This window comes from Seriola dumerili, unplaced genomic scaffold (assembly GCF_002260705.1).
Source record: "Seriola dumerili isolate Sdu_G_001 unplaced genomic scaffold, Sdu_1.0 BDQW01002667.1, whole genome shotgun sequence".
NCBI lineage: Eukaryota > Metazoa > Chordata > Actinopteri > Carangiformes > Carangidae > Seriola > Seriola dumerili.
Window position 1 is genome coordinate 29035 of NW_019176922.1, and position 133581 is coordinate 162615.

The following is a 133581-nucleotide window of genomic DNA, read 5'->3' on the forward strand; positions in this document are numbered from 1 at the left end:
GCCGTTTTCAGGGAGTTTTCACCAGGAAAATGGAGCTTACAGTTTTTGTTTGAAATAGATAATAGTATATACTTACTATACATACATACTAATAGGTATTAAACATGGCTAGTAAACTTTATTGCAAAGTTTTGTCTATTACTGAAAAAAAGTTTCACCCACTAAGTTTTATTGGCACTCATGTCAAAGTATTCACTTCCATGTTCAAATGTTTTCCAGTTTCAGACTAAACACATACTTTTATTTCAGCATTCAGGTAACATTTAAAGGGGAACATATAAAGGTTTTTTTTTTCTTTCCCCTTTTTAAACTGTGTGCTGGATTTTCTGGCTCTGTGATTTAACTGTAAACTTTGTTCTGAACAGAGACTTTAACTGTAAGGAAAGGAAAGGTCCCTCTGAAATGCTGCCATCCTTTGTGGCCATGCTGCTCTGCACCTCAATGGTGGGCACACAGCACATGGGGTTCCCATGAATAGGCCAGGCCTCACCAAAGACCACATCATTTGGATACAGACGGGCTCCCACAGAAAGAGAAAACGCCTCACGGAGCGAATCAGATAAAGAGAAAATGTTGCGTAGGGCAAATCAGATTAGGGCGAGTCAGAGCTTTACTTTTTCGTTTTCAGGTCCCCCCCCACCCCACCCTCTCCGCCCTCCTGCCTCCAACTCAGTTAAATTTACTACCACTGCTGCTCATGAGTCTGATAATAATGCGCTCCACTGCTGCGCTGAGTTATCATCTCAGGCTTTTGTCTTCTTTGATCCGTGTGACCGTTGGGGGACCCACTTCTTCTTTTGTAGGGGGTCACATCGCTGGCTCCTTTTGGACAGGCCTGCCCCCGGGTGGTGACCCCTTCGTTCATCATGGTGTCACCCACACAGAGGACAGGCATGAGTTAGAGCTTTCTCTCGCTCTCCCTCTCTTCTTTCTTTCTCTCTGCCTTCCCGCTCATTACCCTGCTCTATCCTGACCATCCTTTCCTTCTTGTACCACCCATACGCGCCAAACCTGAGGCAAGCTGGGCCACGATGAAACCCAGCTTCAGCAAGTGGAGGAAGCGATATTTGGATGGAGACTCACCGCTCACTCTCTGATTTTTTTGTGAAGTGAAGCTGAATTGAACACACCTGTGACCCAGAGAAAGATGGAGGTCCGGAGCTGATTGTCCAAACGCAATTCTTGCGTCTGCCTTTGTGAAACCAGGAGTTGTGGATGGACATCACGCCCCTGACCTCTGAAAATCAGCGAGGGACAGACCGCCACGGATGGGATGAAACTCTGTGGCTTTGTGGGTGAATGAGCAAGAAACACTGAAAGACAAACAGAGAGGGAGATATTGAATAGGGGAGAGTGTGTGTTTATGTAAATGTAAACCCTGTAAGAACCCCGCTTGACATTTTTGGACGTCAGCTCAACTTTTTTTTTTTTTTTTTTTTTTTTTTTTCAAACAGGATGTGTGTAGTTTCAAGTTGGGCCTGTAAGAGCTCGCTGCTCAAAGCTTTCACTTGTAACAGAACAGCATGATGTAAAGTGACAAGTCATTTCTGCTCTTCAGGTCAATTTTGAAAATAATCCTTCATTTACAGGCCAGTCATGGTTTACAAGACAGCCTGGTGAATAATTAATACCATCACTGGTTTGAAAAGTAATGGCACCAAACAGAGACAGCAGGTGGACAGCAGCCAAATGGGAAGTGAGGAGGAAGTCAGTTAATTTATTTGGCAATTCACTCAACGCAAATTAGTCTATGTCAAAATCCTGAAACGCAACCCAACACGCATTTCATGGCAAATCACGAAAAATATTCCAAAAAGCGAACAGATATTGTGAACCTTATCTTTCACGCTCATGTGAAAATGTGAGTTTCGACAGATTTGAACAGGCTGAGGGGTTGACACAGACTCCGTGCGCACACATATCCATGTTAACTTTCAGGAAGAGAGAGGAACCACTAATTTATATACTTTTTTTTTTGTATGTTTTTTCTGCTCAGGTGCAAACCCTCACGCTCATCCAGGCCTGGCTCTGCAGATCAGGGGTGTCCCATTTTGGAAAGGTTGGTTGGAGTCTGTCTGTGGAGCAGAAAGGGCTGAATAGCTCTCACCATGTTAAGTACAGTTGAATGTGTCCGGTTCGCACTTCAGCTCCGGTGTCTAGAGAGGGTCTTGCTAAATTTGCAATGGAAGGGGTGAGAGTGACAGAAAAGGAGAATGAATGAGAGGAGGGAGGTGTGTGTGTGTGTGTGTGTGTGTGTGTGTGTGTGTGTACTCACCCTCTCTGTGTTTTCCCCTGTGAATTTGCCTCTGTGTGTGTTTTCCTGTGTTTGACAAAGTTCAGGGGGCCAGACTTGGAGACAGAAAAGGGAAAATGAGAGAAAGTAAAGGATTTGAATGCAGTGGAGTGAGAGAGAGAGAGAGAGAGAGAGAGGGAGAGAGAGAGGGAGGGAGAGAGACGGTGAGCAGGATGAAAAAGAAGGCAAAGATCTGACAGAGAGAGAGAGAGGTGGCGAAAATTGGTGAGATTTATAGATTGAAGCTGCAGGAAGCGACAACTAAGTCTGGGAAATATGTATAGAGAAAGAGAAAGAGTGAGGGAGACAGGAGAGAGAGGGTGGGAGGGAGATCAAGAGCGAGGCTGCATTAATATGCTAATGGCCTGAGTGAATGCACAACAGGCCCACTGACCAGGCTAATCACTGGTGGACACACACTGAGGCTAATCCCTCACGCAGCACTCACACACACACACACACACACACACATGCAGGAACACTGGCACATGCACATGCAGAGCACGTTGAAATATTTGGACAGTGACATATTTTGTGTTGATTTGTCTCTGTGTTTCAGCAGATTGGATCTGAAAGGAAACGCTGAGTGTGAGGTTGAAGTGCTTACGCTCAGGTTTAATATGAGGCTGTTTGTGTCCACATGTGGTGGTTAGTCTAAAATCATATGCAATGGAAATCCAGCGTGCAGGAATACACTGAAACACATGAGGGAAACACTAATGCAGTGTTTCAGTTGCACCCAACTGTTGCTTTTATGTATTTCATGTAATGAAATGTAAGATATTGTTTTCATATTATAGGTACAGTTTGTGCAGAATGCAAAATAATAAAAATAAACTTTCATAAACGGAGAATGTGTTTTGCTGTGTCTCTTCTTCAGGAGCAACTGGTGCATCTGGACTGAAAAAAATGTAAAAGCTGAAACATCTGAAACCTGCTGTATTTTCATCAGACAGTTCAGTCTGCAGGTCCATTTTTTGAGATTGTGAACATAATGTAAAGTAATGCTTACTCTTGAAGAGTTCTGGGGATAAAAACCCTTCATGAATTGTGACCAAGTGTTGTATTACTTTTACTTAAGTTGTCAAGGTCCTTTATATGACTTAAAATTACATTCATGAAGTAGTTTAGTTTGAGGTTACACTCTAATGAAACAAACTTTGGCAGACAGATTAATAAAAATCAAAAATTTTTATCTTAATCAATTTCAAAAATAATTTAACTTTGACAAAATAAAACTAAAAGTGGATATGACTAATTACCTGTCTCTACTATTTCCTTCCTCTCTGTAGTGAAATAAATGGATAAAAATGGCTGCCTGGAAGGCAAGAAAAATCTATGCAAATGTTTGATTTGGAAAGTATTTGGCAGTAGGCTAAATAAAGTTATCATCTTAATAAATAATAAAAACAAACTTGTATATTAATTTAGATGAAATTCTGCATTTGTACTAAATTCCAGAAAATTTGGGGTCCATTAGTTTTATGTAATGCCACTTTAGCCCCCTTGAGGGTGATAAAGCATCAGAAACAATCTGCTTGAACCTCCCACTATTCAACCACAGTAGGTGGAAGGAACAACCTGCCAAAGCATGAAAAAGGTTATGCTCAAAATATTGTTTTTCCTTCAAGCCATTTTTGAAGGCAGGTGTATAAAATGTGAACAGTGAAGGAGATTTTGACACCTCACTGCAGTTTTCTGCAGACTAAAAGGAAATACTCAAGGCAGGAGTTGTTCAACCGAAACAACAGGGAATTATATCATGATCGTGTACTCAACAATAGCTGTTTCCTAGTGGTCAAGTCATCAGCAGCAACAGATAATTAATAGTAGTATTAATTAATAGTTGCTTAAACAAGATCTGAAAACATTAAAACCATTAAAAGGTTTCAAAACACAGCTGTTTCATTCACTGGTATCAGCCCCAGAAAAAATAAAGTGCTGGTTCATGATGGATACAAAGTCTCTGCCCTTTAACAGTTAATGAGAAATCTCCTATTAACTCCAGACAGGTTGAATATTAGTGTGTATATCAACTGGTGATACAAAACAGACTTGATCATATTCTTGTGTTTTTGATTATTATTGTAATCCTCATTATTTATGCATCTTAATTGTATGTGACACCTACTCACCGTCTATCTTACCTTCCTTTACAAATACTATTAACTGTTTAGATGAACAAACCAGTACATCCTTACTGGAGACTTGATAGGGAGAGACAGGTGAGATGGAGAACATGTTGATTCTTTGTTCAAAAACTTAAAAACAATGGCTTTTCTTTTGCCCATTCCCATGGCTCTGGGAAATCTACCAGTAGTGTAGCACACTACTTCACTACCAGCTCAACTATGCTAATATATTTTTGTTAAACATGCAGATATTTTTCAGGGTAATGCAGCATTGTAAATACAGTAAACTATGAACCACCTGTCAGCGGGACAGACAGAAACAGGAAAAAACAGGAAACAGGAAAAACAAATCCATATTTTGGCTTGTGCAAATAACCAGACTAAATCAGGCTAGATAGGTGTAATGTAGCCAGGGGCGCCGCCAGGGATTTTGGGCCCCATGAAAAAATATCACATTGGGCCCCCTCACCAAAGGTAAATAAAAAAATAAAAAAATATTTTATTTTGTTTGGAGGCCACCTGTCAGTCATGGGCCCTTAGAATCGTCCTAACTTTTCCCCCCTTTACGGCACGCCTGAATGTAGCTGCTGAGGATATAAATTATCAAGTAATGTTAAGAAGAAAACATGTATGTGTATATATATATATATATATATATATATACACACACACACACACACACACATATATATATATATATATAAATATATGTATGTATGTATGTATACATGTATATGTATAGATGTATTTTCTATGAGTGGATATTGCATGCCACAAAGAAAAATGAGGCTCTTACCATTGCAGTTACAGAGGATCTCTTCACACGCTTCTTCCAGACATCAGTCTGTACTGTACTTGTCTGTTGTTCCTGTAAGCACAGAAAAATATCTGAATTATTCATTTGAAAATAAAAGATAAAGAGATCATATACTGGACTGTAACATTGGTTTGTATTCCAGCGCAGCAGGTTCACCAGAGCCCCAGTGTCCGCCAATAACCTTTTCAGCAACTGACACAGTGAGCTGAACTTGTCTTGACCTCTTGACCTCTTGCACTGGATGTGTCTCTCGCACTCAGTGACATGTGAGGCGCAACATGACCACACAACCTTTCTCCTGCTTTAAGGAGCGGGTCTGCAGTGTTTTGCAGTGATTCGGAGCCCATGTTCAACTGTAAGAGAGCACTAAGCCAAATCCTCCACCATCATCATGTTTTCATCCTTGCAGGGGGAGGGAGGGTTGACTACGAGGCAAAGTGGGGGGAGAGACAGACACACACGGGGCCTAGTCGCCACATCTTTTCATGCGAAGAAGCTGTGCCGCTAAACCGTCAGTAATCCGTATTTATTTGCACTAAATATATACATACAACATTTAGCCAGTTTATGAATACGGGAATGAGGTAGAGGTGGAACGGGCAGTGTTAAACGGGTTTGTTTTTGGTTCTGTAGCTCTCCTCCGATGCATTCGGCTAACTAGCTTGCTTGCTAGGTTAGGTGGCTAAACGTAGCTTTAGCGCTTAGCTTGTTTTGCCAGCCTACACCAGACGTAGCTCAGTTTCCACTAAATGAAACGTCAGGCACCCGTTTGCTTTAAACGTCGTGTCGAGATGTGTAATATTTTAATTTATATTAAAACAGGGTTGCTAATACCATCCACTTAGCTTCACGGTTGGTACAGACGTTTCAAGTGTTAGCTAGTAGCTAACGTTAGCTTGCAAGTACGGTGGTTTGTTGCCATCTGTCTGGGCTCCATCTATACACTGGGATGGGACTTTTTTTTTTTTACTGCGTTTAACCAAGATAACACAGTCAATGCTAAGTATCAATGTACTTTTGCTTAATTGTTAAATAACACATTGTATTTGCCCTGTGCTGCATTAGAACAAGACAATCCTGGCATCAGCTGGGCAGCTGGCTGTTTTGCAAAGTCCTGCTATAACGATACATCAAATGCCAAAAAATGCATCAATTACACAAATATTTCTATTGACAGCCATACAGACAGCCCATGGCCTTGTAATGGACTGAGTTTTGTTCGTTTTGTTTTACATTGTTTTAAACAAATCGCCGTTCTCTGTACCACTCTATTATCTTATACAGAGCTCTTTCTTGTGTTGGAATTTCAGACCCGTTTTTGGTTTCCCAAAACGACTCCGGCCCGGGCCTCAGTCCGCGGTCTAGAGTTTGATAGCGGGCTGTGTGAGACGGAGGCACGTCGGTATACAGCTGCCAGCCAGCCCCTGTGCCCCAACCACCATCATGGGAGACAGTAGAGGTGAGAAAATAATAGTACTTATTTCGTTAACAGCAGTGCAACAACATGAATGTATAGCAATTGGAAACTCTGGTTGATATTAACTACAACAAATTGTACCTACACATTTGTGATCTTGCCTGCTGTAGAGTCAGGCCTATGAAATATATTGAATATGATGAAACAAAAACGTATCCAAGACTTTGCTTAAATGACAGAATATTGAAGCTTTTTAAAGCATGTTAGTGACAGTGGGAACAGCTGACCTATAACTCCCCCTGACTTCCAGAGCGAACAGTCATTAGAAATGTCTGTCAGTGTCAGTTATTCAGATTTCCATCCCACCAGTTGACTAAAGCAAAGTGGACTTTAAGACAGTGGTGAGTATTTAGAATGAATCTGTTTTTAACATTGTCTCATTTCAGCATACCCAGTTGTATAGTAATATTGCATGCACTGTAATGGAGTTAAATTGTGCACCATAAAAACCCAGACTCCATGAAGATATTGTTACTGTGACCGTCTTACTTTTTAGTACAGTATAAATTTCACTGTTGGATCCCGTGTTAAACAGTAATATGAGATACATTGTATCGTTGTTGCACCACTTTGCTTTGAACCTCTATTCCTACACCAGGAAATTAATGGAAAACCACACCAGTGTTAGTGACATGCTCAACTTGTTTAGCTACACAGGACTCTCCACTTTCTCACTATACACCTTGAAGTAGGTGTACAAGTGCTTACATAGTGCTGTGTTAGAAATTGATGGAAATGTGAAGAAACAAATACCTTCAATTTCTGAATAGAGGAAAAGAAATGTTCTCAGTAATTAAAAGCATGATACCCTGCATTTGTTGAGTTGATAAGTATCCACATGGTTGTGCAAGCACTGGCCTCCAGAGGCCACAGCAGATGATTTTGTGGGCATATGATTGGTTGATTTCTTTCCCGTGCGTTTGAGGCAAGAAAAATAGATTAGATCAGATGACAACCAAGTACACAGCCTTAAGCAGAGAAAATGCAGCACACAGCTAGCTGCAGCAGAAAGCACCAACTAAATACAAACCACAACATAAACAAAAAATAAACAAAACAACTGGCATAATACAGATCTCAAGCAGTAGAAGGATGGTGGAGGAATGATTCAATCAGCACTATATCCCCTTGTGAGGTTTGCCGTTTGTTTCCAGCACAGGGGGAAAATATAGTAAAAAATGGTAGAAATACATTTTTATTTAATAACATGTAGTTAAAGTCTGTTATTTCATGTTTCAATAAATCTGATCCAAAAATAGCTCACGATTCCATCAGATTCAGATCACAAATTTAAAAAAAAAAAACACACATCTCAGGTAAACGTCACTGCAGGTGCTGTGTGAAAACTGATGAAAAATTTGGAGAAATATAGGAAATAGCTACCAAATACCAAATGTTGCTTTTTAGTTGTCTGCTGCAGTTTCATTAGGCACCAAACCCTGTGATGTGAAAAGCGAAGCAAATTGTACTGGGAATGGAAATCAGCTTTGTTTACTTTACACTGTGCAATGAGGATTTTGAACCAATGTGTTTAGCAAATGATTGTCAGTCAGAGGTTACAATCAAGACAGCGCCACAGTTGAGTTGTCAGTAATTACTAGCATGCCATTTTTGTTAATTTAAAATGCATTAAGAATAGGGCAAACCTTCAACATTTCTTTGACCCCAGACGGAACAAAAAAATAAACTAAATAGTTGCAAATAGAGATGGAAAGTAGCAAGACTGCTTTGTAGTTGTAGAAATCGTTAAACTATGGATAGACTAATACATTTGCAAGTCATTGGTTGTATATCAAATTTAAGCTCTACCACCCACCCCATTGTTATTATTTTACTGCTGGTATTTGGTCGATAACTTAACCGGCATATTTGTGTATGAGTGTGCCATTTGTTACAACTACAAATTTAAGTGGTCTTATTAAAACAACACCCGTATCACCTCTACTAATAAGCTTAGCCTTTTTTGCACCACATTATTTTCATTCATGATTACGTTTGCTATTTATGTATCATCTGTTCTGCTGTCTCTTATCAGATTCCCGCAGCCCGGACAGTTCATCTGTGTCCTCCCCTCCATCAGGCCAACGCTCGCCCCCTCTAGTTCCCTCAGCCGCAGCTTCCATGACCTCCCTTCCTCCCATCACCTCCGCCGGGGTCAACAGCCCCATCAGTAGCATCGGCTCCCCCTTTTCCGTCATCAGCTCTTCGCTGGGCTCACCCTGCCTCCCTGGCACACCATCAGTGGGCTATGGCCCCATTAGCAGCCCGCAGGTAAGGGAGGACTCATGTACATCAGGTATATTTTTTAAACTTACATTCCTTTACCATTCACTTGTTTTCCTGCTCTATAACGCTTCATATTTTGCTTTATTTTCCACGCTTTAGTAGTTTCAAATTTAGCTGCGGTGTTAGATCTTTTACAGTGTGAATAAGATATATCTTATTAGGCCAGAGAATACATACAGTTCACATGGATTAAAGTTTTCTGTCACTATGACGGATATTCCACAATTGGATTCCAGAGAGGTCAGCAGAATTTTGCTCAGGGCCCCTGGGAGGTCAGGACTGCCTCTGGTGTTACAGGACTTGGGAATCAGGAAATTGGGAAAGTTGATTCAGGTTAGCTAGCATGAATGTGCTTTTACTGGAGGACGGCTACGACGTATTGGAGACTGTCAAAAATAAATGGAGATTGGCTTGGCTCTGCAAAATTGAGGAGAAGGGCAAGCCATATTAGTTCATGGTGCAAAAAAATCCACACAACCAGGTATGTTTTTACATGGTTTTACATGGTGTTACTTGTTAGCAGGCGTCGAGGGCTAAGGGCAAGTACACACTGTTCACCTTTTTCTCAGCTGCATCTGTCAGGCGGTGCGACACTTGCCTTCTCTAAAAGAAAAACAAAAAGCAGGACAGTGGGTACACATCCTAATGTTGGGGCATCCTCTGTAACCTGTTTTACAAATTGTAGATGCTTGTGGACGATGTTACAGTTGGGGTATTGACAATTTCTAAGATTGTCTTGGTCGCTGCAAACAAAGTGACAGTTAATCCATCTCCTACTGCAATACAGTAATATCAAATAAATCATGTTTTTTTGTGTTTGACGTGAAAGCATAATTAAATCAAAATTACCGTCTTTAATTCAATATCTTGCCCTTCATCACAGAATAGTTGATAGAATGGTTCTCATTGTATGTCTTACTTTTCCATGAGGTCATATATATTCTGCTGACAATTTTTTCAATTTGTTTTTTCCCCCACTCTTTTTTGTCTCATCCATTTGCGTAGATCTTCACATGCTAAATGTCATGAGTTTTGTTCTGTACACCTCTTGTTTTTATCAGTTAGTCAGAGAGAGATATAAAAGGTCATGTGGGACTTAGAGAGTAGGAGGAACAGGACAACAGGAAAAACAAGGGGTGCACACTTTTCTCATTGCGATCTAATGTTTAATGTGCTGTCATGGGTGGGGTTTTAACCATATACTTGACATTCTTATGGAGGTGGAAGGGGGATCTGGTGTTCACCATCATTTCTGTCATTCCTTCAGATCAACTCAACAGTGTCCATGTCGGGGCTCCATGCAGTGAGCAGCTCTGATGATGTGAAACCTCCACTGGGCTTGAAGCAGCTGTCGTCCCACAGCCCGGGGCCGATGCTTTCCCAGAAACGCCTTTGTTCCATCTGCGGTGACAGATCCTCTGGTGACTACACACCTTAAATACAACTCCTATTTTCTATTTCTACAAACTGCAAACAATTGAATAGTTGGTCAGAGTCGAGCCGAAATCCTTTAAATTTCATCTTTGAAAGAATTTGTCATTCCTTCCTTGTCTTAGTTGTTTGGCTCTTTTCCTCCCCCCCTCCACAACTTCCAGGTAAGCACTACGGCGTCTACAGCTGTGAGGGCTGCAAAGGTTTCTTCAAGAGAACAGTGCGCAAAGACCTGACCTACACCTGTCGGGACAATAAAGACTGTATGGTGGATAAGAGACAGAGGAACCGCTGCCAATACTGCCGCTACCAGAAGTGCCTGGCTATGGGCATGAAGAGAGAAGGTGAGCAAACAGGGAACTTCAGGACACCTTGAATACCACTTGTTCTCAACCTCTTCTGGTCACAACCCCTAAAAATGAGGCCACTTGTGACACCTTTTCACACACACTGTTAAGTGTTAAATGCACAAAGTAGTGCATCTTCTTACAAATTATGATAAATTATTTGAGGCCGACAGAAAGCTCTGACAAAGACTTTGATTGACTTTGATGAACTTGATTTTTAAAAAATTGGTTATTTATTGCGAGCAGAGAAGCTGTGGTGAATTTGTTAGGGATAGACAGGCACACATTTCATTCAGCCTTGCAGCAGCACTCCACAGTCATATTATACATCATGCACTCCAAATCTGATTTCAAGATTATCCAGTGGTAGCTGGGGGGGGGGGGGGCAAATACAGTGCATTCAGAAAGTATTCGGACCCCTTCAGTTTTTCACAATTTGTAATGTTGTAGCCTCAGGTGTAAGTTAAAAAAAATCCTCCATCAATCTATACTCAATACCCCATAATGGCAAAGTGAAAACAGAGTTGAAAAAAACTGAAATATCTGTTGACAAAAGTATACAGACACTTTGCTGTGACAAATTTAGCTCACGTGTTTCAATTCATTGGATATGATTTGGTTTCATCAGATCAGAGACTCTTGTTTCTCACACTCTGCCATAAAGCCCAGATGGGGGGGTGTTGCAGTGATGGTTGTCCCGCTGGAAGTTTCTTCCATCTCCACATAGGATCTCTGGAGCTCAGCCAGAGTGACCGTCAGGTTGTTCACCTCTGCTCTATTGGCAGTTCATACGACCTTGTGGCTTGGCTTTTGCTTCGATATGCATTGTCAGCCATTAGACCGTATATAGACAGGTGTGTGTCTTTCCAAGTCACGTCCAACTGAATTTACCACAGGTGGACTCCAGTCAAGGTGTGGAAACATCTCAAAGGTAACGGGATGCACCTGAGCTGGATATCAAGTGTCATATCAAAGTATCTGAATACTTACGTCAACGTGATATTACAGGTTTTACTTTTTAATAAATTTGCACAAATTTCTAAAATTGACTGTAGATTGATGATCTGATGTAGATAGATGTTTTTTTTTAGCGTAAGGCTGCAACATAACAAAATGTGGAAAAACTAAATGGGTGTGAACACTTGGAGCATGCAGTGTATGTTAGACTCTTTTAACACTCATCAGTGATGATGTTGACTGCTCGGCTGTTTTCTGCGTTTCTGGTTTTGGAAGAAACTACTTCCCTTTAGCGGTGGCATATTTGGTCTGTGGGACTGTCATTACTGATAAAAAGGCCCACTGCTCACATTTATCAGAAAAAAAAAATGGAAACTTCACTTGGGGCTAATATACTCCTCCAAACACGATGGCTGTTTTGCCATTTCAGTGGTGCATCGTTCAAAATCAAAATTTCAATCCGGGACACGTCATTACATGTCATCAAGGATCTCCCTTTCTAAAAGTCCTTCAGCATCTCTTTGAGAAATGGCAGCCTTCTTATGCCAGAAATTAGAGGACACAGTTCATCCCCTTTGCATCCCACAGTGTCCTAAAATCACTTGCAAGCCACTCATATAGTTCCTAAAAGGTATTTGCTGCCCTCTTACATTTTTTTATGCTTTCACATTGATCTTTTTTTCAGTTGATCTATATCAGAAGTCTTTATTACATCCACTGTGCTTCAGTGTTGTAAAACAATAAACCATGGAAAAGGCACAAGGGGGTTGAGTACATTTAATAGGCATAACAGTGTGTTGTGGCAGTCCTTGTCTAGTCTGCACATTACATAACCATGTCATATTTACCAGGTGTTGAGTCTCCAGGTGGCCATCAGTCAGCAGTAAACATGTCCCATGATTTGTCCATTGAAAAAGTGAATGCAGCAGCAAAGCATGTTTTAGCAGCTATCAAATTGGAACACTGTTAAAAAGATTCCCGCCATGTTTATAACAAAAAGTCCGAAAGTCAGTGGAATTTTATAGTATATCATTATATATTAGTAGGAGTGATTGTATATGATATAGCTGATTTTATTCATGTAATGCTCAAAGTGCTTTACATTAAAAATGAAACGGACAAAACCGTTTAAGAACTACAGCTGATCTGTCTGCTGCGTCTTACCACCGAAAATCACATTAGATCCATTTTAAGCCAGTCAGTCTGAGATTATCTGATGCTAAATCTCTGAGCTGAGCAGTGTAGGTAAGAGTTCACTGTGCTATACTTTCCCATTTAAGATTAGGACTGACTTCCCCAGCATGTTACGACGCTACATTTATCGTAGGCTGATCACAGCTCAGTTTATGTTTGATAGGTTGCTGAGATGTGTGGTCACTGTCGTTGCCACTATGACCACAGTAGTCATTGAGTAGTAAGTGAATGCAGATGAAAGGAACATTGAAGGCAACAGCTTTCTGTTGCAGGTACTGCAACTTCACCCATAACCTTAAATAAGATTTTTTTTTTCTAGTTTAAGGTTATAGGTGAAGTTAAGCTTCAGTGATATTTGCACGATAGGGGATAGGAAGAACGAGCACAAAGTGGTAGAGGGGGAGATGGGGGTGGGTAAGCCTTGTAAACACTAACCCCCTTTCCCCCTGTCTTCCTCTTTTTGTTTCCTCTCGTTCTCTCTCTCCCCCCCTCCCTCCTTCTGTAGTGGCCAAGATGAACGACAGATGTAAGGAGAAGAGGGAGGGAGGGGTGTATGTCTGTGCCTGTATGAGTGAGCAAGAAGCAGAGAGATAGTACATTGCATATCATTTAGAAGGAGCTAGTTAAAAATCTTTTCCATAGTGTCTTGCCAGTACTCGGAGGTGGACCAGTGCCAGCCTTGAATCACATCCCCATGTTTTTTTAACCTTTACAGATCCAGGGAAGGTTTGCTGAGTAAGCACACTCTCTTTAATCATCATCCTACTTTACTTTAAAGTTACTCATTGTTTATTCTCACTCCGGTGCTGCCCACTGAGATCACAGTTACTACAGTCAGCCACAGAGCAGTTCCACTTCTATTAAAGAGCATTAAATACCTTGTTTAAGCATACTTTGATGCTTGTAGTAGAGAAAGGATAAGACGTTCACTGAATTTCCAACACAGATTTTTCAAGCCTTTCCACAGTGGCAGCTTTCCACCACAAGCCCACTTTTCAAAATTGCTAGCTGCTTTCAATCCTTTTCTTTTTCTGTATCAAATACAGACACTGTGACCAAGAGAGATTAAAAGTAATCGAGTAGATTAAAATCTGGACATTTTCAAAATATTTGCTTTGCTTCACATTAAGTGCACATACTAGGATTCGGTTGTCAGACATGTTAATTAAGCAATATCACACGAGAGGGAGTGTTGTACTGAATATCAGCACGGCTGTGATTTGATGACAATCACAGATGATATTCAGGACAGCATCACGACCTGGAGTGTGATATTGCTTTTATACAACAGTTCTACGAGCGCCATATTAGTTAAATAAGCAACAACAGATTATGATTTGTTTGTTTATTTCCTCATTTATTTGACATCACCAACAAAAATAGTTAGCAATAGCAACTGGACTGGTACTGGACTGTTGCTAAGCAACACACAAACATTTTCCTGACCTGCACAGTGCACACTAGCTTGCTACTTTGTCTACACGTTACCTCAGGTGTGCGATGAAGTGTCCAGGCTTCTTCCCTTAATCCTCTTCTGACAACCAGACATCATTTAATTCAAACGTTACTTCTGGAAATGGTTAATAGAACACCTGTGGAGTGATACACGTGGTTAAAAGTCCCAGTGCTGTTATACTCTATATTCATTCATGAGAATGCCTCTCGTCCAATCAAATTACTTGGTCAGAACTAACTGTTGTATAATAATCAATAATTAATTAATCAATAAAAGAATACATAATATTTGTTATTCCTTGATCAAGGCTTATTTGAACAATTGATACTCAACATTGTATTTGACTCATAAATCAAACGTAAAAATGACCTCACATATAATTAGTATTGTATGTATTAGTACATGCCTCCTGCTTAAATTCTGTTTTGTCACTATTGAACAAATATCCAAACTAAATATAACGATTTAATCTACGAACCTTTATGGAGTCAGTTTGATGAGACTATTTCATAACACAGTGCTGTTCATATGTATTTAGACAGTGGCATTTGCCATTGTGTGGAGCAGCTGTCATCTTGGACATTTGGTTAACAGTGTTGACTTTTTTAAATTAACTGCATACCCCCCAATTTTAGGACAAAGGAGCAAATCAGATGTTCATGACTGACCATGCCAGGCACAAAACCTCAGTCTGTGACTACTGATGTCTGTGGGAGGTAGACTTTTGACAGGAAAGACAGTCAGGGCAGTCAGGAGGTTTTACAACATAACATTAGATACGATGACCTGAGTTCTTGAACTTCATGAAAATGAGAAACCCAGTTTCCTTAATCTGAGTAAGGGATTAAGAGAAACTTTGTCACTGTAGATATCTGTTCTATTAAAAAAAAGAAGAAAAAAAAAGATTTTGCGACAATAAAAAATTGATAGTCTGGACAAAATGTCAGATTTCATCACCACCTGAATGTCACTTTAAAACCATTAGTTATAATGATAACAATAACATCAACAACACGAAGAATAATAATTATGTGTGTGGTGTATGTCTTACAGGGTCCATTACTGCCTTGGTAGTGGGCCTGAAGGAGTATGAAAGACTGTATGAGAGACTGAGTGTATCATATATCTGTGTCACTCTGCTTTCCCACTGTTTTGCACATTTTTCCTCATTAATTTGGTCTCACTCTTTTATCTGTCTCCATTCTTTTTGCCTCTTTTTGTATGTAAATCACCTACACCACTCATTTTCCCTCATTTCTCCTCTTCATTGTCCACTCCTACTTATCTCACGTTATCCATTCTGTTGTCTGTTGGCACATCCTTCCTACTCATCCTTCTTCCACTACATTTCCTTCACTTTCTTTGATGTTCCTCTTGTTGTATTTAAAATTGCCTACCTGTCCAAACCCTTCGCCTCCCCCATCCTTGTCCATTCCATTTCTTTTGCACCTTTCCTGCTTCTCTGTTCCTACATGTTGACCATCTTTCACCCATCCCTCTAATCCACGTTTTCTCCTTGTCTGCTCTCTCTACTCTTTCTCCTCTTTCTTGTCCTTTATTGTTTTCTCCTATGTTCCTCTCCGCCCAATCCTCCATCCTGCAGCTGTCCAAGAGGAACGGCAGAGAAACAAGGATCGAGACGGTGAGGTAGAGTCGACTAGTGCAGTGAACGAGGAGATGCCTGTGGAGAAGATTTTGGAAGCAGAGATGGCTGTAGAGCAGAAGACAGAGCTTCATGCAGATGGAAGTTCAGGTGGCAGCTCTGTGAGTAGTCTGGATGGTAGATATTAACCACAAACTGTCTTGCATTGAGGGTTAACAATTGAAATTATTTTCAAATCAAGTTTGACATGCAGATATTGAACATGTGAGATGATTGTTGTTGGTATGAATCATACAGTGTCTGTTAATCACATTATTTGATGGAATAATTATAATAATCCTCTTAATCTGCATTATGCAGCCCAACGATCCTGTCACCAACATCTGCCAGGCAGCAGACAAGCAGCTCTTCACCCTGGTGGAGTGGGCTAAGAGGATCCCTCACTTCTCGGAGCTGCCCCTGGACGACCAGGTCATCCTGCTACGTGCAGGTAAACTCTCAGCCTGACCCGAGAGGGTTTATTGAATCAGAAGTGATTCTGCTTTTTCCTCCACAGCCAAAGAAAAGACACGGTCTGATGCAAACTCTGGATATGTTCGTCTTTTCAGTGGCTGCAGAGTTTTAACTCGCACTCACACGGCATGAAAGAAAATAAAGGGAAAGTAAGTGGGGTGTATCGTATGTGAATGCTGCACGAGAATATTTTAGACAAACAGTTATTGTAGTGCAAATACCAGGGTTTTTCATGGGTCCTTGAAATCCATGAAAGTTTGCAAATTTGAGGAAAAAGCAAGGCCTTGAAAGTTAAAAAAAAAAAAAGACATAAATAGACATGGGTCATTGAAAGTGCTTGAATTTATATATTCTATGCAAATAGAGAAATGGAAGTTTCTTGGATATTTTATAGTCCTTGAAAAGTCCTTGGAATTTGATGTTTAAGAGAGCCTGGGAACACTGAAATACAGTTTTAAACACCAACAACTGTAGTTTTAAATCAACACCTCTGTGGCACATTGTCATGAAAACTGAACATGGCCGGGATCAGGTGGTAGATCCTAGTAACACGACGTTCACACATATGGATACAAAGCAGCTGTCGGGGTGTGTTTTGTTGCATTGAGTGCATAATTTACATATTCTGCTCCGTATGGACAGTTGTTTCCAATTGTTGGCAGTTTGTTTCCACATGCCATTCTTCTTTTTTATTTCTGGTAAACTCATTAAAGACACATTGCAGAAAAATGGAAATTCAGAGACTGCAACGATCAACTTTTCCTTCATTGTGTTAAAGTTAAACAAGTTCCTTTGCATAGGTGTGTATAACAGTAAACAGCTCTGTGCTTATGTTTCAGCAGAAATCAATATGATCACAATTGACTCTCTCATGGCATCACTTGTGCTGTGTCCAAGGATATTTGCATAAAGTTGAGCCTTTCTCAACTTTCCCTTGTCGCGTAGCTTAGTCCTTTTTGAATGTGTCGAGCTCAGCAGGGGGTGCAGGACTGCAGAGCCAGGTCTGTCAGCAGCTGTTGCTGTCCCAGCTTTTTGAATAAGAGAGGTTAATATTTACAAAATAGTGACAGTAGGTGTTTAATGAGAGATTTTCAATTAGCAAAGTTTGGTCCAGGAACATTCGGCCATATCGGATATTAAGAAAGAAAAAGCAGCACAACAGTAGAATATTTAGACATTTTGATTCCCTATAATTACTGAGACACCAACTCTTCAACAGGTTGGAATGAACTCTTGATTGCATCGTTCTCCCATCGCTCCATCTCAGTGAAGGACGGGATTTTACTGGCCACCGGCCTGCATGTCCACAGGAACAGTGCTCACAGTGCAGGTGTTGGAGCCATCTTTGACAGGTAATACACAGATACATATGTACAAACAGTATAACTGTGACCGACATATTACACTAGTGATTTCCCCAGCATTCAAGAGTTTGGGTGGGTGACCCAATTGAGAGGACATGCCACCATAAAAATATGCAGTTGCCAGAGCATTTTGGCGTAATGTGATTTAAATGTTTTTTCAGAAGCCTTTCTACCTCACTCTGAAATCCAAAGTGTTGGATCCCTGCTTAGAATAGATCCGCTTCTACACAGTATTAGGACCACCTACTCTTAGCCTGAAATAGACGGACCCGGAAAGGTCAGGTAAAGTCCACAATCCCCTCTTTAAATCACCTGGTAATTCCACATCAGTCCTGAAAGCTAGATGAATAAAGAAAGAACACTTTCCTTTATTTATCCACATGATTTTTTTTTTTTTTTTTTTTTTTTTTTTTTGTCTCTGACGGTTTAGCACTCACTGTTTTTATAAGATGAACACACGTTACTCAGGTTTAGCTGGATTAGTGGCTGGGATAAGAACTTAAGATACTGTGTCTTCATCTTTGGTTGGCTGCAGCTGCTGTGTTCTGCGTTGGCTGTGATTGGCTGAGAGACTTTGCTGCTTTAGTACTGCCTGTAGGGTGACAGCGCATGCCGGGGAGGCTGGTGACTAATGCTTACCCATAGACATGCATGCGCACACACGCGCGTACACACTCAGCGGCATAGCACCTATTGCAGCATTTGATTGTGTGATCATGGCTGGCTAATGTACAATACTAACTTGTGAATATATAATAGGAATGTCCCTTAAAATACTTGAAAATATGCGAGTTTACATCCCATTATTGTACAGGACAATGCAGAGGCCATGGGTATATATTGTGGTGTTACATTTTCTTTATTGTCTCTACTGTCTTTGCCTTTATTGTCTTTGGATTATAAAATAATTATAGTCTTCACATAAACCAGACTGTCAATTCGTGATCATTAATTCATTAGATACAAATGCAGAAGATTCTGATAATCATCTGTGACTGGCGATCACTGCCACTCTTGTATCTTGTATCTCCTCTAAGTTCACAACATTGTTAAATAAGTTAACTGCCCCCGGCACACTGTAAGTAATATTATAGAAACTGTGCCTTATGTGTTTTCTGGAAGCTGCTGTTTAATTGGTGTCCACTATCAGTCCAGAGTCACATATATTTCTATCTAAAGCAAGCTTGTTAGTTTCAGATCCTGATATATTTATTCCATGATCACTGGAAAACCAAACATAAACACAGTTACAGCCATGGCCTCTCCAGCCTTCTGTATTATTGTCACTACAAACCAGTAATGACATCATTCAAAACACATATTTTGCAGAACGTTCTTTGATTAAGATACGACACTTAATGCCATGATAAATGCTGGTTCGTGTCATAATGTTATTGCATTATCCTGGTATTTTACATTAGCAGATTTTAATGCACTTCCTGTGCTGTTAGTGAAACATTCTGTTGGTCATTACATCATCACCTGCTTTAGTTAAAAAAATAAATAGATACTGCAAATCTCGACTTTTATATAAAACCCCAAGTACATCACAACGTGTCAATTCACTGTTAATTACACAGTAATTACATTGTTATAATATATTGATTTTGCTGAGAAATCCAGTCAGATTTAAAGCAAGCTAACTGGGCTCATGGCACACGGCTCAATGATTTTCCTCTGATACATATTAATTTTTCTGATAGCACTGCTTCTAGCAGCAGGCTTCTGTTTCAGCTTGGCATCAGCATCTGTTTGAAGCTACTGAATCATGTTATCAAGGAGGATGTAAACAATAAAATTTTTGAATATCATTTCTTTGTAATGCATTACTTGGATTAGACTTCTTACCAGGAAGGACCTGAAGTGCAAATCAGAGCAGCCAACAAAACAACTGAACAAAGCAGAAAACAAGAAAATAGAACTACACAACAGAAAAATATTTCACAACACAAATTGGGAAAAGAAAAAACACCATATTTCAGTGACGCAACATTTTACAACAGCAAAGAGTTGGTAGCTGCTATTTTTGTCATTCTAAGCAGGAAGGACACTTGCTGACCCCTGCCTCCCTCAGGGAGGGACAATCTGTAACAGGTGCACAAAGAAAAAGCAGAGCACATCTGGCCCTTTTCTATACACACTCCTTGTATTTGAGTGATATTGTAGCCATCCACTCAGTGAGAAGAATGACAAAGATAGTAGGCACCTTTCTTTTCCGTTTTGTTGTATTTTCTGAAATGTTGTGTTTTCTGTTTTGTTGATTTACTAGTTGTTGATTTCTGTTTTGTGTGTTGTTAATTTGTTTTCTTAAATGTTGTATTTTGCACTTTGAGCCCCTATTTTACACACAATTAAATCCACAGCTCAGTAAAACTTCCTGAAGTTGCTTCTTATGATGTATTGACATTTAGCTACGAACACCTATTAAAATTTGAGGGTTAATAGTTTTTGACTCATTAGTTTCATGTGTACTAATGGTTTTCTGCTGTTATGCATTTGGCTCATAAGATTTACCTCCTTTCTGCTTATTTTAATACATGTGAATATAGTGGTGCCTTTATATAAGACTGCAATCTATGATGTCATAAAACTGATCAAATGTTTATCAGAGGTCCACATTTAGCAGTGTCAGTGTTTGGGTGAAGGTGCAAGATGTTGCAAAGCTTGAGCCCAGATGAGAAAAATGTTAACTGTCCCCATGCTGTTTTACAACAGTTTTAAATACATCAGATTTTCACCAGGTGAAACCATATGTCAGCGCCACCTCTCAGACTCAGAAAACAAACAGAATACTGTAATAATAATGTAACTGTGTAATGACATTGTAATAACACATTGTGATTGAATACACAGGGCGCACAATGCCGAGGTTGGGGCCATATTTGACAGGTAATTACGCCACTACACAAACACTTTTCTTAAACCCCTCCTCTTGAGTCAACATTGAAACAAACACAGAACCAAAGCTAAAAAGGTTGATGCTTTTAGGCGTTTCCGCAGCTTTGCAGAGGTCAGCCGGATTACGCTAAAAGATTCTGAACAACACACGCTGAGAGCGGTTTAACGGAATCACTCGGTGAACTACAGAGGTGTGGGTTAGACGGTGATGTACTGCATTTTGAACTTGAATTCAGCAGCGTATTTGGTTTGTGACTTTGATTGCTAGAAGTCTCAGCCAATCGCCTGCAGAAAACTTTTCAACTTTTGCCCATTAACGATGCCTCCTCTTACCAAACCAAATGCTTGTTGAGCTTCGCCAGACCATAATGAGCAAATCCAAACATGTGGGCTGGCTTTGTGAAGCTAAGCTAGCTTTCCCAGGGCTGTAATGGTGGGATGTGGTTGTGTGAGAAAATACTGTATTACTCCAGTTTAACACAGTCAGGTCAGTCAGTCTTTAGAGGACGCAATTTACTGTTGAGCCTTTTGGAGGTGTTGTTGGCCCTTTTCAATCCAAGAAGATGGCTACTCTCCACCACTTTCAAAACTAAAGACGAATAAAACATTTATCCACTGTGCTGAGTGTGTATAACAACTTCATGGCAATCCACTGTATTGTGGGCTTGGGCGCTGTGAGTTCAAATCAGTCCATGTCATTAAAATCAGATGTCTGTTTCTGATGATGGATGATGGAGTAACAAATAAACTGTCTCCTTTCTTTCCCCTCCCTCCCTGGTCTGTATCAACCCCTCCTCTTTCATCCAAGTTATATTCTTGGGAGGAGAGCAGAAGTAATTTCAAGTTTTAAACGTATTTAAGATACACATATGGTCCAAACTTAGGTTCTGTATATTATTGCACTACACATCTAGTGAAGCATGATTACCTCTGATTAAAAATGTATTTGGCAAGTATGTTGGCAAGTCTTTGGTATTTATCCTCTTTTTGCAGGGGTAAGTTTTTGTTTCTACTGTTTGCATGCATTGTTGTTGAATTACAGTTCAAGTATTTTTTAAGAATCAGTGGATGGAATTTTAAATATGACATTTTTTTCCCAAAGTCTGTATCATACCTTGTTCTGACGCTGTCTTCATTGCATCAGTATTTTACATCTCAAATAAAACGACGTGTTAGAGATGCATGTGGATACGCTTAGCAGTTATAAAATATAGGCCAACGGTCCACCTTAAAATGAGCAAGATTTAATCCTTGAATTATATTTAAAAAGGGCATTAACTGTTACTAAGTGTGTGTTTAGCCCCTGGACTCTGACTGCCATATTCTCTAGTGGAATAAAGTGGATAAAAAAGCAAGTCTTTTTTATGTTTTTACTCTCCAGCCGTGGCAGATTTCAGCGTCACTTTCATAACACTTGACAACAACCTCCACATATTTGTTAACACAGTTAGTTATAAGTACAACAAAGACAAGCAGCCATTGAATTATTAAGAAGGAAAACAAAGAATCAGACACAGCCAGAACTTCCCACCATTTGGTGGCAGCAGTTTGCCACATCGACCAGTTTTAACCAGTGTTTGTTTGTATTTTCCTGCTGAACCAGCAGTTCAGCCATGGCCTAAGTGGTTTGGATATAAAGTCATTACTCTGAGCTGTAACCAGAAATAACAATGTGATTATGCAGTCAGGTCCCTCTCTATTGTTCTTACCCTCTTCTTCCCCCCTCTCCTGTTTTTATCACTTTCCTGCTCTCTTTTTTCCCTCATGTTCTTCCTCCTTCTCCCGTCCTTTCCTTTTCTTCTTCTCTCTTACCTAATCTGGCATTGTCCTCCTGTCTCCAACTGGGATTTCCACCTGCAAACCTCCTCTCCTCTCCTCTCCTCTCCTCTCCTCTCCTCTCCTCTCCTCTCGGCAGGGTTTTGACAGAGCTTGTAAGCAAGATGAGAGATATGCAAATGGACAAGACAGAGCTCGGCTGCCTTCGAGCAATCATCCTCTTCAACCCAGGTACACAGACGGGTGGAATATTGAAAGTCAATGTGGAAGATATCATTAGGGACACCAAAGTGGACAATTTCATGTCTGAAGAACTGAAGGAATTTTAAAATGTATTTCATTACCATATAGAGATAATGTTAATGTTCTCTGTTTTCACCTGAAGATGCCAAGGGTTTGTCCAACCCCAGTGAGGTGGAGCTCCTGAGAGAGAGAGTGTATGCGTCTCTCGAGGCTTACTGCAAACAGAAATACCCCGATCAGCAGGGCAGGTGGGTTATAACGCACAGACATACTGACAAGAGTTGAAATTTCTAGTTGTCACAGGTTGTGCTGTTGCATAATATTCAAATCAGCAGCTACTGCAGCACAGAGCAGCTGTTTGGAGGCTGGATATAATGCTGTTGTTTCTGCGAGGACCTTTTACTAGAGAGACAAAAAAGACACGTGGAAGGTCTTTTTTGTTAAGGCACAAATCTGCCGTTAGGAACTCTTAATTAATGGTTGGTCATTTGATAATTTGCACAGTTCTCTTGATAGAAATAACATGTTTCTGATGGACTGTTACAGGCCTTAACTGCTGCTGTCGCACACCTGTAGAATTTAGTAATGTCATGGGAAACGTAGGAATGCCACCAAGTCTGTGAAGTGATTGATTGATTGATTGATTGATTGATTGATTGATTGATTGATTGATTGAATGTTGCCACACTATAACATGTACTTTCATAAACAAAGCTGGCAGAAGAAGGTAAAAAGACGTACTGTCACTCACCTGGCAAGACTTATTCAGGTTTAACGTTATACATTTCATTTTGTTTTGCTATTTATTGTAAGTTCTACTCTAGTAAGTTACGTTTCTACATGCTCAAGTGAATTTCTGCTTCGTGCATCTTCTGAATTCTCGTTTTCAGTTTCTATGACTGACAGATCTGTGGTCATTTCTCACTCTGCTCTCCTCACCCTTCCCTGCCTTGTCCAGGTTTGCAAAGCTGCTTCTCCGGCTCCCAGCACTGCGCTCCATTGGTCTAAAGTGCCTGGAGCACCTGTTCTTCTTCAAACTGATTGGTGACACACCCATCGACACCTTCCTGATGGAGATGCTAGAGGCACCTCACCAGCTCACCTAGAGGAGCCAGGTTCGGTCCGATCAGGATCTGATGCACACCAGGATTACCGGCACGGCGCCCCGTGTTGGGTCGTTGGCTCTTTTCGTTGGGCCTCACTTAACTGCAGCACCTGCTGGTTTAAATGTACCGGCTCTCACACTTGTATACACACACAAAGACACACACACACGTACACACACACACACACACACACACACACACACACACACACACACGTATTCCCTGTCACCGGCTAATTATCTTCACACATGCAAATGCAGGTCTTTGCTTGCATGCATGAAGTGACATACAACATAGCTAATACACAGATAATATGGCTCTGAATGAACAGTATGCTAATACACAAACGTACTCAAACACACACACACACATATTTTCACCATCTTTTCCCATTCTCCGTTTTCCACCATAGGGGTAAATGATTCAAGGAATATGCGCCCTTTTTATCACACATATACAGTAAATGTCTTAATTTTAAGTTAGCCTTCAGTTTTCACATCTTCATCTCACAGTGGGTTTTTGCTTCTGCGTAACTGGTATACTTCCCCTGTTTTACTTGGGTTACTTAGTTACACTGCCAGCTGCACCTCTGTATGTTGTATCCATCACTAGCCGGTTAGTTATTCATGTATGGTTTTAGCTTAAAATCAGGTGCATAGCATTTCAATCAACTGTCCACCATCAAACAAGCTCACTTCTTATTGGTCAGGAAGTGTCCAGTAATGAACAGGCAGACACACCCTCCTGAGTTCATCCAATCTCGAAAACATTGAAATATTTTATGCATTTTTTTTCATTTTTTTTTTGAATATTCATGCTGAAACTTGTTTGAGTTTCTATTTTGAAGTACTGTACTCATGAAATGAGAGCTTTTTCCAAGGCATTGAAATCCAGGAAAAGGGGGCTGGGAGCACTTTGTTGAGCAGATAAACTTAGTCCCTCCCACCCTGATGCGCACAGCGGGCTTTGTAAGGCAAGAAGAATGACTTGAATTATTATTATTATTTTTAGTTTTGATTTTATCCTTTTCTCTACTTTGGCAGTTGGTTGGTATTTTAAACAGCTTGAGGCTCCCAGGAAGTACAGCTTCATGCAAGACAAAAGAGTATTTGTTTCTCTTTTATCTCCTGTTCCCCCAAATCCTCCCTTCGCTGGTGGTCATTTATGCACTTTTGTGAGTTGTAACTGTGTAAATGTTCCCGTTTCCTAGAAATGACCATCTTTTCTCAGAGACCTAAGACAACCTTGAAGGTACTATGTGTAGGGTTTTCTCATTATTGCATCATTGTCAAATCAGATATGATGATTTGTTATCAAACTTGCTATAATAATATATATATATATATATATATATATAATAATTGGCCACTTCCTGCCAAAAGAACCACGTTATGGGAATTGGTCTTGACTATTATTCTTGATAGGTTGCTGTCTATTCCAAAAAAATCTTATTTTTATCAACTGTCCATTGACCATGGAAATTTATCTGCTCTCTGGACCATTCTGCCTGTAATCGTTCAGCCTGTATCTAATTTATGTGGCCTATCAAGTGAATAGATTAGGCTGGCGTTTGACCCCTCTACCCAGCAGCTGCTGAAGCATCCTCGTACAAGAGACTTAAGCAGTATGAGAGGTATTGCTTCGTATTCAAGATGCCGCACTCTGTCTTCTCTGTAAAAATGAGGTGTGAAAAACAGATTTTTTTTTTTCTGAAACACAAAAAACAGCAGCAGAGATAGAAAGTGTAAAGACGAGAAGAAATGATCTGACAGTGGCAAAAATGCAACATTTCATTTCACCTGGTAGTTAATATCTAATTTGGCTAATCTACAATACAGAACTTCTGTAGCCCACCGCTCATGGATAGATCCCTGGCTGTGGATATGAATTGGCAAATAATGAACAGACGTTTGAATTGCAAATTGTCTTTTGAGTGTTATGTTACTATAATGCAATAATGAAATGAATTAAGTGTTATATAATGGAAATCCTACACCTACTACCTGCAGCTTTGGACTTTTATTCAGTGTGTATTGGCTCAATGCTTGCGACTTTTGTACAGTAGATGTAAATAAAAAAAAAACAGGAGTTATGCAGAAACAAATGCCTGTTCACCATCTGTGAATGGGAAATATGTGGCTCCAACAAACAAATTTAAAAGCTCTATTTTCTGCTGTTGAATCAACCTCCCCCTGTGATGACGTCACCATGAAATAGTTACTGAGCCCAGGGCCAAACCACACCTCGCTGCTGCTTTTGCACCAACTTCTTGCCAGTGTTTCTTGTTGTTCTTGGCAACTGATTGGCTGGATTTCATTGACAATGGCACTTGACATTTACTGTGATTGAAATTTTGCGGGCAACTGAATCTGAGCATTGTAGTGAGGAGTCAAATGCAGCTACCACGTGATCAGGAGATATAAAGCAAACTATAAATTAAACCGTCTACACGCTCTCGAAGAGGGGCAATACTGGGGTACACAAAGATTTATTACCGTTTTTGTTAGTAAAGTATTTTGGAAGAGTGTTGATATTCTGAGGTGTATTTAACCTTCTTAATAGTCACCACATTTGATAGAAATTAGAAACGTACATTGTGCAGTATCATTCTACAGGGAAGAGGTACAGCTGTCCTCTACCAGGTGCTAAATAACAAATATGGTCTTTTAGTTAAGAATTTGCACATTTACATCAATGCAAACACAGTATGCAAGTACGCAGACAAATCAGACAGCCATTGTCCACTCTTTGAACAGGTCTGTTAAAGATGTAGATTTCCCTCTTCGATTTTTTTTTTCTCTTTTTGTTATTCTATGACCCCTAAATATATTTCAGACTCCCAACTATGGAAAATGATAAGTCTTTGTACTCTGCCAGACACAGACACAGCCACAGCCTTTTGTATTTTAGAAAGCAGTTAGGCTGGTGGAAGTGATGAGCGTAGCTGTTGAACTTTGGTGTCCACCAGCTACTTTGACCAGAATGAGCGATGAGCTTCCTGCCCTGCGGAGAGGCCAATTAGCTCTTCTCAGAGAGGATCCTTGGCCCTCCCCCATGTAATGTGGACTTGGAGGCTGGCAGTTAGATGACCTGTAAGACAGGTGGTTGTGTTTAACATGTCAATAAGTTGGTCTAACCTTGGTGTTGTTTCAGTTTTTCTCCATCCGTGCATACACACAGCCAACTCAACAAAGTAGTCTTCATTTCCGACATGCAGAGGAAAGTCAGCCCCTCGTACATCATTGCTGCCGCACGTTGGTGTCGGCAAAGAAAAGCAAGGTGGTGGTGGAGCTTATGACCAACATCTGCCAGCATTCTTGTACTGTATATGCTGTGATACGGTCTCAGTGCTTTATGGCTTGAGTTGGTTCAGATGAACTAATATTAGCAGCCTTTTTTGAGTTTTGAGACTTCAGTGAAGAGGATTTAGTGGCTGCCAGGCTTCGCAATGTGCGATCTGGATTAGAGCTTAGCTATCCTAAGACAATTGGACTATGGAATGAAGTTTTTGAGTGCAACCCAAAATGAGACCCCCCCCCGCCTCTCAGAGAGCAGACCGACTCTAGGACGCGTGCTTTTGTAAATAATCTCATCTTTGGTTAGATTGACATCTCAGCAACTTTCTCTGCAGGATTTTATTTTTGGAGCTTCCTCTGTTGAATGTTTAAGCCTGCTGCTACTGCATCATGTTTATAGCCAGGGATGGGAATGATTACACAATCAGTCAAGTGCTGGAGGATCAGCTAGTTGACATTTAAATGCTAGTCACATACACAGCTGACTGAGCAAATGCCATCTTTGTTGATAATTCATCGAAATTCAAAATATGCAACCTGTATTCTTATTGTGTCAAGATGGTTAAAACAGTTGTCATGCAATATGTGCATTTGTAAATTCGGCTTAGTCTGTTACATAAATTGATATGAATTGGCAGTGAAAGCACTTAGAATTCTCATCCCTCCATATAACAGCAATGCATTTAAGTTTTGCCATGCCATTTCTATATTTCTCTATATTTTGCTATGAGCTTAAGCTTATTTAGAGAACGATGAACAGTATACAGGCGGTGCAGGTTCTGTATGCTAAGCCAGCTTTTGCTGATCGGGCAGACTGTTTTTAAAAGCAATAGCTGGTGGTTCGGTATTTGAGTTTTTTTTTTTTTTCCTGCGTTTGTTAGAGGGTATGTGTGGCCACATGTGTATGCTTTTATGCACATGTGTATGGAATCTGTCTGCAGCTACGCCCTTTGACTGGCAGATACTGTGGCTTTGGCTGTGATGTGCTGAGCGCTGTTAAATTGATTTGTGGAGCAAAATAATGAAAAGGATGGATAGAGGAAAAGGAGCCAGGCTGGAGGGGTGAGTCACTGGCCTGTTGACCTGATGCTTTATCAACACAGCCCAGCCTCCTCCCTTCCTTCACTTTGCCCTGTTTCCACCGCTTTACTTTTAAGCTTAACAAATGCTTATTCACTTACCCATGTGGGCTGAAAATTACTGGCTTTGCATTGGAATGGACTTGCAAAATAAAACTATGATTCTTGGACTGTTTGAAAAGGATGTGAAGCTTTTAGTGGAATAAGCGTTGGAGAGCTGTAAGGAAGGGATTCAGTGCCGTGTGTCCCTCTTTGCTTAACTTTACTTGACGGCAGAGCAGCGACGATCTGCGGTCGCCATGGGAGACCGCCGGATCGCACCGCACCGCCCACAAAATGTTTGTCGTTGCAACCGTGTGCACTCAAGGCAGACGCATGCTGTGACCTTTTGACTGTGTAGCAGTATTGTTGTCGCCATCTTTGTTACATTTTGAAATTATTCGCTTTTTGAAAATAAAGACATTGATTAAATATGCTTTTTTTGAAATGGATCGCAGGCTGTGACCGAAGAATAGATTATGTATAGATAAGAAATCAGGGCGGCATTTTTACTTATTGACACAGGCCCCCTGGAGCCAAGGCCCATCCCGTTATGATCAATGAGGCGCAGTGTATGCTATGCAGCCTTGAAACCACCACCCTCACTGGTTTGTTTATCACTGCCAAGCTGTTTGCGGATGTGGCCGTTTTAAATGCAGGGCCACTCAGTCCCCAGTGCTTGTTTGTCATGTATGTTGTGATTATTGTGCAGCACACTAAACAGTGTGCGCTAACCTTGGCCTGTGTAGTGCATACTAAAGAGGGGCCCTAATAGGAATGGAATGACAGCTCGTGTGAAGAGGGGAGGACTGGTCAGAGGAGAGAGAAGTAGACCAGTGTGTGGCCCCCTCCGGGTGCTCAAGCTGTGCATTGGTGCTTTTTAAAGGGTCCCGCAGCCTGAAACCGTCTGCTTTGGTTTCAAAGACACAGGGAAATGCATATATGAGTGAAATGCAAATAAAGAATTAACAGGGCTAGCCTAGCCTAGCCTAGGACCTGCTCTTCTTCAGTTGGATTTGGTGAGGTGTTTCTGCAACCGGGTCCACAGCAGCCTGACGTGTTCACTGCGTTAGAGACGTGTGTGGCTGTAGCTGGGTACTACCAGCAGTAAAGACACAAGCTCCATAGTCTGTTTTAGATTTTGAGGCAGAAACTGTGGCTGTAATTGTAGACACACAGTTTGAAGAGCCACCAGAATCCACAGGCCTGGTTTACAGGCAACACCTCTGAGCAGGATCTGGTCACACTGAATGAACTTGATGGGAGGGATCAACTGAATATGACTGATCTCTTTGAAGAGGAGGAGGTTGTTGGTTTTTAAGGTTGGAGGAATTGTGAAGGGGTACGTCAGAGAGAGAAGGAGGGAAGAAAAGAAGGGCAGGGACATTAAGAACTCGGATCAGGTGTTCATTTGTCAATTTGAGAAGTAAAACCGAAAAACCAATTTTCCAGTAGATCTAGAATCTTCCTTCATTGTTTACTTTCACCTTTAAAATTCACACACTGTTTCTTTGTCTTGTTTCCTGTCTCTCTCTTCTCCAACTACACTATTCATCTTTTGTTTATTACAGAGTATTAAACAAATACAAGAACTGTAAAATCAGAACCGAATCTGTCACTCTTATTTTTAATTTTTCTCTCTTTCTCTTGTGTCTGTTCTTTGTCCTGTTTGTATCCTACTCCATTGTACATGTGGAGCTGATTGACTATTGTGTGCTTTGGGGATTGAAAGAGGAAAAAAAATATGAATAATTTTTTCAGTCATTAATTCTGAATCTTGTTTCTGTTTGTTGTATCATGTCCGAGTAAAGGTTTTAATACTGTACGTCACGTGTTTTTCATTTATTCACATTTGAAACTCTATAAAACGTTTTATTATTAAACAAACTTGTTAAGTTGTTCCAGGTAATTTCTGATTTTGCAAGAAGTAAATGAAAATTACATTTAATCACAGTAGTTACAGGCTTCAAACACACTGTAGGTTGAAAATTACCAGAGTGCTCTCATTTCCTTAGGGCTCCACATAAAACACCCACTCTCTTTCCATGAAGTGGAACGTCCCGGCCCGGCTCCCACTGTGTCCTGGAGAGATGATGGTACGCTCCTCAGTCCAGCAGGACCCCAGGGCCCCGGCTGACCGCTGGCACCGCACTCCCACCTTTCAAACTCTAGAGGGAGCACTGACCTCTTGTCCTCATCCATCTTTCTACAACCATGGTCTGCTGGTGCTCCACCCACCCCGTCCTCCTCCTCCTCCTCCTCCTCCTCTGCGGATTAGAGCTGCATGGTGGTGAAATTGCTCTGAATTGCCTCCCCGCCTACTTTTTGTACCTTGGCCAATAAGGAAGCAGCAGAACTGAGATCAGAACATTTTTATAGGTAAATTTCACCCTGCACTGGTGGCTGTGTTCTATATCTCTTCGTGCCACCTCCATCAGTCTGTCTCCTCCCTTAACTGTGACAATCTGTCCAGAGCATGATCCAGAGTAACTGGTCCTCCTCCTGGCTTACACAAGCTAAGACTGTAAAGCCTTTGCACAGCTTAGCGCACGGCTCAGGGCCTGAAATGATGCACAAAACTTAAATTCAATCACTGTTATCTAAGTTCTTTATTTTTAGGTTATACTTAAAGCCTGTCTGCCCAGTTTTACACTCTCTTCTAACCCAGAATATTTAAAGGGTTTAGAGGCAGTTGTGTAAGATTAGGCAGATCATATTTTCTTGCAGCTTTTTTTTTTTATATGTACTGACAGTCATGATGAAAGGACATACTTGGGGTCAGATTAGAGCCTGTTTAGAAAAACCAAGCAGTGATTCATTGGTGGATAATTTCGATTTTCATGTCCCAATATTTCATGCTTTAAAATGATTCTCCATGGTTTTCCTAAATCCAGTTTTGGTACAAACCGCGAGTGGCATACATAGAAATACATGTAGACATAACAGTAGTTACAGTATTATCATGTTTTTCCTCTTTGGTTGATGTGTGGTCGGCCTTGTTATAGATCCCAGAGTGGCCTCTTTTTATTTTTACGTTTTACTGAGCTGGCCAACTCCACTGAGTTTAGGATTGTTCACACTCTCCAGTTCAGAGTCGTGGTAAATACGCAAGTCTGGTTACCCTGACTCGAACCAGTAGACTGAGACAAATGAGATGGAGGCTAAGCATCACTTTCCATGTTGCAGATGTCTGAGCCAAGTGTGCCGCTGTGGAAGCTGCGCCTGTAGTACCAACAGCTGCCAGCAGAGGGAGCAGGCACAATGAGCTCTCTGTTCCAGACCAGATTACAGCCATGTCAGCAGCATCATATTTAGAGAAGACCCTATAACCTCTCAACCTGAAGTGGTAGACAGTAAGTTGGCCATTTTGAATCAAGAATATAGATGCCAACATGATGAGTTATATGTTTTAATTAGGACAAGTGCAGAAAGTTTTGGATTCCATAATGAGATTTCCACCAGCAGGAAGATATTGTTTTGAGCTAAATTCAGTCCGGCTGCTTAACTTTCCTCAGGTCCTTCATCATCTTGACAGCGTAACATCCTCACTCCTTTTCCCATCTTTCTTTTCCTGCCTCATCACAATCTTGTCTCACCTTCTTGTCCTTGCATTCTCTTCACCTTTGCTTTCTATCCACCTCTCTCTCATTCTGACTCCCTTCATCCTGTCTGTCAACCTTTCGATTTTTCTTTCTCAGTATCTTTCCTGCCCTCCTCTCTCCCCAGTCTCCTTCTGGCTCTAATTCTTGCCCCCGCCCCTCCCTCCCTCCCTCCTGTTTCTCACCCCTTTCCCTCCCCTCCAGCTTGTGTGAGGGTGAGTGCTGCAGAAAGACACCTTTATACCAGGGGTCAAATTCCCCTTAATTTCTGCCTCACAAATGTCGATTTTCACCAGGTGAATGTTATTGCTGTGCACTGAATAAACGAGGCGCGTTTGAAGTCACTCGCCAGCAGTGATTTGGTGGATCCCGTGTGGTAGAAATACCCCACACATCGCGTCATACACACACACACACACACACACACACACACACACACACCTGAGGAAGACAGAGCTTTATTGAGCTTGTGCACTCTCTGCACAGGGCACATACCAAACCGCAGGGCAGGATGTCAGGTGTGTTTGGTGCTCACTGTCATTTTCTGTTCTGTCAGGGAGACCTACACAGTAAAGTAAATACTCTAATCCCCTTCTGAACTTCAGGGGTGCACCATCTTCCTGGACTGTGCAAAAGAGAACTCTTATTTATTCTAACATTTAAACTCAGTCCCAAACACACAGTTTTAAAGTTGTAGTTTTTGCAGATTATCTGTGGTCTGTTTAAAAAAACAAATGCTGATACAATTTAAAATGTCCCCTTTTTCTGCCTTGTGGCATATATCTATATTTCAGATATTGCATAACAAATCTATTATGCTTTACTAAAGTATTTGGTCTTAAGAATTTAGACTTTATTCAGGCAATTTAAGTAAAAAAACAAAACAAAACTTTGGGCTTACTGATTAAAACCATCCATTGTTGGCAGCCATAAGTGTTTATTGCGATAAATTAAACACATCATTTCCGTGTTTACTTGTATTCCAGATCAAAGTATCTTGTCTGATGAGCGACAGTAAATGGTGAAAACAGCGATTAGTGTGGAATTTTGGTCAAAATTTTGTCAACTTTGTCAACAAGGTCCAGACTGTCGGGATGGGAAGAAACTTTGGAATGACGAGTGACAACATTCAGCAAAGCCAAATTACTGGTCAGCCACTGTCCCCGTGTTCTTTCAGCTGTAATGATATGCTGGGCTTTGGGTATATACAGACCAAATCTGAGCCAGGCTACACTTAGATGACTGAGAGCGCCTCCTGAGCAGGGCTAAATCTGGGTGAAACTGAGAATGGGTCCCACATAAAGGATATAATTCTACATCGGAGGGCGGTTGGTCTTGGTTTCTAATCAAGGGAACATGGCAGATAAAAATATGTCAGACCGAAAATTTTGCTGAAAGAAACGTTTCATCATGGTGCCACTCTCCAGTGGGAACATAATGATGAACGTGTTCTGAAACTTAATACAAACCATGAAGACACGTAAACTTTACTTGCGTTTTACATTCATCGTAAGTCGAATTCAAATGTGATGCCATAAGCACATCATCTGTTCCAGTTCAACTACCTGATCGTACCTGCTGCCTCTCTGCATGATTATATAAAAATATTTTGTAATAGTACACCATGACGTTTTGCATGTGCACTTAATTTGCGCCCAAACACCAAAGATGTGAAACAGTGGAGAACACTGTGCTCCATTTGTAGTAATTGTACGAATCCAAAGAGTTAAAGAAAAGCCCGTTGTAAAACGATTCCAAAAGTCTGTATTCAAAAGTCTCCAAGGCAACTTTTTTTTCCCATAAATATTAAGTACATGCTACACACCATGTTCGAATTGAGTGAAGAGTCCGTTGGGCATCAAATATTGAAATGAATCATGTAAAATATGCAGGAACTTCATTTCTAACATGTTTTGGAGACGAGCAGTGTACACAGAAGGGATGAAATATTTCTACTGGAAACACCGCTGCAAACCGTCGCCTCTTAATTTCAGCATCGTGACAAGAGCGACTGGGCAGAGTGTGTGTGGGAGGATTAATGAGCTCTTGTGCGTGTGCCAGGAGTGAACGTGAGAGGGACGAAATGTGTCAGCAAGAGGAAACTGGTAGATGGGGAGGACAGAGCAGAGGAAGAGGGAGGGCGGTGTTTTCATCCTGCAGCATCGCACTTAATTTATCCCTCTGCCTTGGCGTGTGCGTGTTTTGTTGGTACGGTAATGGCCCGGATGGGGCAACACTGAAGACTAAGATGAAAAGCTCTTTGATGGCTCTTCAGAGGACAGACGGACTGGAATGAACTCATGGTCATAACAGCTCTGATTGTTTTTATTGCTGGTTTTTCCCTGACCTCATTAACCGGCCGCTGTGCTGTGTGTACAGACTCTGTGAGCGTGCATGTTCGGCCTCTTGTTTTTGGAAATCAATAATTTGTTTTTCTTCTTTTGATCTTTTGTGCGTTCCTCCCTGAGACAGCCAAGTCTCACAACCATCTGATCTGGTTCTCATCCTTCTCCTCACTCCTTCCACTTTCATATGTTTTGAATCACCTCCTCATCTCCTCTTGACGCCAGCGTTAAGGCGATGTTATACTCTCCCCCATACATTACTTTTTATACCATCCGCAAGTACGCAAGGGTCAGCGTGACGTAAGCTCCATCATCAGGGTGCGTAGGCTACCGACTGGAAAAACAAACATGGACGCTGAGTTTGAAGAGAGGCCGTGTGAGTTGTCCGCCGCTACCCTCACCTCTGCAATTCACCTTTAAAAGAATAAGTACAGCAGCTCTTCTTCTTGCGTGGATGTCGCCTTTTTGATTTTATTCATGCACAAAAAACCTATTCAACTATCTGCTGCACATGTATGGAACACGGACTACAAGCGAAGTATAAATGAAAACAACTAGGCGTCCATGAAGTCTGCAGCTGTGCTGAATGTATACCATATAGTTTCCACTGTTACATTTTAATATGTGTCTTACTTTTTCACACTTTAAAAAAAAAAAAAAAAGTTCCCTTCTTCTCTTCTTTCAGGAACGACCTGTTCACCCGCACCGTTACACCGTCGATTTGTTGGTCACCAAGAAGCCCCACTGGAGCACTTGGGGGTTAAGGGCCTTGCTCAAGAGCATCTGAGCGGTGGTAGCTACGGCAAGTCCTGATCATGCACTTTCTCCGCCCAGAGTTACCCTGCCCCACCAAGTCCAGGGAACTAACTGGCGACTTTCCAGTCAAGCGCCCACTTCTTTAACCTTTAGGCCGCTCTAGCTTATATTCAATTAACTGAAGATCTCAGTGGGTGAAGGTGTCACACGCAGAAGTTTCAAACTTTGACACCCCAACCCAGTCTTCAATTAACTTTTGGTCATTGTGTTTGTGCTACACACGGCCCACATTTTCATGATCTCATGAACATACACCAAAATTGCTGAATTTAAACAACAACAAGTCCAATCTCTGAACTTCTCTAACACCATTTAAAGTGTTGGCAACAAATGTGTAAGTTTTTTGTCAAATGTGTTTTGATAGCAGTGCTATTTGGGCCTCACTGATAAATCTACCAGGAGAACTTTCGGCCTAAGTTTTGCAAACGCTCAAACGTTCAATCATCTAACGCTGTCTAATGGGAAAATAATGTTGTGGGCACTCGATATAACCCTTCCCACTACACCGTACATCAGTCATATCCTTCAGCTTCCGTCTTGTTCCATCACTCAGCCCTCTTTCTTCCACCTCTCAGGGGTCTTCTCCTCCGTCATGTCCTCCACTCACTGAGCTCTCTTCCCTCCTCGGTGCACCTCGTCTTCACCCCTTCAGTCACATCTTTCCCATATCCCAGGTTTCTCTCTGCTCCACTACTGTACCCAGAGAGAGGGCCCCGGTCTCAGCAGCTTCCTGTCTCACAAAAGACCCCTCTGTTTCCCCCCTCTGTGTTTCCTCCGCTGCCACCCCACCCCCTTCCTCAACACCCCCGTGGTACATTCCCTCCCTCTCCCCCGGTGCATTCCTCACTGACCTGGGCCGGCTGAGTCCCTCTGTCAGCGGGCTCTGTCGGAGCGGACCTGAACCTTCACTGATCTGTGGAAGCAGTTTCTAGGTTTTCTGTTCAGGACGAGTCAGGAGAGGATGCCTTTCAGTATAAGTTGAGTTTAACTTTATTTTACGTCACAACACACAAGTTGTTAGGAACTTGCGCGGCGAGTTCATAGTGCAGCAGGACAGACAGGACAACAACAAACGCAGTATACTTATAATAAAACAATCTTATACTGTATACATTTTATTAGATACTCACTGCTAGACCAGAAATGTCACATTAAAAAGGCCATCATGGAGGTCTGTTGGCTGAAATCAGGGCTTAGTGTAAAGAAATTAAAAAGGTGCACTATCTAAACATATACAGTTTGTGGACGTCTCTGCTCCAACACGTGGGTCGTAGCATCAGTCATTTAATCTGCTGCCGGTTTCAGCAAAATAAAAGACAGAGTATCTGTTGTGTCAGACCGGTAGCTTCACTGATGTCAGCTCGCTAACACATTGGCAGAAATCAGACATATTTATCAGTTTCCCGTTAGAAACAGCACGTAACTGGACCTCATCTGATAATGTATGCTGAGGAGGAGGAAGGAAGTGAACGAGCTGTCCGATGCCAAACCCTTTGTTGTCTTAAATAAGACGCCTCGGAGTGTTCTCCCACGCTTATACCATGACAACTTACCAAATCATATAAAGGAATGATGGCTAACTGGTAACATAGCATGAGACATCATTATTGTTGCTATGGTTACCTACAGTCTGCAGTTCAATATACGTGATGGCAATCTGTTGTTTGAGGTGTTAGAAGATAATATTGTAGTCTTTAACATGGCAGCGGCATCATTTCTGTTCTGACTTGATGGAGATATTTCGAGACGCAAACTGTTGTTGTCGGTCACTGTCAGTCGCTGCATACTGACAGACTTACCATTGTATATATAACACAGGCCCAGATGTATTATAAGCACATACATATATTAAGTTCTTCTTTTGTTTATTTCCAACCTTTACCCATTCCCCTTCAGATAAATTCATTCAGATTCATTCAGATAAATTAGAACCAAAGTGGTGTAAAGCTCATAAAGCAAAACATAGCCAACCCCATACTGTAGGTCAATTCCTTGACACGTCTTAAACTGAATTTTCCTTAGTCTTCATTTTTTTTATTCAAATTGATGCTTTTTCCTAACAGTGGGTATCTCATTTATGAATGAATCACTTTTCCTACTTTGTGTTGCTGTTATATAAGCACCTCATCACCATCGACAGATGAAAGCAGTACTGAGGCGGCAGGTCATGGCGGCCTGGAGAAGAGCAGCTGAGCAGCTGGTGTGAAAATAGTCTCGGAGCTCCAGGCCGCTCCTCCAGTTCCTCCACAGTTCTTTGTAATGGTCAGCTGGGCCAGGTACAGCAAGGTGTCACTCTAATGGGAAGATGACCCACCTGACCTTCGCCTCGACCTCACCGTGTCCATCTGACTGGTCTGGGTTACAGCCGGGCTTTGTTGCCCCTCTGTCCCTCCACCGTTCAACCAGCTGAATACCTTTAATGCTTCACATACTTGCTGCTTCTCCGCTTTCATCCCTTACAATGAAGAAAAAAACCACAAGACAGCCTTGTTTTTCATTCAGAATCACCTCTTTCTAGAGATGGAGTCAATAAGGAGCTCTTTCTTAACGCGAGGAGTTTAGTTTTTTTTCACAGGAAACTGCAGCTTGTAACGGGGGAAGTGTTAAACCTCACCAAGTTGTGTTTCCAGTGAAGTTCCGCCCGATTCATTGCAGCTATTGTTTCTTCATGATTTTCACACACTCACGTGTCGTGTAGAAACTAAATTGGAGCATGTGTATGTGGAGCTGATGTACCCACGACTAGGGAACAGTAGTGTGGTTATTACTCTTTCCACTGTCCTCCAGATCCTCTTCATTATCTATCTGTATTTGAGTGGTTCTGTCCAGAGTTCTTCCTTATATTCAGCCTAATTAAGCAAGTCTAAATAAGATGATTAAACCAACAGATTAACAAACGGCGCAGTTTTACTGTTAGCGTGGTGCTATACAGTATTATCTCCTCACAATATATCTCTGCAAACAGGTCCGGATCTGTCCGGGCTTCTCTAGTCTCAGAGGCTCTGGCCAGATTTACACACCCCGGCACATGCGTGATTTGCGCACAGACGTGTGGACGCACAAACGGACTGAAATCTTGTGCTACCTGCCTGTCAGCCTGTCCTCAGCTGCCTCTCCAGTGTGTGCGCTGACAGGATGTGAAGTGGCCATTTCACCCGTTCGATGTGCCAAAGTTTCCTCAAACTGAAGACAGACAAAAGAGGTTTTTTTTTTTTTCGTCCCACGAAAAGAAACAGTAGAACATGGAAACTGACCTGAGCGCCTGAGGATTTCTCATCTCCACTGTCAGTCGCATTTAACGGAGCCGGTGTAGGGGACACAGAGGTCACGCTTCAGGTCATATCTATTTAAGCCTTTCATATAAGAGTCAGCTGATTCTGGTGATTGTGCAGACCGACCACAAAGTCCACCTCAGAAGTGTTATATCACCTGCCCTAACATATATTGGAACAGAATAACCCCTAATGTTGTTGACTTGGCGGGCCCTCCGGTGGCGTCTCTAAACTGCTGTAGCCTTTGCACAGTCATTGTAAGGGAAGCCCGGCTGTGGCCCTCACTGTGGGCCGCTGTGTACGGCACTGACAGCTGTTGAGGTGACTTCATTTGTGGAAAAACCTGCGGCTCTAAAGACACAAATATGCTGCTGTGTCAAAGTCGCCGAGGTCCCACCCTGTGTTGTAGTCAGTAGGTCAGTTAGAGATGCGTCTATCCATCCTTCCGTCCTCCCATGCTTCCACCTTTTCCTTCCCCACCTCAAGTTTTTTTTTTTTTTTTTTTTTCTGGAATCTCCATGTGTAAATACCTTTTGATGCCTCCTCCCTCCCTCTTGCTCTCTCTCTCCCTCTCTCTCTGCCTCCCCTCACCTCCGTCCGCTCTCTCCTTCTTTATCAATGGCCCTCATTCATTCCCTCTCACCCTCTGCATGCCTATGTGCCCCCCCACCACCACCTCTCTGCCCACCCATCCTCCCTCCTCCTCTCCTCTCTCCTCTCTTCTCTCTCTTTCTCTCTCTCTCTATTCATTCCTGTGATTTTTTTTTTTGGACCTGTACCTTTCCACGGCCCTCACGTCCCCTCCCAGGCAGCAGCAGTTCCCTCAGACCTGCGAGTCCTATCTCCCTCCTCCATCTCTGGCTATGTTTCATTTTAAGGGTTTTGGTATTTAGATGCAGATCTAGATGTGGTTATTTCAGGCTTAGGCAATATTCACCAGCATTTATGAGAAAAAAAAAAAAGAAAAAAAAAAGAATTACCTTTACTTGTCGGCACACTTCTTACAATTCCAGGTATTTCAGTGTTTAGATATGGATCTTTTCTGCACAGTGAGGTTCTCAGTGTGGTGAATTTATATCACAAATGAATACACTGTATATGAAACCTGCTCCTCATGTGCTGTATATGTTGAAATAGTTTATTTCGTGGCTCAGTATAGCCTATCTTCATCCTTCTGGTTCATGCTATATCATCAGGTCTTCTAATTGCCTTTTATTATTCCAGCCATTATGTACCATCTGGGCAAATTACCTTCTAACAGTGAGTCATTTTTGCTTAATTGAGCAAATCTTAGAGTTCACTTATTGCTATATTTAACGTCAGAAGGTAAAGAAGCTGCCTGTAAAAAGTCCCAACAAAGAATTGCTAAGCGTTGAAAGCCAGTAATGAAACACGTGCACACCAAAGAAATGCTGAGAATGAGAGCGAAGGCAACACACACTGCTTCTTTTTTTTTTTTTTTTTTGCTTAATTCAGTTTATCAAAAATCAAAAGACTAGTATACTTTATAAATAACTTTAAAATACACTGTGTGCTCATATGTAAACTGTGTCTCTCTTGCACACACACACACACACACATGCTGTTCTACATCAGTTGGCACGCAAACTTCAGAGCTCGTGAACACTCACCCCACACAGAAGAACACACCCACTCCTGTGTACCCTTGCTGCCCCCCCACCCCACCCCCCACCCGCCCCTCGCTCTGCCCCTTCGTCACCCCTTGTCCTCCCTCCTCCTCCTCCTCCTCCTCCTCCTCCTCTCCTGCCTATTTCGAGGTATGTGGTTAGCTGGGTGTGTTCGGTGGCCAGATTCTAAATCACTGACCCATTCTCTGTGTAAAATCCCTTTTTTCACCTGGCTTTGCGCACCTCCAGCAGCTTCACCGGGCCAAGCAGAGCGGGTATTCATCGCACATGGATACTCACACTCTTTGACCCCACTGTTAGTGCTGAGAGTATCAGTCCACTCCCTTTTCTCCGTTTCCTCCCAGGCCAGCCCCTGCTCTGATCTATTTCGGTGTGTTGTGGCTAGCAGGGTGTGTGTGCGTTTGCAGCCCTGCCCAGTAAAATACAGACTTTTCAAGGAAGTCAGCAATATAATATGGCCGCTTTATTGTAATTACAAGGTTCTTCTTTTGGAAATAGCGCACAGAGAGAGCTGCCCACAGGCACTTGCTGAATCTGTCTCCCGAGAGCTAATGCCATCTCTCGCTCTCCTGCTGCAGAGGCCCTTGTCTCAGACTCTCTCGCTTGCATTGACCCAGATGTTGCCACAGCAGACCACTGTATCGGCTGGATACTAGTCACCCTCTGACATTACAGCCAGCCGGATGCCAGTGCCGTCTGACTGGATGGAGTGTCAGACGGCACTGAGTCAGTTTGGTGGGTGGCCATGTCTGATGGAGCTTCCCCGCAGGGAAACCTTGTGGTCTCTGGGTTGCTACAACCCTTAAATTACTGCCCAGTAAATTATAAGGCTTTATTAATTCAAATATAGCTGACACGGAAACCTAATTTTGTAATTGCCGGGTTCACATTGACCTGTCGCGCAGATTGTCTTCTGGACTACTCACGTGGAAGCACCTGCCTTTTGGTGTCGGGATTATTTTACCCCATCGCATCATCTCAGCCGCCTCACCTCTCGGTGAAGTGGTCACTGGGATGAGCCATTAAGTCTGTTTTAGGATGATGAAGTCATGCCGCTGGTGGGGGCATGCATGCAATTCCTGTTCTTTGGAATTTGTGGTACTTCTATAAAATGAATACTCAGCAGGTTGTGTGGATTATACTGTTGCTAAGGCAGGGTTGTTTTATTCTGCATTTGGTTTAAGGGTGTGGATGAAAGACTCAGGATACTAAAACTGCACCACACAAGATTATTTCCATCTTACTCGCTGTAACAGCAGAATAATAATGAGATGCCACAGTGCCACCGTATTAAAGCAGATGACATCATACAGTAACTGTACGGCTGTGCACATTTTTGATCACAGGAAGTGACACATCAAAAATGTACTTGTGAATATATGTGCATTGTTATATTCTAACAATTATATAATGACTTTTATTTTACCTAGCAAGTAAAAATTACCAGCCACACAACAACCTCCTGGTTGCAGGTGAATAATACGAGCAGGCAGCATGTGACACCATCCAGGTGCTGCTTGTAGATGTCTGATGTCTCCCTGTCACCCTGTGGTTCCCTCTACACTCCTTGGTAATTTTACACTACACACATCTGTGGTTGTGATAATCTGTGTTTGACCTGTTCAACAGACACTTGTTCCCCCCTCCACAGCTCCAGGTTCTGACTGTACAAGCAACCACAACCACAGTATATTGGTTCCTGAAAAGAATTGTTACTTAATAATCATTACTGTGTGCCTCATGTTGCTGTTGTTGTCTGTGTTTTTATGTTTTTCCTCCAGTTTGCTCTTCAAATCCAGACGTCGAGTCGCTGACTGCATCCGCTTCAAGCCACCTCACCTGCAGCGACGCACAGCACGTCAAGGCAAGTGGAAGCAAGCCACAGAATCAGTTTGATAACAAGTAGGCACCTGCTAAAGCTGCTGTTGTTGTGAACCTGGTTTATAGTCGGAGACACACACAGCCTCAGTTTAGATGTCAGAAGACATTGATGAATAATGCTAACCTTTCTTATTTTTGACATATACAGAAGTTGAATGATAACATCACAAAACCCTTTTCGAATTACCATATTTGACCATATATTGGTATCCCAGTTAAGGTGCTCACAGCTGTTCCAGATGTCTGAAAAAGGAGGATTCACCACATCTTCTCTTTGGGCTTTATGGGAGAAAGTGTAGTTTGTTTAGTTCTGATGATAAATTTAAGTTATATTGAACGATTCATTGATAAAATGCAACACTAAGTTATTTAAATAAAAGCAAATTATCATAACATATATGATAAAACAGACGAAATACAATACGATAGGATACAGTTCATTTAAAAAAGACACAAAAAGACAAGATAAAAATTCATCATCATTGTTAAAAAAGATTTAAATTAAACGTGTGGACTGATTCTTTTTTCAAATTAAAAGACCAAAAAGACTCAAATGAATCACTGAAAAACTGAATCTGACGTGATAAAAGTCAATCACATCATTCAAATACAGTCAATCCAGATAACGACAGTCTGTGGAAAACAGAAGCAGTGATCTTAATCCTGGAATATTGATCCTGGACTGTAATAAACAAACAACAGACCAGACCACCACGTTCTGTCCCGTCCATGATGAGACTGTGGATACAACAGAAGAGGTGATTACAATCCTTTGAATGTGAGTGCACATGCAAAAAGTCTAGCACAAGCACATACCACAGATGTCTCCTGGGGTGTCTCTCTTTACAGCCTGTGGCATCTGCTTTCAGAACCAAACAGCCTGTCCTCAAAAAAAAAAAAAAAAAAAAAAAACACACTCAGTCCTCTGTGTCCAGGAAGCCGAAGATGAAAACCCAGAGCTGCCACACTGAGGGAGCGTTTCCTGGACTTTCTGATTTAGTGCAGTGAAAACAACAGCTCTGTGGAGCAACAGTGTACAAATGGAGGAAAATAACTTGGCATTCAGGGAATTGACAAATTCTCAGTTTTGTTTTATTTACATTTTTGATTTCAACAAAGAGAACTCTCCTGGTTTTTGTTAACATCCAAGAACATGAAATTCTATATTTTCCTTTTGGTTTTCATATAGGAATATATAGCTTTAAAAATGGCCCTAGGCCCTGATGGATAATTGCTGGATGCAGCAGCGTAGTTGATGGTTTGACAGAATGATCACACAACGGCCGCTCCTTCTCATTCTATATACATCAAACCTCAGCCCTGTAGTTTCTTATGAGGGGCAGTACAATTTTCTTCTTTTGGCAGCCTTGTATTCAAAATCATAGACAGCACATTACCACTGAACAGAACCTAAAACATGGCCATCGTATTTTGAGCGTGTCCCTTTTCTCTTTGTCTGGAATTTAGCATTAACTAGACATATGTTGTGGGCAAAGAGATGCTGGAGTCTTTAAATCAGCCCATGGATCCAAAAAACATCACATAATGTATCAAAAGAAAAGTCAGAAACCTTTGAAGTGTCCATGCTGAGACTTATGGTACGTACAGTACAAAAGTTCAACCCATGTAAAAGACTGAAGCCGTCAGTGGGCAAGATACGATGCTGATGTTCTTTAAGTCAATAACCTGAAAATTTCCTTCTGATCAGGGTTGAAAATCCTTTCCAATAACATGAGACACTAAAACTTGCCGACTAATGAAACTCTTCTACCGTTAGCAGCTTTAACATGATCACTGAATGGTTTAACACTTGAATGATTACATACACGAAGCATGACCGACATCCAGCTACATGAATCTGAATCTGTTGAATCAAATGGGTAAAAGCTACTGTCTGTAGCCTGTGTGTCAGTCTGTGTGTCACATTCATGGATATTGTATTAACCTGGTTTTATCACTTTATTTTACAGTAATGGTTCATAGTGTCGACGCTACAGATTATTCCTGGCGACGTTCACTATCCCACTCCACAGCTACAGCAGTGTTATACAGTGACACGGGCGTCTAGGTTGTAATGGGTGGTTGTAGCATGTTTGTGTTTAGTCTGCTGCCTCTTATCTTCACTGTAGGTGACGTCTCACTCTGATTTTCACCCTGGTGAGTCTGACTTGCAGTGTATGCAAGTAATGCCTTTAAAAGAAATGTTTCAGCTTTAAAACCACAGTTAAGACTCAATAAAAACTTTTCAATTTTTAGTTGTAATATTATGATTGATAACACTAATCTAACCTCCACATAGGTCACCTTGTGTTGTGAGACCCCACTACATAATGGAAAGGTTAGATCCACATAATAACTGTGTGTCTTGTTAGGACGAACAGTGTGCAATGAACTAACACCTATAAAACTGTGTCAGTGTGGAGGAGAGCACTGAATAAATAGTCAAATATAAACTGAAAGAAACTTTCTAACAGTTACAAGAAAAATGTTACTTGCTTTTCTCTTAATTTCTTTAAATTAGGTGACTTGTAGATCCATGACACACACACACACACACACACACACACACACACACACACACACACACACACACACATACATGTGTCTGACTCGTCATGTTGCAAGTCCATTTTCTACAAATCTTATGGAAGTCATCTGGACTCTGAATGCAGCATCACACCACCTCATCACAACCAAAGGATACTCCAACCTGATAAAACATCTTGTGACTTCTAAACACTTTTGCTATTGGATTAATATTGGCACAACAGCAAAAGAAAATTGCCACGTTGCACTGTTGAAAAAGATCTGAGTTTGTTGCTTTCACTTTAGAAGATAATCACCCGCCTGTCGTCAGAATGTATTTAATGTAAGGTAAATGAAAGCAGTTAAGTTTTACTCGTTTTTATGCCTTTGCAGTTTTTCTGTCGCTGAATGATAGTAAGGGGGGTTTTGATGGAAATACCACAGAATGCAAACACCCCCCTCCCCTCCTTTCCCCTCAGAGAATCAGACAGAGATGGGGGGGAAGAAATGAGAGGTAGTGAGACAGAGTGGTATAGAGCATCGAGGGGTGATTATGGTTAATTATTGCTTTCTGGATGTGAAGTCTGCATTCAAAGAAAGTGAGTAACCATGGGCTGTGTGAGCACGGGAGCGTTTACAAGGCAGACGGCTGGCACAGCGAATAGCTTTGAAATGTGCGGAGGAGATGCTGTTAAGTGTTTATGACAGGTAGGGATATGAAAGTGACTTTGAAACGATGAAAGGAATGTGTCTCTGAGATTACTGCCAGAGTCGGTTTAAAGTTTATGTCTCGGTGGTTTGATAACTCTCTGGAACCAAATGCAATCAGCCGCCTGAAAACTGAATATCGTAAACATCTGATGAATCTTATTCGTATGTGCACAGCAGCTCCAAAATCTATAAGAACAAAACTCAGTGAGCTGCAGCTTTGCACTCCCAGACATATTCCTTAATTATGAAAAACACACCATAGTTTAATCTGGGTCAATCCCACACACACCTGCTGCTGCAAATACAGTGTTTACCAGTCAAGCAAGTAAATATCAATAGCTCCTCCTGTCTGAGTAACATTTGCTAAACAGTGTCCAGCAGTTATAGGAAATTATTCATCCATTTTTGAAATTCAAACAATATATTTGTGATCTTTAAGATTTACCACTTCACTAGGAACACATGGGTTTGGGATTGAGAGCCACAGACAAGGTAGGGAGGTGTAAGACTCTCAGTATTGTTGGCTTAACTTTTTTAAAGGAATTAGTTGACATTGAGAAAAATAAGAAATAAAACCAGTCTTATCCCTATATATATTTACACATTTTAATAGGTTCTTTTTTTTATTCTAGCCTAGACCAGGGAAAGCAGGATGCAGACCTTCAGGGGGCATCTCACAGGGGAGAGCATGGGTCTGGACCTGGGTCGGCCTGAGCCTGAAGAAGCAATAGAAGGCAGGTGGCAACAGGTGAAGGTGGGGTCTTGGTTTGAGTATTATAGTCTTTGACCATAATGTTTGGTCGGATAAAACATTTTATTTCCAAATGTCAAACTTTCGGAGGAGAGAGGAGCGATAGTTCACTTGGCAGATACACGTTCATTACACACAACAAAGTATTCACACATCATTTGTACTCCTCTTTCTTTCTCTCCTCCTCCTCTCTCTCTCTCTCTCTCTCTCTCTCTCTCTCTCTCTCCATGCGCACCTGAGCTGATGCTGCAAAACAAGGCCACGTGGGACTGACCAATCAGAACCGGAGGAGCGTTCCGAGGCTGGGATGAAAGGGGCGTGGCGAGTTGCACGGACAGAAACCTGATTGGCTGGCCGAACGCTCACTCTCAGCTGCTGCACAGCTCCGTGCGTGCGGATCCTGCTGTCTACTGTAACATTTACCTGAAGAGTCCTTCATGGTTTATAAATCCAGACTTTACACGCCACAGATACAAAGACAAGAAAGCCGGAAGTAAAGGAGGTAAAGAGAAACACTCTGCCAGCCGTTATCAGTGAATTAGGAGAGAATCAGAGAAGGACAGGAGAGGAGGTTTTCACTGACTGCAACATTAAACCACTCACTCACTCACCGCGGAAAAGAAGGGCGTCATTGTCATGAGTGTGAGCTGAAGTATTTGTATAGGCCTATCATTAAAAACGTTCAGCTCGCAATCTCAGACGCTCCCCCGGACAACGTCGATCTGCGTGCGTCGAGGGCGCAATTACGCACGCCCTCTCTCTACCCCCTTTGCCATTCACTCTCTCTCTCTCTCCACACACACACATACACACACGCTCTCACTCTTCGTGGGAGAAAGTAAAGAAGGGGAGAGGGAAAGAGAGAGAAGGGAGAGAGAGCGTGATTCCAGGTCTCTCTCTGCTGCTCTCTCCACTTTGGGTACTTGTACCCAATCTGACTCAATGGGGCTTTAGCACTAAGGGGTTAAACGTTAAAATAAAAGATATTTATTCACCCCAAACCCCTTTTAGTGTGTAGGTTTTGTGCATTAACATAGACAGACATAGGTAACCCATTAAGGAAAGTCTCCGGGAGAGAGGTAGAGACGTCTCCAGAGGCGTGCCTTTTTGTCCGTTGCCTCGCAGAAGGTTCAGTCGGGTCCCTCTCGTCGGCTGGCTTTCTGTGAGAGGATAACTTCCACCATATCCTGCATTTACAGCTCGACCAGGCCGGCAAACTACCGCAGCACTATGGATATTGGAGATTGTCCCTTCCGGAAGAAACGGAGACCATGGCGCATGGACTTCTCATCCTTCGCCTTGGTAGCCGTGGCGCTCGCTGTGTGCCAAACGACCGTGGTTCGGGCAGGTAAGACGGTTTCTCTTATTAATAGTTGTGATGTTTTTTGAGCTTTTTAAATGAGACTTCGGCAGATTTTTAAAAAACCTTTGGGTTTTTTTTCCGTCTCAAACGTCTCCGTTCTTCGCTGTCTACTTGGATTAAGCGTGTGCGTAATAAATGCACATCTCATCCATTATCGGACATTTGCGCACCTGACAGGTTTCTTTAGATTTTTCTTCCACAGTATCCAGATATGTTACTGGCATTTGTTGCGTCAATACCTGCATATTTAGAAATCTATCTCTGCTTTCTACACTTGAAGTCAAACTCCTGAAAGCACCACTGGGCAACTTGTGTTTTTTTCCCTGCAGGTGATTTTGACAGTTATTTGAAGTTATTTGGAAAATATAAAAATCTGAGTGAGTGGAAATATATGAGATCTGTAAACTTCCTTCCCTATAAAACAAACCAAGAAAAATAATGACACCAATGTTGTTTTTCTGTTTCTATTTGTGACTCCATTGTAAAAGTTGATTTTCTTATCGGGAACGTGAAATCTCGTCAACCTTGCGCAAAGGTCCCCATCAATCAATGGTCAAAGAGGAGAGATATTACAAAAGCCTTTCGTTTGCTTTTCGCTGCTGGAAAACCTACAAATACTTTATTACGTTTCCAATAAAAGTTTTTCTCGCGTCTCTGGACTTCATTTCCCTCGTATCTCCCTCTCTCAAGCGCGCGTGCTGACAGGTGCCATCTCACTAAGTGTTGAGGTTGGCAGTTGAGCTGAAATATTTCAGACATCCAGGTGTTTTCTTGATCATTTTTGAAAAGTTTTCTAATCTATCCTCCGATAAACTTTATTTCATTATTAAGAATTCCGCTCAGTTTTGACAGGAAGGTGATTTTACGCACGTCTGTGCCCCCCACTCCCCACCCCAACCGGAGGGGGGCATAGGGTAAGATGGTGCAAAGAGCTGCTTCAAGTCGCTTTTGAGGAGGTTGGTCTGATAAACGTCTCGTTTATGAAACTTGTACTTTTATTTTTTCTGTATTGCAGTTGAATGTCGTCCTTTGGTTACAGTGGGCTGTGGATACAGGCAGCAGCGACTGTGTGGGGTTGGTTGGGTGTTTACCAGTTCAGCCTGTGCACCAGTCCACCCATCACTGCCTCTGGTTGCCCAGGGAGGAGGGATTTCTGCATCACGTTTGTAGAATGGAAAGTTGATTTTGCATTTGTCCAGTGTAGAACAACAGGCTCATTTTCTACAGTTTTAATAGTGATAATAAAGATATGGACTTTTTTTTTTTTTTACCAGTCAGGACATTTTAACTTTAAAGTACTTGTGAAGTTTTAGACGCCCTCCTCTCCCCTCCCTCTCCACTGTTATAGAGTAGATGGTCTTGAAGGAATGATCTGTATGCTCTGCACTTCCCCGGGTGACCGCTAGTTGTCTTGAGTTATTTTTAACACAGAGAATCCATTGATTCACCTGAGTCCACATCAGATCTGACTGAAGACTTTTGATGCGGAATGGCACGCGGCACCCCGTGGAAATACATCTAATTAAAGATCGAAACTAATTTTTATTAAAGTGCAGCAACACGACTAAACTTGAGATGCTTGAATTGAATATTTTCAGGTTTCATTTATCCTCTGAAATGATGATGTGATTTTCGTTTGACTCCAGCAGATCTGAAGCCAGCTGGAAGCCTTTTACCCTCTGGCCATCGTTGCTGTTATTGTTGTTTAAGTAGAAGCTGCTGTGGCTGAGACGCAGGTTCAGTTTACAACAACTTTTTGAGAAATAAATTTGTTTTACAAGTTTCCGTGGACAGATGCATCAATGGCTCTTTATACTTCGTTTGGATGGCTTGCAGGGACAGTTGGTGCAGCTTAACCACCAAGAGGGCTTTTGTAACCTAAACTGCCCCCCTCCAGTGTATTCTTTGGCCGCGTTTCCAATTTCAGATTGCAAGAGGCGATTGCACCTTCCCGTCGTGTCCCGTGTGTATTTTGGAGGCGGAAGCCTGAGACATTTTTGCTTGTTATGAATAGGTTATTATGCGGCGGAGCACCTCGGTCGCAGGGGTTTGGGAGTGAAAGCGTTTAGTGTCTCCGTGTCTATGTGAGCTTTGTACAGTTCTGTTTGTGTATATGCGTCTGTACGCTATGGATGTTTTTTTTCCCCAGTGCAGGGTGTGGAAATGTATGCCACATCTGTGTGAATGTGCCTCTGTGTGCAGCAGCCCGGGCAGGCTGTTCCTATCTTGAAGGATGCTTGTGGTAGTGGTGCGCGCGCGCACGCGCGCAGTTTTCATTTGCCTTTAGTTAAAAAAAAAAAAAAAACTTTTTCTAATCACCTGACTCTGTGATCATGTCAGAGTGACGCAAACAAAACACTCCTTTTACCTCTGTTCGATCCATTGTGCACGCATGCGTCCCTGTGCGCGCACAATGGATCACATGCGCGCACTTGTCCAGAAGCGCTGGACCGCTGTCTGTGTGCGCGTTCCTGTGCGCGCAGTGTGGTGGTGGTGCAGCAGCAGATGTTAGTGCAAATTATAACAGCGCCCCACCCAGGCAGTGAAAGACCGATTTAGAGAAGAAAGTGGTCAGAATCTTTCATGTTTATTCGCTGGGAGAAAGAAGACTAGAAAAGAAGGAGGAGGGATGGATGAGGCGCAGCCATCAGCCAGAGAGCAGTGGGCCGAGAGAGGCATGAAAGACGAGTTTTGTTCAAAGGAGAAAATCAGAGGGCAATATTTTCTTGACATGGATGTTCCCCAACCTCATTTCAAAGCAGGGCGCTCCTCAAAGGGCAGCCTGTCTCAGTTTGGCTAAACATAACATAACCCCGCTCTCTCTCTCTCTCCCTCTCTCTCCCTCTCTCTCTCTCTCTCTGCTGGTGAATAGAGCTTCTATATGTGGTGGCAGCGCGGGGTTGTGACAGCTCATTCCTGTGACTGTATGGAAGCGTGTGGTATTTCAGGCTTCTGTCGGTCACATGTCTGGCAGCTTTAACCTAACCCCCATGATTTTCCTCTGCCTTGTCATCATTTTCCCATGGGCCCCTGTGGCTCTGGTGATCCACCTCCATCCTCTTTCCATCTTTATTTTTAACAATTATATTTTATGTATATATCCATAGTTGGCCAGGTTAATATGTCCAGTTTAATCATTTTTATTGGCTAGTCAAACGCTTATCCCCATCAAATGAGCATCCACCAATCAGATTTTACTTTTCAGCATGTTGTCCATAGTTTGGTGGGTAGGAATAAGCAGTTGAGTTGAGTTGACTCGACACTTGGCTGCATTTACTCTGCAAAATTAGCTTCAGTTAGTGCAGAGAGACCTTGTATTGCATCAAACTGACACACACAAGTGCATCAGGTGCTTTCAGCAACTATTGAGGCTTTTTGTTGCCCTGAGCTGAGCCTCCCAGGCAGAAATTATTCTCATTCTGTCTCCAAATTCCACCTCCTTTGCCAGGACTAACAAACCTCAGCCATTGCTCAAGCCTAAACTTAACCATTTGTAATGTAAGATTGCTACTTTGGTTGTGAAATACAACCTGGGAGGACAGGCTGCCTGGGACGCTAGGCTCAGGGCGAAGAAATCCCCTTCTCTCCAAGTGGAATGATGCCTGTCAGCATCTCATGAATGCCCGGCAGTTTACAGAGTATTAACCAAGTGAAAACCACCTGAATGTGTAAACACAGCTAACACTGTGACAGCTTTAGGCTCAGTTTACTGCTGATTTTGAGATAGATTAGTTTGAACGGGAACTTAAATTACCTACATTAATGCAGGATTTCCTTTTCATATTCAACACTGTTCTGTAACTCTAGCTCTCAACCTAGAGGCTGGTTTAAACCTAAAATAATTAACTCTCATACTCACGACTGTTGAGAGGTTTATGTGTCTTTTTGGACAGGAAACTGTGACTGTGTCCTTGACAACCGCATCATCTCGTAACCTCAACCACAGATGCAAAATCTCATCATTTGCACGGAGAGATAAGGCTCAGACAGTGGTTAAAAAAGAAAATAAAAACCCCACAGAAGTCAAAGATGAGATACACATCCAGCAAACACCTCGGAGGCCTCAGCTCTAAACCATGACATCCCCTCAAACTGTGAACTAGATAAAGCTTATGTCAAGTTAAACCACAGCAGCTCTGCAGACCTGAGGGAACAGAGTGAGCAGAAGATAGTTCTTCTTTCTTCCTTGGTTTCATAGGTGATGATTTTGTGGTCTGTGTGTGTGTGTGTGTGTGTGTGTGTGTGTGTGTGTGTGTGTGTGTGTGTGTGTGTGTGTGTGTGTGTGGATGGTTAGGCGTCGATCCTCGGAGATGTAGGGAAGGAAGAGTGTGCCAACTTGGTAATGACAGGCTGTCTGTATAGGATGCTATTCCCAGTCACTGTTATTTTGCTGCTTCTAGGAACTTAGTGTAGGAGGGTGCGGAGTGTAATACATGTAATGTTAATGTACATGTCTTTTCCAGACATCGGCACGGTCTGTCCATTTGAAAATAGCTTTAAATGTTGGTGGAGGTTTAGTCGTGTGCTTGGACTGGGATGACTGGAAAGAGTTGCTCTTTGGTCTACTGTTTATTAGAAGACAGTGCTGGGTTTGATATTAGGCCTATAGAAATGCCAAAAGTAAGTGAACACAGAAAAGCATTTAATACACCTCTCCTTGCAACTTCATAACTTATGTGGGACTATTTGAAGTGGCCTAATGCCGTAATCTCCATTTTTCTAAAAGTATGAGTAGAATACAATATTATTAACCTGCAGATAGCATTTAGCATGTTTATCTACCAAATGCAATGGAAATGAATCCGTGCTGCCAGCGTTAGTGCATGAACAAAAACTGAACTTAAATACCTGGTTTGTTTTTTTTTCAGTTCATTTACACAACACAGTTTTCAGACATTTGATTTTGCATCTCCCACCGTCGGTGAATATTCAGGGGGTTGTATTTAATTGATGTTCTGAAATGTTTTAGTCCTGAGGGAGCAGTACCCCACCCCCCCACCCCCAAACAGTCACAATCACAGTCAGTCAAAGTCGTCCTGCAGCCTCTCAGCGGTGCTACTCCACCCGCCGTCTCCTCACACGTGTCTTTGCAGGTAAATTACAGCTGTAAAGATCCACAGACTGTTGGGCAGATGTGTGATGTGGGGAGGGGGGGGGTGGGGGGGATTTCCACAGTGAAAAGGTGTCGCTATAAACAGTGATGATGATTATCATGCAGTCGTGGCCCACTGCTGTAACTCTTCTCTTTATTATAAGTCTGACTCGTCACCTCCTTGGCCAGACGCTGATGTAAATGTAGGTATTCAGATATCATCATTTAATGTAAATATATTGGCTACATACTGCTCAAACTAACTGTTTAACTATTAGCATTAGAGTGATAGATTAGTGAAGTAAACAGTAAATTATGCAGTAAAATATTTCCTACTATCTACAAATACTGTGTAATCTGCTTTGGAAGTGACCAGTGATCCAGGTTAGAAATGTGGACTCTCAGCTGTCGGCTGCTTTGAACCAGTTTCATTGTCAGCAGTGAATTCTTCATATCGCTGAACCAAAGTGGATGACATGAACTCGTTTCTGGGAATTTGTTCTTGTTTTTGGACTGTCAGGTTCTGTTAGCTGAGTGCAGTCAGAGCCGAACTGTCAGGTCTTATCAGTCTTGAGCTTTAGACGGGTTTGTAATTTGCACCCATGCTCACCGTGCGTCTGTCCCATGTGATAGCACGTTACAGGGAGCCACCGACTGCCTCCCGGTCCTTGTGGTGTCAGTTATCCACCCTCGGATCCAAACTGAGACTGTGGCCTCCAGCCCTGAAACCACACAAGACTCCAGCAACGGCAGCGTCTGTGCAGCGCACACAGACTGGCACAGACCACATAATGGTACACAGGGGACAGTAGAGGACTCGGACACATGCTAGTAGTAACCCTTTAATAGAAGGGAATGGCACTGCAGTACAGTAAATGTTGGCGCTGACCTGCGGTGACAAATAAACCGCACGGACTGTGAAATGCATCGGTACTGACGCTCTAAAATGAGTGCAAATAGAGGCAGGTATAAAAAGCTAAGACCAAAGGATAAAGAGCTTAAGTAAAACACTGTTAGTAGCAGGTGATGGAATACTTGATTTCCCTTGTTTGTTGCAGTAACAGTTAGCTGTAGACAAAGATTGCTGATTTTAAATGTAAGTTAAGTTCTCTGCTCTTGTAGAAAGCGAAGCTGCAGCCTTTTCAGATTTCTGTCAGACGTGGGGGTGACAGAGGTCGCATTCATATCACACGCTTGAGAGTAAAGAGGCGTAAACATGTTGCAAGCAAAGGCCCCAAAGAAAAGCTCATACACTGATCAGAAACCCTGCTGTCTGCCAGCTGTGCTTCACCGATCCACAGGGCAGACATTGTATCTCCCATCATTAATTGGTGTAGTAAGAGATCGGCTGCAGCACAGTCTGTGTTGGAGTTGTTGATATTGAATTTGATGACTGACTGTGATTTTGAGTTATGTCATAAATTCACATTGTGCTTTTCAAATGATCGTCAAGGCTCACATTTCATTTTCCTCCCGCTCTTAGCTTCCATCTTACTGTTGAGTCTTTGATGTTATTGGGGGAATTCAGTGAAACACCTGTGACGGCAGGATCGCCTCACTGTCATTAAAATGCCTCCACACCCCCCACCTCCACCCTCCGCCCAGCCCACCCCCACCACCCCTCTCACACCTAGATCAGGACTTACTGAGATTCACGAAGCACAAAGGACAGTTCTGTGTTGGTCTTGTTCCTTGCTGAGCTGCCAGACAGACATGGTCACATGGTCACATGGTGTCAACATCCACATGATAATTAATCTGCCCAAAAACAGAAAGAAAAACATTTTATGCTGTATAAATAATGTAAATTCTACTATCCTCCTTTGACAGCATGGGTACTCATAATGGATTTTCTGTCTGTGTACACAAGACATTATAAATAAATCGTAACTATAGAGCCCCATTCAGGAAATTATAACCTGCAGTCAGGACTGTGCTCATACTCCTGGCCGTCGTGGTCAGCTGGGTGGACGGGGACACAGCTGGTGACTGAGGAATGACTGGAGTTCAAGTTCATGGTTTTCAGTTTTGAAATTAGTTTTATATTTGTCTTTTTGTGATTTATGATGCTTTTTTTTGGAAAATTGTGTGAATTTGTGTGTGTGTGTTGTGGTGTGTGTGTGTGTGTGTGTGTGTGTGTGTGTGTGTGTGTGTGTGTGTGTGTGTGTGTGGATGGTGTGCAATCCCTAGTCAATATTGCACATCCCTCTTAAACTGTGTGTCTAACAACGTGGTCGTTGTGTAAAGGTGAGAGGTGAGGGGTCAACGTGTCAGCTGGAGTGTGTGTCTGGTATTTGGCACAGTCGTACCAGAGGAGGAAAGGGTGCACATGCACGCACACACACACACACACACACACACAGAAATGATTGCAGAGAGCATCTAAGACTAGAGCTGAGAGTCCCACAGTTGTCCCCTCACAGGTCTGCAGTGATAGTATGACCCAGGTGTGTGTGTACGGTACGTACACTAACTGTATGCTCGCCCTAACAGGAGTCCCTTGTTCCTATTTAGAGCTGCATTAATTAGCCAATTAATCGATTATCAATGAATAGAGAAAATAATTTGCAGATTAATTGATAATGAAAATATGAATTAATTGAAGCCCCATTCCTATGATTAATAATAAGTTATTTAATGTACCATGGTGGCGTTAAGAGAGAAACAACAAGCTGGACTCCTTCACTGAGCAGGTTCTAATGTGTGTGTGCAGCTGCTTTGTGTTCACACAGCAGAGTGTGTGTGTGTGTGTGCGTGTGTGTGTCGCGTTAGTCAAGTTGTTAGTTGACAGAGTGTAGACTCTGCTTAATATCTACTCCTTCAGTAAGCATGAGCATTGTTTATCTTTCCCGTGAGTGTGTGTCTGTTTGTACAGTGTGTGTACATGTAAACACCTGTGTGCGTGTGCGTGTGTGTGTAACATCATGTGTCTCCAGCCCTTTAACAGACTTTGACTGTGCCTCTCTTCACAGTGCCGCCCGTCACCACGTTAATTAAACCAGCTTTAGCTCCATCTAGTGGCGGCTGAGGGGAACTCAAATAATCCAAACATCCCTGGAACATGTCGCAGTTCAGGCAGCGCACCTCAGTTTACAGTGTGACTGCTAACCCCAGCATCACATATGTTTCCTATCAGGTCTGTAATAAGCTGGTGGTCCGCATGTTTGGTCAGTTGTGGTTGTGTGGAAGCGAGCGGGTTAGAGTGGAACAGTGACAGGATTGTTTCAGTCATGGGGCACCTGTTGAAAAAAAAAAAGAAATGCATCCACACCGCAGTACAGTGCTCCATTATACACCACACAGCATCTCATTATTCCATGTGGGTTCAACCCCAGTTTTTAGTGGCTGTATGTGTTACATCAATTGAAGGATTAAATAGAAAACCAGAATAGACAAAGTATGTTTATGAACTCAAGTCACTTCGCCTGTAGGTTTCTGAATAGTGATGTGAGGTTTTCATTGAGCATCAGAATTATATTGCGACATGATTCATCAACTTAGATATGGCTGCACACCTCATCTCACAATCACTGTCTCCAGTGGTGAAGAGTTTAGTTTAGTTTAGTTTAGTTTAGTTTAGTTTAGTTTAATTTAGTTTAGTTTAGTTTAGTTTAGTTTAGTTTAGTTTAGTTTAATTTAGTTTAGTTTAGTTTAGTTTAGTTTAGTTTAGTTTAGTTTAATTTAGTTTAGTTTAGTTTAGTTTAGTTTAGTTTAGTTGTTTATGTTGAAATAAATCCATGAGATAAAAATCTAAAGAGGCCTCAGAAAGGAAACACCAGGAGGATTATACAAGAGTCTGCCCAGTACAATAATAGAGTAATTTAAGATACAATCAAGTATAATCTTCAACATAAGGTAGACGAACATTAGTCTGGTTGTCAGTGTCAAATGTCCTGAGGGTCTCTTTCACTGGACTTTAGCCAGTGCAGCTGTCAGCAGGTATAACTGTATGGGCTACTGTAATCTTTACCTACAGCACTGGTCGTAACTTCCCTCACGTGCCTGAGAGCCCTGTTTCCTGTCTCAATGACAGCGGTGTAACTGGGCAGCGTTCACATCAAAAGGCCGCGGCCATCTGTGAGCGCTTACGGCCTGAAAGGCCGACGGAGCGGGAAGAGGAAGAATAAAGGGAGTTTGTGCCCCGCGGCAGTCTGTTTTCCTACCTTGTCCAGTTTCATATTTGCCACTCCTCGTCTCGCGAGGTGTATCGGTGCACTTTTCCCTGCCAGGGCTGTGTGAGTGTGTTACCTCTGCGGCCCTGCGTGTTGTTTTTGTGGGTGTGTTTTTTTTCGTCGTGATTGTGGTCCTCCAGGCAGGAAGGGCCCCGGCTGCAGATGTGAGCTGGTCAGGCAGCGGAGAACAGAGCGGCACATTGTACTGGGCGTACTGGGGGAGCTCGGGCTGCAATCTGATCCAGTATCCTGCCATCACAGAACCACGCTGTCTACTGTCACTGCCTGACCCCCCGAAAACACACACACACACACACACACACACACACACACACACACACACACACACACACACACACACACTCCACATTTGCCTGAACCGCTCTCACTCGCCCTCTGCCTTTCCTCCCTCTTCCTCTTTCTCTGTCTCATTCCCAGCATTCCTGTGCGGCTCTACAAAAGTCACAAAAAAAAAATTTCACACAAATCTGGAAAAGCAAGAAACCTGTTTTTTTGTTCTGTCCATTTTTTAAATATTATAACGTGTTCTGTAAAACCCACACGTCCAGTCAAGACTTTGATGTGTGGAAAATCATATAGAATTTTAAAAGAGAACCATAAATATCTGTCTTCCTCCCCCTCACTCTTCATTTCTCTCTCTCTCTCTCTCTCTCTCTCTTTTCATCTTGTCCTCCTCATACTTCTGTTTTGACCCGTTTCTCTCTTTTCTGCTTCTCACTAACTAATCTCTCCGCTCGGTTCATTTCCGACTTCAAGCTGTTGTTTTTAGGGAAGTTTCTGTTTTGGGTGGTTAATGTAGCATCACAATACCGCTCAATCTACCTCTCACTTTCCCTCCCCCTTACAGTGCACGTTGCTCATACACCCTCCTCTTCTCTCCAGTCTTTGTTCGCTCCATCTCTCCCTCCTCTCCCTCTTTCTCTCTCCGGTGTAGAGTGACGTTAATGGACTGTGGTCCAGACACCCTGAGGCAATATTAACGCACCATTTGCTCTGTCTGAATAAATATAACCATCTGTGGGCCAGTTTGACTAACCGGTAATTCTGAGACACTGGGTGTCACCTAAACACCCGCACCGCCGATGGGATCACTGTGATTTTAGGGCAAAAACACACAGAAACACAACAGTGGAGGCCAATTTAGTGATTAAGCACATTCAGATGGTGTTATGATGCAGTGCTGTCAGATTCATAATACGATCAAGCCAGTTTATGTTTTTTTATTATAGAGCGATCTGAGTCTCAGACTGTGGGTCCGTGTGTGTGTGACAGGAGATGATGGTGTTTTCATTAGCATCAGCATTAGCCCCTAGCGTTGCACACTGTTGGTGGCTTCCTACTTCACACTCCTCAATGTCCCAGTAGGTCACATATTCAGCAGTAGTGGCTCAAGTGGTAAAGGAATCCCTCATATCTAGTGCCATGCTGTTATATTCTCTATTGTGCTTTTTTAAACATGCTGAGATGGGCACGATTACATGATTTCTTTTTAAATATGATGCTTTTTTTTTTTTTTAAGCCCCTGGCAGATGATTATTGTGGCTGTTAAATGGAAAAATGAAAACAAAGGTGTAACTTCATAGACTGCATCAAAGGAAGGTTTGCTTTTAATCTTTTCATCCGTTCTGCAGTTTTTTACCCGAGCAATGCATCACTGCCACCGTAAGTTTATTATGAGAAGCGCCACAGCAGGGCTGGCTGTAAATGAATTTAATTGGCTGTTAACAGCAGAGTTAGCTCTCTGGTGCACCTCAAACACAGGAAGACGAGCCAAGACCGAGGGAGGATAAGGTTCAGGAAAATGTGACTACTGGGTGTTTGTTGAAAACTTTAAACTTTATAGCTGCCTCACGTATAAGCCATGGGGATCCAGCAAGATGTTGTAACTGTGTAAGGTAGGCTTTTTGATTACATCTGGTTCGGGTTCTCAGGCTACAAAAGTGTTGAAACCACGGCAGAATTCGCATTAAGGGAAATTTGTCGTTCCATCTTGAATGAGACAGCAGAGTAACCAACGTCTCTGCGTCTCAGCAGCCACAGGAAAAGAAGTTGTTGTTTTTTTTTAATCATGCAGAGCCGTGTTAACATTTCACCAGAGACACACTGAACAGCCAAGTTTTGAATAACTAATTATCTCAACAGGCAGGATTTGGACATGTATAAAACAACATGCAGCAAGGCTGAGCCTAACCTTTGACCTTTGTCACAGATCTGCTGCTGTTTCAACAGGCATCTCATTCCCTAAGCACTGCATTTTACCAAAATACTCCTCTGCAAGTCAGATCATGTGAGTAATTAGACATTTGAGGTGGTAAAATAAGTGCTGAATGTCAAACTAAGTGTAAATGATGTCTAAAATGATCTGTTCCTTCAGGACGTTTGTTTCCCAAACACTTTTTTCCTTCCCCCTCTCCCTCTGCGGTGTTGCTCCTCTTCATTTCCATCAGCTGCTCAGTAGCTCGTTTTAGGGAAATGAATTTAATAACACGAGCAAAACCTTTTATCCACGTTGTTTTACGGTACAGTATTGGTTGCAGCATGGGAGCTGACAGAGTTAAAAGCTGAAGTCCACGGACTGACTCAGTGCCTTTGAGCAATGTGAGAAAGCCGACCAGGTAAACCGCAGCGCAGACCGAGGGCGGAGGAACAGACTGTTTGACCTCAGCGTGTGAAACTGGAGGCAGGATGTGAAACTGGTGGTACAGAGTCTGTTTCTGTGTGTGTGTGTGTGTGTGTGTGCGTTTGTGTAGATTTGTTTATGTGATGTTAGGCTGCGTACTGCACATCAGGTGTGTGTGTGTGTGTGTGTGTTGACTCAGCACTGTCACTTCAACAGCCACTTGTTTCAGCGGCTTGATAAATGTGAGCAGAATAGCGTTCCCTGTCTCCGCTCTGATTTAAACTGAGCCTTACTGTACCTGCTCCGCTGTGGTTCATATATGCGGCTTGGCCCGTTGCCCATTTGCTCTGGCACAGTGCTTCCTCTGATAAATCATGCCTACATGTACAGTGCTATCCGTTGTGGACATCACACATACCTGCTCCTATATCGCAATTAATGCCGCTGGAACATTTAAGTTCCACTTCCGAGATTAAACTTTCTTTGATGCAAAGAATGTGTGCAGAGAAAGATCAGACTGTCACTACTACATTACAGAAGTTTAGGAGTAAGCTTTTAAAAAGTCTTTCATAATGAGAAGATGAGAGAAGATGATGGTGAAATCACCAGAAAAATATTTGAAACCTGTTGCAGTGTAATTAATAAATTGTTTTGTTAATCAGTTTTATATTCCTGCAGAAATACACAGGTCTCATCGGTTTAATTTGTTTCCAAAGATCCCAGATTTGCCTTATTTGCCCAGAAGAGGAATCAGACACTGTGTGTGGAAGCAGGACTCACATGTTAGATGTTGTGTCTTTGGTTTCCATTATTTAACAGCATCAGAAACAAGTGAGATCAGTGATGAACATGTGTAATTCACAGGTGTATCATTCCATGATTTCCTGGGCTTGTTCACTCGCTGAATTAAAATGCAGTGTCACGTGCAGAGCAACGCTTCTAACGGGATGTTTGTTGAAATACATACCTATAATGACAAGTCTCTCCTCTTGCTTCTCTCTCTCTGTCCCCTCAGACCCAGTGGACGTGTTGCGGGCTCTGCAGGTTCCCTCTCTCCCTGAGGGTGTGAAGAAAGTCCCCGGCTTCTGCACATCCCGTCGCTCCGGCAGCCCCGACCATGCTTACCGCATCACCAAGAAGGCCCAGATCTCTGCCCCCACCAAGCAGCTCTTCTCAGGTAGGCTTCAGCTGGACCCGGCGTCAGGTTGTTTGAGTGTTTGGAGAGACCGCTCTTTAGATTGGCATAAGGTTGTTTGGTCATTGTTATTGTAAATTGAAAATCTAAGTTTCATGTTTGTCTTATTTTATTTTTTTTGTCTTATTGTTGCGGGCCTGATAGACAGATTCAAAAAAGTTAGAGTCATTTTCTCAGACTTAAGGAAGCTCAGCTGTTCACAGACTGAGTAGTTTACCTGTTCATGATTAGACTGAACTTTCCTTTAAATATTAGATATAACCAATGTCATAATGAGTTTGGTTTATGAAACAGTTTTAATGTAAATCACCTGACTGAATAGCCAGGCCTTTTTAAGAGAGCAAATGGCAGGCTATGCTTAGTAATACATAGTATACTGCTACTATAAAAAATAATTGAAATACATTTTTTTCAGATTTGTTCCCAGGTTTTCACAGGTTGTGATCACATCTTGCTGCTTCCATGGAGATGTAATTTTTTTCCCCCAAATTAATACAGGAAGTCTGATCATGTCTGAAATTAAAGTATTTATATTGTAGTTTTATTTTGGTAAAGAACCAACCAAACCAACAGAAAGTTTCTTTAATGTTAAACAGTGTTGTGCGTCTACTGTAGTGTAGTGTAAATGTGCCTCAGGTTTCTAGAATGGAAAATACTAGTTTCTTATTATCTTGCAGGCATCCATTAGTTAACATGAGACATTACCATGGAGCAGTTTCCATGAACAGTCCAATACTGATCAAATTAACTCCTACCATGAAAATACCTCAACCAAATGGAGTGGTACAGTATATAATTGTCTACAGAATTATGAACATACAACTCTTTTTATAGCATATGGAGATTTATTATCTGTTTTATTTTGACAGCAGGAGAGTTTGCTCAGGAAAGAGGAGACAAATTGAAAGACGTGAACGTTCCTGTGGAGTACATTAACTTACAGCAGGGTTTAATATTTACGTTGAATTCCAGAGTGCAGAGACCTGTAATTACCTTTACAGGTTGCTCTTTATGTTTGGATGTATTTCAAGCTGAGCTCTCTGGAGTTTAGTGAGGCTGTTGTGCCCCATGCTAGATTGCTCCTGGGATATTTTAAGTATAATTATGTGTTGCGCTGCGGGGGCTGAGTTAAACTGTGCGGGAGAGCCATAACAAATTAAGTGTAGAATGCTGTCTCTGACACCCGGGAGTGAGGAGAGACAAGAGAGAGTAGCACTTATGTGGCTGTGAAGAAAAATCCTCAAAAGTGGAAGCTGATTTTCAGCTCACTCTCTGAGGTTCAGCCTTCCTTCTCCAGCTGCGCCCACCTGTTATTACGTGTCCTCGTCATCTATGGCAGCTTCACACGGGACTCTGGATATCAGTTAATCCTGACACAGATCTCTGACTTTCATCACTTTAAGATCATCACTAGTGTCTTTTTTCACATTTTATTCTCCCTCTCTCACCCTGCACTACTTCTCCGTTCTCTCCCTTCACCAGTCACCACTTGTTCATCTGTCCCGCTTGAAAGCTATCTCTTGTGTCTTCTCTTTCCTCACCTTTTTTTTTTCATTGATAAATAAATGTCCTGGAGGAAGGTCCAGGTCAGTCTACACACCCTCCTACTGCCTCCTCATTTGAAATACCCACAAGCCAGTCTGTGATCTAATCCCTCCCTTCTTTCATCGTCTCTCTCCTCCCTTCCCTCATCCGCAGGTCGTTTCCCGGAGAACTTCTCCATCATGGCTCTGGTTAAGGCCCATGCTGGTCTCCAGGCCTTCCTCCTCTCCATCTACAGTGAGCAGGGCATCCAGCAGCTGGGCATCGAGCTGGGACGCTCTCCTGTTTTCCTGTACGAGGACCAGAACGGCAAGCCAGCCCCCGAGGACTACCCGCTGTTCAGAGGCGTCAACCTGGCTGATGGCAAGTCAGTAACCAGCAACAACCAGTTTGTGACTGGTTGAGATGACACGATTGGGGTCATGTGGGTGCGAGTGGCTGGGAGTAGTGTGTGTGGAATGAGTGTTTACATGAGTTGGGGTTAGACACCTGTTTAATCAGACCTGTCGTCACATTACACATTTATTCGCCTTCGCTTCCTCCTCCTCGTCTCTAGGTGGCATCGCATCGCTTTCTCCGTTTCCAAGAAAAACGTGACTCTGCTGCTGGACTGCAAGAAGAAGATGACCCGCCCCCTGCCCCGGGGCAACAACGCTGAGGTCGACACCAATGGCATCACAGTGTTCGGAGCCCGTCTGCTTGATGAGGAGGTTTTCCAGGTGAGGGCTTTGATAAACGTAATCAACAAGGGACACACTTTCCAGATATTGGTTGGGTGGCTGATGTCAGGTTAAACTGACTGTAGCAGTCTGCAGTCTTACTTTTGTGCTCACTTCACAAGGTAGCAACTTCATGTCATCAACGGTGGCATTGATTGAGATGAAAACTTCCCCCTCAGCCTCATGATAAATGACGCACCTGTTTGTTTTTCCTCCACAGGGAGACATCCAGCAGCTGCTGATCGCCTCCAACCCCCAGGCTGCCTATGACTTCTGTGAACACTACAGCCCTGACTGTGACTCCCCTCTGCCCAAGACCCAGGCTCAGGACCCCAACACATACGTGAGTAACACCATCACAACACCACTTCATACGCAGACGTACGCAATCAACATTTCCTCCTCCTCCGCACTGATGAAACTTCAATCGAAACAGTTCAACTTCTTAAAACCTTCCCGCAGCCGACAATAAGTAGCTTTTATGTTTCACTCACTCACTTCATCTTAGAAAGGTTCCTGCAGGATGAGGTCTCAGTCGTTCACAGTGAATACACAAAGTGAATACTACCGACACACATGAATCCACCAGCACTTACAAGACTCCTGAGTAGCATCAGTTACACAGCAGATAACGTCAGGCTGCTAGCACTATGCTAACACGGTTCAGTCATTAAATAGTAGGCTCATCTGTAGCTCCAGTGAAGCGGGCCCAAACTGAATCAGTGGACTTTGTTTTCCTTTTCTGTGGCACTTTATTTATTTGGAGAAAGAAAACTGTTAAACTATTCATTGTATCTGAAGAGTCTAAAAAAGAAACTTTTTCTTGAAATAAATGGAAATCACAAAATGAAGGAGGAATCTTGAGAATTTAGGGAAATGAGTGCTAAAAATGAAAACAGAAAAGGCAAGTTTTGAGACCAAAATACTGCAGAATGGCTTTTCCTTTCTAAATGATGGTCATGTGTATTCTATGGTAAAGGAGACCGGAAATGGATTGAAGCCTCTTTGTACATAAAAATAATTTAGAGGGTCAGTTAAGTCAGGAATCTCACCTTTAAAGAAAAATGTTTGCTTCAAGCTCCTCCCAATGTGCAGGTTTCGTCTCAGAGGAGCGTTGTAAAGTTCACTCCAAACATAAAGAAATTAAGTCTGTAAAATATAATTTGCATTAGGGAAGCTACACCGCAGGAAAATGTGATCAGAGAGTAAAAACAACAGCCACAATAAGTGCACCGGTCAGAAAAATGAAAGAAAAGTCCTCAGGTTCAGTTTGATAATGATAAGTCATCTGATGATGTCATCAAAGTGCTGCTCTCCCTTCCTGTCTTCCTCACGCATCCCCGTCATCAGCAACAGTTTGTATCCATCCACTTTCCTCCTCACCTCCCCAGTCTGTGTGTCCCTGAGGTAACTAAAGAAAAGCAGAGGCCTTGTCCTAACATAACATAAACCACACCTCTACGAACGGGCACGTTTCCATCATTTCATGCACCTCGCTGTGGAGAGACATGAGCTTCAATTGTTACGGCAGTGGACTAGTTGCCACTGTTCGTTTCTGCTCTGCTGCAGTGGAACACAGAAAGGTAGGGGAAAGAGGATGATACAAGCCAACGTCAATGTCTTCCCCAATTTCCTCCTATGGACTGAAGACAGAATTTGTTCAGTGCATAAAACAAACGAAGTTAAATTCTGATTGGTTTTCTGGTTAAATTGAGAAACATAAGGATTTGGCATGAAGATGGCTTAAGGTGGAGCCTCTTTGCTTACTGAGACTGGTTGTGCACATTACATGTATTATCAGCTTTGCAAGCTCTTCCTCATTGTTTTTCTCTCAAAAAGTTACTGATCTCTGGAGGCTGACAGCTCCCTGACACCAGCAGCTAAAAGTAGCAAGTGACTGTCATCCACATTCATTCATCCAAAGTACCTGATCTGTGTTTTAAGTATGCATGCCGGATCTTAAGTCAGTATAGAGTGTCAGACACTGTACAGAGCTCCAACACTTTGTGTCCCAAACCCTGTCATGTTGATGCTGTTGAGATGACCGCTTTCTGAATGAATATAAATCAGTGTGGTTTTATTCATTGGCTTCACCCTTTTTTTTCTTTTTTTTTTTGCTGTTTTTTCTTGTTCATGGAGGTCGTCTGTGTGCCGACATTTTAAATATCAACACCTTTGAACCAGCGGCACGGACTCCCTCTAATGAATGGAAAAATAAAAGCTTTGCATTTTGTCATTATCTCCTTTGCTGTCTATCACCATGTTTTACCCCCCCCCCCCTTCCTGCTTCACCCCTTCTCTGTAACCCCCTGGATATCCACTCTCCCCCTCTTCACGAATTCCTCTCCCTCCATTCATCTCGCTTTCATGCCCCCCCCCCCTGCCAAACCATCTCTCTGTCCATCCTTCCCATCTTTCAATTCTTCCATCCCTCCACCTCTCTCAGTACTTTGATGAGGAGCAGGATGACCATGAATACCCCTATTATTATGAGGAAACAACAGGCGTTCCCTCCTCCTCTGCGCCCCCCTCTCCCCCACCTGGGGCCCCCGATCTACAGGTAAAGAGGGAGCAAGAGAGAGGGAAAACACGAGCTGGGTTTGTGGAAGGGAAGGAGAATGAGAGAGAGAGGTATTAAAGCCATAACTGAGGAATAATTCATTATGTAGGTTTAGCTTGTTGAATATTTGAGTGTCAACTAAATTTACAGTAAATATTCCCTAAAATATATCTGCATTTTCCCTTTTACCACTCCATATACCTCTCTCATCCCTCATCACTCCATACCTCCCTTGTTTTAATCATATCTCACCTCTTCTTTAATCCACATCCACCTCTCACACATCCACCTCGTTTCCACCATCTCCGTCACACAGGATTACCTCTGCTCCTTGTGATTTTTTTTTTTTTTTGTCCTCATGTCATTTACATGTTGTCATATATGTGTGTGTGTTCAGATGTGGCCAAGTGGGGGCACTAGGGTGGTTTAGGTGCAGCTGTGTTGTTATACACACATGCACACTTTTTTTTTTTTTTTGGTTTCCACATTCTTCTCCACTCAGTTTTCCAGTATTCACTCCTACTTCACATATCCCATCCCGTTCCACGCTGACAAGGAATAAGATTAAATTTGCATCACAAACATTCTCACATCTACAGTATGTTCACAGAATTTTGGATGAAATTATGCCATAAGAAAAAGCAAATAGCCTGACATTGAAATATATATATATATATACATTTACCTAGAATTTTTCAAGACTGTTAACAGAGGTTTCTTAAAATCACGTCTGGTTTTACTGTGCGAGTTTGCTGATATCACCAAATCAAACCAGTGAACTACACGATGACTGATTGTTTTGTGTTTGATGACAAACTGAGCACATGAAATACAGGTTAGCACAGGAAACAAATAAGAAAGCGCAGGGCAGCCTTCTCTTTATGTCATCTCGGTCAAATAGTCTTTGTAAATACGTTTCATTAATTCTTTGTGTACGGGGTAGGTGGGGTTTGTCACCCAGCGGGTGTTTAAGAAGATGATCGCAGAACAGCATAGTTATTTGACTTGCACACGCTTTCCTGTGATTGTTTGAATTTTCTAGCACTCATTGCACGGTCATGTTTATGACAAACCCCACCCATTCAGCTTCACAGAAAACCTAGACAGATTTGCAACGCTATTTGATCGGGGCATGTGTCTGTATTGTCTTGTTACTTGCATGATTTCTTGATTGTCTTGGAGGATGTCACCGCATGCACCTACTGTACTTCTGTGTCACCAGTTTCCAAACCAGTTTTCCAGTCAACATGGGAATATCAATGCACATGTTTTTTGTGTTGGTAAATGCATTCATGGTTGTACATCTGACCTTTGTATGGCATACATGACATACATGTATGCCACAGTCTGTCTCCTTTAAGTCTGTTTCTGTTCTGTATTGCATATGTGAGGAGTTTATATCACCGGTGATGGCCTGTTTTCCCCACGCTATATTATTTGGGTGAATTTTTTTTTTTTTTGGTCAGTTTGTTTACAGTGTTAGTTTGCATGTATTTTCATTGTAGCAGCACGAGAAGTATAATTAATCATGCACAGTGGTTTTCATTTTGTGGTTTCATGTGACTAACTTTCCTTTGCATGCAAGCCTGGCATCTGTCCTCCCTCCTTTGCATGGCTGAACTGCAGCAACCATCTCTGTCTGGTAGTTGGACTGCTCAGTGCATTATCAACGGCATGTGTGTATGAGCGCGGCAGGTCAGTGCATCAGTGATGTGTACGTTTTGTGTGTGTGTGTGTCTGTGCAGTGTGTGTGTGAGTTCAGCACCAGCTTTACCTGACCAGTCACACCCTCAGTGCCTCTGCCAAACCACAGGCTCCAGTTCCTATTAGCACCAAGATGCTGCTTTGTCATTTAATATTGGGAATGGCATTACTGGAGAGATCAGCAAAAAATTGCTCCAAATGACTTGGGTCAAAGACATGAAATTTCTCAAATGTCTTTTTTTGATTTGATGAATTTTGATTTTTACATGTAGTTTTTTCAGTTGTATTTTTGTTTCCCATTTTAAAACTTGTATTAATCCTCTGCTGTATCCAGTAATGCCTGTACAGTCTCAGTAAATCATCCAAGCCTTAGCCATCTTTATGTCATTGTTTCTCAAAACATCCACTCTTGTCTTTCTCTCTCCTTCTGTCCATCCCTTGTTTGTGCTTTTCATCCCCCTCCCAACCCCTCCATGTATCTTTGTCTTCCTCCACTCTCTCTCCCTGTCTTTGTCAATATGCACTTTTACATACTAAACAACATCTCAACCAAACAATAATCACGGATATTAGAAGAAGGCGCTTAATGGAAAAGTGGCCCCCACTAAAACCACCCCTGTCAAAGCCAAACCCACTCCAGCTAAGCCGGCCAGGACTGGATCATACAAACTTGTAGTCAAGCCTCCTTTGCTCACCAAAGTTTCCAAGTCCTCCACAGCCAAGACATCCAAGGCAAAGCCCACTGCAGTAGAGATCCTCCTGTCTAAGATCAAACCAACAGCAGCAGTCAAATCTAAGCTGACAGTTGGCAATGGTAAAGCAGCTGCTGAGAAGAAAGCAAATGGTGCAGCTAAAGCCAATGGCAATGGAAAAGAAGCTATAACCAAAACTAACGGCAATGGCAAAGCTACAGCTGAAGCTAAGCTTACAGCTCAGGCCAAGATCAATGGCAAGGTTGTAATTGAGAAGAAAGTCAATGGTAATGGAAATGGAAAATCCTCAGCAGAAAAGAAAGTCAATGGAAACGGAAAAGCCACTGTTGTGTCTAAGGCTAATGGAAACGGTAATGGCAAAGCTACAGCAGACAAGAAAGCCAATGGGAATGGTAAAACTACCATTGAAGTTAAAGAGGTTAAAGTCAAAATTAATGGCAAAGCTGAGAATAAAGTCAATGGTGAAGCTAAGGCTAATGGCAATGGCAAAGTTATCACTGTGGTAGAAAAGAAAGTCATCAGTGCTGCAAATCAGGCTAAAACTGAAACCACTACAAAATCAAAGACTGAGAAAGTTGTTAAAGTAGAAAAGATAGAAAAGACTGTGTTCAGTGCAGCTAAATCAGCTGCCAAAGTAGAAGCTACCAAGACACCTAAACCCACAAAAGCATCAAAACCTGAACCTACAAAGACGGCAAAGGCTGTGGCCACCAAAGCTGCTGCAGCAAAAACCCAAGTGAAGACAGAGATCAAAGTTAAAACTGTGGTCACCAAAGTCCCTCTGGTCAAATCAACAGCGAGCAAAGTAGTGAAGAATGTGGTCGAAAAGGTTTCGAAGAAAGTAGCTCCAACATCTGCCGCTGCCAGGCCCACTCCACCCAGACCCACAAAATCCAAGATGGTGGACATTAATGTCAAATCCCAGCACAAACCTTTCCCACCCTTTGGCAAGACTGCGCTGAGTGGAACTGTCGTCCCAGCGAAGAAAATTACCAACGGTTATCAACAGGTACAACAGGAGGGCTCATGTTTGGGTCGGAATGTCCAGAGTCGTATGTCCCGTCTGTCCCATCTGGTTGCCAGCTCTTTCCACCATCCAGGGTCTGCAGCAAAATTCTTGTGAAACTTGCCATGTAGGGGGAGTCTTTTATGAGTAGTTTGGTCTCTCAGTAGGAGGCTGGCAGTGCAAATTTTGATGTAAATCCTTAATGGTGGACAATCTGGTCTTCAGAATGGAAGGGTTCATACCGAGCTGGGCGCCTTCTCCTCTGTTTATATATCATATGATCTTCATGATCACACCAACTGCTCCATATGATATGATACAGCGGTGCACATTGAAGCATGGCTAATTGTACAGTTTCATTGTTCTTTACTTCACTTCATACTCCTACCTTCAAGTTGCTGAAACTGGATCTCAGAACCTGAATACACTCCATCGCTCCGTCTCTTTCTTTTCGGGGGAAACCAGTCGAATGAATGAGCATGGATTGCTATGGCACAGAAACTAAACCTGAGAAAACACAAATACTGTCACATTCTACACACATGCAACACAACAAACCTCCTCTGTCACTCTGTCATTCTCTTTCTTTCAGTTTTTGAAGTACCTGTGTTTTCTCTCTGACACCTGTCCCCCTGTCTCTGGTCATATTGTTTTTTCAAATATGAATAAATCAGCCTCACAGAATGTAAAAGGCGAGCTTTAAGTTTGCTTTCATTACAGGTTCAATTTCATTCACTGTGCAATCTACTGTGAAGCGTGGCCGCTTCATAGAGAGACACTGTGAGGTTCATGGTCTTCAGGGGGGTCTGAAAAATTCATTTATAGCATGCGTTGACTGTTATATTGACTGAACAGAATTATGTTCTGTGAGGCTGTTGATTTGGGTTGTCTCTCTGTTTTCTGGTCTTGGGTGAAACTAGACATCCCAAAGCATCAGGTCATGATGTTTTCATCTGAAGGGATGGATAGAGGCTCTCAGTCCTACCTCCTCTGAGGGCAGACTTCACCCTTTCATGAATCTTGGCTTTGTGGACTTTAAAAAGCAAAAATGGTTCAACAATACAATGAAAAGAAATCTCAGCAATGAAGTCTCAATGACTCCCTAAATCTTGCATATGACAAAATTTATAGTCACTGAGACTCTGAAACTACCTGAAGTTTCTTTTCTAAAATGGATCTTTACAACTTTAAAAATGTGAGTTGCCACTAAACATTTCTTTGCCTCTGGCAACCACAGTTTTATGATGTGTTCCATTTTCTTCTTTTAACTCATCATTACCTACAAGCAGACTTTGAACTAACCACGCTCTTCCAATCAAATCTGCTTACTTCCTCCCTGCTCCCCAATTCCTGTCAACTTGACCAATCAGGATGTAGGCACTGAATATACCGAGGCTGGCCACACCGCTACAGAGACTGATTATTACTATGAGGAGACGGACCCACTGCCAGAGGGTGAGGTGATTGGACATGAAGTGGTCCCTGTGCAGGTAAAAAGAAAAGTACACACTGAGCAGTGACACAGAATCAAGGACATGAAATAGTCAAAGAGGACAGGATAGATAAACCTTATAGAGAACAACATGTATGTAAATTAAATGCCAAATCTCCATGTAGATTTATAGTATAAATACTTCAAGAATAGAAAAACAAGAATAAATCATCACCTCAATACAAGAGACTTCTATCACCTAAGGGAGAAGACGGTGTAATACTATGTGGTGGTGAGCCCAGTCTTCATAGTTTAACCAAGTAGCCATAGCTCTCTTTACACTTCTCTAACCAACACATCACTGTTTCGTTGGCACCGATGCCACGTGACAAGACATAAGAGAAAAACCTCTTTCAAAAGAGAATGCACCACATTCATCTGCTTGTATCATCAAACATTTTTATGTGGCTCCCCTTTTCCCTAACAACAAGATCCCCGTTCTGTTCTCATCGCAAGATTCTTGGGTTGATCGGTTTGAGGTCTTGTCATAAGAACAAAAAATTCTTGTGAAAAAGGGATTCACATAGGAATATTTGATGTGCACATTTAACCACGGCAACAACAGGAGATGGATATAATGCATTCTTGTTTGGGAGAAAAATCTAACTGAACTAGAGAATACAGTAGTTGCTGTGGTTCACGTTGCAGCCCTACACTCAGAAATTGAGAATGAGTTTCTCACAGTTCTGATTTGTTTCTCACAGTTCACTTATCCTGGCAATAATCCATATTGTCATCATTACCATTTGATCTGTATAAGCTGACTTTGATGACTTTGTTTTGGTTTTCAATGTTGATGCTAAGAATGTTTTTGCTACCGTTCTGGAGAGAGAGACGTCAGCCAGTCTGTACTGTATATTTTAGGAACAAGTAGACTTATTGTTCACAGTTTGTTGGGATAGTGTTTCACATGTATTCATCTGTACGGCATAAATCCACTGGATTCATGTTTGTTTTGAAAACCCCCACGGTAAGTAACATGGACTACTGTATAACACAGTTCCTGCTTTGCGTAGCGTAGCACACAGCAGCAGCCTGTTTTCACAAAGTGTTTCGTATCAGTTCTGTGTGTTTAGGAACTTTTACAATGTCAGATCATATATTTAGGCAAATTTGGAGAAATCAATTTGTTTCAGGTCATCACACACAAGCTGATGATGACACGCTTTGATGGAAACACATGCTATTATAAGCTTAATAGATGATTAACAGAAGATATTAGGTCGCAGGATAAACCTGAAGCCTGAAGTTAAGGCGTGAAGGACTGATAGAGTCCCCACAGTCTGTCAGATCTCTATTTGTTTTCTGTCCCTATGTCACTGTTTATTTGCAAAAGGTAAGACTCACTTTTTTCTATATATGCCCCTCTCCTCCACTCCCCCTGTTGTTTCATTCTGTATTTCTCTTTCCTATAATGACATTTCCCCATCATACATACCTCTCCCTCCTGCTTTCACTGTCCCTTCTTCCTCTCGCATCCTTTTTTTTTCTTCTTCCTTTGCTTGATTCATCCTCTCGTGCCCCTCCATCTATCCCATTTGCGGCTTTGATAAACCCAACCCAGCCCCAGGTGGAGACAAAACTGGTGGGAGAGGAGGTAGAGGCCACCAAGGCAGGCGGAGCGGGCGAGGAGGTCTTCACTGAGGAGTATGTGACAGGGGACGAGAAGGAATACGACTATTCCTACAGGGACTACAATGAGCCGATAATGGAGACTGGAGAGGTCGATGCCAACATGGGCCCCGCCCTGTCCGCTGTGACAGACGAGGGAGGCGTAAGTCGTTTTTGCTTCAGGGGCAAAACAAAAAACAAAAAACGAAACAAAATCGATTTCAACCAACTCTGAGTCCTAGTCTTTGTCGAATTGTATTCAATGTCCTCTTAAATGACTTGTTTGAGTTTGCCCTCTTTTGGAGTCCCTTCTCACCCATGGTGGCTAATTTGAACACACGGTACCTGTAATACTGGGAGGGAGAATATAGTCATGAGTACGGACGAGGACGAGCTACATCTTTGACCATAGTAACCTGTTTAAACTTGACCTTAAAAATAAAACCCTCAGTCTACCTTTGTATTCATTTTAAGGACTGGTTGTTAACAAGTGTTTAAGTTTCCTACCCACAGTGTCATCCAAGTAAATTAAAAATGGCCGCCATGAAAGTAAAGTCTATTCCTAGATTTAATTTCATACCGGGCAAGCTCAATCAGTCACAGAGAAACCTGAGTTTGAATGCATCGAGACCTAGTCTCCTCATCGTGGTTGAAATGGGTTTTATTCTATACGCTGTATAGTGAGCACCACAGGAGCCCTGGGAGAATAGCTATTACCGTGGTAGAAGCTATTTGGGATCATAATAAACATCAGCAATAACTTGAACTTTGCATACACTGCATAAAGAGGCATTTCAAAGCGCAAAGAGCAAGTGGCTGCTTGCTGCGTCTTTTGTTTTGGATGCCCTTTCTCTCAGTGTATGGCTTCACTTAGAGCTGCTGAGCCCAGACGATTCTCCGTTAACAATTCTGCAAGTAAAGGAGCGACAGTTTGGAGAACCATTAAATCATCGGTATTTGGACGAAAAGCTTTATGTCTTTATCGCAAGTCAAACAGGTTTTCGTTTCATTATCTGTTTTCTACGCTGGAACAATAGTGTCTAATATCGTGTGGTAAATGAATGTGGGTGTGTTTCTGTAAGTGTGCGTCTTCCTGTTGTCTCAGCGCATAAAGCCAAAACACCATTATCTGCCATAATGCTTTCTGTGAGTGTGTTTTCAACGGGTGTGTGTAAAGTACCTCTGTACTGACTGCGCTGTGTTGTTGGCTACATGTGTGTTTTCCTCAGGCCGCCGTCAGAGGCCAGAAAGGAGAGAAAGGAGAACCTGCCGTCCTGGAGCCTGTGAGTCACTAATTGTCTTTAAGCAGATTTACATGAGTAGGTGTATATAAACAGGTTTACTCTGTCACGGAGAGGAAACGCTTCCCACAGACACTTTATCCCACAAGCTACTAATGACGAATCTCAGCATCTTGTCCTCTTGACCCGCTAAGAGGCTGAACATCATCTAAAATGATTATTCTCATCAGTGCATGTTTCATTCCTAAGTTACTCAAATACGTTATTTGACCTTAAATGCAGCCGTAGAAAGGGGCAGATCTTTCCAGTACAATTCAAGAACGTGTTTGTAGTTAATGAGTTGATCTATTTAAGGTACTGTACGAACAAACAAACTTTATCGCACAAAATCACAGGAGATTAACGGAGTAATGACTTGTACTGATTTCTATGTTCCTTTTTGTTGGGTTTCATCCTCCTGCATTACATTTTTAACGTGTTTTATTTCTGCAGGGTATGCTGATTGAAGGCCCTCCAGGACCTGAGGGACCTGCTGTAAGTAAATGATGGTTGTTTTCTTTCCTCAAGAAATTTTACTCACCCACCTTTAAATATTAGATACACTCTAGGTTAGTACCCTGTGAATTATTTAAGTAGTAAAATAACTTGTTTGTTGCAAGTTTGTTATTACATTAACATTATTTCTGGAGTGTAATGTGTAGGATATTCCTATGCAACACCGCAATCAAACTGCACCTGACAGTGACCTAGAAAATGACCACTTCAACAAACAACAAAATAACAAACTCAAGACTCTTCCCCCCGCCTCTTTCAGGGTCTTTCCGGCCCCTCCGGCCCCTCTGGACCTCCTGGCTCTGTTGGCGACCCTGGCGAGAGGGTGAGTGTTTCACTTTGTCTGAAGAAATGTAGGTTTGTAGAGACATTAGCGCTGAATCTGTGCACAGACAAAATGAGACATATATAGGTCATTGCGCATGCACAGAAGCGCATTTCATTTCCGCTCGAACCTGCGAGCTCACCGCTCCATCTCTCCATCCTTCAGGGTCCTCCTGGTAGAGCTGGTCTGCCTGGAGCTGATGGAGTCCCTGGACCTCCTGGAACCTCAGTGATGCTGCCTGTGAGTCGCTCTTACCTTTTGGTCCTTTTGTTAGAGAGGGCTGCTGTTTGAATGGCCGCACATGTGAGTGATGTCTGAGCCAAGATGGGTAATTGTTTTGCAGATGCTTTTAAGGTGTAACAGAGGCCCTTCCTCCTTATTCTGTATTGTTTTGTGTGTTCATTACAATGGCTGGATGCCGGCTCTGACCACTCAAACACATCCACTGCCAATAAGCTAAAGGTTTGTCGTTGACCACAGCTCCAGTCTATAAACCTGCCACCATGTTTTTATTTTTTTCTTTATCAGTTCAAACTTCATTAGTGTTTTTTGTTAATAAATAATATTGAATTTATCTTTCTTTTTTGTTCTTTCTTTTCTTCTTGCAGTTCCGTTTTGGTCAGAGTGGAGGAGATAAGGGTCCGGTTGTCTCTGCACAGGAAGCCCAGGCAGCAGCCATCTTGTCTCAGGCCAGGGTCAGTCCCCACGTTTATTTAACATTTACACTGCGCACTTCATTGTCTTTCAAGGACCATATGGAGCCTTGAGGCTTCACCATTGTCTGAGATTGTCAACATCTTTAAAGACATGAGTATGAAAAGGAGATTGTCCTTTTCCTCCTACATCACCAACATCACAAGCAGCCATGTGTCTCCATGATCACTGATGATGAAGTGTTGTTGTCTCTAGATGGCTCTGAAAGGACCTCCTGGACCCATGGGATTCACTGGACGCCCTGGACCCCTGGTATGTTACCAGTCATCTGGACCCTTTTACAGTCCAGCTGCTTCTACACAACACAAAAAGAGTTTGACACATGACAAGGGTTTTGATCCCATAATAGGTCTCTTATAAGCTTGTTTGTGAAGTCTCAAATGCCAAAACAGCTCTCATGTGTCTTGCTCATCATTAAGGGAGGGTGACAGGATGAATAGTTTTGGAGGTGTTGATGATGATTGTGTGTGTTTCAGGGAAGTCCTGGAAGTCCTGGTCTGAAGGGAGAGAGCGGAGACCCCGGTCCTCAGGTAAAAACACTGACCTCTGACCTCACAACCAAATCAAATCATTGAAATCATTTTTATGTCAAATCATGTCATTAACCCTCCTTTTACCTTTACACTATTGTGTATGTTATTATTGAGCTGCGCTCAGCGTAGATCTGCAGTATGACAGGCATTTATCACAGACATCTAATTCATTTGTCAGGGCCCCAGGGGACCCCAGGGTTTGATGGGACCTCCAGGCAAAGCAGGAAGAAGAGTGAGTATACAAAACAGCCGCTGTGTCTCGTATTTACTTTCTTTAATTGGGGTTTTTGCCAGTCCAGAAGCCAAGCATGCCCTGTCAATAACAAAACATGAGTATTAGGTGAATGGTACGACTGTCCCTCTGCTTGTCTCCTAACAGGGCCGCGCTGGAGCTGATGGTGCCAGGGGAATGCCAGGAGAGTCTGGATCTAAGGTAACCTCTCTCTGGTGCCATTAGTTAATAGACATCCAAATTCATTCTGTAACTGGGATTTCAGCAGTAAATATGTTGCCTTGTAATTAAACATTTTTTAAATGCTGATGTGAAATGATAAATGATAAAAAAAAGCTTTTACTCGTTCTTGGTCTTGCTGGGTTCGCTTCAGCATCACTTGCTTTCTCTGGTGTCCCAAAAACCCACTGCTGTGTGCAAATCAAAAGTTCAAACACAGTACTGATGCATCAACTCCACGTGTGATGCATTTCCATCTCCTACAATACGGTAATAACACCTCACATGTCTGTGTGTCTCTCTCAGGGTGACCGTGGTTTTGATGGTCTTCCTGGTTTGCCCGGTGACAAAGGACACAGGGTGAGTCAACAGCAAAACAATCACAATGCCACCTACACTTGACACAGTGCGACAGTTCAGAACGCGTCAGCAGACTTTAACAACATTAATACTTGAATATCTGTTCATAAGCAGAATTAAAGAATTTTCTGATCCCTCACTCCTCCACTCTCTCATCTCCACAGGGTGACACAGGACCAATGGGACCCCCAGGATCCCAAGGAGAGGACGGAGAGAGGGTATGAAGATAGGAGAAAAGAATCTGAAATGATCCCAGGCACTATTCAAAAACACCTAATAATAATAATCAGCCTCTGTCCGTCCCTGACGTGTTGTTTCTGTGTGTTTCCAGGGAGACGACGGAGACGTTGGACCCAGGGGTCTCCCAGGTGAACCAGTGAGTGTTTCCATGACAAACCAACTGATATTAAATTTAATAGCTGTATTAGTTTCATTTGTCAGTTTGACCTGATGCTAATGTCGCTGATCTAGCTGTTGTTGACCTTTGACCTCCTGTTAATGTTCATCTACATTATGATTCATTTTGGAATGCAGTGTGTATGGCTGTTTGAATATGTCATTCACGACCGTTTGTGTCTGTGTGTGTGTGTGTGTGTGTGTGTGTGTGTCTCTTTACTAATGTACACGTGTCTCTAGGGACCTCGCGGTTTGCTCGGACCCAAAGGTCCTCCTGGAATCCCTGGACCTCCTGTGAGTAAAAACAATTTCAAAGTCCATCTTGCTGCTGTTATTTTGGCAACACTGTTTTTTCCCTCTCTGACCACTGAACACCCACAGCAGCTCCCGAAACAACACCCTGCGACCTGATGTAAAGACGGGGATATGCAGTAATCTAAAAATGAACATGTAATGTTCCCACAGTCACCTCAAAACAACACCAAGATACCCAGTATGGCCCAAGTCCACAGTATCCATTTGACACTCAAACTTTATATATACATATGTCCTGGAGTTGTTTGGCTGAAGTGGTAGAGCTCTGCCTTTAAAAGAGTGCTCCACAGATTTAGCATTTCACTCCTGTCACATTGTCAGACTCAGATTTCTTTTTAAAAAGGGTCAAACCTTGGCACGGAAGAACCAGAGATAGTGTTTTAGCATTTTTATTCCATGTATTCTCCATCCTGGCACTTACATTACCCAGTGCATCTTAACTGCTGACAGGTCAGTCAGTGGTTTGGGAACTTTATACTAGTAGCGACTAATGTATCTAACCTCAAGCAGAGATGAGGAGCGGGATACAGAGGTCTGCTAATGTGACTCAACTGTGACGGCTCACACACTGATTTCTTTCATTGTCGAACTTGTGGTCTTCACCCCCCAACCAACTCTGACTCAAGTCAATCACTCGGGGCAATTTATCAGATTTCACACAGCTTCCTCTGCAGACGCAAATCACAGAACAGTAAACAGACGGCAGCTGGATTTAAGTGCCTGATCCAGATCCAAAGACACACTCTAACACCATCACCAAAATCTATTATTTGCTGTGAGTGACCTTGACCAGGGCACTAGCAAGGATAGTGTCAGTTCCCACTGTGGTCATGAAAATGTACTCTGGATAGAAGACTTCATCTCAGTTATTAATATTTGCAACTGTGTGAATTGTTTGAAATCATTGAGATTCTGATTTTCCTCTCTGTGCATCTTCTCTTCTCCTCAGGGTGTACGAGGAAATGACGGGCACCAAGGTCCCAAAGGAAACTTGGTCAGTGGCACTATAAGTTATAAGTTATCTACCATGTTGTCATGTAACTTTGTACTTTTGAATCAGAAGATAATTAGAGCAGTAGTCGTTATGATACAAAGCCTTTCTCATGAGTAATTCTGAGATATGATTCTCTCGTCCTGCTGTTTCTGTCTTTGCATTTGTCATCACTTTATCTTATCGTATTCTCCCTGTGTGTCTCAGGGTCCCCAAGGAGAGCCAGGACCTCCAGGTCAGCAGGGAACCCCAGGAACTCAGGTGAGACAGAGGACAGTTGGCACATACTTGTGATATTCCCCCTTTCACTAAGTAATTGTATGATAAAGAGCAAAGGCGTGCACACACATGCACACAAAAACAAGAGGAAGCTGTATTATTGAGAGTGTGCATTCATTCCATACGTTGTGCTTATGTCTCATGTGTTTGTTGTTTTACTTATTTATTTAATTATTTTTGCAGGGAATGCCAGGACCTCAGGGAGCCATTGGACCCCCAGGAGAGAAAGTAAGACACCAAAAATATATAAGGTTATTCTGTCTTGGAAGAACCACAAGATACCCATGGTTAACTTGTTCAGGGAAATATATTCAAGCAGCAGTTATATAATAAAGATGACCTCGATGAACTTATTGATTTCCCTTGTTAAACCCTAAAGACATAAACAAGAAAACATCTGTTCAGGCAGATGTGGCTCTTTGAGGAGGTCTGGGGAAATTGCAGATGCTGTTTTAATCAAAATATTCGATTAGATTAGATGTAACATAACGTCTTATTCTGGATTTAAATACATAAAGGGACGAGGAGCGTTTCTGCTTGATGATTACTCTTTGTGTCCGTCTCCCTTTTAGACTTTTAAAGCAATAGTTTGACATTTGGAGCAATATACTTGCAGCCAATATACACAGCTTAGCCTAAAGACTGGAAAAGGGCTAACCTGGCTCTGTCCAAAGGTTTTAAAAAATGCATTTCTATACTGTATGTCTCACTAATTAACCCACCTGCACCCTGAGATAATGGCAGCTGAAGTACGACTGAGATGACACTGAAATTATGCATCCTTCTCTCTGTCACATGAAGCAACAGAGAGCAAGCACTCTTGGTCATTCATATACAATACACAACTTTATAGTAAGTATCTGATCCCTGATCAGTGCAAGTGCTTGTCGATCTATATGGGTGAGGGAGAATCAGGCCTGAGTGTCTCTCTCATAGTTCAGCCCTGGGAGTCATCCATGTGTGGCTGGTACCTGTCGGCCTGGTAACTAAACCATTTTTAGCACAAGTTCTTTGTTTCCTGGTGTTTTATAGAAGTTACCAAACAGGTACAGGAGCAATAGCACCACCCTCTGGACTGGGGTACAATCTACAGACACATGCATCTAGCTCTGGAAAAACAAGATGGATGCAATCAGATTTAGGATCTTCCTAACAAACACAACCTAAATTGCATCAATATTTAATCCAGATATGAGACATTTGAAATAAAGACTCTTTGTGGGGTTTTATATCCACTGATTTATTTCATTCGTGACCACCTTGTCTTCTTTTCCATCAGGGTCCCACAGGAAAACCAGGTCTGCCAGGAATGCCTGGTGCTGACGGCCCTCCTGTACGTTTGTCTCTTCCCTTTTCTTTATCATCACAACTGAACTAAGTTGAATACACCAACACCTGATGAGCTTTCTGTCTTCTCTTCTCAGGGCCACCCAGGAAAGGAGGGGCCTACTGGCACCAAAGGAAACCAGGTGGGTGTCAGTCACCACGTCCACATCCCTTCCATCGAACAAAGTCAATTCACCAATGAAATATGACCCATAGCAGGAAAAACATATACAACATATTACACTGAAAGAATTAGATTCAAATGCACATTTACAGTAAAACGTCGGTGCAGTTACTTTCAATATGTCTTTATAGTTGCAGTTGTCCATGTAAAAATGACACCCAACATATTGACTTGAAGGTATTTTATTGTGTTGGGAACTCATCTTTCTTTCTTTGACCTTCTTCAGGGTCCCAACGGTCCCCAGGGAGCTATTGGCTATCCTGGCCCTCGTGGCATCAAGGTCAGTACACTTCATCTTTCAGGTAGCTTTTATAAACCAGTAAAAAGGGTTTTTGATTGTGAGGCTTTTTTGGGACTTATTTGTATTACATCTGTAAATAAACTGAACCAACATGAGACTTAAATATCCCTTATCATGTCATTGTTCTGATTATTTATTGCTTTGACTGCAGGGAGCTCAAGGAATCCGTGGTCTGAAGGGCCACAAGGGAGAGAAGGTGAGTGGCAAAGTAATATTTCAAAATACACATGAATCACTTGATAAATACTGTCTCTCTGGTAAACAGTCTCTCTGACAGTCGCTCTGGTAAACTAAGCTGATATTTACACTTTTAGTTGATGCACACTAGCAAAATGTTAAATAAAAGACAGGACATGTTCAGGTCCTTTTGCTTCATATGTATATTTGTTTTGCTTGTTTCTAGGGAGAAGATGGTTTCCCTGGAATTAAAGGAGATTTTGGTTCCAAGGGAGAGAGGGTAAGAAGGATTGATGCAGTAACTGGATGGTTGATTGGTTTGTTGACGTAATGATGAATGGATGGATGAACGGCTGAACTGACCGATTAACTTATTCATCGCCATTTTTATGTCTTTGCTGTACTGTCTGAGTTATTCCTCTTCATATATTCATTTATTCTGATGGTTTTTCATTTGTCTCGTGCTGACAGGGTGAGATTGGAGTACCAGGGCCCAGAGGAGAGGACGGTCCAGAGGGGCCAAAGGGTCGCGTCGGACCCCCTGGTGAGCTCGGACCACTTGGACTTGTTGGAGAGAAGGTATGACCCGTTCAGTGAGGACGAGATTACGTGACTGGTTCTTAATAACATGATGAGGTCACTGATATCATCAGGAACATCATGTCCTGCTTTGTCTCTTATATATCCATTATTATAAGTGAAATTGACTTAAAGATATTTCCCATTTTCTTCAAATTAAATGATCGTTTTGATAATACATAAGAGGAAGAAATGGCATTGTGCTGCCCTCTTGTGGTTGTATGTGCACCTGAGTGAAACAGATGTCATGGATGGAAAATGGAATTTACAGTATCTTACAATTATACTACAAGTATCTGCCTTACACTATAATTTGAGTTTCTGTAAGATATTTTGTCATTAATTTTACTGCATGTTAATGTGATTGCAGCACAGTATCGGCTGCCTCTTATTTACCCTTCATATGATAGCATATATTCCTGAATTCAAGCAATCATTATTGCTAACTTTGTAATACAGTTTGTTGTGAACAGGTTAATAACCTTTAAACACGATTGATTAATGATGTCATTGTGTGATTCCAGGGTAAACTTGGCGTACCTGGACTTCCTGGATATCCTGGAAGACAAGGACCCAAGGTGAGAGGAAGACTCATACAGCATCTGTCATCCATCCTGACTCATTTATTCATCCAGGATGAATTCTTCTTTGGTGAGAAGCAGAACTGATGTTGAGATGTTGATTTGTTTTTTAGGGATCTCTTGGATTCCCAGGATTCCCTGGTTCAAACGGCGAGAAAGGAACAAGAGTAAGTGGATGGCTCTGTGGGGGATTTATGCTCAGCTCTTTGTCCCACTGTATATCTATGCAGAGATAATCTAGACTGATGGATGCTCCAGATAAAGTTATGATGTCCAGTTTTTCCTCTGTCTGATCGAGTCTGTAACTGTTTTCTTCCAGGGTCTCAGCGGCAAAGCAGGACCAAGAGGACAGAGAGGACCAACGGTACCGTCTCACATTCAGTCATTCATTCTTTCAGTCGATCTGTCAAAGCCTCTCTGCTCAGAGGATGATGGTCTTTCTTCCAGTCAAGCTGTTGAACACAGCTTGTTTTCTCACGCTATTGAAGAGTAACTTAACATCAGTCTGTTCGAAAGACTTCAAGCCTGTTTCACCTCTGATGACACCCAGCATCACTGAGGTGTGGTTGGTTGTCAAAATGTGCTCTGCTGCAAGCAAGTTGATAAATGAAAGCAAAAACAAGAGGGCGTTATGTTACTCTTCAAGCTCTGATTTGATATGATTCAGTTCATTTAAAACTATTTGGCTATCAGTGTCAGTGTAGTTACACATAGCATCACATTTGCATTGCGTTTGACTGATGAAGACTTACTGTCTGTGACCATCAGGGCCCCAGAGGACAGAGAGGACCGAGGGGCGCAACTGGGAAACCAGGAGCAAAGGTTTGTCTACACAGTAAATTTATTTGTGTCCATATAAGTGCTTGGCGAGTCCCATTGTGATGATGATTATTGCTGTTGATGATGATCATGTGGTCATTATTAATGGTTAGTCATTGCCTACATCATAATCATTATATATTGTACTTACTGCCTATTCATGGAACCCACACTTGGATAGTTTGCTTTTTTAAATTCAATAACTCAAACAATCTGACAATTCAAATTTGAAACTATGATGATATTTCAGTGAAAACTGTTCTTTGCCGTCTTGCCTAAAGAACTGGACACCACCTGATTCCTTTTATTCATTTACATATTATTTTTAGATCTTTGCCTCAGAGTAACCTGGCTCAGAGTTGAGGTGAAGACTATCTACTTCTTCTGTTTATTAACTATGTTGTTTTTATATTGTTTCCTGTTAGGGAACCTCGGGCAGCGATGGCCCTCCTGGTCCTCTTGGAGAGAGGGTAAGCGCTTCATTTTCATTACAGGAAAGCTCGGTGACACTTGGTCAGAGCTTACATTCAAAACTGTGCCTCATATTCTAAGGCTTTAATAAGACACTGAATGGCTGTGTTTGATATTGTTATATGTTCTTATTGTATCATATGTTGTTGTCTCACCAGGGATTGCCCGGGCCTCAGGGAGCCAACGGTTTCCCCGGACCAAAGGGACCTCCTGTAAGAAAATGTTTTGACACCAGTTTGTTATAGACTGATTGTAGGTTCGGTTTATGTTCAAGGTGATAGCACTCGGCCGTTCACAGGACTGTTATAGCACATTGTTCCAACATGTGTTCGATGTTCCCTCTTGCTTGTTAGGAAAATCTCTCGTAAGGTGGAGATTTGATTCATATTTGATATTTACTTGATGTTTCCTTACAGGGACCACCAGGAAAAGACGGACTGCCTGGACACCCCGGGCAGAGAGGAGAAGTTGTAAGTTAGATTTTTGATTGATTATCCAGTCAGTCACCTGAAAATATACCTGATAAAATTCAAACAGTCAATGATTAGTTTGTTACTGATGGGTTTTTTTCACACTGTGGAAAATGATAAATGATTTATGTGTTTTGCATCATTTTCTGTTGATTTTGAGACTGTAAATTATTTGGTGACACCCTTTGAAGGTGGGTTGGATTCAAAGCGACATCAGGTGCAGTTAGTTATGTGCCTTTATAAGCTTTTCTTCAGATGCAGTATCTGATCCAGGCACTGACATAACTACACAGTCACAATAAAGGTGTTCAGTCGTCACAGGTCATGTGATGAGCGAACATGAGGGAGCTACAATACAGAATTATTACAAATGAAGAAGTGGTGAAGTGATATGTTGAGGTTGCTGCTGTTACTCCTGATGTGCACTGGAATATTTCTACATAGTTCCTTCTCCCGCTGACATGCTGGAGAACAGGTGTGACCCCATTACTTCCTGTTATGTGTTGAATCATTAAAGGGCGAAACACCCTTTCCACCAAAGAAAGAAAACAGCTGAGTTGTTCTAATGATGAGACGTGGATCACATGGATTATGATGCATCTCAACAATTATATAGAGTTTCAACATGTTGTAGATTATCTGTTAACAGAGTTTATCTCCTGCAGGGTTTCCAAGGTAAAATGGGTCCACCTGGGCCTCCCGGAGTTGTTGGACCTCAGGTGAGTCTTCTCATCATGGTGCATCATTTTGTCAGTACCGATACAATAAATCACATCAGTTTTCATAACAACACAACTTGTCGTCTTTTCCTTTCGTTCGTTTTTTTCTTTTCTGGAAACCCTCCTTCCATTTTCCTCTTTTTACTTCCTCGTTCCTCTTCCCCTCTCTGCTCTCTCTATCTCCATCTATTTCTCCATCCTCCCAGGGCCCATCGGGAGAGACCGGCCCCATGGGTGAGCGCGGCCACCCCGGACCCCCAGGTCCACCTGGAGAGCAGGGACTTCCTGGTCCCTCAGGGAAGGAGGGCACTAAGGGAGACCCTGGACCCCCAGGAGGCCCTGGTAAGGACGGGCCCCCTGGACTGAGAGGTTTCCCCGGAGAGAGAGGACTGCCTGGAACCCCTGTGAGTCTGACCAAGAGACACAGTATACTGTGTAGATTGACAGGCACAGACTCTGACGCTTAATAGCAATAAATTGACCTTTGGATAAAAGTGTGCAACTGAGCTGAAAAATTACAGATTCATCCCTTTTTGTCTTCTTTTCCAGGGAGGTGGAGGACTGAAGGGAAGTGAAGGACCTGCTGGACCTCCTGGACCTGCTGTACGTTTCAAACCATGTGAAAAGATCATTTCCATCACACTGTAACTCCAACTAATGGAGCAAAAACAACACCAGTAATATCTAGCTATAGAAGCTCTGTAGTTTGTCAGCAGAGGATGTGACTTACTTCAGCATCAGCATCGTTTGTATTTGTATCTCAGTCCATCCGTCTTCTGCTGTAATTGGTGCGATCTTCATGATATTGTACCTTTCTAGGGGTCTCCTGGTGAGAGGGGACAAGCTGGTACTGCTGGACCTGTTGGACCTCCTGGCAGACCGGGCCCCCAGGGGCCTCCTGGAAACGCTGGGGAGAAGGGAGTCCCTGTGAGTATTCTGGACATTTTTCTCCTGTGTGCAGTAGTGCACTTGACTCTTGAACATCGTCCGTCCAGCCAAAGAAAAATGATCGACTATTGATTTTCCACTTTGCTCCTTTTCTCCTGTTAAGGGCGAGAAAGGCCCTATTGGCCCGGCAGGCCGTGATGGAGTGCAGGGTCCCGTTGGTCTGCCTGGCCCTGCCGGATCACCTGGAGTACCCGGAGAGGACGGAGACAAGGCCAGTAACCCTAAGTAACAGTCTTCACACCAACACCTCCTTGTAAAAACCACCTGAGTTACTTTATTAATCGTCCAGAGTAATGTGTCATAAGGTCCAGTGTGGCTCAGCGCTCTCATCAGGGGTGATGATCATTCATTTCAGCACTTTGCTATAACGTGACGTGTCCTTGTCTTTTCAGGGTGAGGTTGGGGAGCATGGTCAGAAGGGCGCCAAAGGAGGGAAAGGAGAGCATGTGAGTGACCTGAGAGCCCTAAGATTTATATCTATTGGAAATGATCAGAATTCAATTAATGAATAAATACTGAATAATGATGCTGTTTGTCTGTTTATCGTGCGGCTGCTGTTTCGTCTTGCTCATTGTTTTTTTGTTTGTTGGTAGGGTCCTCCGGGTCCACCTGGGCCAATGGGTCCCGTCGGTCAGCCTGGTCCTGCTGTAAGTTCAAACTTTAACTCTTTGCAACAGACATCTGACAGTTTGCAGTGCCAGTTAGTTGTGCTTGTTCCTGATTGTATATACAGGAGATGCACACATGATAAAGGGCTTAACCAAGTGGAAAAGTTAATCGCATGAATATGTCCGTTCATCTTCCTCTGTGGTGCAGGGTGCTGATGGAGAGCTTGGCCCGAGGGGTCAGCAGGGGCCTTTTGGAGCTAAAGGTGACGAGGGATCCAGAGGATTCCCAGGAGCCCCAGGACCCATCGGACTGCAGGTAAAGACCCCAGAAAGCCACAACACTTGTTTCATGAACATAATTATGTACAACTGGCGTTTGCATAACTGTCACCTTTCTCCTGCAGGGACTGCCAGGACCACCAGGTGAGAAGGGAGAGACGGGAGACGTCGGACCTCTGGTGAGTTTCACACACACACACACACACACACACACACACACACACAATTATCACGATGCCTGCTTCAGTGTCTTGTTTTATCACGATCTATTCATAAATGATGATACAAGCACAACTCTCTTTAATTTTTCCAGGGTCCTCCAGGCCCTCCAGGACCCCGTGGCCCAGCTGGACCCAACGGTGCTGACGTGAGTGTTTAAAAAAAACAAACAAAAAAAACAATATTTAATTGATGTAAATGATTAAATATTTTCATCTGAATTGTTTTTATATGTGTTTTTCAGGGTCCTCAAGGTCCTCCTGGTGGTATTGGTAATCCTGGATCTCTTGGAGAAAAGGTGCAAGAATAGATCAAATTTTTAATTAATTAGATGTAATGATGTTTGATGGTGTCCAGAGAAATAAGAACTGAATTCATTGTCCTGATGACTAAAAGAAATACTGTCTGCGCCGCAGGGAGAGCCTGGTGAGTCTGGACCACCTGGAATTGTGGGAGAGCCTGGAAAGAAGGTGAGCGTCTGACCCGAACACGTTATGGGTTGAGATACGAGGAGACTGTCCCTTCACTGACTCGTCATTAGCGTCCATGAGTTAACAAAGAGTTTGGTGCTTCTGCCGCCAGGGTCCTCGCGGGGAGCGCGGAGAGAAGGGAGAGGCCGGACAACCTGGAACTGCTGGACCCGCTGGAGGACGAGGACGACCTGGAGACGACGGACCCAAAGGAAACCCTGTATGACACCCACTGACACTGGCAGTCAGATCAATGACTTTAGACTCCACAGCAGAATGAACAAAGGATTTTCTCTCTAAATTCTTCTGTTTCTCACCTTCAGGGTCCTGTTGGTTTCCCTGGTGATCCTGGTCCCCCTGGTGAGGTTGGACCCAGAGTGAGTATCTGTATTTTTAAACACCTTGTCAATAATATGTTCTGTTAGATTACAAATGTTTCAAATCATGTTTTCTGTGGCTGCCGGCAGTTCAGTTCAGCTTGTTTCATACACGTGGTGTCTTGAGATTTTTACTTTACTGTACAAGAAGAAGAAAAACCACCAACCCTGATCTGCTTTACTTCAGGGTCAAGATGGCGCCAAGGGAGAGAGAGGAGAAGATGGTGAAGCGGGAGAGTCTGTAAGTCAAAACATGCAATAAAGCAGATATGTGAATGAAGGTTTATAAAATGTGTCTCTAAAATCACCTGAATCTCCTCTCTCTGCCTCCTGTTACAGGGCTCCCCCGGACCTCCTGGTGAGAACGGACCTCCCGGCCCCCCAGGAAAGAGGGTAAGGTCGCCCTCATTGTTTGCTCTGATAGTTGAAAGGAGAAGAAACATTTTAATTTACAAGTACAAATGATTCAACAGTACGGCGTCCAATAAGAAGTGCAGACAGTGATGTTGTATTCAGTTTGGATTCCCTCCTGTGTTTGTTGTGCAGATATAATCCAGTGACCTGTCTCATTACGGATGTGATTAAATTATGGAATTTGAAGTTACAGAATATAACTCATTTTGTGTTTGTAAATGCACTGTTACATGTTTAACTCTCCAGGGTCCAGCTGGAACAAGAGGACCAGAGGGACGTCAGGGAGAGAAGGGAACCAAGGTGAGTCTAGAGCTTTTGAGTGCATTTTTCAGCTCCTTGTGGTTCTGCTCAACTCACTGTATACACAGTAAAAATACCAAGGTCCCTGGTGATGATCATTTCCATTAAAACATTAGCAAAGTGAGAATGTTGTTCTTTTGTTAGCCAACTGTGATAACTTATACTGTTCCATCATGCATAGAATAACCCATGAAAACACTTTATTGATGTTTTCTTATCATCCTCATTTACAGGGAGACCCAGGTGCTGTTGGCCCACCAGGAAAAACCGGCCCCGTCGGCCCCCAGGGCCAACCAGGGAAACCAGGAACAGAAGGTCTCAGAGGTCTCCCAGGATCAGTGGTCAGTGAAGCCTCTGAATTATTTTTGTATTTGTCAATGCAGCAACTAGACAATACAATATTTAACTTTACTTAGTATTTTGTATTGGTCATTAGTTGTACGATGTGTTGGATGGTCACCTGCTAATGTGTGCCTGTGTTTCAGGGTGAGCAAGGATCTCCAGGACCTGCCGGACAGAAAGGACCACCTGGACCCCTGGTAAGACAACAACACCTTCTTCTTTTCACCCACACATCCACAGCAGTACAGTTGTTAAGTTGTAAAGTAGCTAGTTTGGATCAAACACCTCCTACTGCCGCATCACTCAATCCTCCACCTCTTCCATCTCTCCCTCTCTCTCTCTCTCTCTCTTTCTTCACCTCCTGTTTTTCATGTTTCCTGTCTCCCCCACCACCTCCTCCCTGTCCTCCTCCTCCTCTCCTCTTCTTCCTCTTCTTCTCCTCCTGCAGGGACCTCCTGGTTTGCCTGGTCTGCGCGGAGACCCCGGTTCCAAGGGAGAGAAGGGACACCCAGGTCTTATCGGTCTCATCGGACCCCCAGGAGAGCAGGGAGAGAAGGGAGACCGAGGTCTGCCTGGGCCTCAGGGATCCTCCGGACCCAAAGGAGAGACTGTAAGTCGGACCGCTGTCGCATCAACTTATATAATGCGTGAGATGCGTTCATGTCATGTCTCATGCGTCATGTGTGTTACAGGGAATGTCTGGAGGCACGGGACCCATCGGCCCTGCTGGTCCTCCTGGTCTGCCTGTGAGTGATTCTCCTCTTTCATCCCATCAACATCCCGTCTCACTGTCTTCCTCCTCTTGGCTCCGTTCACATAATGTTCTTGAGTTTCATTGTAAACAGTTACAGTGGTGAAACGCTGAAGTTGATCAGCATCATAAAAACTAAAGCCTGATGTCTTTTCCAGGGTCCTCAAGGTATCAAGGGAGCTAAGGGTGCTAGTGTGAGTATACTTTACAAATGTGTTCCACAATATGAGTGACATCGTTCACTGAAAGTGATTTACTGCTGTAATGCTTCTCAAATCGTTGCTCTTCCTGTTGTGTTTAGGGAGGAGCCGGTCCAAAGGGAGAAAAGGGAGTGCAGGGACCTCCTGGACCTCCTGTAAGTACTTCACCTCTCTCTGTGAAAACTTCAGGAAAAGTAGGATTTATCATTTGTCAGTTGACTGATTGAAATGTAAACGTGCCTCCCAGGGCCCCCCAGGTGAGGTCATTCAGCCCCTGCCCATCCAGAGGAGTCCCAAGTCCAAGCGCTCCATCGACGCCAGCCAGCTGCTCCCCGAGTCCGACCCCGACATGCCCGCATCTGACACCGCTGGCACCGAGTTCCTGATGGGCAGCGAAGGCATGGAGGAGATCTTCGGCTCTCTCAACTCCCTCCGACAGGAGATCGAGACCATGCGCTTCCCTCTGGGCACCCAGGAGAGCCCCGCCCGCACCTGCCAGGACCTGCACCTCAGCCAGCCAGACCTCAAAGACGGTAAGAGGCTTCAGCCTGAAGTTTACCAGCCACCTGCTGAAAGTAATGATCCCTCCATCTTGTCGTTTCAACATGCGGATGATTCTGGACAGCGCTTCTTTTTTTCATTACATATTTAAACACAACAACTAAGAACATATACTGAACTCCAACCAAATAAAATAATTCAATACACTTACTAAGAGATTTTTTTGCACCCGGCTTTGTCTCTGTCACCCTCTGCAGGAGAGTACTGGATCGACCCCAACCAGGGCTGCTCCAGAGACTCCTTCAAGGTCTTCTGTAATTTCACTAACGGAGCAGAGACGTGCCTGTATCCCAGCAAGAGCATCAACACGGTCAGTCACCCAATCAGCACCACTGTGACATCTCTGAGTGCAAGTTAAGAAATACAGTCGAACGAAACATTTTAGGGATGATGCAGCAAAAAAAAAAAAAAACACAACTGTGTAGAAACTAATTCCCCAATCACATCTGTGTTTCATTTATTGTCAAACTAAGGAGATATGAGCGATTATTTTCTCACACAAGCTGTTTTTATTTATTCGTGCACGAATCAACATATCGAACTGAACATGTCTGACTATAATAAGTGATGTGGACGTTTCTGCTGACAGGTGAAGATGAGCTCCTGGGACAAAGAGACTCCAGGATCCTGGTACAGTCAGTTCGCCACTGGTAGTAAGGTTAGTAACCCTGAGTGAGACTTTTGTTTTCTAATTTGTTTTCTAATGTTCTCACCTACTATATTCATATCACCCCTTCTTCCTCCTCCTCCCAGTTCTCCTACATGGACTCTAACGGCGAGCCTGTGGCCGTGGTCCAGCTCGGCTTCCTGCGTCTCTTGAGCGTCCAGGCCCGCCAGAACTTCACCTACCACTGCCACCGCTCAGTGGCCTGGGCCGACAAAAGCGCCAAGAACAGCTACGACAGGGCGCTGCACCTCCGGGGCGCCAACGACGAGGAGCTGAGCTACGAGACCAACCCTTACATCAAAGCCTTGGTCGACGGCTGCTCTGTGAGTTCACACACGCACAAACTGATGCTTCTCTGCTGAAAGGTTTATTGAGTCTTACTGGAAAACTGTCACTTCCTGGAAAACAGTGTCTCGTCAGTGTTGACCTCATTCTGAACTAGTCGGCAAAACTCATCCAACACCTAACCAATGACACCAACACGTCTGAACAGCTTTTCTGTCTTGATATCCCATTGGGTTACACTGCAGATTGATCCCTCCTGTGTCATGTCCCATGTCAAAACATCACATGAAGAACATAAAGATAGCGTTTGATTTCATGCAGCCGAATGGAGATGGTTTCCCATCCTCCTCTACATCAACATGCTGCATATTTTTGCTGATTAACATTTGAAAATAAATTTGCTGACTGCTTACGGTCTCATATCACATATTATGATGTACACTCTCTTCAAGTACACAAAAATATGAATAGAAAAACAACTATATAAAAAATATAATTATCGTATTGTCTCCTCTTGCGCTGCAAATCACAGGAGAAACCACACGTCTGTTTCTTTTTCCACCCGCTGATTTTCATTTATATTCTAGTCTATTCAATTCTTCACCCTTCAGTGCTGTTAGAAAGAGCTTTGTGTTGTGTGTGTTGACGTTGTTGGGATATACAGGATGTAATGAACTTAAGACGCTCGAGAATTGCCTCATTTTGTGAATAGATATTGTCTTGAAATAACAGCAGCACACAGAGACATGAAGGCAAATGATAATCTGCTGTGACTGTCAACTGTCAAGCACCAGGCGGCACATGCTAACCTCATCTGAAGTGCATCACTTGTGAATTTCCTCTTTCCAAGGTGTTAGTTACTAATGTGCTAAGAGCCTAAAAACATCAGCGTAACTTAAGATTTACAAGAGTGTTTCCACACAGACGCACAGTAGATGAACATGTTCTGCCACGTGTAAATATCCTGATTCTGATTTGTGACGCGTCTCATCCTCTGTGTTTCTCTCCGCAGTATCGTAAGGGCTTCGACAGGACGGTCCTGGAGATCAACACACCACAGGTGGAGCACCTTCCTCTGCTGGATATCAAGGTGTCAGACTTTGGGGAGAGCAACCAGCAGTTTGGCTTTGAAGTGGGACCTGTCTGTTTCCAAGGCTAAAAACACACACACACACAAACACACACACACACACACAGACACACACACACACCATGCAGAGAACAACACATGCAAATGCTCACGCACACACACACACACACACACACATGCACTTAGAACCAGGAGAATATATAATAAACATACATGCCCAGTAATTTGTAAATTAACTTGTAAATGATATGAAACACACACACACACACACACACAAACCCACACACACACACTTACACACACAGATGCTGTTGTGAGACACACTCACACTCAAGTACGTGCCTGGGGAAAGCAACATCCATCCCAACAATTAATGGACGTCAAAATAAAAGTAAAGAGGAGAGAATTTTTTTTAAAAACTCGCGAAGAGGAGACCATCGCTCGGGCGCACGTCCGCGAGAAAGGAAGAAAAAAAAAAACCAGGAGAGAGTGTTCGTCGGAATAAAACAGTGTTTTCTTTACCAGCAGCGAAAGGGGCCGGCCTGAGAGAGAGAGAGCAAGCCGGCAACTTGAGGCCTGAAGCCCCCCGTCTCCGATCCCCCTCTCACTCCTCTCTCCTCCCCGCTGTCTCTCTTTTTTTCTTTTTTTTTTTTTCTTTTTTTTCCTTCCACTCATCTCACCTGCTCTACCTCCCCCCTCCTCCTCCTCCTCCTCCCACAGAAGGGTCACACTCAGACATGATTTTGATTTCTTTAATCCCACATTCACACTGCGAGCAGCTTGATTGACGGTCACTCTTTCAGGACAGCATCTATGAGGAACAGTTAAATACGTGTCGTGGTTCGTGGCTCTGTCGTTTTCCCTTCAGTCATCCAGGTAGAAAGTTGCTGAGAATTGAAAGTTTTCAGCCAGAACTTCCTCTCATGAACCAAAGTCAAATCACAACAGCAGACACCAAACTGACAGGAAAAGGACGGCCAGAGGTCACAAACTTTTCCTCCACCTCTGTAAAGGTTAACGTCTCTGGTCGTCTAGTTTTCGTAGTGACTCGTCAATCACGTTGCTCGCATTGAGAACGCAGAGTAACCCTCAGCTCTTACCTTATGACATCAAAAGAAACCAAAGAACGAATGCCACCAGTTTCCACCCAGAGTCAAAAAAGAGGGAACTGACCGAAAGCACACCAGCAGGGTCTTGCTTGTTAGACTGATCTGTTTTTGTCTTGTTTAATCTGCCACCAAGTGAATCTTCTACTCTTTGTAACATTCTCCTCGTGACCGCCTTGCAGTTTTATTAACAGTCTAAATGAGTTATTGTTTTTATTGTTAACTGGACAATCTTTCCTCGGCCCTGAGAGCAGCAGAAACTCTGTTAAAACTGTTCCTTTTGTTAACATCGGACCAAACCTGCAGCGCGCAGCGAGGCGGGATAGAAGATGTGTCGATATCTAGATCAGTGATTTTTAAAAGCCATTATTTTTTGTAAACTGTGCTAAACTCGATGCTATTGTATTTGCATGTTACTGGTGCATTTTTAAAGGGCTGATTCTTCCTCTTTAAAATCATGGATCGAGCTACCAGGGTCACTACCACAGTCCAGTATTTCCTGAGTCACTTCCTGGGTGCTTTGATTATTGTTTTCCATTCCATTTGCATCCAAGCAGAGAACACCGTCAGGGCTTAAACATGTAAATCAGATTCAAAGTTCCTCCCTGCTCTTTTTTTTTTTCCTGCAGCAGTGAATAAAACGCATGCTTTACTGAAAGAAACTGTGTGGCAAGGTGCTAATTATACCAAAGCATAAAAGTTTTAGTATTCACTTTGAGTCCTCCATTTTCTTTAGTCTCTTTTTCATGAAGCTTTTTACTGGGGAAAATGTGCATTACATTCCATTTGTACAGAAATAGTGATATTCTATTGTATTTATTTAAAACAAACAGGGTGCTTTGAGATTTAAAAAAAAAAAAAAAACAAGAACCACCAAATATTCCAGTCAAATGTGGTATATTTCATTTGTATTTATTTCCTGTAGCTGACGCTTGAAGGTCAAGTTAAACTCACTGCCAGCCTGAGTTACGGTGCTTCTGTTCACGCCCTGTCCAAACTCCTTTTGTACAACCAAAGAATCTGTGGCCATATTTTTATTGTAATATCCCTTTTTTTTGTTTTTCTTTTTTTTTGTTTTTTTAGTGTTTTCATCAACTGTACTGTGCTGTTAAAATTTTTTGCCTCCACTGTAATGATTAAATGGTGACTCTCCAGTTCTGTCACATTTCCTTGTCGTTGCTACTGTGTGACTTGGCGTATGTCGGCTTCAGGCTCAGGTCGTTGCTTCACTGGGCTTTGAAAACGCAAATATATTTCACTTAGTCAGCTGACGATATTGACACACAATCCTCTGAGCTTTTATATTTCTATGAGACCACAGCGAGTAGGGGGGAAGGTTGTGAGAGGGAGGGGACAACCCTGTCAGCCACCATGGGATTAAAAGTGATTAATAAGATTATTGTTTGTGGGTATAAAGTGGCTGTGGGGTGATATCATACTAGGGGTCTGGATTCATTTGGGGGTTTTTTTTGTTTTTTTTTCATTTGTTTGCCTTTTTTTTTTCTAATATAGCAGGGAAACGGGGCGGGATGGCCAAAACCTAAAAATAAAAAAATCTGTCCTTGAGATTCTCCAGAGAGAACGACCTCAACTTTTGTTTGTTTTTATTGTGTTGAAGACGAACATTTCAACATAAAAAAATATGGTGCTGAAAAGAGAAAAAAGTATTATTTTAAAATGTGTGTAAGTAATTTTTTTTAAATTCCTGTTTCTGTAATATATAATCTTTTTAAAAAGAGCTGCTTGACTCTTGTTTTTCTTCCAAACCCCTCCCATCAGTAGTTCTCCTTGCCTCAACGCAAATGGCCACAAGGCGGCGCTGTTTCTCATTTATACAGGTAGTTTAGAGACTCGGAGAAAAGGTTGTAGCTTACTTTTATTTGATGTTTTTGTGTCACTTTGCCAGAAGACAGACAAAACACACCTTTTTATGGGTGTTATATTCTTACATGTCTGTTTCAATATAGGTCGTTATTAATGTCAAAGTAAAATACATCATTTCCCTTGTGAATCATTCCTCCACAGCTTATGCTAAGCTTCAAAATCTGTTTAAATCTATTACCTTTATTTGCGCTTCATTCATTTTGACTGTAGTTTGGTTGTGATTTGTGTTTCTGCTGCTCCACACTTGGTACATGGTCATGTTATGTGGTAAAACAGCGACACCTTGTGGCCACTTGCGGTTCCTTCTCCTGTGGATTTCTCATCAGTTTCTTGGAGCTGTTGCTTTAAATAGAGACAGTAATTTATCTAAATCAATTTAGGTCTGTCACTAGAAACAAAACACATATTGTAAAACAACTGGCTGTGAATCATCAAGCTGTAAAACCAGCGTGGACACCAGCACTGAAGTGTAGGTTTCTTTAAGTGACTTGCAGTTTCTAGATTTTAAGCACCAGAAGTAATGATCTCCTCCAAACCTAAACAGTCCTTTACATTTTGTTGCTTTCTCTCATGACCACAGAGAAAAACTGCACATTCAAAAGTGTGCTGATGCACAGCAGCTGCAAAGGTGACAGAAAGTTTCATTTGATTCTTTTAAAATAAATGTTTTTTTTTCCTTCATCTCTGACTGCTTGTGTTTCAAAATCTAAAGCTGTTTGGAAAAATGACACATGACAAACTAAACTGTGGCGTGATCTCGTGGCTCAGGGGGAATGCACTGTTGCATAATCTTTGGGATTGTGGGCCCCCGTTTCCAAAACATGACTTGCACATTTAGCTGTGTTGTGAGGACCAGCATCTCCAAACCTACAGCTCATTGTGGAAAAAAGAAAAAACTGCAGTGGTTATTTTGGTTTTTAAACAGCATCGGCAGCAAAGACCGAGAAACTTCATGAAGACAGATTTGTCTAATCATCAAAGTGTAAGGGAATAATAAATAAAATACTTTAGAGCTTTAGGTTAAAATGAAAACCAGGGGACAGCTGTCTGTAGAGAAACATTACAAACAGAGGTATTTATTGGCACAGAAAGTGTCTTTACACTGTACAGTTCATGATCAAAGAGCCACTAACAGCAGAACCCCTTTAGAAACTCGCCTCTCATTGGTCTTCATCAGCGTGACGGCCATTTGATTTAGCCAATGAAAAGTCCACCTGACAAACACAGAGACACGTAAGGTGAGTTATAGCACTTTACATTTAAAACCATCAGTGTATGATTTAATGTGTTAATAAAAGTTCAGCTTAGTTGAGGGGAACTTGTCACTTATTTCCTATCAAAAGAAACAGATTATAAAAGCGTGTTTTTACAGAAACAGCTGATCGAGCATTCAACCACACTGCACCTGTCACTTCGACGCTGGCGCCTGTGATGTATCGAGAGTCATCTGAGGCTAGAAAGGCACAGACGTCAGCGACCTCTGCAGGACAGCAAGAGGACAAAACGAAGGACAAGTCATCAATGTGCTGAAGTCATGGAAACCGTGCGTGTCAGATAAACACACGGACCAGGTACAATCCATATCCCTCAGCCTTATTACACTGTAAAGGACAAACCTGAAGGGAGATGAAGAGGTGAGCACGAGAGGAGGAGTACTTTCATAACGTTCAAATAACATTTTAAAGTTTTTCTGGATCCACTAGGAAAATCTTCAGCTGGTTTAGCTGCAGCTGATGCAATGACAGATCTAAAATCCCCACGTTACAGGTTGAAGTTTTCGATTCCAGTGTTGCTGGAAGCGTTCAACAGAAGGTATCCCGTCCATTATAAACATCTACGATGCGAGACTAAAGGTTCAAGTCAGTTATGTCAAACATTAACTGACCTGCAGGCTCGCCCATTCTTCCCATAGGCACCAAGGATTTCATCTGAAACACAAGAACAAATACGTTTAAGGAGGGTGTCACTGCAGTCCAACCAGGGACACAGAAATGATGGAGATCAAAGTGAAATCAAATCCCACCCCCCTCCCCCACTGACTCTTAGCCGTACGGATGGTTTAAGTTCTTCACCACCAACTCCTCTGCTTCCGCTCCAGAACAACAGATTCATTAAATACTGATATTTGAAATAATAATGAAATAAAGTTGAGTTTAGTCAGGACTATACTCTGTGGTAACTATTTAATACCAAAGGGAAAACTCTGGTTTTATGCCTGTTTTTGGTAGTTTGTGTGAACTGACCCTTAATATCTACTGGGCAAAAAAAGTCACCTTTTCTAAGAGGTAAACAGCTCTAGGAGGGAAAAGTAACTTCATTTTAATTCATAAAATACAAGCAACAAGACTGGATTGTTAAGTGTGTACTGTATTATTCAGTAGCTTGTATAAATGAAAAATAATGTCGCATTTTATTTTATTTTGACTTTAATTCATATCCTGCATATGTTGCTTTCTTGGCTTAAATAATGATTTGTGTTTGGTACATCTTGAACTTTATTTAAAAGCCTTCTCCTGTCAAAAATGCACAAAGTGTCATTTACGGTAAAAAAAACAATATGTATAACTTTATGAAGGGCGTGGTATTCAGTGGTTAGAATATCACTACAGGCCTGCGTGAAGTGTTACTGAATCTGTCTGCCGCCCGGCGTGCGCTGTACCTTGGTAATAACCTTCTCTGGCACTTTATCCGTCATGGGAGTCGATATGAATCCCGGCAGAACACAGTTGCACCGGATCCCGAACCTGAGGACAGGAGAAAGGAGAAGCAGACACTCGGATCAGCTCTCTGCGTCCCGATGTGTCGGCTGGCTGATCAGACTCCTCTCACCTGCTGAGCTCTTTGGCAGCGGTTCTGGTTAAACCCTCCACTCCAGCTTTAGAGGCGGCATAATTCGCCTGTCCCACGTTTCCCACCTACAAACACAGACACGAGCGTGCAGCGCATTAGCTCCTGTATCACTTTGTTAACAGCCCAAATTCGAATCCATCAAGAGACTGAACGGCTCCTTCTTGTTCTCGATGGAATTCTGCGAGTTTATTTTTGTATCCTCTACTTTGTAAAAAGCCATTATGTTCCTTTAAAAGTTCATGATTTGAAATGACTTGGTCTGGACTGTTTTTAATTGGTCCCACTGAAGAGAAACTACAGGGCCACCGGGCTGAAAACACCACACACCTCAACAGCTGGGAACGATCCCACTGTCACACTTCCTGCACAAAACGCTTATCAGCGTCATCTTCATACTGAAAATGTGAGAACGTGACATTGTGCCCGCCACAGCTGCTGGTGTCTCACCTTTCCCACGATGCTGCCCACGGTAACGATGGATCCTTTGGGTGCTCCGCAGGCCACCAGAGCCTGAGCGACGGCCTGCGTGACCAAGAATGAACCCTGGGGGAGACACAGGGGGAAAAGGATGAGTGAACGAATCGCTTCAATCTGTTTCCGTCATTCAGTGTCTCACCGAACACTGGAGCAGCACTGATGCGCTGTCGGAAGATTTCATCTCGTAGCTGCTGTGACTTTTAATTTATAATCCAGAAACAGATGAACTATCATGATCATTCAGGAGTTTCATTTCAAGCAAGAAAACTGCTGGAAAACAGACTTGACTCTCTCTGTGTTTTGTTGTTAGGAATGTTTTGGACGTGTGTGTGTGTGTGTGTGTGTGTGTGTGTGTGTGTGTGTGTGTGTGTGTGTGTGTGTGTGTGTGTTGAGGAGAAGCGTGACTGCAGCCTGTGCTGGTCCTCTGGTCACTGAGTGAGGGATGTCAGAGCAGGATGTCACAGCTGTGTTACCTTCAGGTTGACCTGGATGACTTTGTCAAACTCTTCTTCCGTCATGTTGAGCAGGAAGTCGTCCCGGGTGATGCCTGCTGCGTTCACACACACTGAGGGAGGCTGGAAGTAACGGGTCTGCAGAGCGAGAGGACACTGACTGTTAGCAGAGAAGAAGGGCGGGGAAAAAAGAAATTTCCAGGATTCTAACAGATATTCATGTTAGAGTAAAAAGTATGTAAACACACACACACACACACACACACACACACACACACACACCTGTATACTTGTGACCAGCTTCGTTATACTCTCTTTTGACGAGACGTCCACCACACCTGCCATGTGACCCTGCCCTCTGAGGTCACCCTGCAGACTCCCCAGCGTCTCATTGGCCGACTCCTCACTGATGTCAGCGACCACCACGGAGGCGCCCTCAGAGGCGAAACGCTGGCACACGGCCCGTCCAATCCCACTGCCTCCCCCTGGGTAAGAAGAGTGAAGTGAGAGTGGCACCTGAGCACAGAGGAAGGGGGTGTGGGACAAAACACTGCAGCTCGTCTTATGAATTTACTAATGGTTTCAGAGGGAGGGAGGGTGTGTGTGTGTGTGTGTGTGTGTGTGTGTGTGTGTGTGTGTGTGTGTGTGTGTGTGTGTGTGTGTGTGTGTGTGTCGAGACAAACCTGAGCTGCAGATGTTTTCATTTTACTAGTTGCTGCCATCAGCACAGAAGGTTCAGGCCGCCACGTGCACTAACATTTGCACTCAATAATAAAGTGCACTCAAACAAGATAATGATTCATCTGAGAATATTTTGATCATTTTGATCATTTAACAAACAAAAATGCTGAAAATTCAGATGTGATGATTGTACAATTGTAAAGTGAATATTTGTGGGTTTTAGAGACATTTGAAGATTTGGACGCTATTTTCAGCCTTTTTATACACAAACCCATCCAGAGAACCCAGGGGAAATAAACAGATCAATAATAATAATAATAATAATAATAATAATAATAATAAATAATTATGAGTTGCAGTTCTAAATTAAGGGAACTCTTAAATCACACATCGGATCTTGATGAGCGAATTATTCAAGTTGAAGTTCTTCACTGATGTTCATTGTATAATTTGTTAAGAACAAAATGACGTAATGACGGTCAATGGAAACCCAGTGAGGGCTGGATTCACAATCACACTGAAAATCAAGGTAAAAAATTGAAACCACAGGCTGATCCAACTCTGTGTATGACCCCCGTGTGCCTGTATACACTCCTGACAGCGTCTGGGCGTGCTCCTGATGAGTCGGAGGATGGTGTCCTGGGGGATCTCCTCCCAGACCTGGATCAGGGCGTCAGTGAGCTCCTGGACAGTCTGTGGCGGTACTTCGGATGCACCGATACATAACGTCCCATAGGTGCTCAGTTGGGTTTAGGTCAGGGGAACGTGAGGGCCAGTCAATGGCATCAATGCCTTCGTCATCCCTACACCAGGTACCCAACAGCAGTCAGGGTTACAGCTGGCTGTGACATGGAGGTCTGTGCGACCCTCCAAGGATCTGCCTCCTCAGACCATCACTGACCCACCACCAAACTGCTCATGCTGGATGATGTTACAGGCAGCATAACGTTCACCACGGCGTCTCCAGACTCTTTCACGCCTGTCACATGCGCTCAGTGTGAATCTGGCGAATGCAAGTCGAGCTGCAGGGTGCTGGGCTGTGAGCACAGGTCCCACTAGAGGACGTCAGGTCCTCACGCCAGCCTTATGGAGTCTGTGTCTGACAGTTTGGTCAGTAACATGCGCACCAGGAGCCTGCTGGAGGTCATGTTGTAGGGCTCTGGCAGCACAAAGGAGCAGGTAGCGGTCCTGCTGCTGGGTTGATGCTTTCCACGGCTCCTGTCCAGCTCTCCTGGTGTAACGGGCGTCTCCTGGTGTCTCCTCCATGCTCTTGGGACTGTGCTGGGAGACACAGCAAACCTTCTTGCGGCTGCACGTATGGATGTGCCGGACTACCTGTGCAACCTGACTGTGCTGCAGGTGCCGCCTCATGCTACCAGTGGTGACACGGACACTAGCAAAACACGAAACTGGAGAAGAATCAGTCAGGAAGGAGAAGGAGAGAGCAAGTGTCTGTGGCCACCACATGTAGAACCATTCCCTTTTTGGGGGTTGTCTTGCTTTTATCCTCTGCATTGCAGCTGTTGTCACTTTCACTTGCACCAAAGCAGCTGAAACTGATTCACAATCACTTGTTGCTTCCTAAATGGACAGATTGATATCCCTGAAGTTTAACTGACTTGGTGTTATACTGTGGGTTCCCTTAATCTTTTGAGCAGTATATATACATATATATACTATATGTAGTGTGAATTTACTATAACTGATGCCAAGGTATAAGTTTGATCACCAAAGCAGTGTTGAAACAGAATATAGTTATCTTTCCGACATGTTACTGTTGGAACTTCAGTACAGTGTTGTGTCTGAACATTTTGACTCACTGTTTCTAAAGTCAGTCAGGTTTTTATCAAAACATCCAAACATTTGGCGTCTTAGTCTGAAGCTCTGGTGAAAAGGTTTAATACATTAGTGACAACGTTGAAGCGACTGACTGACTGCATGTTTCTGTGAGGGAATTTTCTCTTGTCCACCTAATGAATGACTGACTCAGGGTGAGAGGTCAGTGTGAGGCCCTAGGTCTCTGCTCCACAGCTACTGCATTACATCTCACAGGCCTTGAGACACTCAGGCGGCTCCTGCAGAGGCAGCTGTGGTTTGCTGCTGACACTACTCCTGCCAGGGCTGATAACAACTGACATTTTTCACAATTTTTAGCCATTTTTTTTCATAAAACCATCCGGAGAATCCAGGGGGAAATAGACAGATCAATAATAATAAATAATTATGATTTGCAGTCCTGATTAATATTAATATTACATATATATGAACATCTTCATATGTAATATCGGCGGTTGTACTTTCATTTTTTCGTCCAAATTATTCATTCAGCTTTGAGTCATGTCGTGTTGATAGTCACGGATCAGGACCAAAGATTTCACTTGCCACAACCAAAAAAGCTCTCTAACCATAGTGTCGATGAGAAAAACAAGCTTTACGTAGAGTTAAAGTTTAATTATTAATCATCAGTTGTACTTGGCTTGTTGGTTTAAATGGGTGAAACTCGCCGGGACTGACACGGAAACCAAAATGTTTAAAACATCATTTAAAAAGAAACGGCGACATCCCGACAGCTTTGATACGTATCGAAACAAATTGGCGATGCACGTTCAAATGAAAACTTACCAGTCACCAATGTTAACCTTGATATAAGTCTGGTAGCAGCCGCCGCCATGTTTCTTTTTCTCCCCTGTTGTTGCAGTTTTCGCCTTTGTCCACTGGATGGCGCCAAAATACCGTGGATTCTGATACTTTATTTATCCCCTAGGGGAAATTCATGTGACCAGTAGCTCATTGGTGATAATAATAATAACAGTTAATAATAAATAAACAAAAATAATTGAGCCTAGTGGTATAGTTTTAAAACACACCACTATAAATACACTGTATTGTGCGCCAATCCACGGACTTCTTTTCCTCAAGTGCAACTGCAAACACATTGACTGAGGTAAAACAGAGGAAAAACGATATAGAAACGGGAAGGTTATATAACAGTTTTTATCATTTCTAACGGCCAGGGACTGTGATGTTGTTCAATCGCAGCTTTTAAAGAAGACGAAGTGTAATAACGAAGTGTGACCACCAGAGGGCAATGTATCATCAGTTCAAGTGTAAAGACAGACACAATAGCATATATTTACTTCCTGTGAACACTTTCAAAAATTAACTAAATCAACAAAAATCAAACTCAACTAAACGGGCCTCTTATCCACTGAATGGCATGACAAATAGTATTGATATTCGTTAACGATAATCAAACGGTTCCAAAAATAAAAGATGAACTAAAAAGATCACTTTTTCCTACTTTCCCTTGGAATAGTATACTGTATATTTTTAATACATTTTCAGTAGATGTCAGCATTCTCATTTCAAGTCGTGTGAAAATGTCCTCGTTCCTAGACCTGAATGAGTTCAGCAGGAACTAAAATGACAAACTGTAAATAAAATGTGCCCACAGTCAGTGAAAAGATGAACATGTCTCAGTTTATTTATGTACAGATGTTCAGATGAAATGATGGAGTCAAGTACAGAGGCGTTTATATTTCTGACAAACTTCAGAAAAGTAAGACTGATAACTGGAGTATTTTGTCTTGGAACAGTAACCCAAAGAAAAATCTCGACTAAGTTACTGAAGGAAAAACAAAAACATGCTCAAAGATTGAGACTGTAAAATATGTACACTTCTACAATCCTGACAGTTAATCTGTGCATATTTCATAGAGTAGACTTCGACTTAAAAGCTTTTGATTACTTTCAGTATTATGAAAAAAGTATCTCCATTCAATTTCCTCCTAAATAAATAATCAGTTTCAAACATACAATAGTCCAATCTCAAGCCATAGACAATTTTAAAAGAAAACAAAACTGATACACACCTTACCTAAATCACAAATTGTTTAGTAGTACCACCAAAACAAACAGTGCATCGTTATTACTCACAACATTAAACCATCTTTTTTTGTCTACTGGATCCCAGAATTCAAAAAAACACTTTCATGTTTCCACCAGTCACATTGCTTTTCTTAAAAAAAAAAAAAGAAAGAAAAAAAAAAAAAGACTTGTTTATCTGTCAAAGGAGAAAACTTCACCATCCACAACCTGAAGTTTCTGTTAGAACTTCCCAACCTGGTATAACTGTTTTTAATCACACAAACAAGTAAACTTACTCCTTAACAAAACTCGCTCAATACAGAAAATAAAACTTTCAGCTGCCGTAGATCTCAAAGGCCAATTGTTTAAAAGACAAATCAGTTTTACTTTTGTGTCACCATGGTGTTAGGAAGTGATGGCTGATGGGAAATCAAGCCAAAATGCTTCACTTACTTGAATAAAATATCAAATATAAAAACCAGTAAAAGCTTTGTCTTGCAACTTGAAATACTGAATTCTAGTCAGATGTTTTGTGACTGAACAGACCTGAACACCAAAAAGAAATCAAAAGAACCAAGATGTTATTTGGGCACGGGTGAGTGGACAAGACACGTCCTCACAATTTATTAGCAGATTGGTCACAAGAAGAAAAAAAGAAACACATTGTACAGAGAAATTGAAATGGAAAGGGATGAAAAAAAGACAGCCAACACGGGAACAGAAATATTTACGTATAAACTGGTGTGTAACTATGTCACATTTCTGTACAGTGGCCAACCCTTTCAAACAAGTACATGAGTACACAAGGATGCAGTAAAGTAGTACATAAGTATGCAGGTGTTTGTCAGCTCCTCTGTATTGCATGCATTCTGTATTCTACTGAACCAAGGTGCTTCTGCGTGCAGACTGATTTTCAACGCCTGCGTCAAAACTATGAGGGACTTCACAAGGCTGCACTCGGGGTGCCGTTCTCTCTCTCACACACACATACGCACACACACTCATACAAACACATGCACACAAACACTCATACAAACACAGACTGACACACACACACACACACACACACACACACACATTTCCCCTCTTTGCCACCCAAAAAAAAAAAAAAAAATAAACCCAACTAAACAAACAACTCCGCCCACACCAGTACATCTTTCCCAGAATGCGGGAATAAATTAGCTCCATAAAATGCTTCTTTATAAAAGAAAAATAGATATTTATATAACTGTACACCTTATCTATACAGCATAAAGACAGGGAGCACGGTAAGAAGGGAAATTATCTCCAGAAATAAGACAGATTCTGGCTCTAGCACCCTTATCCCTCCAACGCATGCGCTGCTCGACTCCTTTATTCGCAGGAGATGGAGCATCCCTCGCTCCGCCCAACAACGCCAGTTCTCCAGAGAACGGCAAGACTTTACATCGAGTCTCCTACAGTTCATCCATTCATCCATCCTCAGGTTTTCTGAGTCCAAGACTGGATGAATGAGCTGAGTGCAGGGAAAGCTCCATCTCTCTCTCTCTCTCTCTCTCTCGGTTTGATACGTGTCGAGTCGGACCAGTTCTGCCTAGTGCTGGTCTCGTTTGATCCGCCCTGCGGCTCCGTCGTCAGTAGCTCTACTACAGTTCAGTCCACTCGGTGGGAAGCGAAACACCAAGGGTCCGTCACATGACCCTTTCAAATGGAGACCCTCTGCTTCTCAGCCAGAGTCTGATTCGCTTGTGTCTGAGGAAGAGGAGGAGGAGGACGAGGAAGAGGAGTCCGAGGAGGAACTGCTGGCGCTGAGGCGTGACGGCTGGGTGTGGGCCTCGGTTGCAGGTTTCTCTGCTGCAGAAAGGAAATGCATACAATCAAGACCATGTGGTGCATAATCAAAAGCTTTTTTTCCCACCAGCCACCAATAATTTACTAATTTGATTTTTTATTTAATATGTCTGTGTAGCAACTTCTGACATGATCATCTTCCATCTTATTTTTAAACATGTGGAATTCATATCAAACGACAGCTGTAAGGAGGCCTTACGTTTGGTCTTAGGAGGCTTCTTCCCAGAGTTCAGCTGACCACTGACGTCCATCAGCCTTCTCTCCAGCTCCAATTGTTTCTCCAGAGCGAGCTCCTCCCGGGATTTGCCAGCACTGTTCTTTTTACTTGCTACATGCAAACAGACACGTGACAACATGAATAAGATGAGGTACCGTACAACATCATCAAAGATCTGTAGCTGATGTTTTACATAGCTGTAGTGTCACATGTAGTTAAAAACACCCAACAACACAAAGGCTTGAAATCTGTGTCCTTATCCTCCAATTAGTCCAAGAACGATTTAAACAATCTGTGTTTACACTGAACCCTGGTATAGTATTTCAATAATATTAAACAGTAGCACGAACAACTACAAGTGACATTTTAATCCAAAACAAGTGAAACAACACTTGATCACATGATCATGGACATATAAACAGTAATCATTTCACGATCTCGACCCCTTGTTCTACTTACCATATGGCTTTCGAGGTTTCTTCCTCAGACACGTCATGACGTATCTCTCCAGCTCCCGCAGCGTCGACGGCTTCAGCGTCTCAAAGTCTATCTCGATCTCCTCGGGGTTGGTGTCTCGGAGCGAGGGCTCGCGGGACTGGATGATGTAAACAACGCGGCCCAGCTTCTCCCCGGGCAGCTTGTTGATGTCCAGGCTGAGCTGGCGCTTCTCGTCGTACGACATGGGCGCCGTCTCCTCCTCTTCATCCGAGTCGAAATGACTCACTATGGGGTCGTGGACCGGCTGAGGCATGCTGAACATCATGCCGCCCTTTTTGGCTCTGATAAAACACAGGAGAGGAGGAGAGGAGGAGATGGGGGGAGAGACTGTTAAAAGATGACTGAGGAATGGCAAAACATAAGAGCACGGTCAGTAGAAAATAGCGAGCGAGCTGATGTCACATTATATGACTTATGTCTGAATAATGTACATTTTTACAGTCCTATTGATACTTATTTTAAACTGCAACAACTATTTCTACACAATTCTTTCCACATGTTGCCATCTGCCTGACTTTGTGCCAGAGCCAGACGCTTTTGGGACACCTTGCAATATTTCTACGTGGTCTTCCACGTGCTCCAGCAAACACAGCATGCACATCACACTTTCAGTTCCACAGTCATCCAGCAGGTGTCAGCGAGTACTCACTTGCTCTTGTTGTTTTTCTTGCTTGGAGCCTTCTTAATTGGGATTACGGGACAGCCCACCGCTCGGTTGGGCTTTGCTTTTGGAGTCTTGGTGATTTTGGGGGTCTTGGCCGGCTTGATAGGAGGGATCTCTTCCTCTATCCTCCGATGCTTCTCTTTTTCTACCTTTTTCTTCTTTTTCTTGTCTTTCTTCTCTTTCTTTTTCTTAGGTTTGACGATGGGGCCCTGGGAGAGTGCAGTGAGCTGCTCGTGCACGGCTTTCAGCTGAAGGGAGACAGACGGTAAAGGATACAGCACAATGAGCACATCCCATTAGTGTCACAAAATCATGTATTGAACATATTTATGAAGTTCTGGTGTCCTGCTCTGATGTGTGTGGGCACACAAGTACAAACCTGTTCCTGCAGTTCTGCCAGCCGGTTTGCCCTCTCCTCCTCAGAGTCAGAGCTGGGGCTGCTCTCACTCTCCTCACTTTCACTGCTGATCTCACTCTCAGATGAGGATGAAGAGGAGGAGGAGGAGGAGGAGGAGCTAGGTGGTGCTGGAGGCTCATCTGGCATCTTAGCAAAGCAGAACTCAAAGACGTCCTAAGATGAAGAAATCAGTAGGTGAGCGAACCAGTTTAAAAACAAGAACTGCAGAGGGCAGTGGACTGAACACATCAGATCACTGAAACAAGCACACTACCTGGAGTTTTCTGGCCATAGCCACCACGTCATGATCAGGGGGGTTGTACTTGTAGCAGTTGGAGAACATCAGTCTAACATCAGCAGAGAATTGCTGAGCGTCACGATACTCTCTGCTGTCCATCTTCCGCTGGAAACAATAAGAGAGAAGAAGAGATTTTAGCCAAATACTGTATTTCGGACAGACAAATGTATCTGCCTCATTGTCTGGTGTATGTGGACTATTTAGCACCTTAAAACTAGGCCACAGATTACAGCAAACATTCAGTCTTCAGAGAAAATATGCCTGAAAAGACAGTGAAGCAGGGCTACACAGGACAAACATATCAACTGCCTATACATTTCATCTTTGAAAATGTTTAAACATTTTATACAAACGAACGCCGCGGTTTTCAAAGACATATGGTAACAATATGTCACAGCGTTGCCCTGGTTTCACACTACATCTGCTATTCAGTGCAGCACGACTGGAAAACAGATCACACCCTGCTCCTCTGTTCTGACAAATGCTGACAGGTGTGTGTGTGTGTGTGTGTGTGTGGGTGTGTGTGTCTGTGTGTGTGTGTGTGTGTGTGTGTATTCCTAAGCCAACTACCTTGATGGTGCTGAGGTCCATGGGCTGCTTGATGATGTCATGGTAGTCGTGAAGACCGAGTGACGTTGCATCGACAGGCTTGTAGAATGGCCAGGCGTACGCCGCGTGCTTCTTTGACAGCAGGTCCTTCAGGACACCGTTGCAGTAGCGCAGCTGAGGGTTCAGCTTGCTGCGGCGCACCGGCGTTGGCAGTATAGAATCTGGTAAATCCTTCTTGGGGGGCTTGATGGGTCGTCCACTCACTCCTCTCCTGCTCCCCGCTGCTGCTTTGCTGCTCATCATCACTGTTCCACGGCCCATCCCCATGCCCATGCCCATGCCCATGCCCATACCCATCACAATTCCCATCCCCATGCCCTGGTTGATGCTGAGGCTTTGGTTCATCCCCAGGCTGGAGTTGTGGTCCACTCCAAGAGAAGTCAGGGTGAGCGGCGAGTTGTGTCCACCACCCATCCCCAGGCTGATGCCGCTGACGCCCATGGTGCTCATGATGGGCATGGCTACAGTTGTTGGGGTGGTTGTGTCTGCTTTCCTCTTTACTCCTTTTTTCTGTGATTGAAGAGGAGAAGAAGAGGAGGAGAGGGTGGGTCAGAAGGGTGTTTAGTCTGCGGTCTTTATGAATATTATTGAAAATAATAGCTACACAAATACAGAACGTCGCAAAGTTAACCATTACCTTAGCAGTGGGCTGTGTGGGAGGCAGACCTGTAATGGTAGGGAGGCTTTGTTCAGTTGGAAGCACGGGGGGCAAGCTCTTGCTCACAAGTGTCTGTGGGGGGGTAGAAAGGATAGAGTCGGGTGTTTCCGGGGTGGGAGGTGAGTACGCTGACTGGGAGACAGCTGGGACCTGATGAGCTGTTGTTACTCCTCCAGAGACTGGGAGAAAGAGGTGGACAGGAGGAGTCAGAATAAATATGATTAAATATTCAGTAAACTGATCTGTGCTCATATGCATGTCCTTTCCTGTGTGTGTGTGTGTGTGTGTGTGTGTGTCTCTCTAACATGTCTGGCCGTATTATCCTGCTTGCAGCCAGCATTACCTCTGCCTTTTCTGCCAGGCTTGCCAGGTTTGATGCGTGGAGGGGGAGGAGGCAGCTCTAACTCCTCCTGGGGCATCTGAGCCACTTTCTGCAGGAATGCCTTCTCCAGAGACTGGGCCATCAGCACTATGTCATCTGTCGGCTGCAGAGGAGGAAAGTGGGACAAAAGGGTTACAACAGTAGAAAGGTGAAGTTCTAAGCAGTAAAAGTCAATAAAACTACTTTATATAAATCAAATAAAATACTATAACTTTTAACATCTTGCAATGTCTTCACTTTATAAAATTTTGCATCTGATCCTTTCATGGTGAAGGCAAAGCATCTGTCATTGGCTTCATATGGTTCCTAGGGGAATTCATTTATTTCAGGTTGTACAAAGCCTGTTTTATGGAGAAAAAAAAAGCAACATTTGCCAGATGTCAAGGCTACCAGCAGCAGTGGGCATGAAACATTTTCTTGCCAGGATGTCTCAGGCTCAAACACAAACACACACACACTTACCTTGTTATAAATGTAGCAATTGGTAAACATGGTGTTGAAGTCCTGCATGCACTCGCTGGCAGTGCGGTAGTAGTTATTTTCTAATCTCTTCTTAATAGAGCCCATGTCCATGGGATTTTTGATGATCTTATGATAGTCCTGGAGGAAGACAGAGACACTTTCAGGCCAAGAAACAGGGGCCACTACCTCCAAAAATGACTTTTTGAACAATTAGACATATAATAAGAAAAACATCCAAAAGAAGAATGGATAACCTGTCCAAATGGCTAGCAAACAGATTTGAAAAACGGTACCATTAGCCTGTGGCTTCTTAAATTACTTTAATGTGGTAAACTAATGGGGAGGAAGTCATAGATGCACGCTAAAAAAAAGTCTGGGAGTGAGATGTTTTTAGAGGATGTTTTTAACAATAACATAAAAAGCTTAGTTCAACACAACATGGGTGAGAACTTGTTGTCAGTGTGAGATGGCTTTTCCTCTCTCCCTCTAACAAAAGGCAGTGAGACAACATTGTCGACACTGAGGCATTTCACTTTGTGGAAAAGAGTGCCGTTGTTTCTCAAAACAAATTGATGCCCCCTCCTCTAGACAGAAGGTATCTTAATGTCCAGTTTCTTAACGCTGACACTCACAGGAAGGTTGAGCTTGACCGCGTCTACAGGTTCATGGAAGGGCCAGGCAAAGTGGTGCCTCCACAAAGACTTGAGCAGGACTTTCTGTAGGAACTGAAGTTGGTTGGTCATCTTTCCCTGTCGGGCGGGGTCTTTCACCGGGGGTTGTGGGGGTCCCGAAGTGGTCATCTGATTGAGGGGGGGCATCCCAGGACTCTCAAAGCCCTCATAGAGCAGCGAGGGTTTTCGGATGCGTTTTCCAGCTGCGCCAGAACCCTGGTCCATCGGTGTGACTCCCATTATGCCAACCTCAACCCCGACAAGAGAGCTGTAGGGAGCACAGTTGAACAACCAATGAGCTCTTAAGCTTAGTTGCCAGGATTGACAAGTGTTAAGGCAATATAGATATTTACTAGTTTCCTATGCTGATTCACGCAGGTACACTGCCTGTATTTACAGCAAGTCAAAATGGAGATGCTACAGAACACAAAGCGTCCATAATTCTAACTGCTACATAAACAAAACAGGAAATGTATTACTTTTACCCCAAACTTCTACCAAGGTGATGCTGATGTGCAACAAGTCCTGGTGAGACTTATTTTTTGAAAAGCCATCAGTTTCTCCTGTCTTTGCAAATAGAAAATATCTGGACCTTCAATCCAGATGAAATGAGAAGGTTGGTTGGCACATCTATGCCCAATATCTGTCCCATAAATACTTACATATAAACCAATTATCCTACTGTGTCATCCTAATATAATAGCTCCTTTGTTGGTATACACTACATGATATCCAATCAAACCTCAATTAACCCCACTTATCCTACCGTACACTCACAAGCCTACAGTGTAGTGTAAATCCCATTGACATGACACTCATAATGAGTCAAGCACAGTCTATACGTTACTCAGCAAGCACACATCAGCCAGGCTAGGAATATACTCCTGCCAAATCAGCATTCCCGGTCTTGGGAGGGGGGGGGGCGGCATGACTACCACTTCCTCCTCTCTACATCTATCTCACTGATTAAACAAACTCCACCCTCATTCCCTGTAGAGAAAAAAAAGCTGCTCTCCGAAAGGATTGTGGGTGGGGTTTCAGCTGCCATGTTTTAGTTATGACTGGACTATCTAGAGCTGTCCACCAGAAAAACCCATAACGTGCAGAAACCTGTTTTCTGCCAGATACTGATGATCTCTGAATTTTAAAGTTAACATAGTTAGTTTTCACAGGGAAAGCAAGTAAGACTTTATACAGAATGAGCCAGGATCTGCTGTTATCACTGCTCTATAATCTTGAATGTGGCTATAACTTAAAAATCAGCGGAGAGCTCCTACTAGTTACTGTTGGTTTGACACATTTTAACACTACAAAAAATACTTACTACCAATATCATTGCAAGGTTACCTGGTCTTTCACAAAAGAAGTTGTCTTGTCAAGGAGAAAGCCAACACTTGATGCCTAAGAAGGCTGTCTTTATAAAAACATGGTCCTGACCTGACTTACCGTTCTTTTTACTCAACAAGAGTACTATCTAATGTTATTCTGTGGGTGCCTCCATGTATATAATTCATCGTTCCCAGAAGGTGCAAACCCCCCACCCTCAAAACACAAGAGCTGCATCCAGCCAAGTGTAACAGTCACATGTCAAGAAAGTAAAATACAGTGGCACCGAGACTGGTGGTATACTCATATTGTGCTATTTAGACTAGTACACTATCATATAAACTCATCAGTTCTTAAGTGTGTTCAAAAGTTCAACTCTCCAGAGCTCCAGCTTACATGTCCACCTTAACACTGCTGCTCTGATGATCGGTTGAATTTAAATGCATATTCCTCCTGAAAAAAATATACCAACAGTGCTATCTTTGAGGTCACTGTGGACATCAACAGCACAAACTCACCATGTCTCTGCTGACCTACTGACACTTGACACTGCAACAAGGCTTGTTCCAAGGGCAAACGGGGGCATTTAGGGTATTTCATCCCATGGAAAACATTTTCCTATGACAACGCTAACACTACAGCTGTTGTCCATTTGTTAGCATTGTCAGCTGTTGCATGCCCCTTGCAATCCAAGTATATGTATATTTAAAAAATAGGTTTGTGTGCAAGAGCTTCCCTCTTTTAAAGTGACCTTGAAGCAACTGATGCAAATAGTGTCCAAGTATTACAATGTTTGCATCATGCTGTAATAGGTCCCATTGGACAACATTATGGTATACACACATCCATTTACTACCTGTAGAAGTTTAGAGCGTATTTTCATTGACTGACCCCTTCGTGTACATACTGCATATTGTTTGAGAGACAATAAAAGATAAACTTAGCTAGTTATCGTAGAATCTAAAAAGGGGCAATTGACAAAAAATTTAAATGAAAATACAGTCTATATTTGTATTGTTTATGGTAAAGCAAGCCATTTTGAATGATACAACTTTTGGAAACACATTTGACAGTTAGTGTACTTTATTATTAAAAAGGAAAAAAGTATCATGTACATAACATTAACACCACTAAACAAAAACAACTTTTAATGTAAGCTGTAAATTGAAGTAACAATTTTGGAAGAGTAATATGAGGAATGAGTGCCCAAGGAAAAGAGAAACTGATAAGAACAATTGAGTTACTGATATAAATTAAGTTAGTCATAAATAAAACAACCTTTACCGCAACGAAAGCTGCTGCCCAAGCGGTTGAGTGACATTGAGCGCTGTAACCTGGCAACCCACTGAAACACCCAACACACATGGTTAACCCAACCCAACAGGAGCCGTAACATGTTCGTACTGACCATTCTGATCATGGACAAACAACTCAACTTGTCGTGGTAATAGAAAGGGCTATAGATTATTAATACTTTGACTGTGGCAAATTTAACTACGTTAGACCTCGCGCTAGGCTGCAATGTCGTTTTACCGGTAATCACAACAACCCCTGACCGTCACATGGCTACAATAACAAACCGGCGAAACAAGCAGAAATACCGGTGCTGCCGTGCTCCTCTGCCTGTTTATCGTTAGTATGTTTAACTAAATAACACTAATTTATCTCAACTCGCGTATGACTGTAGTATTATATGACGTTAAGTTATGACAACGTTACTAAAACCTATGGTATTGTTGAAGTGTCAGGCAGCTTAGATCAGAATAAATAACTGTCTCTATATAAACAACGCGCCACAGTTTCGATCAGTGGAGCCGCTATCATACTGAAACGCTCGAGTCTGTGAAGCTAATGCTAGCAAAGCTAGCACCAACTGCCAGGCAGCGGGAGAGAGCGGCCAACGGCAGAGGCGCTCCGAAGATGGCGCCGGCGTTATGCGATCCAACAGTCGCAGCTTGTTACAACCCACAAACACATTTTAATTTCTCAACGTTAATTTCGCTTCTAATCCCTTTACAGAAGAGACAAACATCTTCCTGCAGCACAAATAGTTTCCATTGCTCTTCAACTTGTAATACAGTAAACACAGGCTGCCAGCAACGATACTTTGAAAAAAAATCATGATAATTGTTAAAAATATTCCCTCTGATGGAAAGCTGAGAGTCAATTTTACCGGTAGATACCTGTCAAGGAGCGGGTTAACAGCCATATCCATCAGGATGGATCCGGATTGTGTTTTTAGCTAGACTCAAACCAGGATCCCTCTCTGTTCGTCAGTTTTCTCCGCTCCCCGCCACGGTAAACTCCTTCAAATCTGCTTCGTTGAAATGGCGACGCTGCGACTACACCCGTTCATATATAGACCAACCATTCGCCCTATTGGATAGACTGCCTAAGAATGTCCACGCCCTCTATTTTTCTATTGGCTATTTATGATGTCCGTCAAAGTCACCACACCCCTAGACGCTGGAGCTTCACTGTCAGTCTTTCGGGCCAACCTATTCGTAAGTTTTAACTGTCCGTCAAGGTAATTGCACAATGCTATTGGCTCAGTCTATTCAGTATTACAGAAACGCTGCCTGTAACTGGCTCCTCGTGTGATCCTGTACAAAATGGAAGGGTACTAAAGCCACCCTCCTCCTTATCATATTACATTACGTCAACGTGTGCAAAGCGACGGCAGGGATTGGTCGATACGGTTCTAACGCGGGCTTCCAGGGTAAATACCAAGAAGCCTATTGGTTCTTCAATCGGGTCACGCGTACCCTCTAAGAGCCAAGAGCCTCTCCCCACGAGCTCTCTGCTTGCTCGAATATCCGCATTTCTGTCTTTGAGAAGAGGCACGCAGTCGCCATCTTTAAGTACAGTGAAACCGAGTATTACAATCGAATTATTTACAATAAGCCAGGCAAAACAATAACAAAAACATAAAAAACGCAGCATATGTTGCTTACAAATACAACTGAAATGAGCAGCTTCATCTGCTGCTGATAAAGGCCACTGTTTCAGAACACACAACCACTCAGACTAGGCCCCATGGCTCACATACAAGTAGTACAAAGACAAGGCTTACAATTTATACAAAATGTATCACAGTGAGGCTGGGGTCTACATTTACTTCAACCAACAATAAAAAGGCCACACCTATAGTAGGTTACAAGAACCAACTACCCACTGAATGACGCAGCAGTTTTCCTCACTGATTTCAGACCACATTTGATCAAACTTAAAGCTGCTTGTACCCAACCAACAAGAAGGGGGGAAAAAACATGAATTAAAGCTAAAAGGAAATCACAAACACAATCTTATGTCTGAAAATACAAATACCATACCTCACCCTTGAGACTTTACAGAAGAGTGATTGAACCGCACGTTTTCCTTTTATATAAAAACATACAATCCCCCAATGAATAATTATTTGCAATCATTCTTATGTTTAAAAACGTAAGAACTTTATAAATTCAACAACCACACAAAATGGTTACCTAACCACATGCGCCCATCCCCCACACCAAGGTTACAAATTCCCTACAATGTCACTCAAATAAACGATGGAAGTAACACTAGGTCCTTGCAATATCAAATATTAAACGTTTTTACAACTTAGAGCTGTAAAAACCACAAAGTAGACTGTGGTTGAAAAAACAAAGTTAAATAATCCAAAAGAAAAATAAATATGTTCAAAGTATAACATGAAAAGCCTTCAATTTAAAATAAACACAGAGGTCGACTGGTAAATCCCAAAATAAAGCGAAACCTTTCTTGAAATAATCTTCTTGTCTTCCACCTCGATACTCTTTAACCAACACATTTCCCTCCAACATGTCCGCCTTCTTCCCCAATTCCCTGCACCGGGTGGGGGAGGGGAGTCATGTGATGAAATACGCCCGAGCACTGTTCATCAAAGTTGAACACGTGGCACTGCGCACCAAAAACGCAATAAAACATATCCACAGCGCGTCCTTTCTCATAAAACGACCCATCCGTATCCACATGCCATGATTTGTACCGAGTTCCTGGGTCAGATCTGGGGATAAAGTTGGAAAAATATCCGAACAAAGGGCATACTTTCGGCTGTATTTGGCTCACTCCGATTGGTCAAATGAGACCACGTGACGAAGATGATTCAGTATTATTGATTGCGCTATTTCCCAAACTTCCTCTTTTATAATAGTAATCCTTTTACAATCGAAATAATCCTTCACGGCTCACGTTAGTCAGCTTGTCTCAAAACGGTTATTAATATCTAATTTCTCCTGATGACCACTGCTGTCGAGCTCTGTGTCTGTGTTGCGACGCGAGGCTTGCGCATGCGCCACTGCCATTGCCTTGCACTGCACTTGCACTGAGAAAATGCAAGAGGCTGATCTCAGAGCAGCGCAGTTTTGCGTTTTTTTCCATGTAATAAATGCGGAGATCCAGCATGTCTATGGAAATAAAGTGGGATTCAATCAAGGAGATCTATCTATCCATCTATCTATCTATCTATCTATCTATCTATCTATCTATCTATCTATCTATCTATCTATCTTTTCTTTTATATGTTTTAATACATTATGTGAAGCACTCTGAATTCCCCTTGTGTCAGTCTCTGAATTTTTGTGCTTATATAGGTTAGAAAACTACAGTCTCTCCAGTTAGATAATGTGCCTTTTGAATGTTTCCAGGGCCAGAGGTAAAATGAAGAGAGACTGTGCATTTGTTGTCTTTGCACCTAGACTGTGGATACTTAACCTTTCACTAGATCATCCAACTAAATTGGCCTCTTTAAAACACTTCTCAAGGCCCATTTATATTCCAAAGAAGTGTGCCATACAGATAAACTTGCCTTGCCATGCCTAAACACAACCCTCAGAAAATTGTCTATAATTAAGACTGCAGCATAAAAAAACTCAGACTTCATTAATACGCGGGGGGGACAACAGCCTTAAAGGAAAAAAAACTCAACAGTTACAGGTGACAGGTGACCTGTGTAATCACAATATATACACCCAAGAAACTTTATAAATTAAGACTGTGAAATCAATTTTTCCCAGAATCAGGTCCTTGGACTTCTTGCGAACTGAAATTTTAAAACCATACAGTCATTTTAAGTATTATTCTTTATTTCTGTTTCTAACTTTAAGGGAAAAAAACTTAAACTTCCACATTAACTTTCTTCTAAATCATGAAAGCATTACAAAAACTATTGAGGCCAGAATCCACATCATATAGCTTTTAAAAATGGTGAATACGTTTCGGCATCAAGTCTGTTCCTGACAGCCTCTGAGACCATCTGCGCAAATATATGTGATAGTTGTGTTTTTCATTTGAGATTTGGCTGACTTTGATTATGAAACAATAGACGCAGATTTCTTCTGTGTATTGTGTTACTTTGAAGTTATTACATGACAGCTGGGTTTCAATAGCTAGGATAGGAAGGCACATTAGAGTGTGTGCTATATAACAAAATGCACATCTTCAGTACCAAAACTCAAGCACAGGGGATACATTTAAATTGCTTGCAACCACAAGATACATGGTAATACAAACATATGGGAACAAGTATTTACATATTGTGTAGCCTAATATATATACTCTTTTCTAGAGGACATTGAGATATAATTATTTATGTTATCTTTAATTTCTATTATTTCAATTTCTATTATTATGATCTTCTGTTGTGAAAAGCAGACATGCACAGTAAAGATTTAGGCATAGCTTTTGATTCTGATCTAAATTTTTTCCGTGCATGTTAACAAGCTTCTTCAATCATGCTTTTTGCGGTTAAGAAATATCTCTAAGATCAGACGTAGTCGATCTTTTGAATGTGCTGAAAAACTAAGTCATGTTTTTGTTCCCTCACGCCCTGATTACTGCAGTTCTTTATATTCTTGCCGTAGTCAAGGAGCTGTAACTAACCTGCAAATGGCTAAAAATGCTGCAGCCAGTCTTCTTATTAAGAAAATAATTAGAATCAAATGTAAAGTATTGGTTATTACCTATTGGCTCTGCATGGTGAAGCTCTAAATTGTTGTGTCCATAAAGAACATATAGTCTCTAATATCTCCAATTAGTGCATTGTGGACTCTCCCTTACTCACATTTCACTATATTGTTTGAGGGATTTCTGTCATCACTCTTCTCACCATCTCATGTGGAAAAATCAATAAAATGGTTGAGTTAGAAATGTCATAGTTCCTAAGAACGGATGATACAAAACCGAAAGTATGGGCTAGCCAAACATTGCTGATCGTTCACTCATCTGTAACAAGATAAAATGCACAGTATGTTGTGTTATGTTGCCATATTTTTATGGGGAACCAGGCTCTGACCTGAACATCCAGGAACAGCCATGCAGGCAGGAGAACAGGAAGGAGGGAGTGGTTGGTGGATTACGTCTGAATCAGCCTCCTCTGACTCATCAGCAGTGCTCTCTCTCTCTCTCTCTCTCCCTCTCTCTCTCTCTCTCTCTCTGCTACACACACATACACACACTCCCCCTCTGTCTCCCTCTCTCTGTTTTTCTTAGCGCTTGGCTGCATCAGCTTGTCACATGACAACAATCAGCCCAGAAATGGTTGCCAAGGAAGCTCTCTCCCTCACAACGCCTCAGTCCTGAGTCATACGTTGCCAGAGTTTTAAAATCTACAGTGAACTGGTTCAGTATTGACAGCCAACCTCCAGGATCAAGGATCGTTTTTTATGCTGTTTGCACAAGCCTGGTGTCATAAATAGACTGTAACATCATAAATATTTCCTGAGTGTTACATGTTGCGTGTGGTTGCCATGTTTGTATAACTCTATATCTAGGTCTGTGCTTCAGTTCATTCACTGTTCCTCACTACGGCTGGCGAGCCTTCCTTAGCAACAACAGCCCCTTTGACAACTGATGCAAGCTGCACTTTTCAGATACAGAAGAACACTGTGCGTGTAACGCTCCTATTCAGCGGCGCTGTTGTGTTGCCATCTCCTCGACATCACAATCTCTTTGAGAAGTTGTCAATTGCAAGCATACAGACTTTCATGCCTCCCACACACACACACACACACACACACACACACACACACACACACACATACACACACACAGCCACACACCCACTATGTCAATAGTGCTACTCACATTATCTCTGGTTGTAAAATTGTTTTGTTGATAGAATCACAGTATTTGACACTAGCTTGCTGATATTTCCACCCCTGGCTATTTTCATTTGCATCCCAATTTGTTATTGTTTGCTTTACAAAGCCTGTATTCAAAAACACACCTGTTTGTCCTCCATTGTGTTGTGTTACTCAATTTCTTTTTCCTCTTTGCTAACATAGTAATATTAAGTCTTTTCCGCTGAAAACACACATTTCCAGAAAAAAATATCTGTTTTGTGAAAGTCTCATTACAGCAGCTATGTGTATTTTTGTAACTCTGATCTGCATCTGTAGTATGAATGAGTCTACTCTACTATTATTACTACCTGTAGCATTTGAAAATATCAATAAACAACAGTCTCATTCCTTTTGTTGGCAGTTTTGCCTTTATGCTGATAGGTGCAGTGAGAGAAAGACAGGAAGTCAGAGAGAGAGCGAGGGAATGACTCGCAGCAAAGGGCCGAGGGTTGGACCGCCGCGGTTAGGACTAAACTCATGTGGTACGTGCTCCACCAGGTGAGAGTCAGTCACATTACTTGATACTCATGTTACACCGCAACTATGCTAAAAAATAAATAAATAAATGAAGACAACAGGAAACCGCCGCTCTCATACTGGTGTGTGTGTTTTAAGAGCAGGAACAGGTTTGGTAACAAATTGATTGCATCCTTTCACAAAGTGGGCATTACTGTGCGCTGTGTTTGCATTTCCAGAACAGTTCCCATTTCCTGTGTTGTGGTATCAATCAGGGATGGGCAGTTACGTCCCACAGAGAGTGAGAAATCTGCAGGTTACACACAGAGACAAAAGTAGCTTCAGTTCAAGTTGTCTTTTGTTAGACTCATCATTGATTGATGAGATGATTTTTCATGTTACCATAAAAAAAAAAAAATAGTGTATCTTACGGGAAACTGACTTTCTAATGTAGCTTTCATCACAGTCTTCATCTATTCTTAACTGATACTTCCCTTCAGGCGATATACAGATACAGAGCAGAGGTCCGTTTGAAAGCCAAAGCTCAGGCACACAGTTCCAAGAAGGTAACTATCCAAATCCAGGACAAACAACAACTGCTTCATTATGTAGTCATGCAAACAGAGTTGTAAATGTGTGAACCTGAGTAGGAACACTTCATTATACTCTCAAAAAAGGGAGCGGGGACCAGGAGGTGACTGATTTCCATCTGAATGGAGACAGACTTTCTCTGGAGGGAGAGAGAGAGAGAGAGAGAGATCGAGAGCAAATCTATGAAATAAAAATGTTTCCAATGCCGTGACCAGTGTGTTATGAGTGTACCACGTGTTTTTTCTAATGTGGTTGCATTCACTGATAGCAAATGTGCACCTCACAAACCAGCTACTGAACAGGAAACGCTGAACGATGGTACAGAGAAAATCAACAAAGATGATCACGGACATGAAATAAGATTAACATGCTTCCTAATCCTACACGAGTAATCTGTTTGGTAGCATATGTCTCTGGGCCTTTTGTAGTTTTGTTAGAAGGGTGCAGCAACTGTTTGTGTTTTCAGGTCAAAATAAAAAGAGTAAAAAAAAAAAAAAACAAGGAGAGAGACACGTGTATGTGTGTGTGTGTGTGTGTGTGTACTCAACAGCCAGACAAACTGCCGGGCTCAGGTGTGAAAGTCTGGCTTGTCGTCTCATTGTGCCTCCTAACCCGGCCTGTTTATCTCTGAGCAAAGCAGTTAACTCAGGAACCACTGAAAGTCTCTAACTGCTGTAACTTGTCTCTCATATCCACACTGGTTCATTCATTCTCACAGTTGGAAAGAGACAAGAGCAAATGCAGGATGATACTGATACTGCTCTTTACACATATTTAGAACTTGTGATTTCATTCTCTAAAAATGTCGGACAGCATAATCAACAGATACATGCAGCGCTGGGTTATTACTTCAAGTCTGAGGAAAGCCACCAACTTTAATGACTGGGTTTTCTTTCATATGAGTAAATACTTAAACAGACACTAAACTTTTTTTCTGAAATCTTCACTTTCTCTTCAGCCTGTTCACTGAGTCTTGCACATTTTTGCACACGACTTGTAAAATCAGTCAGCACCTTCATGTCTTCTGGGGTCTGAAAAGCCACAGACATGTTAAAATTAACAGCTACACATGTAGTAAAACAAGTTTTTTCGACAAGTATATACAATAGAAACATATAATAAGTTCTAGATGGGTGAAGTAAGTTGTTGTTCATGCAGCTGGTGTGTTTTGTTTATGCCATGTGCACCAGCCGCGCTATCATAGCTGCTGACTGGATCAAGACTTAGCAGACGGTGTCAAATACTGCTTCCCAGAAAAAAAAAGATTATGAGAAACCTTTTCCCGGAATTAAGATCGCTTTTAATGAAGGATGATCTCGTGTTTGGGGATTAGGCCTAATTTGTAACAGCATGAGGAAGGAACACCTACCCAGCTGGTGTAGATTAGGGGTTACATCTAACGTGGTCATTTAAGAATACCAACGAAAAAACACAATTGTCATTTTCAGCAGAAGCTATGTGAGGTCTACAGTTCACTATGTTACCAGGCTCAACTACTGTTTTAACGCGCCATCTACTGACCACTCCAGGTCACTACTTCTCAGGTTCTTGAAATATATTGTGTTGTGTCGCCATCTGGTGGCCACAGAGTTAAACCATGTGACAGACAAACTGATGTTTTACAGCAAATTACACAGTCTGTTTCCAGTTACCTGCAAAGTTATTAAGAGCAGAGACACAATGTTACAAGCAGTTAATCCAAATGATGTAAAAGCTGATTTAGTCTGTATGAGTGCTGTCAGCGTGGGATTTTGTTATCCAAAGCAACTAAATGAACCTTTAAACCACAGTTTGATGTGTGATACGTTCAAGAGGCTATTGTACATGCAATTCACTCCATTATTTCACTGGTCACTACAAAATGAAGTCATGAATGATGAATGAAAACACGATTTATCATTATTGCTCAAATTACAGCTCAGAATGTCATAAATACAAACAGTATTGTAGATTTTGTCCCCCTTAACTTACACGACAAAACACATTAGTCAGGGATTTTTTAATGGACAGAACCAAACACAAAACCTGTTTCAGTGTTGATATAGAGACCTGACTGTTGTTTTAAGACAAACTTGAAAAAACTGTGAGTCTATCCTTTAAAATATTCTGGTTTGTAATAAGATATTTCTAGTTAATGTAGGGTTATACTTTGTCTGTAACATAAAACAAACACCTCGAGTAATTTCATGTTGTTTTAAATTTTTCACAGAAATGAAAAAAGAAAAAAAGAGTCATTTTCCATAATATATGGTCAGGGCAGGGTGAACATTAAAAACAGGATAATTGAAACAGTTGATCATGTCATTTGGCTTTGTTCCAACAATCAAATATCTGTCCTCAAACTAAAAAGGCTTCTTTTGATCCCTTCAAAAGCCGGCTTGCCTGCTGAAGTGGGCAAGATACTGAACCTCCACCTGGTCCTTGTTACCCCTGCTCTTCGACCCCCTCAAGAAACCACAACCTTATTTTTTTCATGAATGTTTTTAATTGTAAACATGCAAGTGACTCCACGGATGGAAAAAGAAAGAGGGGTGTTCTTATGGTCGTGCTGCTTCTCTGCGTTGCGGGTGACGAGGTCCAATAGCTTCACTAAGCTGTACTTTACTTACCAGCTCGAGGTTTCCTGTGGAGTCTGCACACACCTCAGGTACTCCACCTGCTACTCACACACTAAACATTAAATGTGTACATATATACAAACATGTATGTGCTGTAAAGTGAGCAGTGAGCTCAAGTTACAATTAAAGGCTGCAAAAAGCAATATTCTTACATAACAGGGTCATGATTTAGACACTGGCACAAAAACACATCAAATAGGTTGGGCTACATTGCTTTTTAAAAACTTTTTAAACCTTGGTTTTCCCTTTACAGTTTTTTTGCGATTGCTTACACACTAAAAGTGAACGCTTAGACCAAAGCATCAAAACCTTAACTTTTGAAACCATGCCTTAAAGACAGGAAGCAAAAGTACAAACACATTTTCTATTTCACATTTTGTTTTCAATTCTACAACACACACTTGCAAAAACACAACACACTTTTTCTTACATCAGACACTTAAATCTTACAGTCACTGGGAAAACACTTTCTTTTTCAAACTGCAAAACACACCTGAGTTTTGCACCACCCACATACACACCTGAAAACATTTTATGTAGACTCAGCCTGAGCGTCGGTGCTACAGAGAGACCTCAGGTGAGCTTTTGTGAGATCCTTGAGAAGTAGTGAGAGCGAGAAGAAGAGGAAGAGAAAGAGAGGAGGTGGAGGACGAAGGCCGGAACAGAGACCAGCCAATAGACAGACACATATTTCAAGAAGACATCAGGGCCACTCTGGCGGACCATGTCAAGCATCGTGGCCTGACACTGAGGGCGGCTGGGCAGAGACTCACTACAGAGTAACATCCATAATATGGACATTGAGACTGGAGAGCAGGTCTTCAACTTTCTAGACTGAAGCTTTCAGTACGTCGGCTCTCTGCCACACATTGAGTCAACGACACCTTACGATGAAGCAGCTGCACAGGTTCCATGTGAGAGGAACAGTGTTAGAGTCAAAGACCTGCTCTATGAGTATGTGCAAGTATCACTGAACTGCAGAGTGATACAGTAATGGCAGCACATGGTGTGGTGTTGCCAGTGTATACATTCAGACAAAGCAGCATGTGACCCGCACTAGCGCCCCCATTCTGAGGGTGGTGTCTGTGGGGGGTATCTGTCACAACCGCACCCCCAGCCCCGTCCCTGTGTGAAGTTACTTTCCATCATATTCACAGGTCAGCGAGTACGTTTCCTGTTACCTGTAAATTCTACTGTTCTGTAGAAACCTGTTCTGGTGAAATGAGCTGTTGTCTGAATATTTTCTACTTCTGTGTCGACAGACAAAAACCAAAAACAAAGTTGTAAAGACAGCAGTGTTTTGTGTTACAGTTCTTTGCTATTGCAAAACCACAGTTCCTGAAACTAGGGCCCCGTTTGTCAAAGCTCCACACACACAAACCAAAACCATATACACAAAATACAAATCATCTTACATCTCTTGCAAAAGCAAGCACTGCATCAGAAACTACATAAACTCTTCTAAAAACGATACTTTACACACAAACACCGAACATGTAGCTCCTTCCACCGCCAGCTGCACACAGCTGCGCTCAATCTAAAACAGTTTTCACATTTCTACTTTTCTACTGTTTTTGACATTTCTCATTTGTAGCATGCTGGAAATATATGAACACAAATGCAATGGGGAAAGAAAATCTCTTTGTTCTCAGTAGTGAACTGAAGATGACGTGAACATACTGTACTGTAAAATACAGCAGGCCTGTACAGTATTTCAGTTACTGTCTGTCCTGTCTCTGATCTCATCTGTATGAATTGTCCTATTTCCTCTGACTCATCATGTCGCCACTCCCTGTCCTCTGTCTCCTCTGTCTCCTCCTCCTCCTTCACCTCTTCCTCTTTCTGGTCTGCCTCTTTCCCCTCTCTATTTCTTTCTCCAAATTTGTCCTCCATTGTTGTGCGCACCGAAGAGCAAACCTGACTCGTATTTATGGTGATCGAGCTGTGATTTCTGTGTGATCTGATTGGTTACATGTGTCTTCACATGCGCGTTCTGAGTCCAGGTGATCGCTCGTGGCGTTTTAGTGGCAGTGTTTAACAATTAACACACAAAGGCTTTCGGTTTTGAATGAAGTGTCTGACTGAGAGAAGTGTGTTTGGTGTTTTGCAAAAAGTCTGAGGCCGAGAATGTGCGTATACTTGTGCAACTGCGGGCTGACATTTTGCTCTTTGTGTTTGAAGATCTGTGTATTATTTAGAATTTTAGTCTGTAAGCAATCGTGAAAAACTGTACATCAGAGTTACTTTCCACCATAGTCACAGGTCAGTGAGTACGTCTCCCGTTACCTGTAAATTCTACTGTTCTGTAGAAACCTGTTCTGGGGAAATGACCTGTTGTCTGGATGTTTTCTATGTCTGTGTTGTGTGAAGCCTGAATGACAAAATTGTAAAGATATACAAAGTTGTAAAGACAGCAGTGTTTTGTGTTAAGTTCATCAGTGTGTTGTTGCTGCCTTGAAAGAGTCATTCAGATGGTGTGTGTGTGTGTGTGTGTGTGTGTGTATGATTTTGTTAAAGAAATGCCATTTTCTGCTGAACCTTCTTGAGCCGGCAGTGAGTCAGTTATTACAAACACATGCTGTGCAACCAACCTCTGTTCAAATCCACAGAGCTGCGTTATATATCTTAGTGATGATCCCAAAGTTTCCAGAGATACCATACATGTTGAAATTTGACATATAAAATAAGTGCATCAAATGACGCAGAGGACGATCAGAACATTTCAAATATGGGTTTGAATTTGTAACTTAACGCACACATGCATTTAAGAGCCACACAATTCATAGCTCGTACTTTCTAGTCATTGTATAAGACATAGGTCATCTAGAAAATGTACAAAAAACAAGTGCATGTGTGTTGAATGTTGATTGCTGATGCTCTCTTTGAGTGAGTTCAGGTTGCATGAGGCGCAGAGGCACAAAGTTCTTCTACAGTGTGACACAAAGTCACAAGGTTTTTTTGTAATTTTTCTTTTTGTTGGTTTTCTTGACATTTAAAACACACACTTTTACGAGGCAGCCCAACAGGCTTAATTCACACTCTCAAACAAAACACACAACTGTCATGGTTTGCTATGGCAGACACCTTTTGTTAGTTTTGTTTGGACTTTTTTCACTTCCTGTTTTATTTTGTAATTGGTTTCCTTGTGTGTCTCAGTGTTTTTGCTTCCTGTCTTGGTCCTGTTTTCTGTGTGGTGATTGTCTGCCCCGCCCTAATGTGTTTCACCTGTGTTCAATCACCCTTGCCTCCCTTGTCTATATAGTCTTTGTGCTCCCCTTTGTCTGTGTCAGTTTGTCTCTGTTGTCTCGCTGTCGATTTCTGGGTTTGTCCTTGTCGGTTCACGTGCCTGTTCATGTCTGGTTGGTTGAAAAAGCTGTTCATGTCTGGTTGGTTGAAAAAGCTGTTCATGTGTGGTTGGTTGAAAAAGCTGTTCATGTGTGGTTGTCCTCAGTCTGTTCACGTCTGCTTTGTCCTGGATCTGTTCATGTTTCCTGTTCCTGTCTCCTGTTTTGAGTTCATGTGTTTCCCTGTGCTTCACCAGTGTTGTGTGTAAGCTTCTTGTTTAATAAACCTGTCTGCACCGTCTCCCATGTGTTGGCTGCATTTGGGTCCAGCCAAACCCCTCAAACCCTGTGACAGTTGTGACACACAACGAAACAGAACGGAGCCAGGGGAGGTTACATCCTTAAAGTAACAAAAGTTATGTCTTTGTACAAAAGAATATCTGCTTCATTGATTGTCCTCGTTTGTTCTGCACAAGTAAGAAAAGTATAAAAGCCCTTGGTATATTGAGGTCCTTTACAAAATCAGGCCTTACTGTTGACACATACGACAGCTGAGCAAACCAGTTCTCGTTAAAGGAGTCCATTTGAGTTCTTAGTGCCAATGTGATTCTTTCCATAGTATAGATATATTGTGCACCAAGTCAATCCATTCATTTACAGTTGGTGTATCCTTCTTAAGCCATTTTCTAGTCAAAGCCTTTTTACCTGCAACCAACAACCCTCTCATCAGACACCCCCCCACAGCCCCCCCCCCCCCCCCTCCAGATCACAAAGATACAATATTTTGAAATCAAAATTAATTTTCAACCCGAAAACTACCTCTAGGATGCCGTGTATATTTCTCCAAAATTCTGTCAGAGTATTTACACTTTTGAGCTGGGGTACTGAAGAAACGAATCATATTTTTCCAGCTAAAGATTCTCCAGGAGGGAGAGCTTGTTATCTGCCATCGCTGTTTGCAGATCCTGTCCCATTCTTCCTCTGTTACTATGAGACTGCCCTCTTCCAAGGTGTGTTCCCCCTTTAAATCTTGAAGTACTGAATATAGCTTAGAGATAATTTAATGATAAGTAGTGTGTGACACAAAGTAACTGTTTTAACTGGATTATATCTCCCGTCCTTCTCGTCAGACGTGAGTTACTGTCGCAACTTCAGGTTCCATGTGTTACATGCAACAGACATATTTCAGATGTCTGATGCATCATTACATTTCCCAATATGGACTACATTTATGTAACAGTTTTATCCAAAGTGTTTTACATTTGCCTTTCATTCTCCCATTGAGACACACACACTCACAATCACACACTGATGGCCAAACCATTAGAACAACTTTACCAACCGACCTGCTCGACTTTCCTGAGCCACTGTCGCCCCGTTGTGTATGAATCTGTCTGCAGGTACGATTTCAAATAGAAGTGGGTTACTTGCCTTTGAGAAAATAGTATGATTGTGATGATGAATGAGTCGGAACAACATGTCTGAACATTTCATGCATTATATTCATTTCTTATTTCATCCCACTTGGGGGCAGTCGAGGTCTATCATTTCTATTTTTTGTCAGGACTTACAGCAACTGGTTCAGCAGACTGAGGCGTTACAGTGAAAATGGTGAAAATGCCTCAGATAAGCACTTGGGGTGCTGTCGCTCTTCCTAACGCTCTTCATCACAACTCTATTTTAAGTGAATGATGTCGCCCTCCCTCCATGCTGCTGGAAGCTCCTGACATCATGAGACTCTGGCTGACCTGGAGTAACCTCTGAGTCACTGTTAAACGGTCTATTTGTGGGAAAAGTGCAAGTTTGTAGTGAGAGAGACTGTAACTGAAATTCACCTGCTTCCAGTTTTCTTTCCCTGTTGAAAAGTCTGCAACCAGGACGATGAAGTCTTTGTATTTCAAACCTTCTGCTAATATACAGTATGCAGATCTTATGCAACATGTCCGGGGACTCGTGCAATCACAAATAAATCAGTGTAATTGAACTCTTTGTCGGTGTGTCAGCTCTGTTTTCAGTGGGTTCTGCTGTGCACTCACGTGGCCTTGTAGGTGTCACATCTCTTCGGCTATATGACAGCGGTTTCCTGTCGACGTACGCACATCACGAGAGCTCCTGGAACAAAAAAAACCTTTACTGGTCAAAGCGGTGAATACACCGCTACATAACAACACCGCCGATAACCACCTCTCTACCCACTTCTCTACCCACTTCTCTACCCACTGTGGTTAGTGTCAGGGGTCATCTTCAGCACTGTTGTTCTGCTTTCTCTCACTAGATGTCAGTCAAGAGCAATGATTCCAGCCTTTGCTGAGACTTCTGAGAATCCCCTAAACTTTTCTTTTTTTTTTTACCAAACTGCCAGGCTGACAGCTTCCAGGAAATCACATGGTTGCTGGTAAAAGTGCCCATTACAACCAACTGGGGTGCTGTTGCACCGCCCTTTAAGGCTTTATCACAGTTCAGGGTTGTTGTGGGTTTTTTTTGTTTTGTGTTTTTAGAGCTGACAGGAGATCAGTTCCTGTTCACACAGTTTTTGTTCTCTCAACTCAAAAACAGACATCAGATCAGCCCTCCATGATTTTGCTTGTTCATGAGCCGGTATTTCCCTCCACTGATCATGCGGTGTGTGTTCGATTGGAAGTGTGTTTTTGGGGGGAATCACACATTAACTGCTTGATGCCTCAGAGGTCGTCCTCTGCTGTATTAGATGGTGCCAGTGCCACACTCCCCCAGGGGAAGTCAGGGGATTCACAGTGTAACTGGGACTTTACCTGACTATAAAACAATACAAGTGTGACTGCACAGTGGAGGTCTGTGGTTTCTATTACCTCAAATAAAACAGTATAGTATCATGTGACTTATCAGAATCACTTTATTTTCCAAAATCAACATTTGCACATGTTTTTTGTTGTGGTTTTTTTCTTCAGGCTTTATAATACAGTATGTTTCCCTTTCTATTCTACTCTATTCTATCCACTCAGTTTCCAAATGTCTGTCAAACAAAATGTGATGATGTGAGGAGAAGCTCCAGCTGTGTCATCTTTGTTCTGCTTTATGCTGCATCAGTTCATCTATTGCTTTTAGTTCAGAGAGGAGAAGAGAAGCGAGATTTATGTTACAGTGAAGCTACCGACTCTTTCTCTTTCTGTAGTGACTCAGTTAGTTTCTGGAACAAGCAGGATCTGTACAGTTACAATAATCCTCTGTAGAGTGGAATTAACATCTGCAGGATGCCTGACCCCTCCGCATTAGTTTGAAATAATCTATTAAGGCCTGATAGAAGGAAAAGATCGATTGAAAGGAAACAAATTTACTGCAAAAGTCTCTGTCAGCAGCCACTCGTGCCTCAGTGTCTCAGGGTTTCATGTGACAAGCTGTGTGGCAGATGCTGGTGTATCATATCAAACACGGCACAGAAACAACTGCTGAAAAAAAAAGAAAGAAATCAGCCAAAAAAAACCCAAAAGCTATGTAAGCATCAAAACCAAAAGACTTTCAGTCACAGGAGCTTGGGCTGGGCTGGGCTGTGGTGCAGATGAGTCAGGCTGCTGTTTTGCACGCGACACAGTTAAGAAAGAAAGTGAAAGATGAAAGGAGAAGGGGCATTCCAGCTCGCCAGCCTGGTGAGATGGTACGTTGCAGAACTGGTTATGCAAACAGTTCTCGGCACACACACAAACAAAGACACAAACACATGTACAGCGTGTAAAGCTGCACACTTATAGGTTTTGAGGACGACTCCCTTCTGTTACATCACGGTGATACATAAAAGCCACAGGTTCACTTCATCATCTCTTATTTGCCCCAATCCCCCCCACCACCCCCACCTCACCTCACCCCACGTCGTCTGTTCACCCTGTCGGACATTTTGTGCTCAGGTTTAGCCTAAGATGGCTGCTGCTTTGCATCTCCGCGTTCAACCCTACCGCCTTCCTAACACACACACACACACAACTGCTGATGGGAAACAGCCATTTCTTTTTACCGATGAGTCACTTTGCCTGATGTGAACTTCATGTCTTCAGGTTTTTAAGAACAAAGACAAATAGCACCAAATATTTTATCAGTTCATCCAGGGGGGTTTCAAAAAAAAAAGGTTTTAATAAGCACCAACAGGAAACAGAAGATGTTCCCACCCACAGAGGAGCACGTGCTCCTTCGGTTAACGTTAAAACGTGAAACTTAAGTTCATCTGAAGTTAGGGGACATTTGGATACTAGCAGCAACATGTGCCGTACGATCCAAATAGCACTGTGGGCTGTGCAAGCAAAGGTTATGTAGAGACATGAACTTGACGTGTTTAAAATGTCTTGAAAAACAACACACGAAGCCGTTTGAGTGTAACGTGTGTGAATTACGATACTTCTACTCCTACTTTCTCCAGGAGAAACACACGTCTGACCCGCCTGAGGCACCTGACTTTAACCGCCATTTTGTGGATGCCCAGAAGTCTTGACAAAATGGGCGACAATGTGTTGCCTAAACTGAGCCCGATCTGCGCCGATAGAGGGGGTTGGTGTTTTGACAGAGTCACATCACTTCACTGCACCTTCGGTGTTTGTGGTACGTCACCAGGCAACTTTCCAAAAAGCCTCACAGCCAGAGAGGGAAAAAAAAAAAAAACATTGTTGGTTGCCAGGGACTTTCCAGGTCAGCTCAGACAATAAAACCCAACCCCGGCTGTGTTTTAGTGCACTGCATCAAAATGCAGTCAGGTGGCTTATAACCAGAAATACAATGGACACAACAGGCTGTGATATGTGATCAGATAAACCAAAACGCCTCAGACGACTAACCAGTTTAACTCATTCATAATCGCCATTCTCAGCAACACTTGAACCGTTTCATTTCAGTCGTGTTTTTAATTGTTTCTCTTCCTTTCATCTCATAGTACCACAGAGCTCTGTACTCTGGATTTTGGAGCAGTATTTTTTCTCTGCATCAGTGTAGTGGTGTTTAGAAAAGGCTTCCCTGACCATCCCATCTACTTTCTTACACTGTGTCAAACAAGTCTGATTGCACGTTGGCTGAAGCCCTCATTCTCCACGTTTATTCACTTTTTAACTTTTATGTGTGAATGTATTTGGTGAAAGGACTTTATAAATATGCGTCACGAGGCATGAAAAATACAAAGGACACATTCAGGTAAAGTTTGACTGATGTGCCGGCAGGAGTCACGTGACGATGACGACTGACTATGATCCAAAATGTTATGATACTGTTGATCAATGTTTTATTCGGGACAGTGATATAAAGCAAACCTTTGGCCACTCTGATCATAAATGAACGTTTATGATGTCGGCTGAGGGTGTCATGTCAAACTTTTATTCACATTTACCAAATACAAGAACACGAAATGGAAAATTTACATTCAAATTCACTCATACATTTAATTTGATTAATCAATAATACAAAATAATACTATAAATACTACTGACAGAGTTGTGAAGGTGCTTTTTTTTAAATACAGAGAACTTCTAAAAAAAAATGAGAATTAATTTTCACTATTTATACAAAACAGTCTGAATTTTAATATTTACATCAATTCCTGCATCAGGTCAGCTGCTGCTGGTCCTGCTGTCAAACACAAGCAGCTCTGTCACAACACACGTCGAGCTACATCATGCGCACAGTGACAGTAGTCTGTCACTGCGGCGAGTTTCCCTCAGTGAAGCGCTTCTCTACCAGTTTGTAGTAGCTCCCCTTCATGTCCATCAGCTCCCGGTGAGTCCCTCGCTCCTCAACTTTGCCACCACTGATCACAACGATCTGATCCGCCCTCTCTATGGTCTTCAGCCTGTGGGCGATCACCAGAAGGGTCTGGTTGGGACAACTGGCCAGCGCCTGCTGGACCTGTGCACAGGCGATGACAGAAGTATTTATTATTTCATAATTAGGGGTCCACATGGTATGTCTCTGTTTCTACAGGATGTCGGAGGAAACGGTTCGATTGTTTTATTGGTACAATGAGGGGATGTGTAAAAGAATAAAAAAAATAAAAACAACATATTACATAATGCTGTGCAGTTTTGCACTTCAGAAACTACATTCAAAAACATCTTAACTGTAGTACTGATCAGGGAAAGTTATAGATAATAGATATTTATTGAGAATCAGTATGATTGTTTTTTTCTCAGTGAGCACACAGGACATGCATGTTCAATCAACTGAGACCAAAAAACATGCTAACTGTGTCCCATGGATTAGACGACATTCCTTCAAGATTGTTTGTTATGACTAAGTTTCCTTTTCCACTGAGACCTGAAAGACACTTGACCCACATGTCTCACAGACCCACTTTACCTTATGCTGCACATTCTGCAGTGCAACAATCCCACCTGTAGGCCTGTGTCGTACACTATCAGTGATGACATGTAAATAGTTTAGAGCTGGTTGGACACATAAACACATGGATCTGAATTTTTTTGAGGCAAATTACATTTTTTGTTGAAAGTTTAGCTGTTTTTTTTTTCAACTCTGAGCACTTAAAACATACGAGAATGTGATTTCTGTCAATCGTGTCTTATCATCCTGCTAGGAATTAGAAACCTAGAGGCTTCTGGCCTGGGAGGCGCGTGACTGGACACCACAGTGATAGAAGTTGTGACATACTCTACCTTGTTTTCACTCTCAGTGTCCAGAGAGCTGGTTATTTCGTCCAGGATGAGGACGCTCGGCTGTCTGACCAGAGCTCGAGCAACGGCGATCCGCTGCTTCTCGCTCTTGGATAACTGGCCGCCTCCCTCACCCACCTCTGAGAAATGGACAATATTATAAAATCAGAACAGACTGATATTAAAGGTTCAAAATTGAAAAAACAACCAAACATAGGGATTTTAAAACTCAAATACTAGTATAATAACTAGTATAAAGCCCCAAAACTGTTTGTATATTTAGCCTTTATTATGCACAAACAGCATTGATCTGAAATAATGATGTTGATTAAAATTGGGTTTAAAGAAAACAAATAAAAAGTTGACAAAAGTTCAAAGTTAAACAGCACGAGGGGCAGTTAGAACAGTTTACCCGTATCGTAGCCTTTCTCCAGCTGCTTGATGAAGTCATGGGCGTTGGCTTTGCGTGCCGCCTCCTGGATCTCATCCAAGGAGCAGTCAGCAAGCCCGTAGGCGATGTTGTCTCTGATGGAGCCAGAGAAGAGAACGGGATCCTGGCTCACCACTGCGACCTGTTAAACACACGCTCATCAGCTTGACTGAATGAATAACAATAACGTTTTAAAAAGTAAAATTTACACTAAGTTCTTTCTTTTCTCAAAATTTCTCAAAAGTTTGAATGTGATTTTATTTAATTTTGTTGTGGCACCTGCCAAATGCTAAAATTTAATCTCTGCTGATTCTTGATGATCCAAACACTCAACACTAATTTTGGAAGGAAATACGGGGCTTTGTGGGCGCTATTGGACGACTGCTTAGCGCTCTCTGCGTCTTTCAGAACAGGGTTCTTGTAAAGTTGTTGAATGCTGATGTTGTATTTGAAAATATAAAACAATGAAAACACAAATTCTTAAAGACAGGAGCTCTATCTCCATGAGAAAAAGCACCAATGAGTAATGACCTTCTTGTGGAGGTAACGGTGGTCATAGGACTTCAGTGGTTCATTGTCCAATAGGATTCGTCCATCCTGCGGCTCGTAGAATCGCTGCAGCAGACTCACACAGGTGCTTTTTCCTTCTCCAGACGGACCCACCAGCGCCGTCATCTGACCCGGCTTCAGCTCCAAAGAGAAATCCTGAATGAAGGAGAGTACAATGTTTGTAATAACACAGTGCAACTGGAATATTTCACATTTATCCAGAGGAAACCAGGAGAAAAATTTAACACACTGAACATTGTTGATATTGAGTTTGCGTCGTTGTAATGGATCCATAGTTTACTTTACATACATTTTTAGGAAACTTAAATACTTTAAATACTTAATACTAGTGACTTTCTAGTTTCAAAGTGTTTTTTTCCCTTATTTATTTCACTTTATTTAATGAACTGTCTGAACTGAAATCTACCTGGTGTTGAGATCTCACCTTCAGCACTGTTTTGTTGGGGTTCGCAGGATAGGCAAAGTTGAGACGGTGGAAGGTGACGCATCCTCTCAGCTGATCAGGTTGGAGCTTCCCCTCTGTGCTGACTTGTGGTTTCCGGTCCAGGTACTCAAACACTTTCCCAGCAGCCCCCACCGAGTTCAGCATGTCACCGAAGATGTAGGTGAGCGTCTGGAAGATAGCAGTCATAGGACAGGGTTGGTAAAGTCATTACTTAATAACATATGTTTACAGAATGCTTAGAGTCAGAGTCGCAGTATGTTAAATACAAATAAATTTGCAAGCAATTATATGCTGAGAATAGCTTAGATATGTGTGGTTAAACATGTTTAAAAGTTATGAGCTGTCCAGAGCTCTTAGGTCATCTGGTACTGGTCTGTTTGCTGTTNTGCAGGATAGGCAAAGTTGAGACAGTGGAAGTTGACGCGTCCTCTCAACTGATCAGGTTGGAGCTTCCCCTCTGTGCTGATTTGTGGTTTCCGGTCCAGGTACTCAAACACTTTCCCAGCAGCTCCCACCGAGTTCAGCATGTCACCGAAGATGTAGGTGAGCGTCTGGAAGATAGCAGTCATAGGACAGGGTTGGTAAAATCATTACTTAATAACATATGTTTACAGAATGCTTAGAGTCAGAGTCGCAGTATGTTAAATACAAATAAATTTGCAAGCAATTATATGCTGAGAATAGCTTAGATATGTGTGGTTAAACATGTTTAAAAGTTATGAGCTGTCCAGAGCTCTTAGGTCATCTGGTACTGGTCTGTTTGCTGTTCAAAGTTTGGTTAAACTGCCTTTAAGTTTTATGCTCCAAAGTCTTCCTGTGGACACGAGACCTCGTACTCATTTAAACGCAACCTCAAAACATTTTTAGTAAAGCTTATGTGTATGCTCATTTTAACTAAGCAGTTGCTAAAGGAGCTATTTGTACATTTTGCTGTTGCTACATAGCCAACATTAGCATTGAGAGCATTAAGAGTTCAGCATCAAACTTCTGTCTGTCTCACACAGTGGGAAGCAACTCCCTTGTTTTGCTCTATTACTATCACTGCTAACCAGTTAGCTCCAGCATGTCAAGTCACTTTCCAATACCGAGTCACTGTAGTGTCCAGACTGCCCTGAAGAAGTAGCACTGCTTCTAACCTCT

At 42.4% G+C, this 133581-nt stretch overlaps 5 protein-coding genes across 11 annotated transcripts in view; 2 read left to right on the forward strand and 3 right to left on the reverse strand.

Annotated features, from left to right (window-relative positions):
- The first annotated feature begins 5688 nt into the window (after positions 1 to 5688).
- On the forward strand, positions 5689 to 30132 carry LOC111239434 (retinoic acid receptor RXR-beta-A). 7 transcript variants are annotated; one of them, XM_022769311.1, is made up of 13 exons: positions 5689 to 5753; positions 6553 to 6701; positions 8755 to 8990; positions 10273 to 10426; positions 10601 to 10780; positions 13440 to 13460; positions 15994 to 16154; positions 16354 to 16483; positions 17726 to 17858; positions 20724 to 20759; positions 22684 to 22775; positions 22930 to 23035; positions 23746 to 30132. In XM_022769311.1, exons 2-13 carry the CDS (start codon positions 6686 to 6688, stop codon positions 23891 to 23893), a joined length of 1413 nt encoding a protein of 470 aa, XP_022625032.1. In that variant the 5' UTR covers positions 5689 to 5753; positions 6553 to 6685; the 3' UTR covers positions 23894 to 30132. The 7 variants fall into 7 exon arrangements, with proteins under 7 accessions (XP_022625032.1, XP_022625037.1, XP_022625036.1 ...); XM_022769312.1 differs by having other exon boundaries at positions 5712 to 5753; positions 6527 to 6701; XM_022769314.1 differs by lacking the exon at positions 5689 to 5753 and adding an exon at positions 6397 to 6442.
- Positions 30133 to 60097: 29965 nt separating this feature from the next.
- Positions 60098 to 91031, forward strand: LOC111239435 (collagen alpha-2(XI) chain-like). The gene is made up of 64 exons (XM_022769319.1): positions 60098 to 60302; positions 62019 to 62229; positions 62419 to 62581; positions 62802 to 62924; positions 65028 to 65133; positions 69915 to 70054; positions 71651 to 71830; positions 72897 to 72950; positions 73401 to 73442; positions 73723 to 73785; positions 73951 to 74025; positions 74394 to 74480; positions 74695 to 74751; positions 74976 to 75029; positions 75211 to 75264; positions 75412 to 75465; positions 75790 to 75843; positions 76008 to 76061; positions 76175 to 76219; positions 76480 to 76533; positions 77504 to 77548; positions 77753 to 77806; positions 78008 to 78052; positions 79104 to 79157; positions 79249 to 79293; positions 79561 to 79614; positions 79787 to 79831; positions 80039 to 80092; positions 80284 to 80391; positions 80916 to 80969; positions 81086 to 81139; positions 81292 to 81336; positions 81741 to 81794; positions 82217 to 82261; positions 82421 to 82474; positions 82679 to 82732; positions 83398 to 83451; positions 83658 to 83855; positions 84001 to 84054; positions 84271 to 84378; positions 84503 to 84610; positions 84792 to 84845; positions 84993 to 85046; positions 85216 to 85323; positions 85412 to 85465; positions 85600 to 85653; positions 85750 to 85803; positions 85922 to 85975; positions 86088 to 86195; positions 86299 to 86352; positions 86540 to 86593; positions 86692 to 86745; positions 87013 to 87066; positions 87300 to 87407; positions 87552 to 87605; positions 87857 to 88018; positions 88101 to 88154; positions 88318 to 88353; positions 88461 to 88514; positions 88607 to 88892; positions 89118 to 89230; positions 89510 to 89578; positions 89674 to 89910; positions 90885 to 91031. Exons 1-64 carry the CDS (start codon positions 60098 to 60100, stop codon positions 91029 to 91031), a joined length of 5337 nt encoding a protein of 1778 aa, XP_022625040.1.
- Positions 91032 to 95002: 3971 nt separating this feature from the next.
- Positions 95003 to 101088, reverse strand: hsd17b8 (hydroxysteroid 17-beta dehydrogenase 8). The gene is made up of 9 exons (XM_022769310.1): positions 101035 to 101088; positions 98014 to 98216; positions 97753 to 97869; positions 97250 to 97345; positions 96782 to 96867; positions 96612 to 96696; positions 95838 to 95880; positions 95358 to 95432; positions 95003 to 95166 (listed from the first exon to the last, which is right to left on the reverse strand). The coding sequence occupies exons 1-9, from the start codon at positions 101081 to 101083 to the stop codon at positions 95147 to 95149; spliced, it is 774 nt and encodes a 257-aa protein (XP_022625031.1). The 5' UTR covers positions 101084 to 101088; the 3' UTR covers positions 95003 to 95146.
- Positions 101089 to 103387: 2299 nt separating this feature from the next.
- Positions 103388 to 114608, reverse strand: LOC111239424 (bromodomain-containing protein 3-like). The gene is made up of 12 exons (XM_022769303.1): positions 112475 to 114608; positions 108927 to 109233; positions 108295 to 108432; positions 107794 to 107935; positions 107430 to 107629; positions 106754 to 107302; positions 106160 to 106288; positions 105868 to 106059; positions 105474 to 105736; positions 104786 to 105105; positions 104309 to 104437; positions 103388 to 104112 (listed from the first exon to the last, which is right to left on the reverse strand). The coding sequence occupies exons 1-12, from the start codon at positions 112504 to 112506 to the stop codon at positions 103985 to 103987; spliced, it is 2529 nt and encodes an 842-aa protein (XP_022625024.1). The 5' UTR covers positions 112507 to 114608; the 3' UTR covers positions 103388 to 103984.
- A 15090-nt stretch (positions 114609 to 129698) lies between these two features.
- Positions 129699 to 133581, reverse strand: part of LOC111239425 (antigen peptide transporter 2-like) — an 8079-nt gene continuing 4196 nt past the window's right edge. Inside the window, exons 7-11 of the mRNA XM_022769304.1 lie at positions 132421 to 132609; positions 131958 to 132131; positions 131409 to 131568; positions 131000 to 131136; positions 129699 to 130235 (exon numbers count right to left, since the gene is read on the reverse strand). Of these exons, the coding sequence (XP_022625025.1) occupies positions 130029 to 130235; positions 131000 to 131136; positions 131409 to 131568; positions 131958 to 132131; positions 132421 to 132609 (867 nt within the window). The 3' untranslated portion in view covers positions 129699 to 130028. The remainder of the gene's footprint in view (positions 130236 to 130999; positions 131137 to 131408; positions 131569 to 131957; positions 132132 to 132420; positions 132610 to 133581) is intronic.

Excerpts from the sequence above, each read along its gene's own strand:
- LOC111239434 (XM_022769311.1), top strand. Across the intron at positions 20,760-22,683 it reads GTTGGGGCCATATTTGACAG|GGTTTTGACAGAGCTTGTAA; the intron begins GTAATTACGCCA and ends TCCTCTCGGCAG. Across the intron at positions 23,036-23,745 it reads TACCCCGATCAGCAGGGCAG|GTTTGCAAAGCTGCTTCTCC; the intron begins GTGGGTTATAAC and ends TGCCTTGTCCAG.
- LOC111239435 (XM_022769319.1), top strand. The coding sequence starts at position 60,098 with ATGACAAGTCTCTCCTCTTGCTTCTCTCTCTCTGTCCCCTCAGACCCA. Across the intron at positions 73,443-73,722 it reads CAGGACCTGAGGGACCTGCT|GGTCTTTCCGGCCCCTCCGG; the intron begins GTAAGTAAATGA and ends CGCCTCTTTCAG. Across the intron at positions 85,466-85,599 it reads CGGGAGACGTCGGACCTCTG|GGTCCTCCAGGCCCTCCAGG; the intron begins GTGAGTTTCACA and ends TAATTTTTCCAG.
- hsd17b8 (XM_022769310.1), bottom strand. The coding sequence starts at position 101,083 with ATGGCGGCGGCTGCTACCAGACTTATATCAAGGTTAACATTGGTGACT. Across the intron at positions 97,870-98,013 it reads AGCTGGTCACAAGTATACAG|ACCCGTTACTTCCAGCCTCC; the intron begins GTGTGTGTGTGT and ends CTCGCTCTGCAG. Across the intron at positions 95,167-95,357 it reads CGCCAGCGTCGAAGTGACAG|GTGGACTTTTCATTGGCTAA; the intron begins GTGCAGTGTGGT and ends TGTGTTTGTCAG.
- LOC111239424 (XM_022769303.1), bottom strand. The coding sequence starts at position 112,506 with ATGGATATGGCTGTTAACCCGCTCCTTGACAG. Across the intron at positions 107,630-107,793 it reads GCCTGGCAGAAAAGGCAGAG|TCTCTGGAGGAGTAACAACA; the intron begins GTAATGCTGGCT and ends TCTTTCTCCCAG. Across the intron at positions 105,737-105,867 it reads TGGCAGAACTGCAGGAACAG|CTGAAAGCCGTGCACGAGCA; the intron begins GTTTGTACTTGT and ends GTCTCCCTTCAG.